Source organism: Uloborus diversus, chromosome 1 (assembly GCF_026930045.1).
Source record: "Uloborus diversus isolate 005 chromosome 1, Udiv.v.3.1, whole genome shotgun sequence".
NCBI classification, from domain to species: Eukaryota; Metazoa; Arthropoda; class Arachnida; order Araneae; family Uloboridae; genus Uloborus; species Uloborus diversus.
In genome coordinates, this window is record NC_072731.1 from 150,780,703 (window position 1) to 150,924,881 (window position 144,179).

General features: G+C 33.9%; 1 protein-coding gene across 3 annotated transcripts; it reads right to left on the reverse strand.

Moving 5' to 3' along the window:
* Nucleotides 1-3,324: 3,324 nt before the first annotated feature.
* Nucleotides 3,325-121,082, reverse strand: LOC129232821 (GATA-binding factor 2-like). Of its 3 annotated transcripts, XR_008581398.1 has the most exons (7): nt 120,738-121,082; nt 90,719-91,003; nt 60,303-61,013; nt 48,547-48,692; nt 26,146-26,271; nt 11,344-11,470; nt 3,703-3,801 (listed from the first exon to the last, which is right to left on the reverse strand). XR_008581398.1 is itself a non-coding variant. In XM_054866931.1 (6 exons), the coding sequence occupies exons 2-6, from the start codon at nt 90,933-90,935 to the stop codon at nt 3,424-3,426; spliced, it is 1,314 nt and encodes a 437-aa protein (XP_054722906.1). In that variant the 5' UTR covers nt 90,936-91,003; nt 120,738-121,082; the 3' UTR covers nt 3,325-3,423. The 3 variants fall into 3 exon arrangements, 2 of the variants coding, with proteins under 2 accessions (XP_054722906.1, XP_054722898.1); XM_054866931.1 differs by lacking the exon at nt 11,344-11,470 and having other exon boundaries at nt 3,325-3,801; nt 60,567-61,013; XM_054866923.1 differs by lacking the exon at nt 11,344-11,470 and having other exon boundaries at nt 3,325-3,801.
* Nucleotides 121,083-144,179: the final 23,097 nt, after the last annotated feature.

Below are 144,179 nucleotides of genomic sequence, written 5' to 3' on the forward strand. Positions count from 1 at the left end.
ACTCACAAGTTATGTCTTTTTAGAGTAAAGTTATGGGGGGGGGGGGACATTTATGTTTCTTCTGCACGAAAGCTTACTCAAAAATATATTCCCGTGGCTTCGAAAAATGTGCATATGTACTCAATTTTCATTGAATTTTGTGCTTCTGTAATTCGTCTATAGGACTAGAATAAAATTATCGAGAAATGATTTAGAAAATTCTTCTCAAAAATCTTACTTATACTAATGTCATGAAAAAGGTTGTAAATTTAAGAAAAGTGTAAATTATTCGGATTTCTTTGTTATTATTATTATTTAAAGATGTTATCTAATCGTGCTAAATTTTCATAATGTTGAAATAAAGCTTGAAATTAAACTAAATTACTCAATATTTAAGAATGTTGGGAAACTATTACTTGTTTTCTTTTAGTTTTTCTGTTAATTTCACACTTGTTAGCACTTGTATTGAATATTTGTATTTTTAATTTGCAGTATTTGCTTTTAACAAATACAATGCATTTATAACCGTTTTTCATTAGCTCAATGAGTTCTTTTTTTTTCCCAAATTTGCATTACTTTACAAATTGAACTGTCTACCAATTTCCATATTTGTTCGACTTTTTAAAATTTAACAAGGGTAGTTTCAATTTAATACATATTGCATTCATTCCGTGTTTGAAAGCAAAAAAGCTCGCAATATTTGTTTTTAAAGATGTATGCGAGTACATTGTACATTGGTGTAATGCTATCATTGTAATTCCACAATACATTTTGGAAATTATGAAATTGCATCAGCAAGAAAGTTATCTAGCTCATGAATTGTCTCAATTTAATATATATATATATATATATATATATATATATATATATATATATATAGTATCGCTTACACTCTTTTTTCTTTTTCTTTTTCAAGAGTAACATAGTTTAACGCAATAAAATCTCGTGAGTTATTTCATAAATTAATATTTACAATAAAGTTTCAATAACACATACTGAGATTTTTTTAATCATCGTTTCATTTTTAATAAAGATATTCAAAGAGTTTAACTTTATATTTCACGCAATAAAACAAATGAGTTTTTCTTTAAAAAAAAAAAAAGAAATTCCAATCTTGAGCATAACCGAAAAACTTTCCATTTTACTTGAACTTTGAAAATGCAAAATTTTTCGATTTGCTATTTAAAAAAAAAAAAAAAAAAAAAACAGGAGAATGAAGCATTGACCAGGCAATATATTTCTCTGAATGCTTTAATATTTTTCATCCATTCTGTGCAATTGAATGAAATTTTCATCTTGAATCAAATAAGGGATCTCTTACTGTTTATTTACAAGCGTTGAGATTTTCAGTTTGACTGAAAACCTTTCAAGACCAGTAAACTATTTTTACACATTAATTCGTTTGTATTTAGGTAGAATCTCTTGCTTTTGTGCTGGTATAAAAGAAACAAAGTTTTTTTTTTTTCATAAATTATTAAGGGAGCTCACAACCATAGTAGACTAAGTACATTTTTGTTTTTGAAAGAAATTAAATCAGAAGGTATAGAAAAGTCGTTTGTTTACTGTTTTAGTGAGCTACTTCAGAAGCTTAAGTACCAAAAAGTATGTTACCCAAGAACTTTGTTCATTATGACAATGAACAAAAAATTTTGCTGCTCCTTCTGCTATCTTAAAAAAAAAAAGTTCAGCTATTTATTCATTCTTTCACCAATTTTCTTCTTTATGTACTATTTTATTCACTCATTTATTTTTTCTCACATATTAATTAATTTATTTATTCGTTTACTGTTTCATTACATTTTCATTTATACATTCATCCTTTTATTTACTCATTAATTTGATCAAAAATAGTTTTTACAATCAAATAGAAAGTATTTCATTAGAAAAATATTTTTTTTTCACTTTGCCTCATAATAAACACCCCCTTACCCCCCGCCCCCCCCCCCCCCCCTTTTTTTTTTTTTTTTTTGAAGAGCAAATTTACTGCTAATCTTTTTTAAAAATAAAAGTATTTCGTGTACTAAGGTTGTGAAGCCATATTTATTGCATACAAGAACATTTATAAAATAAATTATTTGTTCATAGAAATATTCATAATATCTTTTTCTCTCAATTAATCGTAACACATAATACATTTGAAGAGCTGTGATTTGATCAAAATTTTACAAAAACACTAAACGGGAAACTTATTGCATATTTTTCAATAATTTAATGTTAGACAAACACAAATTACAAATAGATATTTTCTGGGATACAAGAATAAATGCGAATTTATAAACTACCCTGTCATTCTTTTAACGAAAAAAAAAAGCATAAAAAATATTGCAGTTAATTTAATACTTTCTTATCAAGTAGAAAACATAAACTTGTAACTATATTACATTGCTGATTTATGAATTAAACTGCTGTTGATATTTCCAACTTAAAGAACTAAAACTCTTCGATGTAAAAATATCAGTAAACTCCGTTTGTAAATGTTATTTATGTTCAAAATGCATTTAAAAATTGATGTGTTAAAAGTGAACATGAATGAAAAATCAACAATAACCAGTTAAGCAACAGGAATCTAAATGCTGAGTTGTAAACTCGGGAATTTCTTCGAAACAAAATGGTTGAAATAAATATTAAATATGTAAAACTCTGAGGGTTTGTTTTGAAGGTAATGGTAATTGTTCTTCGTGTAGCTGAAAATGATGAAATGCCGTCTTTGATCATGACCTGACAATGATGAGAAAAACAACACACATGATGAAAGAAAACGTGACAACAAAAATATTCAAGTTAAAAATTATTCACAAGTCTTTCAAAGACTGCAGTGTCTGTTCCTAAGAAATTGCCGGATTTGGCAACAGAGTCCTTACTACATTGTACAACCATGTCTTCGGAAGACTTATCCGCTCTTAACACAATCCAGATTCTTTATCAGTCCGGCCAGTTCAATATCAGATCCGGCTGAATTGTCAAACACAGGCATCGCACTTCCGTGTGTCCATGGTTCGCTTTCGGACGTATCAGTGAATTTGATATCTGCGTTCGGATGGTATGAGTACTTGAAAATAAACGGACTTCAGGACATGTGCGTGATTCAAAATTCACGTTCGAGTCACTGGGTTGGCATAGAAAAGAGACTTCACTCAAAATTCTTCAGCTGAGAGGAAAGCACTTTTCCAGTATTTATATCCGCTAGCGCCCGGGAACGAACCATTATTTTCAGCGAAACGTATCGGCATTCTTTTCAAACATAAGTTTTCTGACTCGAATGAAAAAAAAAAAAAATCATTCTTTGTAGTCCACCAGCCCGGAACACAGGGGGGACGACCCTTCCCCGGACAGAGAGTTCGGAAATTGAGTAGTCCAGAGTTGCGCACACGAGGCGAGTTTGTCGTGATGATGTCTATGACCGACATCCCAACAACCGATGCTCGGCTGTGGCGGAGCCCTATGTCAAGCCATGGCCCCTACCATGCTGTTGGAGGTCGCCAAACCTAGGCCACCTGTGCCTAGTTGCAGGGGGGCGCCGCTCGAGCTGAGGGACAGGCTAGAGAGTCCAGGGGCGCTGTTCATGTGCATGGGCGGCGACGTGACGAAGGATCCCGCCATGGATATGGGCATGTTGCCCTGATGCATGTAATGGTTCATGGTCACTGACATTGAGGACATAGAGCCGAGCTGTCCCGCAGGGCCAAAGCTGGAGAAGGGCTTGTCGAGGGGCTTCAGACATTCCGGGATTGCAAGACCACCTTTCTTTTTCTTACTTTTCGATGAAAGCTTGCGATTCCTGGTCTGGATGCCTTCTTTCTTCATCGTAAGAGGTCTGTTTACCTGAAATAAAATTGAAACCATAAGCAACAACAGAAAAATACCAGGCACTCAAATTTTGCGCTAGCACACACAGTTTAAAGATGAAATATTGAAAGCATTGCTCAACCACAGAATCTATGAAACGTTTTTTTTTTGTTTTGTTTCCGCCGCAGTCCCATTCTGAATCTAGCTCAAGAGACCCGTTGATGCTCAACACATAGTTAAATTGACACGTTCCTCCTGTTATTTTTGAAAGTAACTTGAAAGAAATTATGCGTTTTATGTAAATAAGATGTATAAAAGCAGCACACACAATTAGGTGTATGTGCAGGGAGAAATATGAATTATACATGGCATTTTTTACTTACATTTCTAGCTTTCAACAGGTTTGTTGAAGTACTTCAATATTTGTTAAGCAATATTATGTCAGAAAAAGTAGCAAGTTTTTGAATGAAAAACCGCTACTTCATTTCGTTAAATTACTGTTATTTCGTTGAATTTCCGATGATTTAACTAAAATTATTAAACTATTTCTCCTCATAGACGTAAAATCGGCAGATTAGTCAGCAGAGGCGTGAACATGGGTGGGGGAAGAAGGGACACTAATTGGCCCGGGCAACAACCTTGAAGGGGGTTCGAGATGATCAAAAAGAGGGGTGAAATCTTGTTGGACAATAGGGAGAGGGGCCCGTAGAAGTCATTTGTGACGGGGACCCCAAAATTTCTGTGCACACCCCTGTTAATCAGAATGTGGTTTGTGATGTCAATAAATCGAACAGTAACTGTATTCTTATGCCATCTGTTACTCAAAAAATTATAGCTATTTTTGAGTCGTCAATTATTTCTTATGAAAATAAAAATAAATTTTAACTCTTTCTCCGCAGAGATACAAAATCGCAGACCATTGAATTAAGCCTATTGTTTATGAGCACCCAAGGCTGCTCATAAAATACACCGCCACTCAAGACCATCAACACTACAATCGGAAACGACTAACAATCCTCGCCAAACTCTTTTTCACTTACTTAGTTATTTTACAATGAAGACCAGAAGACAGCAGAGGCAAAAAGAAAAAAAACTCGGGCCCATGCGAAGGAAATAAACAATCCCACCAACAAGAACTCCGGAAGCTGCGTTGCGTGAGCGACGTCTGTGACAGGCCTTACAGCCGGACCTTAAAGACAGCACAACTCCCATAATAATTACCTGCGATGCTGAAGGTAATGCGTCTTAATCGCACCCCCCTTGCTTTGCATTGTTCCTGGCAGTGGTCATTGCCAACGAAAATGGCTCGCAAATTCGGTTGTCCAGGCAGTAAAAAGGGCGGCGTACTGTGAGAAAGTCGAGCGTGGATCTACTATATATTTAGAAAAGTAAAAAATAAGCAGATTGATGGTGAACCCCAACACTACATTTTTTTATATTGTTCCCTCTTAACTTTTTCTTGTTTTTTCAGCCTCCAATTAACACTGGTGGCAGGAAGTATTAGTGATGGGTCGTGTCACGCGATGTAGCATCCGAGCACGCACCGAACACTTGTTGCATGCTGCACCTTGTGGAGTTTCGGCTTTGGTTTGGTTTAAGAACATAAATTACGGATAGAGATACATAAAGGAATAAAAATATAATTGAAGAGGAGGTATGGTGTACGGTAAAGAAATATTAATGGATATATAAATTTAGATAAAAACTAAGTAAATAAGAATGACAAATATACCAAGCATTAGAATACATTTGGTGTACTGAAAGAAATAAATACTTATGACTGGTAACTAAATAAAACTGAGTAATGTAAATAGAAAGAGAACAAAAATGAGAAATCGAAACACCAATTAAGGGGAAATAGAATATTTATGAATCTTAATACGTAGAAGAAAGCAAATACAAAGATTAGTAGGCGAAAAAATAGTAAATAGGAATAGAAATTTTAATGAAAAAGAATAAGCATCAAATCTAAAAACAGATATTGTGAAAATGCCTAAGGTAAAAGGAATGAATTAGGGTTCAAAAATTCGTTTGCCTTTTTCTAAATGAAGTGCAAAATTCCATCAACATCATACAAAACTAGTTTTTTCTTCTTTTGTTAGTTAAATGTAACTTGGGCTTTTTAATAAGTACTGTTAAATGTGTGGAAAGAGTATGAGAAGTATGAGTGAGAATTATCGAAAGAAAAAATCATTCATTTACGAATTAAGTTGACCATTTCGTATTCAAAAAATCCTCAAAAAAATGCATAAAAATTGATAAAAGTAATTATAACAAAGTTCAGTAGTAAGCAGTAACTTTATCTGTTTCTTAAAAAAGGAATCCAGCTAAAAATTGAGGGGTCGTCCACAAGTGATGTCACGCTTAAAGGAGTTTAGGGGTCCGTGAAAGTGTAAGTTTGTAAAAAGGAGAAGGGAGGGGGAAACAAGAAGTGTGACGTTACATATTTTTATAATGATGTGCTTATGGAAAACAGCGTGGCATGTGACAAGGGGATGGCAGGGCGTTAGATGAAGTGGGACATTTTATGACAGTAGGGAGGCCACATTTACTGAAAGAAATGTGACATCATTTAGTCCCTAGAGTGAGAGTCCCCAGTGTGATTTAAATTTTAGGACTCACCAGTCTATGTATAATTAAAATCTGTCATTTTTCGGAGTGAAATTCTTAAACGTAAAAAAGTAATAAAAGGGAGTTGATTTGGAAAAAAAAAATAAATAATAATAATAACTTTGAAAAAATAGTGAAGTAAAAAAGAATAAACCACTTTTTCTATGAGCCTGATCCAAAATTTGTACTTCACCAAAAGCCAAAGGCTGGAGAGGCTTTTGTTTTTTCCGCGAAGTTCGAAGCGGCCGCGATTCTTTCCCAAGGCTAGCGGCAGCACGGGGCCGAGGGGTGACGCGATTAGGTATGCGGCGCGCGTCGGACACTTCCTCCGCGAAGGTCCCTGACACATCTGCGGCGGCGGCGGGGAGGCCGCTGCTGCTCTGTCACCTGTCACCCCCATCTCTCGTTCTCTCTCTGATATTTTCTTCGAGAAGAGCTGCTTTCTTTCAAAACATTTAGGCGTCGCAATAAAAATTGCTTTGCAATTCTTTTTTTCTCGACCAAAAAATGAACATAGTATGGTTTGTTTGTGCTATAGAGGGGGAGGGGGGTAGTAGGTTTTTGCTTTTATCTGGCATTACGTTTCCAATGTCAGGGTCATGGATAGAACTGCAGTTACAGTAAAAACAAAAAATGAGAACGTATAATTGCATAAAAATTGCAGATTACTGCATATACGTGTTTCGAGGTTACAAAGAACCACCAGTTTTCAATGCAAAATAAGAAAGCTTGTGATGAAAAGACACATGCAGTAATATGCAATTTTTGTGCAACTTTATACGTTGTTATGTCTTATTTTTACTTTTCATGCGCAAAGGTATTTATTCAACTGCAGTTACATTGTTTTTGTTTCGTCTTCATCGCATGTTAAGAGTGATAATTATTGTTTTATAACTTTTATCTGCCAGATAAGACAAGTAAAATTGATAAAAACTTTTGAAAAAAAAAAAAAAATCCTGAAAAATTTGTCTAATTGTTTTTCCCTCAATCGACTTCCGATGTTTGTAGTTAATACTGCTTTCACGAAGAACATGTTTTATGAAATATGCTGGCCTTGTCGTTAGCAACAATATAATATGGGATTTTAGATTGAAGAATAAATACAAAATGAAATACTAAGTGGAGATGCGGAGCCGTTTTTTTTACAAGTACCTATCGTGCTGCAGCACCATGCAAATTCTATAGCCCAGCACGAGTATATTCGGGTCAAAAGGTTAACAAATATTTAGATCGACATGGACTGCTGCAAGACGAAGTAGTCGTTATAGTCTACTCAGTAGACATCATTACGATGAATATTCTTACCTAAATCGATTACACAAACGGAAGAACTGTCTATATCGACATCGAGCAAAACACGTTCAGAGCTTAGCAAAAGAGTAAGTGTCACGATTAAAATATTTGGATATAACTGTTGCAAATGGTAGAATAAACTATCATCAGTTTTGTGGTAAAAGATGGTAATCATCAGTTTTGGGGTAAAAGATGGTACTATAGTAGCCCTGGCAAGTGTTTCTCTAAATATAAAAAGATTTAATAAAGCTTTTCAACGAAAGCTCACTAATAGTTTTGCATTTTCGCCACGTTTTACTCAAAACTTAAAATGATCCACTCTCAATCCTATCCATTTCCTCAATTCAAGAAATTAAGAAAAATGTGATTTTGTGCGTAAAATATGCTGCATTTTACGCTCTTGACTACATTTTATTCTTTCATCGTAAGCAGTGAAAAGTTGCATAATTATACTGTCTGACCACGGATTGTATGGAAAGAAAAACCGTTTCACAGCCGGAAATGGACGAATCTATTATTTTTTAGCGATGCCAGCTTTTGCAGAAGCAGAATCTCATTCAAATGAGCGGAATACCGGCATCAAATTTTTACTTTTCCCCTCATTCAGATAGATTCGTCTTATATGGATGTTTGAAAATTCCACACAATCCGAGGTTGGACAGTAAGTTACATTTCTGACATTTTTTTTTTTTTTTTTTTTTTTGTTCAATTCACTTCTACCGGGATATTTCTGCAATAAAAAGCCGATATAAACGTTTGTGGAATCCTAATATGCTAATTTTCTTTTCGCAAAAATTCTCTTGGATTTTTCTATAGCTTTATAATTAGTGTAATTGTGCTTTATATTAAATCTGTGTAAGTGTTAATAAGTGTTAATCTCCTTCTAAAATGACAATTGCTAAAAATTTGCAGTTACATTTAATTACAAAATTGAGATTTTCGAAAGTTTTGAATTTTTTAAAATTGAACAGCTCTATTCGTTTTCAACAACCTCAAAAATTTTCAATCATGATTCAATTGTAAAAAAAAAAAAAAAAAAATCAAACAGAAACTTTGGCAAGCAATAAATTTTTCACATCACTATGGAATTAAAATTTGGTTTCCAAAAAGTAGGAGATTAAGAATTAATTAAGAGCAGAAAAAAGATAGCATTACATTCAATGCACAATTAAAAATAAATATACACGCGAGTAGGTCAATCAAATTATTTTAATTCTCCGTTCCAGTGATAATAAAATAGAAATATCTTCGAAAACAGATTAAAAGTAATTATTGATTAGCATAAAAAACATTGAAGCACAATAGAATTTAGAGGTATCTGATTTGATTAAATGTAATTGCAGCGTAATTGTGTTTGTTAGAAATTTTTGCAGGCAGTAAATAATTGTAGTGCGAGCATTTGAATGAAGTTTTTCAAATGTCAAAAATGAAATAATTGAAAACGGCTTTAATAAGCCTTTATCAATTGTATGGAAACAACTCATGCATGCACGTGTTCATCAATCTTCCATAAATAAAGAAAAATGATGATAATAATAAAGAACACAGTCCGAGGTTGAATCTCAACCCCTCCATTCTTTATACCTCGTATATTATTATTATTTCGAACGTAACAGAGAGAGAAGCAGCGTCAGGTCCACTGAACACGCACAAAAAGGAACGCTGGTGACAGCGTTGAGAAGGAAAGGTAAGAAGAAAAAAAAAGAAATAAAATTAAATAAATAGCTGAAGAAGAGAGAAAAAAAATAATAATCGGCGAGGGTGGTCAAGAATAGCAATGAGGGAACGACCCAATTAAAGACGAGGGAGAGGGGTGGGCCGAACAGACGAGCTGGCATAATAGTTCTTAGTCGCGCCACGATGAACCTGCCTTCCTGTTACATTGTCGTCGGTTAGAACAACCGAAATGCGGTTCTTTTTGGGTGTATTGTTGGTGGTGTCCCAAATCGTTCGACAGTGTCCTGTTTTGTCCGAAAAGTAGAAAGGACTAAACTGTGGATGAGCCTTTTCGCTCTTTTCACATGCGATTGAGACAGTGGAATGGGATCACATTTTGACACCGCAATGAACTCTGGATAATTCAGTAAGCGAAGAAGTAAAGTGAAGAAGTTTAACGACAGTTCGGAAAATATCATAAATATAGATGGTCTTAATTTATGACCTAATTTCAGAATTGGTACTAAAAAAAAAAGGTTTTGAAATGGTTTAAAGCAGGGGTTCTCGATGTGGGTTTCGCGACACCCTCGGGTGCCGTAGAGATAGTCCACGATATCAAACCTTAATTGCAAAGTAAACAGAAAAAGTGCCGTAGTTACTCATAAAAGTCTCACCCGGTTTCATATATTATTTCACTTGAGAAAACAAAAACACGAAATGACATTCCTCTACATTAAGAACCTACAAGAAGTCGTCCTTATTTCATGAAAGATATAATCAGTGGATACCCTGTTTCTGCATATTTTCTGGTTGTTTCCTCAAAATCATGCAAATAAATGAAAATAATGCTTGGCTATCTATCGACATTCGCATTTATACAGTTCTATTCATATATATATAAATATGTACATATGTATAGATAGATTAGGTAGATAAGAGTTACACATGCAATAGAGATAATTGATTGGTGCCGTGAGAAAATTTTAATTGTTCGAAGAGTGCCACGACTAGGATAAGCTTGGGAACCCCTGGTTTAAAGTACTATCTTCATTTTCTTCTCTCTTCAAGAAGCAATTTAAAACAACTTATTCAGAATAAGAAAACTTAAAGTAATCGCATAATAGTTGGAGAATACTAATAATTTGGTTTCTTGAACTGTTAAAACTGATTAGATTGAAAAATAGTTTTGAGTGCACAACCTTCTGTCGTATTGTTCATCATTCAGTGAAACCTGTATAAGTTGCACACTAACGGTGTCGTACTTTCGTGCTCAACTTGGACAGGAGGTCAACTTATGGAGGTTGATACAAAACTAAATTTGTACCACACAAAAGGGGTCAATTTAGACAGGTGGTGAACTTTACAGGTTTACCTATATATGGACCAGCAATTGTGGCTAACATTGCCCAAGAAAAATGAGATGGAATCAATGAATGAAATGGGTAAAAAGATAAGGACGAACATGAGACGATGCATTACTAATAACTAACTAAATCATCACTTTATTCCACACATTAAATGGGGGGAAAAGTAACATTAAGATTTTCTCTTTGTCTTTGGGTATAATAAAGTAGGAAAGGGTCAATTTCTCTGCATAAAATAGAATGCTTTTTTTCTGATACATTAGCTTATATATGGGATGATATACTTTTAAAAATCAATTAGTAAATTGAAGGTTCGCAAACACTGAAGTACTTCAAGAAGGAAACTGCATCGTTTCACTTTCTGAAGAGACTCATTTTGGCTAATGCCGCATGTAACAATATGAAATAAAAAATACACCGTTATTTTTCCAGATGTAGGATGAAAAATTGGGAAAATTACTATTAGTTTGGATGATAATTCACAGAAACAGTGATTCGTAGATTAACGAAAAAAAAAAACATGCGTCATTTATTTTCTTCTTTCGGCACTATGACTCAGCAAGAGGTGAGATTAGTTGAGAGTTTTAGACTGAAGAGCAGGTGTTTATTACACAGATGAAAGAAGTCATCGAGCACACTTATATACATCACACACCTGCACTCGTACCAGGATGTACATTAGGGCTATTCGGGTATTTGATGCGAAATTTTGTTTGGATCATTGCTAATGAAGTGGCACGTCTTTTTCTTTATCCACTGAAAGGGTAGCGGATAATCAAAACCTACAGAGCAAGAAAAGTTGATGTACGAAACACTATTGATAGAGAAACTGCATAATTCATTTCTGATTTGATTAAACCTACGTTTTATATCCATAACTGGGCACAGTTAAGTGCAAAATATTTTTTCTGAAAAGATACGACATATAATTACAAATTAATTTATTTGAATAGCAATCATGTATTAAACAGACTTGATATTTCTGCATGTGTCCCAATGCAAATTCGTGCTTTGTCGTCTGTTACACGTTCAGCGTCTGATAGTTCAGAATTTTCATAATATGGTATGATTATAATGCAATCAGTGAAACTAACATTTTGATATTTTGTTGAAGGAAGAATTTGCTAAAAACCCTTCGTTCTAAAACAAGCAATGGACAAATGCACAATTGCACAGGGCTCCTGTTAGTTACCATCAATTCTCAAAAAACGTCCTTTCCCATCAATCCTCAAAAAACTTGTATACTGATTTTCAAAAAATCTTTATCAAGAGTTATGCAGCATTTTTACATTCAATAGTGCGACGTCACCACGGACTGACAAAAGTACGATCCTGTAACCTATTAATGGCTTTACAGTGACTTTTCGTGATCGTTATTCAACGAGGATCTTTATGTGACCGTCACACAACTTTCACTGAAGAATCCCATTTTTGACACTGTGCTATTATAGGGTAATGGCAAGAAAAAAGGTGACCATAAATTCAATATACCAGTATACTAAACAGGAAGATTGCGATGAAATTGTCTCCTTTTATTTGACCTCTCTATCACTTTCCAAAAAACCGACAGTTACGAAAACTATCAATTCTATTCAGTGGCGTACCTAGCATGGGTGTGCCCCACCCCCCTACAAAAGCAAAAGGAAAAAAAAAATAAACATGAAATTCATGCAATTTTCAGAAACAACTACATTTGTGTAATAACGAAATTTCAAGTGGGCTAATGTACAAAAAACAAGTAAAGATCTGTGAGTTTTCCCGCGGAAAATTTTCCCATTTGTAGTCGTAAAAATGCATTTTAGTTTCATATTTTTCAAAAACTTGCAATTCCACTTTGGGTGTCATCCCCCGGACGGGTAACACCCGGGGTGGACCCCCCCCCCCCCGTAGCGACGCCACCGACTCAATATTTAAAACCTATTCATTAAAAATGCACTCGCTGGAAGAAAAAAAATGTTTGGAAAATGAAAATTTTCAGAAAAATAACACAATGAAAAGTAATAAAAATAATATTTCTACCTTGAGCTCCGTAGATGTAGTGCTCATCTAGAGCTACTGTTTTTGCCAGGGATAATTTTTGCTCAATTACGATCTTTCACTCTGACGAACATCTCGGGCTCGAAAATTAACTGTTATTACCTAACAAGTTTCCGTTCGACATCCACCAAAGGAAGATGCGAGTTAGGTAGAAAAGAAAAAAAGAAAAAAGAAAAAAACGACAAGAAAGCAAACTGTGTACACGCACACAATAATAATTGGCTAACAATTGAAGGGTCATTATTTCTTCGCCTATGCCACACAGATTGTGAGAGAGGACAGCTTATTTTGAGTTCCTTCAAACTGGGGTGAAGCGAGAGAGAAATAATTGTGAGGAGATGTGGTGAAATTGCCCCGGGCGATCGTTCCTTTCTGATCCTGAAACCGAGAATGATGTAACGGTCGCAAAGATGAAAAGGACGGATCGACCCATCGATCAAAATCAATTATAGGGCTGAAAATTATTTAAATATCAGTCTCATCCGTTTTGATGAAAGCTAATTCTTTCGAGTTAATAAGAATGTAATTTTTTGTAGGCAGATATGCACAAAAGAAAGGAGCTAATTAATTTGTGTATTGGAAGTAGACAATAAGCTACTCGGTGCAAGTTCCACAGGTATTAATATATCAAATTTAACTTTTCCCTCTCCAAAGCACTAAATCTAATAATTTTAATGTCGAAATTATCCATTTCAACCGGGATCAGTCTAAAACCACATTTTTGTTATTTTAAAGCACCGAATCTTTTCAAAATATCATGCCGAGATAACTATCCCACACAATTCAATAAAAGTTTGCTTTGTAATTTTCCAAAATCATACAAGTTATTAGTAGAAAAGGTGTATATGTAAATAAAATTTACTCAATTCAATCATTATCGTATGAAATATTTAAATCAAAATTCATTCAATAAGCTGCCAGTAATTTTATTGGTTTTTTCTTTTTATCCTTGTAGTTTTACTTCGGTTTGAGTACATGTTATAAAATAAAGCATGCGTGCATACAGAATGACGAAAATTTATGAATCCACACATTGACTGAAATATAACTAATGGATGAACAAACGCAAAAATTGTAAAGCAAAGAAACAAATAGAACGGAGAAAGGTTTGAAAGAGTGACGAATACAATGCGAAGACAAAAAGCCACTCGTTCTAGAAACATGCTATGTAAATTTGAACAGAATGTTATATAAATCTGTATAAGTACAGATTTGCATCTGTACAGTTTAGGCCATTCCAAAATCAAAACATTTTGGGAAATGTCTTTGATGTACGTCCGGTCCTTGATCATACTGATGATTTTCGTAAACCAGGTTAAAACGCTCCACGCAAATATGGCATAGTAGTAAATCAGTTTCAGAAATTGAATCAAGAAGTTTAGAAAAATGAAGTAAATACAATGTATTTAACCTTCTAGATGTTTATCCCACGATTTCCACGGACAACGTAGAAGTAGTGAATTTGATCATCCGTGATTTTCACGCGCAAGAATTTTTCACGTATTTAACACCTTATCCTGGTTATTTAAGACTGAATGTGAGTATAGTTTGACATCTCGATGTTTTTCATGCCTATCCAATCAAGAAAAAAACTCGCAAGACAGTGTTTGCTGCTTTGAAAAGACTGAAGATAGAGAAATTTGTCAAACTCAAACTCAGTGCAAAGAGTGAAATAGGACTCAACATTGTTTTGAGCTACAAGAGTATAATTTTTAACGCAAGTTTTGCTAACTTTTACATTAGTCTATTATTTAAAAAAACTTATATTTTAAAACGACTTTACTGAAAGAAAAAAAAAGAGACGTCAAAGGAAAACGGTTCGTTTTCTGTATCATTAACGTTTTTTACTCGTATTTAACGGATTTGCAGTTCATTCTCTTATTGATTTATATTCGAGAAAGATTTCGGGTTAGTTGAAAAATAATCTTTCCCTTAATGCTTGTATTAAATAATGTGATTTATTGGTGGTTCGAATCCAAGAGTTACGTCTCCTTCTAAAAGGTACAAGTTCTCACGGCTGATGATAAGCCACACCTTCATTCCTGCCGAACCCTTGATCATTTTTTATTCAGTAGATCATGCATAAATGAATCTTCATAATCTCGGCTCACTTGCATTGCTTCGTGCCTGGAGTAGAGTAGTGAAAAATTGATTTCAAAGTTGTTTTTTTTTTTTGCATCCCCACAAAATAGTATTAAATGGGATGCGTTACTAAAAATCTCACTTTGGGGTTGTAAATAATATTTACAGGAACTGGTAAAAAAAACAAACTTGGATTGCATTTGGCTATCTGTATTTATAACTACTTATTTGTACATACATTTACTCCATTGCTTTATTATTATCATCACACCTAAGTGCTAACTGTAGAATGCAAGAGTCATTGGGACACAAGACTTCTTATTTTCTTTAGGATGTATTACCCCATTCTCTCTGTAACTGCTTATATACGTTCTCCCCGTAAGTTTATCATTTCAATTAGACAAAATTAGGCTTTATATAATATAGCTGAGATATGTTCAAGTTGGACCTTGACAATCTTTACTTCTTTTGGGGGGTAATAGGGGAGAGTTGTTGGGGCTGAGTTGAGTTCTGTAACTTAGTAGTAGTTCAGTGAATGGATTCCAACTCAACCCTTTTCCTCTGAATAACCTAGAAAGAAGCAAATATTGTTAAGGTTGAACGATCAGAGCCACAAAATACAGCTAGCTCAGTAGGTACTAGGTCGTGAAATAAAAATTTAATATTTTATTTAAAATGTTTAAACTTTTCTGTTACATAATACACGAATTAGTCATACACTAAATCAAAGAAATTTCTTTTGGATAAAGGAGTGCAGAAAGTGTTATTTATGAATTCATTTTTAATGCGAATGCTACTGGTGCTTTCTCCAGCGTTTTCGCTGTTCATTTATTAAATATTAATCGCAACACTAAAATGCAGTCGCTACCGCCTTTATAGCGAAGCTGAGAAAGCGTAATTATTTCGAATTGCCAAGGGAAGGCAAAGCGCAGTATCTACAGAAATGTTTTTCTGAGATATTTGAAGAAGTACGTTTTAGATTGTATTCTAATAATCGAGAAATATCGGAATTTTACGGGGGGGGGGGGGGGGGATTCGTCTTTCGTGCTGTACTTTCAGCAAAAATCAAATAAGCAAGCTTGTACAACAAAGCTTAATAATTAAGCTTGATTATAATTATTATAACCGATAAGAAAAATGCAAAAAAAAAAAAAAAAAAAAATAGAAAAGAAAAATGAAAAATTCGCAAATACTGCTCTCCCACAGCAATTTTACGTAATAGTTGCAATTTCTTGTTTCATTTTACTCTATTAAACTTTTTGTGGCGTAATTACAGCTATAATGAAATTTTTATTCGGTCCCTTCGATTTCGTTATAACCGGGCGCGACTATATGAACAGAGCAAGAATTTCTTCTTCCAACCCTTTTACTGGAATTCCATCTGCAATGCATTAAAACCGAACTTAAGATACTCTCAATCATCCGACTTCCTACCCGCAATTGGAAACAATTATGGGGCTTATATTTTCAGTTGTAGCCTCATGGCGGCGCGGGTTCTATGTAACCGGTTTCACTTTCTCATTAACAGCCGGAATGAGTGATGAATGACATTTGATCCATTGACTCTTATACGGCAACACAAGCGGTCGGTGTAAAAATTTCGAAGAAACCACCTTCCCCCCTTTCATCTGAAAGAGCGTTTTTCTTTTCCGTTTAATTTCTTCTTTCTCTTGTGCTGTGGGGCAGAGTATTTTTAATGCTTTTCTTTCCATTGAATACGCGCACTTTCTTGAGAGTCGTTACGTATGCTGTTCCATGCCTGTTCACACATTCGTTTCCGTTCATCGGCATCTTTACCGTTTTCCGAGAACTTCTTGGCAGCCGTTGTGAACGCTTTCAATTTTTTCTCCCCCCTCTCTCTCTCTCTCTCTCTCTTTATCTATCTCTTTACGAAATACATCAATGATAGCTGCCAACCAATGATAGCTGTTCTCAGAAGCGTTTAAAAAAATTATAATTTTAAATTTTGAAAAAAAAAAAAAAAAAACTACTGTGTGTATGCATGCAGTGTCAAAAAATACTGAATTCTTATAAAAGTACTTTGTTACATCTAATTGCTATCACATTTAGCTAAACTGAAGTTGATTGATTTAAAACCTTTCTTAAACCATAAATCATCATAGCCTACGTTATAAATTAAAAAAATCGAAATTTCTTAAAACTACCAAAATACTGAATTAATTTCATGAAAGTACTTTGTTACATCTATTGCAATTAGAAATTACTATCACATTTAGTTAAACTAAAGTTAGTTGATTTAACCTTTCTTTAACCATAAATCAGCTTTTGTTGTACGCTATAACTCTATTAATATCGAAAGTTTTATACAATCATAGTATGGTATTTTTTTATGTATGTAAGGACTGTAATTGCTACCCCTCCTCCTCCCCCATCCTTGAATTATACTTTAACTGCGTTAGGTCATTCTACATAAATATGTATAAAAAGAGAAGCATTAAAAGTGCTAAAACGTAGAAATAAGAATTAAGAAGTGTTAAAGGATAAAAATAGGAATTTTTATAAGAACACATTAGAATATGTATTGTGTATAAATGTAAAGCACTAAAATAGTAGTAAATAAAAAAAATGAAACAGACTCAAAGATGTAAACGAAATGAAATTACAAAATTGGGCCTCTTGAAGCTGAAACTTTTGAACAAGTGCGAGATGAAGTTTGTATGTTTGCAAGGGAAAAAAAAAAAAACACTTTAAAGCAATCTGTTAGTTTGGAATTGATTTATTTAATATTGAATGTTTCTTTGAAACTTAAATTTAACTATCAGCTCTCCATTTTGCTACTAATTTCAATAACTTATTGGAAATAATTGCACATGTTTGAGGAATATCTCACGCGTTAATTTGAAGAATGATATCGCATTCGTAATTTATGTGAAATTTCTATGCGTTAAGTAAATTTTTAGCATCGAAATTTAAAGCCATTTTATGTTGTTTCAAATCCAAGGGAAAGCAGTGAATTGTGCTTGGTTTTAGCGACATTTGGCCCGCTCTGTGTTAGTTGCACAGTGATTCAGTTAAAAAGACCCTTTGTTGCACATTCTGCTCAGAAGAAAAATAGAATAGAGGGAAATAAAAGAAGCGGAAGTTGGATAAAAAATGGAACGACTGTCGGGCAAAAAATGATGCGGGATCATTTAAAAGCTAGTGAAAGGCTGAAATTGTTGACAAGAACTCAAAACATTTGTTCATGATCATCGAATGTAAGAAGACTGGAGTTTCAGTGTCTGTGAAGATTATCTGACGCAATGCATTCATTAAGTAAAAAGGGGAAAAAGTTTCGAAGAGGAAGAGAAAAAATTGTTAAAATTAAAAGGAAAATATTGATTTAAAATGCAAACTGAAATGATGTGAGTGAGACACAGTAGCATGCAACGGTTCTACTAATGATTCTATTATTATGCATGGTTTATCCATATTTCTATTAATTACTTTGCAATTTTATGCATGTAACAATTACAGAAAAATTAACGTCAAAAAGATTTCAAAATTATTTTTCTATTATATTGGATCTATGAAATTGCCAATTAAAATTTTTCACACCTAAATTTTCATAGAAAAAAAAACAATTAGCTTGATGATCTTAATTTTATGCTTAGTGATAAGTTTATAAATTAGGGCTGTGGTAGCTTGCAATTACAAATGTAAATAAATTTTCCCTTTACCATAAAGAACCTTTTTCCCACTAGTAAGATTATTGCAACATCTAGAAGTTAAAAATCTGGCTTGAGATATTAGAATTGTTTTAAAATTACGCCTAAGCAGGCCATTTCCCTAATTTTAAGTTTATAGTTGTAATAATTTCTATAGTTACAAAAAACATTACAATATGGTATAATTCCCAATATTACAATAAAAGATCGTCAAACCATTTGTGCATTTTCAGTCCTTCCTTAGGACCATAACCACTCTTTTGGCGCCGAGCACTGGCGCCAGGCCCGCGCAATAGGGGTGCTCTTGACATCGTGTTGACAAGAAGCATTGGTTCAGTTCAGTGTGGCATGCCTCCCTAAACAACGTTCCCTTTCTTTCAGGCATTATCTCTTTCACAGAAGCTAAGGGGGACTGTTTCGTTTTGAAGGCTTGTTTAGCTCTGATTTGTAGGCAGGTAATTCGTTTGCACGAAGGTCCCCAGTTCAGAATTAAGCAAAAGTTGTGTTTACTAGCGAGATAAATAGCCAGAGATTATCTGTGTTTCTCAAATTATGTGGATTTTAAGTTTAGTTTTGCACAATGCGGTTGAGTTTTACACAATTATTAAAACAAACATAAACATAATAGGTTTCGAACTCACATACATCAGCCAAAGAAATCCTGATTTTTGTTGAGTGGAGGCTTCAAAATAACTTCCTGGGCTTAATGTCCCCCACCCCTTCCCTTCTCTATCTCTCTCCCTCCCCCCCCCCCCATCATTAAATCCTATGCAGTAAAATAATAAGCATAAATAGGGTAACATTTCCCTTTTTTGCACGTATATAATTAACTATTGTAAGACAGATTTTTTTTTCGCCTTTTCCCATTCTATTAATATTATTTCGTTATAAAAAAGAACTTAAATTTTCCTAAGCAAGTCTTATGAATACTTCCTCCTAAAAATATGCAACAATTTACACAAAATAGGAGAACTACTCTTATTTCTGGAAACATGCAACGTTTAAATATTTTTACAATTTGGTATCACAATGCTTCTTGTTGTAAACTAAATAATGTTAAGCGGTAGCGCAACCAAAATTTCTCTCTTGGGCGGGAGTAGGTTACAGCAGTTCAAACATTACCATACTAAGATTGGCAATTGTATTAAATCCAAGGGATCTGGGGGTTAACGCCCCACCCCCTCGCCAATGTCAAACACTATCCTCATGTATCTTGGTCTGCCACGATTTCTCTTTCTTTCACTCACACATATGTGTGGGCGCATGTCTTATTAAAGGAATGCTTTCAAGAGTTCTGTAAAAAGCTTCTTTTTAAACCTAAGCTCTCAAAAAATTATTTATTTTATTTTATTAATTAATTAATTTTTTTGTGGTGCTTCGAATACACATGTATTTAATTTATGAATAAACTCGTCTGCAATTAACGCTTAAATGCAATTAACACTTTACGGGGCTAATTTAGGTTCACTTTTGTTGAAGCCCGCTATTTTGGAGATATTATTTAAAGGTAACTTAAACCTGTGAATCACTTCATAAATCCAACCTCTTGCTAGACTCCCGAAATCGGCAAATTAGAGTAAAGGGATTTATTATGAACTACATGTGACATTATGAGGCAGTGAGAAGCAAAGGAATGAAAGTGCCAAAATCGGAGATAATCTGGCAATGTAAGAAGAACTCGCCTAGTAAGTGCTGCAATACAGAAAGATTTAGAAAAAAAATGTCAATGAAAGTCTTCTACAATCTGAAATTAAAAACGCGTTTTTCGCAAAACTTTAAAAAGTCCACTTACATCCCTTTGCTTCTCACTGCCTCATACGAACTATTTGTGTGCTCTTCATAATCAAACGTCATAAAAACTCCCACACTTTTCAACACTGCACAACGATGTGTGTCCCATCAGGATTTGTCAGCTCGAAAAGAAACAAGAAGGCGATTAAGTTTTTAAAAAAAAAAAACGTAATCCTTTGGAACGTTGAATTCCGGAAGCCCCATTACTGGGCCGAGAACCTCGGCGTCGGCGTCGTAACGGGAGAAGGCCGAATCGGCAGGGGGCTCGGGCGCGTGCGAGGTGCCTAGAGAATTCTGAGAATGCCCCACGACGGGGCTCCTCACCCGAAACGACTGCCGGCGCCAGATACTCGTGTGCCCGGGTGAAAGGAGAATAGTCGGGAGAAAGAATAGAATAGTGCCGAGAAAATATGTGTTAGGCTATTTAAAAAACTAATAATTGAATAATCTTTTTTAAGAGAATTTTCTGATTTTTTTTTTTTTTTTGAGAAAATAAAAGAACATTCCTGCTTTAACTGTTTGTTATTTGCTCGGGTGATGAAAATGCATGTCAAAAGCAACGTAAAGAATATCATAGCGATCATTATATACAATATTTCGTTAAGAAAAAAACAATAACTGGAAAAATGTGAGAGGATTTATTTTGGAAAATAAGGATAGATTGAACAAAAATGTAGGTGTCAGATCAGAGTTTTAACGAAATTAAGTGTGATAACTTTGAAAGGCATATGAAAACATTTGTGTAACGTGAATAATTGTTTCATACGCAATTTTTGGGTTATTAGACATTATCGCATGTTATCTTAAAAATATAATTTTAAGAAGTAAATATATGAAATTGGATGAATTTTTTTTTTTAGATACCTACAAACACATGTAGTGATCTAATTTTAAATTTTTATTTTTTTTAGTTACTGTTATTATTTTTAATTATTTATAACATGATATTGTTTTTATTATATTGTTTAGTAATAATAATAATTATTATTACATTGTTTAAGAGTAATAATGATTATTATTATTAAACAATTATAGAATCTTCACATCTGCCTTCCCACAAAACGATTTTTTATAATATTCAAAAAAACTGGCAGATAGTTTACATAATAACTGCACGTTATCCCTGAGATTAAAGGTAAGAATAATTTGGAAAGAAAAAACATATTATACTTCTTAATTGGATTCATGAAGTACTCGATCTTTTTCTCCTCTAATTACTCAAGACCTTTCAATTTTTAGCTTCATAAGAAGGGAATGGTTCGTGCCAATCAACTTATAGCTACAAAAAATGTTTTTAATAAGCTTAGCGGTCTTTAAAAGCGCAGGCACAATCTTACTTGTTGCTCCGCTTTTACCAGTACATTACTAATTGCCCCTCAGAAGTTCTTCACAATTCGTTTCCTCAATCCTAAACATTAAGTCATAAATCCATAAAAGTTTAACTAAAAGATTTGCATAAATCCTGCTAGATTCCTGCATTTCACGAAGTGATAAGTTACGCCATGACTCTTTGTCGAAATTTGGGAAAACATAAGAAAGGGGCGTGGTTTCTCACCCTGGCAGTGCTTCGAGTACTGGCGACAAGCAATAAAACGGGTCATTAAATTTGGTAAGTTTGGCAAGATGCGACCAAGCAGGGAAGCAATTGAATTGCAATTCTAATACAGTTGTTCAAGTGCGTCAAAATTTCGGCAGCCGCTTTTCGGTTGCGTCATAATGTGAGTATTATGGGGGACTTAACTGTCGAATTATAGTCGTAGTCACGCACAAATATCACTGGGAACGATTTCAAGTTCAATTGCCTTGATTTTTATCGAAAAAAATTGTTTAATTGAAGCATCCATGAGTGTGGTGTGGCGGAAAGTATAGTGATCATTCAACGCATCTGCAAAAATTGTCGTGATCGGGACTTTTATAAGCACGTTATAGCAAATATTGATATCAAACAATTGAGGAATTATTCAGTCTGTCCTTAACAGCGGAAGAAGTTCCTTTGAGCTATCTATCTGTAGTTGGTTCCTTTGAGCCATTTCGCGGCAAAAAGGACCCTCAGTCTCGCACATGATAGCTCATATATTTCATTAAAAATAATAATTTAGTGTCATCCATTCTTTTATGATGCAATTACAATTACCATTGCAATATATTTTATTGATATAATAATTTTGTTATTATTATTTTTTTAAAGCTGCAATTAACACGTAACACATTACTTTATAATATTAAGAAATCCAATGAAAAGAGCAGGAATATTCTATCTGATACAATGTATCATACAAGAAAGTATAGAGTGGAGTATAAACTAAACAAAATATGGATGAAAATTTGTGAGATGTGACAATTCTGAACGCAGTGTTCGATGGTCATTAAGCGAAACTGATTTTAATAAGAACAAAAGCAACTCGATAGATTTTATGATCATTCAAATGACTTCTTTAAGTGTTTTTCAATGGTTTTAATTATGTTTGCTGAATTATCTATCAATTGTTTTATGAGAAAAGAGGAGAGAGTGGTTTAAATATGATTTAAAAAAAAACCTGAATCGAAGAAAAAGATTTTTAAGTAAATAATAACATTAAAATAAATAAATAAATAAAAACAATTTTAAATAAAACGCGCGTTAACATTAACTTTTAACACAGTTTTACAGTTTTAAAATGCATAAAAGTGTGCCAAATTTTATCAAACGAATACTGATTTTTCTTATTTTTATTTATTTATTTATTTATTTATTTTTTGCTCTCAGGCAGCAGGCATCGAGTTTTATAAAAGAGATATTAGTTGCCCCCCTCCCTCCCAAAAAAAAGAAAAAGGATTTTTTAGTGCTGGATATTCAGTTTGTTACATGTAGCGAAAAGGATAAAAATCGTTTGAATAAGACTGAAAAGTAGCAGAAAAAAAGTAATATTGAGCTGAAGAAAAAGGGAGGGAGGGGGGCGAATATTTAAAATGCTGATTTATAACAAAGTATAAAAAGTGTTTGAATAAGATTGCAAATACCACAGAAAAAAATAATTATAATAAGTAGAAAAATGAAAGAAATATTTTTTAAACGAGATGAAAATAAATCGTTCAAAAAAGAAGAAAAAAAATACTGAATTCGAGAAATTATTCATGAGGAGGAATTTATAAAAATTTAAGCCTCCACAAATATGAAGTACGGAATTTATTATTGGAGAATAGATAAAATTAGAACCTCAAAATCAAATTTAAAAATGAAACAAAAAACATCTTCAGAAAATAAGTTTTTTTCTGCTGAGTTAGGATAATTATTACAAATGCCTATTACTTGTGTATGTAAGAACCGAAATCATTCTAGTGCTGTGAGTGAAATAAAAAATAGATGTCCCACCCTCCCTATTCGCCTTGACTGGTAAGAAAAACAAACACATCCCAACAGATTTATTCGTCCTCCTCCTCTCTCCAAACATGACAAGAGTGATCCTCATTGTAAGTTTTCCTAATCCATCCATTATAACACTGACAACCTCTGAATTCAAGAAAAAAAAAAGTGAGCAAGGGGGAAGAAAAAAAAAAGAAAGCTTGAAGAACAGCCTGGTCACTTAGAGAAGAATTCAACTCCGAACTGACCCCTGGAGAGTAAACTGCCTCTTCCTGTCAAAATGTCGCCATCAGAGTCAAACTGACCACCAACTTTACCTCCGACCCTTTTCCTGTATACCCCCAATGTTTGCTTCAGGAAGAGGGTGTCTGTCTGGGTCGAGGCGCCATCGGACGCCGTAAATTCTGTCTGTTTGTCGCCACTTCATTATCCACCAAGAAAAAGCAATAATGTCCCAAGCGTAAAGCATCTTGACTAATTGGTGCTACTACTCACCCGGAAAGAAAACATGAGATCGAATGTTGATGATAAAAATCTCTAACCTCGTAGGGTGATGAATTCCCCCCTTGAAGGGATGACTCGTCTGCATTCATATAACTGAGCGGAAATTACGCTTGATTGTTTACTAACAGCGACAAAATTGTAAAGACGATGCTTTCACTGACATTTTTATTTATTTTTATCCTTTTTATTTCTTACAGTGAAGAAATTTTCTTTTATATAAAAAAGAGTTATTCAGAGAGATTGTGATCACACTCACACGCCCCAAAAAATTCATGCATAAACAAATGTAAATCGGTTAACGGAACATTTTATTCGTCACACCCGTTTAAAATGTGACGGAATAGTAAATACAAAATTTGATAAATCAGTGCTTTTTCCCCAATATAAAACATAAGTTACTAAACAAAGAAAACAATATTTTGCTCTGTTTTAAAAATAACTAATATACTTTAAATGGGTCTGTTTTTTGTTTTAAATGGTGGGGTGCCTCAACAGGAAGTAATATGTAATATATAAATATTTTAGAACATACAATATGCGTGGATGAGGAAATGCTGACATATTGAGGTTTATGATTCATTATAAAAAGATTCGACTATATTAGGAACAATTTAGCTCAGTTTTTGTTTTCTTTCTAAGAAATGTTTGAAACAGAAAGACATTAGATGATAAGAGTCCAAATATTTTTAGTGACTTGAAACTAAGCGTAATCCCAAGAAAAATAAACAAAAGTTGAATATTACCAAACGCATTCAATAACTTTCCAAAAATGAAACGCATAGGCAACAAGACATCAGAAAAAATGAAACTTCAGCCTCTTCGCCTCGACTGGATATGAATAGCAGTGGCAGAAAGATCTCAGGTAAAAGTTCGTAACGAGACAGGTATGTGGGGGTGAAAAGGCAGCTTTGACCCCAAGGTCACGCCTTTCCCGCACCTCAGTGCACTCCCTCTGCAACCCCCCATATATCGGTGCCTTTCTGATTTATGATCACTGAGCAAATAATTATAGACGGGGGACTTGGCTGGAGTTTATCAAAGGACGACTTCGCAGACACATATTACGCTCAAAAATGTTCACCCACTTTTTTTATTCCTCTCTCTCTTTTTTTCTTTCTTTCCCTCCCCTCTAATACCTCTTCATACGAAGCGTAATCGTATTTGTGCTTGCGCGCTTGGTTCAAACTAACTGTCGCTCAATTTCGGTGTGTTTTGGTGTGCTTGAGTGTGTATTCGTTAGAAGCTGAAGACGTTCTCAAGTAGTATAAGTGCGTATGTCACAAAATAAAACAAAATGGGACGAAGTAATTTATATTTTATGTGTGTTCAGTTTATCATGAAGCAATCAGAAAAGCTAAAAGGCTCCTTCTAAAGGAGAAACGTTTGATTCCTTCCACTACTACGCACGACCACTGAAGCTCGTTGACAATATTAGTATTTTATTATGTATACAAGTGAAGACAATAATTATAACCTCAGGAAAAAAATGCGACTGCGCCACTGGCGTGAGTGGGAAAGAGAGAGGAATTTTATGTGAGGGGGGGGGGGGAGGGATCAGCAATATGATGTAACAAAAAGGGGTTGTCTAAAACTGACACTGATAGAATAAATATCAAACAAGATTTATTTTCTTTTTCTTATTAACAGAATACTAAAATGTAATTTTTTCTTTTAATTTCTTTCTTACTTTTTTTTTGGTGTAAAAAATCAAAATTTTGTGCGTCCATTGGGCTTAGCTTGAAGAAACATTAGCAGGTAAGATAATACTAAACAGCTAAGTCACTTTTAAAGTCTTAGGAAGCATCAGCTGACGTGTAGATGAATTAAGACTTCCTGAAGTTTTGAATTCTTATGCACGCGATTTATTCCAAGATTTTGATGCATTTTTTCACGCGTGCCTTATATAAAGTTGAACTCGCATTCTAATCAGCGTAATTCTGCTGCTTATTACTGCGGAATTATTTAAAAAAGCAATCGGACTTTCATTACGACGAAGACAATAACGATGAAAGAGAACTAAACTGATACTTACATTGTGTAGTTTATAATAGAGGCCACAGGCATTGCATACTGGTTCACCGTTCTGATTCCTTCTCCAGAGAGTGGTTGTGGTCGTTTTACAATTCGCACAGCTCGTCCCTGCTCGCCGCGCCGCGGACTGTAACGGAAGAAAAGAAAAAATTAGCAAAGCAATAATGATTTCCCACTTTCAATGCAAAATAAGAAGATCAAACTGAGTGCAGAAAATGAAAATATTTTAAATTTGTCTGGTAAATAACATTAAACTTATAATGTTTTTAATCTTTCAATTGGGTGCAACGTAGATCAACCTCCTCGTGGTGAATCCTGGAAACGCTTAGCTGCTAAGTGATCTACAATTTTCCCCCATGTGATCCAAGCCCCTCTTAGTTCTTCTGGAACCCATGGATTGTAATCATTTGAAGCGCTGCCCTACGTTGTACTCCAAGAGTTTATGGCAACGATATTGATAGGAAGTAAGAGACCGAATGGGTTCATAGACTTTTTTTTACAGTCATTCTTTTGTTATTTCTTTGTTAATTTGTTTTGGATATCAGTATTATCTTTTGTGACCGCCATTGGAAATTAAAAATATATATAAATTTAGAGAAGGGATATTCTTATTAATAAATTAATTAAACGATATCCTTATTATTACAAGGATATAATTATTCAATGCAATAAAATACTATTTTCCATACACTACATAATCAGTATCAATAAATTCATAACTCACTATCTATAAGTATGCCCAAACATTAAAAAATGAAAAAAGTATCAAAAATGCCGTGTACTCGGACATGATTGAAATTTAAATAAAATAAATAAAAAACATAAATAAACATAAATAAAGTACTAATTGTTAGGAAAATGCTGGGTAGAATGGAGTCCCTTTAGCACTGCAGAAATTGTTCAACACACAACGAGAAAGTCGTAATCGAGCACTAGCGCAGAAGTGTTCAGTCACGATTCTCTTGGAGTTACTTTAAGATTTAAACTTTCTAATTTATTAGTTTTAGCGCACGAAAACAAACGAGATAGTTTTTAGTGACACCATCATTGTTAGCATTTGCATTTTTATATTGATTTTAGGTTTCTGAATTTTGAAAAAAAGTGAATCAGAAAATTACAAAATTTTCTGATTCACTTTTTTTTTCACTGATTCTTATATAGATGTTGTTTTTGATATTTATTGAAAGTTACTGTACTCGAGAAAAACAATTAATTGAAAAAAAAATGTGTGTTATAAAGAAATGTGATAGAAGTAAAACTTTTTTCTTTTCTTTTTTATGCATTCTGAACTGTTACCTCACCCGCATGTTTTCTCAGGCAAGCCACGCTCTTGTCCTTTCTGCGTCTGAACTAGGCATATTCACAATAAAATTGTATATTTTGATGAAGAAAATAGATTCTAAACTACGAGAAAACTAAACAATACTCGAAATCCGCTGTTTAACAATTGCCAAAAAAAAAAAAAAAAACAGTAATTTAAATTTTGTTAATATAAATTAACAAACTAAGGCTGAGAGTCAAAACTGAACCTAAGAATGTGGATTACACTTCAAACTGATGACTTGACGTGAATTAAATGCTTGCTTAATTTCAGTCTTGAAATTAATTTGTTACATTTATTAACAAAACTAAATTAATAATAACTATTATTTTTCTTTTTTTTTTGGCAACAATTAAAAAACATCTACGGCACTTCCACCTTACAAAATGTTTGCAGATCAGAACTTCGAAGCCCTCGCATCAGATGCTTCACTTCAAAAAAAAAGAAAAAAGATAAAAACTTTCAGCAATTCTTCTTTTAGTTTCGGACACTTTCGTACTTCGTGCATAACATCACAATACGAGAATATTAAATTTAATTAATTCTCCGAATTTAACTTTAATTGCCAAAACATCCTGTGATATGGTCTAATAGACAAGAGTTATAAGAATTAATAGCAAAGTCATCAGCTTCCTGCTCAATTCATTCGAACGATGAGCACCAAAATATCTGTCCCGGCTAATAAGTATGCTTCCCTTGTTTCTCCTTGGACTTGATAGCACAAGCTTGTACCATTGCCATAAACAGAATTATAATTTTCCAGCATCACAGAAACATCACTGGAATATATATTTTCGATTTTACTTGGTTGGTATTTTTGTTTTTTTCCCCTGCGTAATCTCCAGTTTGGAGGATAATGGTGTGGTTTGAATGTAGTGTTTTAGAGGGCAATTTTCAAGTGTTTTTCATGACACTAAAGGTAAAGTAACTGAATTCTTGAACATAGGCTCTGGTGTCTATTGCAAAGTGTAAGATAGAGAGGATTTTGAACTCGAAAGGAATACGATAAGAAAATTTTATTGCAAAAAGGGTTGTTCTGTTTTATAAACTTCTGACTGTTTCAAATATTGTAATTTTTAAACAATGTTTTATTTTTTCACTAGCAACTCTAAAATGTCTCTTAATATAACCAATTATCCAAAATACGATACGTGTTACGATGAACACGGACCAAATTTGGTTCATATATACACTTTTTTTTTACAATTCATGTTTTAACTAATAAAATATGATATGTAGAGAAATTGCAATGTTTCAAATACTTTGTATTCGTTTAACTGTTATTGCTATAGGCTTAAATTTCATAAAGAGGTGTATTGACTAAAAATAAAGCTTTTCGCTGTAACGATATTAACACGTGATAGTTTGGAAAAAGGTAACTCTTTTACAGCTTATAGAAACATTGTAATGCTTCAAATTTCATCATCTTCAACATCAGAAAGTCATTCATTTATTTTGATCTAATATTTAAAATTTTAACAATATTAAAATTTTTAAAACGTAAAAACAACCAGTTTTTTAACACAATTTTAAAATTTTTGAAAAGCAAAAAAAAAAACTTTTACACAATTTAAAAAATTTTGAAATGTAAAAAAACTTTATTTGCTATTTATTTACTACTTTTGCATTACGTAAGCAAAATAACTAACTTATTTTCAACTATTTTTAAGTAAAACATAAAAATAGTGAACCTAAACTCCGAGAAGCTAAGATTGCATCCAGAGAGGGAACTTTATAGCAAGAAAACTACCGGCAATTCCTTTTATACCATTATTTCGCTGAACCAGTCTTACCGACGACCGTTGTTCTAGGGAAGTACGTGGAACGGTTTCTAAAAACGTCGATTCGGGAATCATTAATTTTCGCAGTTGAGCGCTGCTCCAACCAGAGAAAGAAATGGCTCCTTCGATGGGTCAACTCCTAACTAACGATCGTTGAAAATTTAAGTGTTTTTTAGGCGTCAAAAAGCTGTCGCTACCGCATTTCTACGCGTACCCTGAACTAAAATGTACACCGAGTTATTAGACGTACTCATACGGAAGAGACGTAATATGTATTGCATATGTTGTGTTGGGCTAAGTGCTTTAATTTATGGTACGACGAGTGTTGAGATGAACTTTAAGTTGGACGGAAGTGAGAGCTCTGGCAAAGTTACATGAATTATGTCTGTGAAGAAAATACTTATTAAGGTTCAATTGTTAAAGTAGTGAATTCACTTTCATGCTGGGCACTCTGCATTTCTGAAGGTTTAAGCTTGAAAATGGGTAAATGTTTTTCAGCGCAAAAGTTTACATGTATGAGAAAAGCTACATTTATAGTCTAAATTAAACACGATCAATGAAAACAAAACACATTAAAAACATACATTTTTTTTTCAAAACTTTCAAAGACACTATCTAGTTATTATTATTATTATCATTATTATTATTATTTTATTTATTTATTTATTTACTTTTTTTTCTTTTTTTTTTTTTTTTTTGAAAATTTCCATTTACATATCAAGTTAAAGTACATGAATTGTCTTTGAAAAAAAAAAAGAAATATTGTAGAACTCTGTAGCTTCCATAGCAGTTGTTATAACATTTCAAAACTGCCTGCAAGTTAAAAAAAAAGTGTTTTTCAAGGAATTTCACAAATTAATTACGTATTCATGTATGATAGATTTTTTTAAAAAAAATAAGTGCATGAGTTTTGGGTGTCAAAGAGAGAGACTTCTATCAGTTTCATGAAAATATAAAATGGTCAGATTGAGAATTTCTTTCTTTTTCTTCCGGTTGATGTGACACGGACCCACTCTTCACGGTTTTCATACACGTCAGTCCTCCGAAATGAATTTCACTCTCACAGCCAGCCCTGCTACCTAAATCAAATGCGCTCTCCTCCAACCGAAGCAATCCATTTCAAATGCTATAACAATTTTCCTCGAAGAAAGGACGCTTTACGCACTTTGATTCCTTTTTCCGGGCCCAAAACTTTCCTCGCAGCCCAGCACACGCATTTGGGATTGATTTCAGTCTCTAATTTCAGTTCCCCGACTGCGAAAAGACACTCTCGGAACCTGACCTCAGTTATTCAACTGAGTAACGAGCATTAGGATTCCTTTATGGATGGATATAACGAGTGGAGTTGCTCTGACAAAAGGACCAACGAAGGCCTTTTCACATGCCATTTATCCGAAACTCTTTATTTTCAAGAGGCACGAAAGTTTTTTTTTTTTTTTTTTTTTGCCTTTGCTTTTTATGGGTTGCTATAATGCATATAACAACCGCCTAGCAGTTATTGGTATCCAAGAATGTTTCTGAGCATCCATATCGCCGTTAATTGATTTCCAAGTGCCGAGGAGGCGTTGGGTAAAAGCCTCTGATTTCATGTATAAGTTAATCGTAATCATCAATGCTTTGAAGCTTTTATCCTGCTTTAATTTCATTAGTTACTGACTGTGTTTTTTTTTTTTTTTTTTTTTTTTTAAATTTATCTCTTTGTTATTTCTTCCGATTTTATAATGGTTAGCGATTTTTTTTAAGTTTTAGCCTGCTAGTTTGGTGGATACTTCAAAGACAAAAGTTTTAAAACGACGCATCCTACTCTAAAACAAGGGACCTAGAGCTGAAGAACAATGCATTTAAAACGACACAGATATAATATATATATGCATTTATATCTTGATCAATATTAAGCTTCAAAAGTTAACTCACATTTAATTTTTACCACCATATCGTCCTTTCATGCAACTGTGTGATAACTGTTTAATTTTAACTGAAGTGTGCCCCCCCCCCCCCCCGACTTTCTAATTTTGACAAACTTAGGTTCACATGTGTGAGCGTCCCTCCCGTCTTCCGTCCTTTTTCTATTTTCAGGACTACACCACTGCTTTCATGGGTTTTATATTTAAAATATATATATATATATATATATATATATATATATATATATATATATATAATTAAACCAACTGTTAATCGACTTTGTTTAAACAAAATTAGGCTTTTCTCTTCGATTGCCTAATCTTATAAATAGATGATTGATAAAAAAAAACGGATAAAAATGCCGGAAAAGAGCAATAATTTGCCAAATTCGAACCCCCGCCCGATCATATTTCTTTCTACAAGAAAGAAGACAGAGGGTGGAGGGGGAGAAGCGCAGGTCCTACGACGCCGCAACGTCGTTTCCGAAGCCTCTGTCAGTGATTATCCGACCATGAAACGACAGCCAAACGAGAGAGAGAGAATCTCTGACCTTCTCTCCCCAACTTCATCCCTGTCTTCTCCCCTTTCACATCCCCAAACATGTAACTGGTGTCGGAGATGCATTTACAGGTGACTTCTACTGTAACTGAATTCGAACTCTACCCGATATCATCTTAAGTAGTACATGTAATTAATTTAAATGATACATTGAGAACCTTTCATGTGATGTGTGTTAAGGTTTTTGACGAAGTAGGACATGTGATTTATTGATTGAACGAACAATATTCAGTAGGTAGTTGTAGTGTAGGGACGGAATTACGGTCTAATTTCGACATTTCTGAATTCGCATATAAAATTAAAATAAACTACGTCCCCACTCCATATTTTAATGAAAATTTCATTTTTTTTTCGTGCCGGCGTAGATGAAATTGAAAATTTTATGCTCATAAATACCATTATGAAGTCAAATAAAAACATTTTGGGGATCAAAAAGTTTTGATTACAGTTTTTTATTTTCGTTATTTTGTTATGTTTTTTACTTTGCAGCCTAACGAGCTCTACATGCACCATGTAGGGCTACAAAAGGTTTTAGAGAAAAATATGTTTTTTTCTTTTGAACTAGGTTCATGTGTAAACTAAAGAAGCAATGTAAACTCATAACTATTTATTCTCTAAAATGCTAACGAAAACAATACTTTTAAGCGCGTCTTCAAATCATGGCGCAGATACACATAATACGAGACTTTTTTTTGAAAAGGGATTAAGTATAAATAATTGGAAAAAGCATTTGAAACTAGAACCCTTTTTTTCGGCACTTCTTCCAGATCATTTTCTATAACTGCGTAACAGTTGAGGATTCTATTGAAGAAAAGTGAAGAAAATTAAAAGATATAACAATAAATTCTGATTAAAATTAAAGCATTTTGGGACCTCCTTTTATTCGTTCTATCAGAGATTACTTTTGCATTGCCAAGTACGAAGAATGGGGAGCTCCCTGGTTAATGAGGAAGTACTTGTTACCTATTAATCCCTCTGTTTCAAGCATTTACAAGAAGGTGACTGTACCACCCTGATCGCCTGTCCACAGCAACAGCTAGCGAAATACCAACCCATCTGCCGACACAAAAGATAAATGATGGAAAGGTCTTCTACGAAGCAATAACTAACCACTATCCACACTGAAAATAATTAAGGTCAACATAAACTGAAAGGAAAAAATGGTAGTGACCTTTTTCCTTTTTCCCCTTTGGAAGGTGCTACTCTCATCACGTTTTCTATCCGTAGACGAAGAAAGCAAAAGAACGACAAAGAAAAGAGAAAAAATATTTGAGAAACTTGCTAATTGCTGTTGAGAGCCCACAAGCATGCTCATGCACTGGGCAGCCCTTCTTGGTTAATTGATGGCATTTCTCGTCTTCCCACTTTTACATTTATTAGTTTTCCTTCTTGAAGGGAGGGTTGAGTCTGCATCTTCGGTGGGGTGCATGTCTACCAAAAAGCGAGTGACTAGCGGTTTCAGTTAATGGTAAAAACGCCTATTTAGAAGTGTCCAAATAGGAAAACTTATGACGACACCGAAACGACACAGGGTCAATATTAATGCAGTGGTTTTCCTCATAAAACCAAACTGAGCTGAGCAAAATTCCAGCCTCGTAGCGGATGATGACTTTTCTCATTTTGATATTTTAATAACTTGTTGATGAAAGATCACACAAGCTCGAATGAGGATTTTTTTTTTTTTTTTTTTTTCATCTTTCAACCAAACAGGATTTCTTTCTTTGAAACCGTACTCAATATGCTTTCAAACAAGAGAACTTATTAACAAGAAGGGCAGTTGAATCAGTGGGCGCTCCCAAACTTCATTGAGAAAGCACTGAATCCGAAAAAAATTCTTGAAGAGCCAAGCCTCAAAATGGAATTTCGAAAAGTCAGCGTCTTTGGTGTATCATTATGGAGGACACCGTATTAAGTTAGCACTTTGACCTTAATATTGTCCTTTTATTGACTCGAAGTAAGAATGTTAATTTTGCCTCGTTGAAATGTACGTATGTATACATATCCAGGTTCTAGAAAGTTTCCAACATATATTAGCTACAAATATTAATTGTGATTAGGCCTCTAAAGAAAGACATAATTGCATTTTTAAGCCACTATCAGTTAAAAAAATCTCTTTTCCTCCTGATGATTTTCTGAATTAATGTCTAACATTTACCAATGCGACCAAAAATAATTAAGTATTGGGTCGGACACGGGAGCTTCTGTTTTGTGCGGAAACTGCACAAAATGGAATTAAAATTAGTGGCTAACTAGATTATTTTTCTTTCCTTTCAAATTCCTCGTCTTTAACATTAACCGTTTTGCCTGTAGTGAATAGATTTTTCTTCTACGAAATAATCCGTGATTACAAACAACTGAACAGTTCAAAATAAAATGGATTCATTTGTATCATATACAGGGTGTTCCGTTTTAACCTTTACCTGGAAGACCTTTATTTCCGCAACCGTTAGTCTTAGATGTATACTTCCAATCGTAAAAATGTTCAAAATCAGATGCAGTTAAGATATTGAAAGTTTAATGCAAAAATAAAAATGAGTCAAAAAATCAAAATTCAACTTTTTATTCGGGCCCTAGGTCCCCTAACAAATCTTTAGAGAAATAATCTCCATTGAAAACTATTACTGACACAAAAGCTAGAAGTTTGTTTGACCAAAACTCGAGGAGATATTTCAGTTTAAAGTTTTAAGGGACCATACAGAAGATGAGATTGGAACTTATCGCCCTTTCAGAAGAATGTCAGGTCGTCAAAGTCAGAAAATCAAGGTATTTTTATTTTTCATTGCTGTTCAAAAATAAATGTAAATGTAATGCCGTGTTACGCAAAACACTACAAAACCTCGAACATTTTGAAAAACCATACTCTATGCACACACATAACTTTAAACTCTTGTTAACCGCTACATTTTCCCCCAAAAGGTGTTATTCTCGGCGAATGAAAAGTGGTGTAAGTCACAAAATGCTGCGTTTCATATCTCGCTGAATATTGGTCGGACTAATTTCAAATTTCTTGCATGAGAATTATTTTTCAATGGAGATTATTCCCTAAATATAAGTTAGGGGACCTGGGGACCGCATAAAAAGTTACATTTTGTATTTTTTGACTTATTTTTATTTTTACTTCAAACTTTCAATATCTTAACTCTGCATCTGATTTTGAACATTTTTGCAATATTAAGTATACATCTAGGACTAACGGTTGCGAAAATAAAGGTCTTGCAGGTTAAAACGGAACACCCTGTATATAGAATGGAAGTGTACTTGTACTTTTATTCTTAGCATAATCGAAGTTTTTGAGGAAAATAGCCCCGAATTACGGATTTTAAATTTCTTGTGTAGAGCAAGCAGTGCTGAAGTAGGAAAAAAATATTTAGGGAACCCACCAAAAGAAAAGGTGGTAAAAACCAATGTACATTACATTTCCATTATTTTTCAAAAAAAAAAAAAAAAAAAAAAAATCCCAGATATTTGGTGGAATGCGTCCCCACCCTCTCTAACTACAGTACTGAGTGCAAATGATTCATCCCATTTTTAATAGAAAATGAAATCCGATTTAAATTATTATTAAAATTAATCCTTTTAATCAAACTGAATGCAAAGAGGTGTGAAAAAGGTTATCAACCAAGCAAGAAGTGCAAACATTCGCAACTTAAAAAGAAAAAAAAAATCACTTTTCTTCAAATTAACAAAGTGCAATTCGAAATATTGTTTCAAATGGACAAACAGTTTTCAAGCTCTATTAACTCAGTGTTCAAATATATGCACATTGTAAACACGGCCCGACTAACTAAAAGTGAGGCCCAAGGCCCACAATAATTTGGAGGTTACCTGAAGGCTATTATTTTAAAAAGGTGCGTGATTTTTGTATAGTTGTAATGCTACGCATAATTCTTTAAGTAATTTGGGGCCCCTTAGGAAGAAGGGGACCCAGGCCCAGGCCTAGTAGGCCTGTGCGGTAATAAGGCCCTGATTGTAAAAATAGTAATAGCAGTTAATTCTAATCTTCACTCTCTGCAACAGAGTAATAGTTAAATGCATGAAATTCAATAGCTCTTCCTCAAACCTCCACTTAAAATGCTTTTCTACAGCTACAACGCATCAATAAAATCTATATCTAAATATTAAAATCTTGCTATTTATCGAAAAATAATTTCATTCAGTCTTACAGTTATTTATTTTTGTTTATTTTATCTTGTATCATACAAAACGTACGAAAATGGTTGTGAAACTAAAGGGGAAAAAAAAGAGAATGAAATACGAAAACGAGTTCTTTATTTATTGCATTTTTAGCAATATAAAAAAGAGATAAACGAAGAATGGCATTTACGTTCAGCAAAAATTAGATTCTTAATACTTAAAAACAAATTTTAAAAATTACGTATTGTCTGTAAACAAACTTTAACATTAATAACATATATAAACTTTTTTCAAAAATCAATTAATGTAAGGAAAAAAAGTTGCAATGAGAACTGTATAATTATTACGAAATACATCATTCAACCCATCTTAAGCTGTAATTAATATAATTATGCAATACATTTCAATTGCTTGAATTAAGAGAGAATTTTTTTGAACAATCTTGAAAGTGCTTTTATTGCCTATCAATATCATGTCAAGAGAACATCCAACCCATCTTAAAGTCATTAACTCGCGAAGAACAATATGAAAAGTGTTCGATTCATTACCAGTTTCTAAACCGATGATCAATCGCTTTCATTCAAAGCCTTTTGGTCACTGAACTCGTCCTTTCAAGAACGAAGCGAAAGCAATAAAGAACATAAATAAACCCAGAGACCATTCTTAGCTTAACTGCTGACAACCATTTGGGTGTGATTCAGTTTGAGCGCGTGCTGATTATTACATACACATACAATTTCGGCAACGGGAAATAAAATTAAAAAATATATATCACGTCTATGAACTTATATATACTAACATACATATCCCTATTAATTCATAACATTTTGGTTACCTAAATATATGCCCTGTCACTAGTTCGGGATTTTGATATGAATCAAATATGAAGCAATACATTTACATGGCATCTCTGCTGAGCTATTCCTTATTAGTTGCCATGGCCCCCTGAATGGGGGTGTATTCTTGACAGGTTGGAAGGGGGGACACGGTAGTGTGAGAACAGGTCCTAACGAGGTGATAATGGGCCTTGTATTCGCAAATAATATTCCAGGATAGGCGCCTTTGTCTTGGTAGATAAGGTGGGCTTGCCCAAACTGTCTGCTGTTAAGAATGATCTATCGCGGTGAAGCGAAAATGTAAAGATGAGGTGGGGGTAAAGGGGCGTGATGCACCCCGATCCCCAGCCTATATCGTCTATTTCCATCCTCTTGCGGACTTGCATGCTTTGCAGAGTACACACGTGCAATTACTAACCACAAGAACGAGACTTTTTGGTCAAACCCTCCACACTTCAGATATTCAGTCGAACCGGCTAGAGATATCACCCCCCATGATTCATAATATGCATCCCTCCCGCTAATTTTCTCTCTATATAACCTCACCCTTCAAGATCAGCATCCATCTTTTGCGCAATCGTGATGCATGCAGGCGGGGGGGGGGGGGGAGCGTAGAGCGCGCAAAGGTGATTCTTTCTTTTTTGCCTTTTTCCTTTTCGCAAGCTTTTTAGCGAAACTCGTGGCCGAGCTTCCCTCCCTTCCTTCTTTTATCTCTAGAGGGCCGGAGGTAAATATTTAGCAAAGGATTATATGCTTTGAGATCGAATTACAGCTTTCAAATTGTAAGGTGTCTCCTCGCAATTACACGAAGAAAAATGCTGCTTACTTGGATATGAGCTCTTACTGGCGGTTTATTTTTAGCAACTCGTGTTTGGTTGCTTCTATAAACGATTCTTTAAGCAAATGACTTTGCTCAGTCCGTTTCTTAAACGCAGCAATGGCAGCCCGTACAAATAATTTTTTTTTAATACGAAAAGACAGGAATGTAGTAATACTATAAGAATATTACATACGAAAACTTGATGGGGATTCTATTTTAAAAATTAAGTACATTTTAATTACTAAAAAAATATTTTTGTCAAAATATGTTTTTAAAACATTATGCAATTTCAAAACTTCCTCCAATGCGTATTGTAAAGTAATAAAATGGTGTTGAGATGTCTATTTCACACCTTTCGCCAAGTATGACGCGAATACTTTCTTGACTATAAAAGATGGATTGAGTGGAGGAAAAAATGTAAGAAAACGACTTAAAATTAATACTTGCGTAATTTTTTTAGAACATATTCAGAAACTATTCGCAACTCCAGAGTTTGAATGCACTACCTTGCGGTGATTAATAATACTAAAGAAAAAGGTAAAACATTCCATTCCGCATGTTTTATTTGGGGTAAATTACAGGCTTCAGACAGTTTATGGTGTAATGTAATTTCAGAAGAATAGAAAAGAAAGCTTCCCACAAACACGATGGAAAAATACTGTCATTCACTAAGCGTGAAAGCAAGTTATAAGTTACGGCATGCGTTTGTTTTACCTTTTTCATCCGCCATTAGACAGTGGCTGCAGCGCCCCCTATAATTTATTGAAGTTGCAAATTGAAAAAGGTTAATTTACCCAGAAAAAACGGGAGTGAAGAGCAAATCTTTCATTAACTAAATATGATAATTTTTGTTGCATTAAAATTTGTGAAAATCAGAAAAAGGACTTCTCGCCATGATTTCTAATTAACTCAATACAAATCTTCCCAATTTGTTGTGATACATTTAAATAATAATAATAATTTAAAAAAAAAAACAACAAAGAGTTTAAAACATTGTAAAGGAGCTTTATTGAAAGGTAGGGGAGAAAAGAATAAACGCTGATTTGCATTTCGGAATGTTTTTGGTCCAATGAAGTAATTTCTGTCCACTTCTATCTAGTTTTAAAAAGAAAGCTTTATTTCTCCCCTGAAATGAATGGGAAAATGTAAACGTATCCTACTCCCATCTCTTTCTCTCTTTCCTTCATGTTAGCGATAACTTTTCTCATGCGTTCTATGATTCGTTTCAGAAATAAACAAAAAGAAATTTTAATGAAGCGATAAATCGCCAAATATGCCAATATTCATTAACCCAGCTGTCAACCTAAATCGCTTCGGGCTGGAAGATCGAACGATGGGCGTCATAACACTGATGGCCAAGCGAGTAATTTCTTCGGAGCCTATTGCACACTCAGTGCGAAGTTACTTTTCATTACAGGCTACGGCGTGCGATATATATCAGTATCTGCGAAGAACATATTTTTTCCCTCCTTTCGTTTATTCATTTTACGCTCGCAGATAAAGCGACATTTCGCACTCCTCAATGATCGCCGTTCAGTTAGTTGTTGTTTTTAGTAGGTTACTAAAACGCAACGGAAGCCGGTCTATTAGCGCCTCTGCTCTAACTGGGTTTTAATTTGTGTGTTTTTATTTTGGTTTTCCACTATCAGATCTGCGCTGTAGCTCGACATCCTGCTGAAAAGTGTGAGCCCGTTTGATGGTTTTATTTTTAGATCTATAGACGTAAAGATAGCCGTTGAAAAGACTTGAATGAAAGTTTCTTAGGGAGACTCTTTTTACTAGCGATTTGATTAATTGTTCGTTTTTATAACGGACAGAATGGAGAACTTTAAATATGTATCTCAAAAAGACAAAAATAGAAACTCCGTAAAAAAGAATCATTATTTTAAAAATGTATATTGCTGGATAAGTTCGAATCTCACAAGTTTTAAGCATCTCCTGTAAACTCAGCATTTTAAAGCTACATTGTTATCATTCTAGAATCTAGACCATCGATAGATATATATATTATGCACAGTTTCCAAGATTCATTCTTCAAAATTGAGCCGCGGCTTTAGCCGTCACGTTGGTGGTGATAATTTGTCCTTACAGACATTTTAAAAGCGATAATAGATTTTTGTTCCATTTTATTTCATACATACTCTAAAAGTGTATTTATGTGTTTTAGTAAACCTCAAGCTGAATCTTTAAACCGAGTAAGAAAAGTCGCGGAACTTTTTTAAAAATAAAATAAATTTCACATTTATGCTAATCTTTACATGGGACCTCACTCTGTGAAAGGGACTTTTTACTGCCGGTATGTAATTTTATGCAATCAGATACCAGTTGCTAACAAAACAAATACTAAAATGAGATATTGGTACTACTCTCAATTCAATAAAAAAAACCTTCATTGTCTTTCTAATTGTTATTTTTTGAATAAAGTGCATCTTTCACAAGCAGGGCACGCTTTTGAACTTCAATTTTAGACTTCTCCACTTTAGCAACAAATACACCGACACTTTGGCTGTTTTTTTTTTCTCCTTTTTTCTTTTTATAAATACGTGCTTCGATTTTGTATTAGTTGTATGCAGTGTTAGTTTCAAAAAGAAGCAAATAGAACCCTCATGTCGCTTTAACCCAAATTCAAATCCCATGCAATAACTTTGCCACGACTAAGTTCCAATACATCTTAGAACAAAACGTAATTACATGGAATGGTAATTTAATGGCGCTCCAATCAGATATTCAAGAGCCCACCAAACTGATCTTTAAACAGTGCACTTCACTTGACAAGCCAATGTGGCTCTTCATCCGAAAGCACTGCTTGTGCAAGCATAAAAGCCACCAGCGGCTCTGATGTTACAATTCATCGTTGAAATGCGAATTTAATTACCCTCTACTCGTTATCAGGACTCTGAATATGAGCTTAAATGAAAGCGCCTCCGTTTTAATTTATGAACGATCGTGCTGATGGACCTTGTTTGTTTTGGAGGCAAGCCTTTTGTTATCCGCGCTGAAAGGGGGATTGCTTTGTACCGGAAAATCCGGCACGAGCCAGTTGGCACATCCGCTGTCCGGTCGGGGCTTCTGCGTGTCTCATTTGTCAGTTGTTTTGTCACGTGAACGCATTTTGCCGGATGGAAGTGGTCGAGTCCTCGACACCTAATCTTCATCCGATGCTTCTAGCATCCAGTAAGTCAAACAATGAAAGAATGAACTCTTGTTGCTGCATGTAACATATATTTTAATGCATAAAACATTATCTTGTAAATAAAACTATTGTCAGTAGTTTTAAACATTAGTTAGCACAAAACAAACGTTTTATTAAAAACCAAGTTTTATCTTTTTTTTTTTTTTTCTTCAGTAGTCAGCTTCTGCAATTATTAATATTTTCCAATTTAAGGAATCAAATCTGTTATCTGTTTCACATCTATCTATCAATCTATCCATATATACACAGCAAATGCATATTGTTGTTATTTAGTCTGAAAAATAGAATATGTATTACTAATATTCTGATAATCAAGACGTCGCCGTTACGTTTTGTACATATATTTTTACTGTATATATGGTGAGTGTGTGCGTCAGGAATTAATTTCCAAAACGAAAAAAAAGCCACTGTCAGTTCACACATAAATTAGGTTGTGAGATTTTGGTTTAATTGATGCCAAAAGAAGCATTAAAAACCTATACTGGCGTGGGGTAGTAACTGCAAATTTTTCATTTTTCCATTTTTTTTTTTTCATCTATTGTACGTTATCTTTATTGTAAAGCTTGCTTATTTAGTTTCAGCTGAAATAAAAAGTGCGTAAAACACATCTAATTCAAAACTTTCCCTATTATGTATTAGTATTGAATCCAAAACGAGTTCCTTCAAATATCTCGAAAACTCATTACCGCAGTTACTGCCCTGCCCACAGTCCCCACAACTTATTTCTTAAGGAAAATAGCCTAAAATGGTTTTTTTTTTATTAACAGGCACTCAAATTCCGTGCGCCCTCCTGCGCAAATTAAACCCTGTGTATACCTATGTATGAGTATTTGTGTACATAATGTGTAACTTTTTAAAAACTAAGGAGGGGCATATAACTTTTATTTTCTAACGAAAAGGGAAAGCATATTATATAACAAATCATGTGTTGACCTTCTGTATAAATAATAAAGCATCGTTCGGTCTCGCAAAGGCCCGGGGGCTATGTTTTCTCACGGATAGGAACATCATCAAACTAGCACGCACACCTCCAAACGACATACGATGGATGATGGGAGTGTCCCTCCCCCCTTTTTGGCTAACCCCCAAATCGTCCGCTCTTAGGCAAAGAGGCTGATTTAGAAGCAGTCCAATTACTCTGCGTCTCTCTTATCTGCCGCTCAAGTCTTTGTGGTGGTTATGTTTATTGGTTTTTCTGATTAACTCCCAATCATTTTCTTTCCTTTGCTTAGCTGAAGAAAAAATAACAGCTACTTCGATTTAAAAAAGACAATAAGAGGTGTCGTCGGCTCCTCTTCTTCTTTTAAATTTAATTTTAGATAATGGAATTATTGAAGGAAACGAAACAAAATAAAAAGAAATATGCAAATCTGTTCAAGTTATTTATTCCAGTAATGACATTTCTAATGATCACTTAAATTTTCACTTAAACTATGTTGATGCACCCTGAGAGAAGAAATTAAAGTACTGCCTAAATGTTTGTAAATAGTTTTGTTAGTTTTACTTTTTTATACAGTGGACGCCGGTTAGTTGCATCAATCACTTCAAGGAATCAAATCGTCAGAAAGAGAACAAAATCCAGCAATTTTGAATAAGTCGCTTTATGGAATTAAAACTGTTTAGAACAAACGTGATTTATATAAGCGGCGTCCACTGTAATAATGAATAACCAGATCAGTTGTAAACCGAAATTAAATGGTTTAATTTCAGTTTGAAAAATAAGAGAAAAAAAAACTAAGCATTTCCTTCTTTAAAGCCATCATTAAATAAACGATAGTATCTGTGACTATTTCACTAAAAATATTTCATATTTCACTTAGACTGTCACGAATAACTAAGACTATTTTTTTAATTAAAATTCAAAAAGTGTTTTAAATGCTCTTGTATGACACCACTATAGGTGCAATTTTAAAGCAACATCATCTTTCTTTCAAATTTCTCGAGATGATTCGCGTGCTAATGAATACGTCGTTTCAGACTTTGTGTGAAAACAATTCGTTTCGTGCGATGCCTTCAGACAGAGGGGAGTAATGACCAACAGACAACCGACTAAATAACTCCCTCTGACGAGATTACAATACCGAAATTGAAAACCCATTGCACACACAATTGCCATTTCGCTTTCTTTGCTATCCATGAGTCCTGCCTGAACGGAAAATAGTGTCCAATAAGCGATCACGCTACTACATTCAATGCCTTTCTGATTCTCCGTGTTCACGCACGCACGCGACTTGCTTACAACACGAAAACAAACTGCTCTATAGACATGAACAGTTTTCACTGTGGTTAAAGATAGCAGTATTCTATTTCACATCCTGTTGAAGTAAGTGATTGGTCGAGTCATAGTAGTTGTTGATTATTCAGATTATAACACCAAATTGCATCACAATAAAAAATCTAAACCCATAATTCAGAACAACCACTTAAATTTAGAGACATTTAACATGTAGTAACAATTGACTATTTAGCTATAACAACAAATTGCCTCGCAGGAAAAAGGTTATAGATATAATCCAGAACAACAGCTCAAATTGAGAGATGGTAAACATCTAGTTGTTGATTGCTTAGATTATAACAACGAATTGCATCATAATAAAAAGTCTAATGATAAAATTCAGAGCAACAGCTTAAGTTCAGAGAAATTAAACATCTAGTTGTTTATATATATACACAATGCATTGCGTGACGATACAGCGATTACCTACAGTTACATTTTTCTTTTTTCCTTTTCTCTTTTTACTGTGTGTTAAAGAAAATCTTGAAACTGTGAAGTATTATGGCGCAAACCACATATTCAAACGAGAATTCGCTGCTTTTCTATAATTTTTTTAAATGTGTCAAGAATTTTTCGGACCCCTGTATATTTAGAGGAGAAAATCAAACTTGAAAGTTGAAAACAAGAATAAACGAAAAAGGAAGTTGCAAAATTGTCCTAACTTGTCATTTTCGCCGGTGTACTTTTTAAAATATTCCCCACAAAGTTGGAAAATGAAACGGAAAATAAAAGCATGGAAAAGAACTGTTTTGTATGAGTGGTGTTCTATTTATATGGATACTATTGTGAAAAAGCAGACGGTTTCCTTTTCTGTTTCGTGATGAACATCGATTTGCAGTGGAATCAGAGCTTGCCCATCAAATCACGAAAACAAGTTATCTTACACAAGCTAACTTTAATCGGATGGAAACAGTTAAAAAGTTGTCTGTTTCTTTTAAGCAGTATTTGATAGTCACGAATGTAAGTTTTAAAACTTTTTAGATGAAAAAGAAGTACGAGCTCAAATACCGTAGCATTGAAGTAAGAAATAACAACGTCAAAAAGCACAAATTGCAGATTACTGCAATTTGTATAATCGATATTGCGATAATCTGCAATTTGTGCTTTTTGACGTTGTTATTTCTTACTTTACTTTTCAGCACAAAGGTATTTATTTATCTTACCGTAACATTAATTATGATAAAAGAGTAACAAATGTACATTGAATTTCAATACAAATAATACAAAATCGAATAATACCATAAAACAATATGATTGATTAAATTTAGAGATGGAATTGCTGTCGCAGAACCGTTTTAACTTGTTAAGAGTGACAGTCTAAGGGGAGGGAGGGGGGATGAGGAATTCAAGTTGTTTGATTGAACGAGATTAGTTGTTAAAGTGGTAGTAAAGATTTTTCTCAATGGTTCATTCCAAAAGAAATACATTATGAATTATAAAAATAATTCATGAAAAATATAAAAAACACGTTATCAATTTCCGAGATCAAACCTACACTCATTGCACATTTTTACAGAAATGTAAGGTTTTTTTAAAACAAACTTTCTCCGTAAGAGATTTCCTTTGTACTGCTGTTCTTGCGGTACCAAGAGTACAGGCAAGAAAAACAGTTTTACAGAGATTGTTGGGGGAAATGTCACAATTGGTTACACGTAGAAACTACAACTTTATTGAGAACGGTTTGACACAACTATAGAAACTTCGCAAAATATCATCAATGTACTGGGTTTTGAATCTTAGTTTTGTTTTCAAATTCGGCGAGATATCGCTAGATGGTAGCCAAAATTCGCATTAGAACATTAATTTTCAGATTATTTCAGCCGTTTATGACTATTCGAGCATCGAAAATGCTTCATTTTATGCTTGTGTTAAAAACGTAATCATACTAAACAGAAAATTAAATATTTTTGTTCATTGTTGTAAGAATGAACACAATATCGATTTATTATTTATAGAATTCAACGGTAAGATCCGCAGTAACAAATACGTATTACTTTCCAACTTCATAGGTTTTTTTTTTTTTTTTTTAATACTGTTGTTAACTACTTCCTCTTTATTATCTTAGAATTTTCTGATTTATAGTGTTATTTTCAACACGTGCTTCAAATTTAAAGAATTTCTTCAGTTTATTCGTCTTTTCTTTATTTATTTTTATGCGCATCACATACCAAACCTTAAACTTCTCAAAATTGAAATTCCGATCGGCATGTTTATTGTCAAATAAAATGACAAATGCATTATTACTTCAAGTGGCCTTTTGTAGTTTCATTTCGACACGCTATTGTTTGGGAGACAATGCCCATAATTTTTATTTCCTTTAATTTCTTGTACGTTCGCTTCTTAACTACTGCTTGTTTCCTTTTATGTGTAATTTAAACGCATAGTCAGTAGCAATGTCTCTACAATTTTGATAATGATACAGGAAAAAATTAATACAAAAGGGAGTGTTTTCAGAATTTTTATAGTTTCAATGGCAAACTTAAATTGCAAAATCATTATCTTGGAAAAGATCAAATGATTACGTCTCTAGCAACCCTGTTTCTATTCTTTGGGATAACGTTAAAGAACTGACTCTAGTTTTATGTTCTGTGGAAGAGTTTAGTACGTGAATCAGCAGACATTTTCTATTTTACATTCTAAAAAATGTATTTGAACTAATGGCCAAGTCCCACAGTGTTACGCTGTTTGTTTTTAGAATATGATACACTCATGGAATGTTTCTCCGAAATCAGACTGCATATTCATGAGAAGTTTGTTAATTTTGTCAATTCACAAAAATTTTGAAACAACTAGAATGCATTACATGGAACATTTAGAAGTAAACGGGTGTAAATAATAAAATTAAAAATTTCGATACAACAATCGATAGTACAAATGGTACAACAAACACTCATCTGTTTAAGAGCAAAACATGGAATTGGTAGCCCTGATGCTGTTCTACAGCATGATTTAGAAAAACTTTTAGATGAAAGCTTAACTAGAGTTTTAACTTTCCTCGCGTTCAACTTAAATCTTAAAAGGGTCCAGTTACATCCTTTGTCTTTTCAGTCTCATATTGCGTTTTACTAACTTTTTGCACCACTACTCACTACTGTAGGGATTTGGTCATGACAGACCTTGAACATCCATGTTTTTTTCCCATACTAGAATTATTAATGCGGGAAAAAACTCAATGGTTCCGGGGCTTAAACCCTGTCCCCCTCCAACTGCGCCCTTGTCACATATACATATTTACCTTTTGTAAGCACGATTGTCAATAGCGTCTCACAAAATGCCCAAATTTGACGAAGACAATCCATCCCCTCCCCCAACACACATAGAATCAGCGGTAATTAAATCTTATATAATTAAAAACTGAGCGTATGTATCTATGTCCAAGTTACTTCTCCCGAACGCCAATAAACTGACCATCGAGCCAGGTATCGATAGATTCCTATTTTTCTCATCTTTATGTTTGGCTATTTAACATAATCCTCCGATAATAGTTAGCGGAGATATCATTTAAATGCTAGTAATTATAACACTTATATTTCGACATAAAATCCCTGTTTTTCGAAGACTTTTCTCCATTCAAATTAATATTCAGTGCTTCATCACAACTTTCCGTAACAATGCTTTTATTTAAATTTGTAGCCTGAAGAAAATCATTGAGATCAAAGATCTGTTGCCATTTTTGTTTCTCGAATATGAACATATAAAATTTATGCTTTTAGTTTCAAAAGCTTTTCTTATAATCGGAGGATTTAAAATGTTTACTTTTATGTTATTTTTCAGCAATCTGCCGCAAAGTTTTACTGAAGCCTGATTGTTGAACACGCGTTACTAGACATAACTATTATTTTCGATGTGCACCGTGCAAAGCCTGGCGACGCAGCTAGTAAAGTTATGAAACGCCATTGGATGGAATATTTATCTCGAAGTACCGATAGTACAAGACTACTACTGTCTTAGACAAGTGTTGTCACAGTATCCAATGACCTGGAAATCATGTGCAGTCAAGATAGTCTTACGAAATAATGAATTATTTTGGAAGTAACTGAAAATCAAATGTAACAACACACAAAAATTTCGAAAGAATGTCAACCATCAGAATACGTGGAGTAAACAGACGTTACTTTCGCAATTGCTGACCACATCTTCAGGCAGGTGCTGCCAACTGGTAGCAGGAGGAAACTGAGGCCCTCGTGCCATCTCGGGAACGTCACATCCTGCGATTTACCTTCTTAGCATGCTAAACACTCGAGCCTTAAACTACGAAAGTTTTAACAGGACAATAAGACGTCGGAACATGGGGATGACTGCTTAAGGCTCCTTGAAGAGACCTTGCCGGTTTTTTTGTTTGAAGGTCAAAGTCTCGAGATGGTGCAACACGCTGTGACACCAGACTGAATAATGTTTGAAATCGGAAAAGAATGAGTGTGCTTTATAGGAAGTTGTAAACGCAGCTTTTCATAAAACCGGACTCAAAGAGGAAGCGGTATATGACAAATTTTCCTCTTTCGACTATTCAAAAAGGAAATATTTCTCCATTTTTTGACGGATTTTTAACATAATTAAATCAGTTTTGTTGTCCAAGAAGTTTTGATGTGAAAGGTGAAGCATCTTATGCGAAGGTTTTGAAATTCTGATGCGTAAGTTTTTTGTGTGGCGGAAGTGAAGTAGTTCTTTGATTGCCAAAAAACAATGAAAACTAATAGTAATTACAAAGTTAGTTTCGTTAATAAATTTAATAAATTAATTATGTAAGCATATAATTCAAGTTAAGTCATCAGTTTACAGCGTAACCACGGTGCTTAAGTTCAGCCTTGAAGTTCGTTCGTTGAATTTTATTAACAAAATTTACTTTATAAATACTGTTATTTTACCTTGTTTTTGACCACAATTAAAAAGCAGATTTGGAGTATCATTTAGCTTTCTCGTTCTTCATAATCTATTTTCTTCATAAAAATATATAATCTTGTTGTAAATATGCTTAAGTCAGGTCCAGAATGAACAAGAGCGTGGCGTGAGAGAAAACATACGGGTGAAGTGAGAATTAAGATTGTAAAAAAAAAAAAGAAAAGAAAAAGGAAAAAGTAATTCATTATTTTTATTAAAATATTTGCATTTTAGATACTTAATCCTATCAAAGGTTTAAGTATAAATTGAAACATTTAACACGCTCCTTTGAAACATATTCAATGCACCGATACATATGCTTTTTACCGAATTGATATTTTAAAAATAAGTATCTAACTAGCAATTTGATAACCAACATTTAATAAAAAAGCGTAATATGGATAAGCTGTCTTAATTTGAAAATAAATTGAATTTCCTCTAAAAATTCTTTGAAGAAAATATAATGTCTATGTTGCTACAATATTAAACCAAATTTAAAAGTAATTAAAAACTGAGTTTAGTACGATAATTCCTAAGAATCATAGTGCCTGAAAATGGTTCATGGCCTCGAACTTTGAATTAAACACATGGGTGTTCTAACCACTGCGCATTTGGTTTCATTCACTAAATACGTTATAAAATTTCATAACGAGTCAAAAGCATTGAATGTTCACGCAGAGATTTATATTAAGTGTACTCACCAGTCGCCTCTTAGGTTTAATGAGCGGCCTGTTCTGACCGTTCATTTTGTGGTAGAGTCCGCAGGCATTGCAAAGGTAGTGTCCCGTGCCGTCCCTGCGCCACAATGGCGTCGAGGTGGCCCCGCAGTTCACACACTCTCGACCCTCTGAGTCAGCAGAAAAAGAAAAAGTAAACAATCATTAGTCAAAGATTCAGTGTCACCACTTGAAGCACACAGTTCAGCAAATTCCATCATTGTAAAGATGCAGGCAATATATCAACAACCATGTTACAACATCCAGAGACTGCAGTTTCGTCTTTGTTATGAACTCCTCAATCTGGAACAGTCGAACTGGAGGCAGGTATCCGCTCGCTGGTATCAGTTTTGGTTTCCACTGAAGGTGGAACCACTGAAGGAAATCTCTGCTTCAAGGAGAGGACATATGACTCCTGCTCGTTTAATGACTAAAATTTAAAACTTATGAGTTCATAACAAGGGCGACACTGTAGTCTGGAAGTCGTAGCCTGGCTGTTGGTATAATGCCTATAGTCTTAGCTCTTGAGAGAAAACGGTAACTTGCAACTTATTACAAAGCTGAGTTACACTCATAAAGTAATCGACAGCAGCATTCTAGAAACTGCCAACCACCTTGATAATCAATTTAAACAATATGACTACAATATGAAATAATAAAAAATGAAGTTTGATAGTTTAGAAATTCTGCCAGTGATTAGTTTGCAGTGTGCAGTTATCATTTCCTAAATGAGTGTAAACTTAGCTTAATAATTAGTGCCATGATCTAGCAGCGAAAGCCATTATAAGAAAATGACGTCAATATACAGAATACAGAATTACTGACATTTTTGTTATCTACAATTATGAAAAAACAATGCCTATGAAGAAAAATTAAATGCCTTTAGCTGTTGCCTTATCAGACATTTCAAAAATAGTCGTGACAAGAGTTTCCAACAGCATAATCAAGACACATTCTGAAATAAGAATTACATTCATCATAAAAGTATAGAGCATGTTTACTGAAATTTAACAGCTGGACAAAATGATAAATAACACGATTAGCTTATGGAGGCTGCTTTTATAAGTTGAACTACGGAGTCTTATTCCAGTCTATAGACATGTAACTTACCTCAAGCGTTCCCCCTCCCAGTTAGTTTTGTGTGCACCAGAAGGCAAACTCAACTAATTTCTTCTGTTCATTGTACGTAAAATTTTTAACAAACTCTTTGAGTTTTAGACATCGTTAGTAATGCAAGCATATGAAGAACAAATCTCCAGTTTGCCAGACTGTTTTGACTCACATATTACTGTGGAAATAGTACAAGTATGCAGTTAGAGTATGGGAACATTAAATGCGTTCACGAAGGACAATTCTCACAAATTACGATGCTGAATAACAGATGTAAAATGAGAGAACAATGCCCAAAAAAGACAGATACGATATTCCTAACATTTGTTTTTACTCTTAAAGCTTCCTCAGTCCATTTGCACGAGTGTAACATCTGTATGTGTGCTTTGCAGCTTATTTCTAGAATTTTAAAGTTTGACTTTAAATTTCTATTATTTGAACATAAGGAACCATTGTCTATCACAATATGAAGTCTCAACTTTCTGAAATATTTATTTTTGTTCAAAAGACTATGATTTGTACGTGGAAGTAATTTACCGTACAGACACACCAGAAAAGTTATCCGAGGAAATGCTTTCCTTGGATGAATTTTCATCCAAAATATCACACTTCTTTGCAATGAAAAAGGTGTTCCTTGTAACCCCGAAACACGTGTCTGCAGTAATTTTCCATTTTTGTGCATTTAAACGTTGGTAGTCCATTCATTTAATTTTCAAGCACAAAGGTTATTTAGCAATCATTAAGTTCTGTATAATTTCAGATAAAAATATTTTCAGATTTATATTTATCGAGAGATTAGATTATTAAGCAAAAATACCTGATTCTCATAAAATCTAAATTTCTCATCACATAAAATTTAAAAAGAAATATTTAGTACTTATAGCAATTGAAGTGCAGGAAGAAAATTTAATAAAAATAGGCAAAACCGATAATGTTTAGTAATAACACTTGTTGACTCACTCAACAGTAAAATTAAACAAGTAATTACAACAGTAAATTATTCATATTCCAAGTGAAAAGCTTTTGTGAGCATTGCTTTTTTAAATACATTAAAAGTCACTATTAATAGCCAATAAACATATCATTCTTAATGTTCAATAACAGTGCAACAACTCCACGACAAAAGAACAAAAATTTATCACAGAAAACTACGAAAGACTGAAACACGGTTAAAAACGAACTAATAAAAATGAAAAATCACTACGAAAAACTAAATTTTCTAATAACGACACAACACTTTGGAAACAAGAAGAGAAAGCAAGCATTAAAAGTAAGTGCAAGATAGTAATAAAAGGAAGATGATAAAAGAAATATGATTGAGAAAATACAAGGAAAAAGAAAATTTAAGTTTTAGTGAGTTATGCATGCTAAAATAGTGCAAGCTATAGAAGAAGAGTCTTTAAAAAGAGAAAGACAGACAGATAGACAGAGCTTACCACAAGGATTAGAATAGTGTGTGTCGGTATCAGAACTCCACAATACAATCCCGTTGTTAGTCAAAGTTCTGCTATAGCCAGACCACAGATTCTTGTCATCTATAAAAGGAAGGGTTGGGGGTCAAATACGATTTAAATAAAATTCACTTTACCTTTTACAGGACAAGAGTCAGTGGTCTGGTTTAAACTGAGATTTTTGATGACCACTGAATCATTTATTGTCCATTTGGGCTTAGTCCTGTGTTTCATGTTAGAGGAAATGATTTTAGCTCTTCAAGTATAATACTACAAGAAGCATTGAAAAAAGAAAAAAAAAAAAAAAAGATAGGAAAATAATAAAAGAAGAAAGGAAAAGAAAAAGAGAAACGCTGCTTCGTCATTTGGGAATATATATTTTAAAATGTAAAAAATAACTTCAACTATACACAACTTGAAATTCAGACAAAAATTTAGAAGTTGAATTTGAGGTCAGAATAAGAAAATTACACAAGTAAAACTGAATTAAAATCTTCAGAGAGAAAACAAACGATCAAAATGCATTTCAACGAGTATATGGTTATTGGTGTAAATATATCGTTGCGTAATATTTCCATGACATGTGAGGCAAATTACTGATAATGTCGGAATTTAAAAAAACGATTCTTTATATGTTTCAAGAATTTAAACAGAAAAAAAAAAGAAGCTGATGCGTTATTTTATTCTTGTCACTTAATTCGATGAAAGAATATGGTGGTTTTAAAACTATATGTTAACAATGAGTTTTCATTAAAGCGTTTTCAATGAAATTTGAGTGATCTTAATGAAAAGCTACTCGATTTCAGTCAGATAGAAAATAGCCACCAATTAATCTATTTACATTACTTAAAAAGCTTATTTATGCAAAGCATCGATTTAAGAGAGTTACGAACAAAAACCTGTACAAAATTAGCATTAAATTAATTTCACGTTAAAAAAAACTTTTTTATTTGGCTTGCAGTTAAATGCGAAGCATACACTATTATATTAGCCTACTTTCCCAGTTAAAGTCAGAAAAAGAAGAAAAAAGCATGAAAGAAGGCTTAATGCATCTTAAAAATATCGCAAAAAAACAAAAAAAAAGTCAAAAATAAATAAAATAATTAAATAAATATTGAAAAATTAAAAATTGGAAAGTAAGGTATTGAGATGGGGAAAAATGTCTGTCGGTCTGTCTGTCCCCCCCCCCCCCCCCAATAACTTTTGAATGAATCGTCCGATTCGAACAAACTTTTTTTTGTTCGAAAGATCTCGGCGAGGACACCTCATTCCCATATTTCCCTTTTTGATTTGAACTATTTTTTGTTGTGTGAACAGTTCAAAAAAACTTAACATTAGCGCCTACGGGGAAATTCAAGGCAATTCCGAACTGTGAGGCGAATTTGCTTCAAACAAACTTTGTAGGAAAAAGCGTTTGATGAAAAACTTGTATATAAAATATCTTTTTGATTTGAACAATTTTCCGTTCAAGTTTGAACAGTTCAAATCCCTTAACATTAGTGCCTACGGGGAAACTGAAAGTCAATGTAGATTCCGTACTTGAAGGCGGATTTACTTCAAACAAATTTTGTTGGAAATAGCTCTTGACGCCAAACTCCAGACTTCGACTCCGAGAATTTAGGGGCACTTGACTCCGACTCCGAGAATTTAGGGGCACTTGACTGCGACTCCTGTGCCCAACAATTAATCGGACTCCGACTCCCCGACTTCGACTCTGACTTCGTAGCCTTGGCAAAAATTTATACACGGAGGACAAATGACTGACTCCGATTCTTAGATATTCGACTCCGACTGCTTTATCTCAAAATGAGATTAACTCCGACTCCGACTCCACAGCTATGGTTTTGACTGTGAAATAATTATTGTTGATCTGACTTTTTTTTTATTTTTACGCTAAAGTTTTAATTTAGGTATTCAGTTTTCGGCGAATAAACTCGAAGTCATTTATGTTTCTACATAAAGATATGCGCAGACGATTTTTTTTTTTTTTTGACAATGAAAATTATTTCTTTAAGTTGACATTTTATTGTTTTTGTTTATTTTGGTAAGTGCATTAATTCATTTAAAAAATTGTTTTTGGCAACAGGGGAAAAAGAAACGATATTTTTATTATTTTGATATGATGTATTTATTTTAATGAGCTTATGAATTTTAATTATAATTTTTTCGTTTTGAAAGCTGTTAAAGATTTTTTTATTGGAAAAAAGTGTATTAGCTGCTTTGTTTAAAAATTGCTGCTTTTTTTTACGCATCGATTTTTTTAGATGCGTGAGGAATATTTCATTCCTAGAAATCAGCTTAAAGTATTTTAAAAATATGTTTGAAAAAATTCGCGATTTTAGCTATTTTTGAGTATATTGATCAGGTACTAGAAAGTAGTATGGGTATACGGGAAAGTAGGCTCGTCTAGTTCTAGACAGAACTTCTTGTTTTTTAACCTGCATTTAAAAGCAGAATTTTCTGTTTATTTCCTTTCTTGTCTGTTTCTCTCTTTTATTATTTTTCTTTCTTGACATTTAAAATAAGAGATTTTTTTTTTTTTTTTTTTTTTTTTGCCCTTTTATCGCCCTGAAGTACGCGACACACACAAAATAAGCTGAGAACATGGCAACTGTTCTGTCCACAGAATAATAACTTTAAAATATCTGATGATGTTGCAATGCGATTTTTGTCTTTGAAAGCAAAAACATTCACGCTATAACTTAAATTTTATTTTTTTTCGTCAGCACCGACCACTTCGAAAGCAAAAGTTTGCGAGGAAGAAAAGACATCACTTGACCTCTTGCTTTCATCTCCTTAATGCGCACCCCACCGCGCTCTCCGAGTAAAAGAGAGAAAAAAAAGTGTATATTCGTAGGAATAAAGCTCAAAATTACACGTTTGAAAGCAGCGTGTGTAGCCTTTGATTTTATTTACCGGAATGAATAGACGATTATAGGCATGTAAATTAAAGGGGAAAATACTAAAAAGTTCTTGAAATGTATTTGCGTATTTCTGTTCCGTTTGTTAAGTTTTGCAACTCGTTATTTATAAGAGTCACAGACAGCAAAGTTAATAGCATAAAAAAAAAAAAAAAAAACAGATGAAAAGCTATTCCATAAAAATTGAAGAAAAGATTCTTTTGTCGGATATTTTTCATCCATAAGCTGACAAGGAGCTTCGTGTAATCCCAAAACACCTGTCCGCCTCTTTTTTTAATCTGCAAAAGTTGCACTTTTTGAGCATTGCTATTTATAATTTTTACTTTTCAGAACAATAGTGTTTATTTATTTTGTTATTTTGTAATTTATTTATCTTTAATTAACTTTGGATTATGTTTTGGAAATCCTGAACGTATTAGATTTTAATAGCTGTAACTACTTTTCCTTTGAAGCTTTCTTCCTTTTTCGTTTTTTACTTTAACAATCGGAGCTTTAAAAAAAACCCAATCATTATTTATTTATGTATTCATTTACTGAGTTTTAACTCTACAGACATCAAATTAAACAGTTCTAATCTGTTCGAAAGGATTAAAATTTCCCTTTTAATTGAAAAAATAAGAATAATAAATTTTGTGGGCATTGAAATGAGCAAAGAAATTACTCCCTCCTCCACCCCTCTCTATAATCATACATATACGTGAATGTATGCACATAATTTCTTATTATTTAAATGACCTTAAACAACGTACGTGTCTCGCAACGAAAAATTAAAAAGTTCTCTAACGCAATACATTGCAGATGAGATTTCCCCCATTGGTTTTATATTCAATTTCTCTTTCTCAAGACTGTCGAAGGATAAATAGAGAGAAAAAAAGAGCACAATCATGTTAATGACCGAGAAATAACTCGAAAATTGAAATCCCAGTTGCGCTTGGCCAACGATAGGTAGCTAAGGACTCAAAAATTCAATCCCCTAGTCTCTGATCTGATTAGATTAACCGGAGGGCCATCAGAGACTGGAGCTTCGCTTTCTTATCAGGCGAAAAGCGCTAACTCGAGAACAAAATAGTTTCTAGTAGTGCCAACTCTCCCTGAAGAGTCACATCCGACTCCCAAGCCGATGGTTATCGACGCTCTCGTTTGCATAAATTTCTAATTTGCCGCCATTTTTATTTTATTACTTCACTTCCTTTTCTTTCTTCGCGGAAAGCCATATTCAACCCATTGTATTGAAACGCATGAAGATCAGAGTCAATTTTTTATTTTGAGTGTTCTTTTTTGGGCAGGAAATTCCTTCCTCCGCCCTCCTACTAGCCGAACGATTACGAGAATTGAATTTCCAGAAATTATTATTGGATTAAAGTAGTAGAATATCAAGAGTTTGGATCTGATATCATTTGCAGAAAGGTGGGCCAGCCGTGGTAACTTGCGTAATGGATTTTTTACGCACTGCAGGAGTTTTTCTCTCCTTCAACACCCTTGTGTCTTTGGAGAGAAAAAAAAACAAGAAAAAAAATACTGTAAAACCATCACTTAAAGGACTATACCGCGCCAGACGAAGCTTAAAAAAAAAAAAAAAAATTAAGCAAAGTGCTTCGCGGGAAGATTGTCTTCCTGAAGAGGTCTAAAAGAAGCTTCCTTTTATTTTCTTACTGAATAGGAGAAAATAAGAAAACCTTCTATAGACAACTTCGGATGTAAGACAACGTGTCATAATAACCAGGGAGACAGTCATTTAATGAAAAACGCGCGAAGAGTATTAGAAATTATCTCAAGTATACATTGAAAATTACAGGGAACAAGATTTCACATCAATCAGAGAAAACAACATTGTCATGCAAGAATTGCAGAATATATATTGCAAACAAGTGTTTAAGTGTTATTAGAAGACCCCTTTCAACGAGAAAAAGCTTAATGAAGCCTTTTCTCTCTCTTTTTCCTTTCTCGCCTCTTTTGCTTCTTTTTTTATCATTGTTTTTAACATTGGTACTGTCAACCACGGGTAATTGTACTAGTATTGAATTAGTAGTACCATTTCTTTATTTAAAAAAAAAAACGAGCTGATGTGTGCATCACATGACTTCCTTTTACACCAATTTAATGCTATTTCCCTATTATTGCAATTTTAATGGGATTCTCTCTCTAACTCTTTAAATATCACTAGCAATGGCCACATTGAAAGCAGATTTAAAAAAAAAAAAAAATCGCCAAATTTTTCGCCAAGTTGGCGACAAAACTTGGCAACCAAAAGACTGGCGATATATCGCCAAGTGACCGCCAAATTATAACACCACTTGAGTTTGCATCGAAATTAACAATGATTTCCCCCCAAAAAGGTGCAAAAGACCCCTTTAGAAACACCCGAATGCAACCAAAATAGGAGGTGCACAACTAGACCCCACTACGAGTCTATGTACCAAATTTCAACTTTCTAGGACATACCATTTTTGAGTTATGCGAGATACATACGCACATACGCACATACGCACATACGCACATACACACATACGCACATACATACAGACGTCACGAGAAAAGTCGTTGTAATTACCTCGGTGATGGTCAAAATGGATATTTCGCGTGTCTATACATTCTTAGGCACTTTTCCGCATGTGGTCGAATCGAAAAAAAAACTCAACATTCATTTGGGGGTGAGCAAAATGGAAATTAAGGGCGATTTTTGAGTGAAAATTTTTTCGCGAATACAATACTTCCTTTTTTGTAAAAGGAAGTAAAAAACATTAAAACTTTTCAAAATAGTTGAACCACATTTTAAGACGAATTTGCATCAACAATTAAAGCTACCAAAAAGTTCAAACTAGAATTTAGGGGAAAAAAGTTCTCTTACGAAATAGTTATATTTTCCCGATTATTGATGGTAGCAGTTTTAGCAGTAGGTTATGCAGTTTTAAGAATTCTGATAAAACGCAAAACATTTCATTATAAACCGGTTCAGCCTTCTTAAATACCTTTATAACAAAGTACAATTTCTTTACAATTGCTATATACATCTTATAGTGTTGGTATACCTTATGTATTGATTTCTATCTTAATAAATGAAATCAACCTTAAAAAAACATGCATGAATCACTTGTTTCTGTTGTTATGTAACATGAAAAAGCTTTTAATTGATCGGAAAAAAAAATCTAAACAAAACATTGCCATTGAAATGACTGGTTATATAGATCTGGAATATTTTACACTAAAAAAACATTTCTTTCAAGGAAAAATGAAAACTCTCGACAAAATATGAACTATATTTCACAACAGAATTTTGTTACGAAAAAAAAAAAAAAATAAATAAATAAAATGAAGAAAGAAAGAAACCATCTTCTCATCAAAACATGTTCCGTTCCTTTTTATTTACTTATTTACGTCCCCCCCCCCTTCTTTCTGAAGCATATATTTTTCTCAATCTTAAAAAACGGCAATAAAATCTTCAAAGCAAACGCTGTTACAACCACAAAAGCAGCATCAAATCTGACTTTATTTTCCCTTCAAATGCGGACTTTTGTGCAAGAAAACCATTTTGGGAAGTTGTGTAATGGATAGAATATTATCTTTATAAAAGCTTTACTTATCCTGAACACCAAATAGCATGATGTTGCTTCGTAAATAGAACTTTTTTTTCAATACCTCCTGCCTTCTCCAGTCTTTGGAATTGGAAAGCTACGGGCGGTTATGCGTTCCTTGATATTATTCCATACTATTGCCTCAGTTCTCTGCGAGTAGTTGTTATTTTATTTCATTTTCAGAAGGGAAAAAAATCAAGGGTATGCGCAATGATACATTCAGAAAATGCGACTTCAAATGATTTCTTTTCCGGTTCTTTGGGTTTATTGAATAAATCAGCAAATCTATCTGCAATTTTACATAGCAATTTATGTGAGATCAAATTTTCTCTTCACTTCATTTTCAAAAGTTTTTTTTTTTTTTTCAATTATTATTATTTTTTTAAAGATATTATGCAATGCGACGAATTTTCCTGTTACCACTTTACATATTGGTACCCGGTAAAAAAAAATAAAATAAAAACGGTACTGTCAGATGTTTTTTCATCCATAAGCTCATTTATTTTGCATTGAAAAAGGCGTTCCTTGAAGCGCCGAAACACGTATCTACAGTAATCTGCAATTTGTGCTTTTTGACGTTGTTATTTCTTACTTTACTTTTCGGCACAAGGGTATTTATTTATCTGAAATAGTACAATGATCATTTTGAAAAAAAAAGAAAAAAAAAAAGCTAATTTTCTTTACAAACATTTTAACTTTGATTGTATTTTTGAAACTAATTAGATCTAGTCAGCTTTTAGATCCCATTATTCAGAATCAGTTGAATATGACCGGTTTTTGAAAAAATAAGAAATAATTTCTTTAGCATTTGTTCGAATTCGGAAAACATTTTTGAAACTTTGCATTCACTTTTATTTTGATTGTCTTTTTGAAATCAACCAGACATGATTTCTGTTAAGAACACATAAAATTCGGTAATTTCAAAAATCCGTCGGATAAAAGCAAATACAGGATTTTTTCGGCTATCTTTACATCCATAAGCTCACGCTCTTTTGAATTGAAAAATAAAGGGGGCCGGAGGGAAGGGGGTCTTTAAACCCCAGAACACTTGTTTGCATTTATTTTTTATTTTTGCTGCTTTGTGTTTTTCGTTCCGAGATAATTTTATCCAGCATTTCTTAAATCAAACAAATCTAGTACGAGGTAGTTTTAATCAATAATAATTAGGTCAGCAATATATTATTGATTCGTAAAAAATAATGAAAATACACATGCTCTATTACAGGGAGAATCATGTAATGCATTACAATGAAACAACGTTTTCAAGAAATTATGTAATATAAAGAATTTAAATGCAAGTATTATAATAGACAGAACAAAAAAAAATTCAGAACAGAAATAGCTTTTATGCAGTCACCCCTTCCTTTTTTGTGAGGGATAATGCAGTGAGAACTAATGATTGAATAGATTAGCTCCAGTTTTCGAAACACATAAATCGGGTTATATTAAAACGGAAGGAGAAAAAATTCTATGCCGAAAAGAAAACACTCTCTATTGCAGAAGAAGTAATAGAAAAATAATTTATTGATAATAAATCTACCTCTGTTCTGAATCATTAAAAGTGATTAGTAATAGCAAAGGAAAGGTATCATAAGACAAAAATCATTTTATTGTTGTTAATACAATAGAAATGTGTGAAAATAGAAGAGTGAGACCACTGACGCTTGCGTTTGTCTTTTAATTTAATGTGAGTGGATGGGTTGCTTATGTGATAAGAAAAAACAAGCATTTTGTGCATCTTGTAATACTTAGATCTCTATCATGCATTTTCTGAGAAAAGTTAACCACAATAAAAATATGATGAAAGCATGCAATTTATTACTTTGTGTCGTTCGAAAGAGTACTTTATTTTTTTTCTTATTACATAATGTTTACTAGTAATTTAATAAGTTCTGAGATATGAAATAAAGGTCAGAACGTATGCGTTATTGAACAAAAACTGGAATTGTGAGGGGTAGAGATAAAATTGCCACGTTGAAGTTCGAGTAGAAATGTCAAATTGAGTATTTGATGGTCAAGAAACTAAATCTGGTGAATTTAATGGGGACATTTTAAAATATACGTTGTGAATGTGTCACAAGTTTGCACTGAACGTGTTTGTAAAAATAGGCAATTAGTCAACAATGCGGCAAAAATTATTTAAAAGATTGATCGGGTTAAATGATAAAAGGGTTAAATCATTAAAAATGATTTAAAGGGTTTATAGTATTTTGTACGTTGTACACCGTAAGCATTTTTTAAAAGCATTTTTGATTAGGTTCGGGTAGCGGTTTTTCCTTTTTCTACGGATCGTAGGCTGCCAACAGCTACTTTGGTCGACGGGACATCAAAAGCAAGATGCAGAAAATGAGCTGCGAGCTTATTTTTTGCCCTATTACAAGTAAATTAATGATTCAGTAACTGTCATATGGAATAGAAAAGCATAAAAAGGATTGCCGTGTATTTATATCCACTTTGAAGGAATTTCTGAGTCGTTTTGTTTCGTGTTTATTAGTGAAATGACAGCAGACACACAAGTGGTTCATCTGAGAGGAAAGTGCCAGAGGTTTGCAGATGGTGCATAAAAGAGCAGGCTGTTAGAAGTATTAATTGAGCGACAGAACGGCGTGATTAGTGGAGAATGTCGTGCAGAGGCAACCATCGTGTTAGTGGCAGGCTCTCGAAGAAATGCTTTTTGCCAATCTTACCGGCGCTGGATCGGCCCTTGGTCCTAGGTTTGCCACCGGAAGAGCCACCAGAGCCGCCCTGCATTGAGGAGGCAGTCTTGGCTGCGCCCAGCAAGGAACTGTGGAAAGACGAATAGGCAGCGCTCGAATAGTCCGTATTGCCGGCACTAGGCGGCGGGCCCGTCACGTACGGGGGATATGAGGGCATGTGGTGGTGATGGTGGTGGTGGTGGTGGGAAGGCTGGTGGTGGTGGTGGGATAAGGCGGAAGAAAAGGCCGTACTACCTTCTCGGGGCTTGGAGCTTCCGCCGCAGTTGGCGCCTCCGCCGCCGCCCAGGCCCAGCGAAGTGATCATGGCGTTGTGTCCTTTGATGTCCTCGCTGCCGCTGGACGACGAGCCCAGGCCAGAGCCGCCGTAGTCGCCGCCGTTGGCGCCCGTCGCGCCGCCGTGGCCGCCCGTCACCGTATCGGGCGTGGCGTCCTTGGGGGGCGTGGGCGGGAAGCTGAACAGGTGGGGACTAGAGTGGGGCGGCAGGGGCGCCGAGTGTGGCGGCGGCACGCCGGAGGGCGCGCCGCCCGGGTGGTGCGGGCCCTTGCCCGGGGCGCTGAAAGGGGAGCACCAGGCGGACCCGTGCGCCGGATGGGGCACCATGGGTTTAGCCCCCTCCGATATCCACGGATGCAGGGGCGTGTGAAAGTGCGGCCGGCACATCTGACTGCTTGGCATCCGCGCTGCAAAAGAGAAGGAAAAAAATTAACCAAAAAATGATATAAAACAATAAGAAAGACCAAAGCATAACAATACTGCCGTACTAAGCGCAAAAGTGGTATCTGCTGCTGAGTTCAAAATGAGAAATTCCCATTTAAAGTTGTGTGCCTCCACGTATTTGATTCAGAAGAAACTTTTTCAGAATTAAAAAAAAAATATATATATATATATATATATATATATATATATATATATATATATATATATATATATATATATATATATATATATATATATATATATATATCCCGTTCACAAATGACCATAAAACATTGCATTTTGGTAAAATATGTGACAAAGAACTACCTGGTGACAATAACTCAATTTTGACTTAAAGTGCAGATACGACTTTTGTGCTTTGCACGGCAGAATACTTGTATGAATTAGCAAGTAAAATCTTCGTCTTTGTCTTACATTACAAACGAATTCAGTAACGAAAATATTTCAAAAAAAGAACAAACAGAAATAATCTGCAAACAATACAGGTAAACAGAGGCGTAGCGTGACCAAGCATTTTTAGGGGCACCAGGGCTTTCGCAAAGAAAGATGTTGCCCCCCCCCCCACCGTAGTTTTTCAGAAATCGGGTCTCCAACTTCGTGATTTAAAAACCCAGAAAGTAAAACTTTTCGATCTTAAAAGAAAATGGAATAGAAATAATAAGTGAACAAATAAAATAAAAGTTTCAAGAAGTAAATAAAAGTTAAATAGAGAAAAAGTTGAAATAGAGTAAGCGATATTTTAAAAATGTCATGACTAATCACACTAGTAGTTCTAAGAGTTTAAATACAAAAAGCGAAAAAAAAAAACAATTTTACAGTGGTATTCAGCAGGCATGACATTTAAAACAAAGAAAGTGAAAAGATATCGCTGAAAAGAACCATATCAGTTCTAAATCTTGAAAGTTTTTTTGACGGGGGCCGCAAACGTTTGTATTTCAAACAAATAAAAATATATAAGGCTGGAAATTGAAAATTTCATTATGGAAAAACCAAATCAGTCTAATAATTTTGGAAAAGAAAAACTGATGGAGAGTTTTTCAGAACATTTTTATCAATAATTTAATCAAATAAAAAAGATAGACATTGCCAAAAAAAGAGGAGAGAGAGAGGTCCCGAACTCTATCCCTTCAACTCACGCTGTCAAGCCTAGCCTAGAAGCCCAATTTTGAAACTTCGACTTTGAAAAAGTCTCCAAACGCCAGTTCTTCTATCGCCATTAAAGATGGTCTAGAATTACGTAAGGACTTCGATTTCAAGAAGCATCCAGGAGTGCGCCCCTGCCCAAACTCTCAAAAACAGCCCTCCCCCCATCCTTAAATTTCGTCTAAAATTTTATTTTTAGGACTTTGAGTAAATTCCGAAGGTCCCCGAACAGGGGCGGATCCAGAAATTTTTGTTAGGGAGGGGGGGGGGGGGGTAAAGTTTCAACGGCCAGCATTAAACCTCCTATGTAAAAAAATATTAGTGAAGCAGGGTTTGCCCATCCTCATTTGCTACGAAGCACACAACCCCCTCCCCCTAAATTTTGCCATGTATCATCTATCCTCTTTTCATCAAAAGTCAAGTTTTCTTAGGCAGACAGGCTGGTAACGTTACCGCAAGTGAATATAAGTGTTATTGTGATAATGAACAAAAAATTCAAAATAGCAAAAGTTCTACAGACAAATCTAGTCAACCCTTTGAATTATAATGCCCTGTGAAGAAATACCTTACAGAACCAAGCAAATAAAAGGTTAATATTGATTCCATGAACTATCTTCTTGAATCTAAAAAAATGAAGTTTAATAAAGTTAGTAAAGTTATTGTCACAGGGGGGTCAGCTGACCATTTGAACCTCCCTTAAATCCGCCCTTGTCCCCGAATCTTTTCTACCTCTAATATCACCAAGGATTGTTTAGAATTTAGCATTTATGGTTTAGATTTTGATAATATTTGTAACTAAAATCTTACAAAAAAGCATACAAAAGCAAACTAATGCATTATTACCTTATTTCTCGTAGAATAAAAAATAAATCCTATATTTCATGTTGCTTATTTTTTTTTAATTTAATATAGTAAGATTTTAGCATGTGGAGAATGAAAGCACACGAAAGTTACAGATCTTGTTGGACGACTCTTAGGATGCAATCTATACTTCAAACAAGAAGAACATAAAAATATTCCGAAATGCTCATAGAGTAATAGGTGTGTCGGATCTATTCCACGCCGACGTGACATCCCGACACGTAGTTTACACGCATGTCCACCAACCGTGAGGATCTCAACGACAAAGTTCTTGCGATAAATCGCAGGTTTCCACACTTGCAAAAGCACATCTCTCCAAATCCCTTAAGTCACGGACATATAACGATCGAATAAAGAGCTTTGTCGAAAAAAATTAATGGTGGGAGGGTTTGCGGCAAGGAGGAAGGATGTATTATGAGAGCTGCCATGAAGGCGGTTCGGCAAGAGACAGTCAAGTTCCCAGCTACTTTGCACGTTCCACAATCATATTTAAGCCTCTACTGATTCTTGAAATTAAAAGGCATCGTAATATCATTCGTTATCCACACTGCCTTTATTTAGCGGCGCCGAAATGTATAGATCTGGATTTAAGAGTGGCTTTTCATTTTGTTTGATTGTTTTCGTTCCGTAGATGGATGATGATACCTCTGACAATAGTTCTATGAGCATCTTGAATGATGGGTGATAGTAATCTTTCCTACGCATAGCATCGCAGCCGCGTTAAAAATAACAAGCTCTGACGTCTTCTATTTAATGTGTCCCACATGAATCGGAATAATAATGACTGAGATATGAAATTCTTTTCCAAAAGCAAAGTACTTCAAATGAATGATTCATATCGTTTTCAAGACATATGTTTATGCATTGATGGAATCCAAATAATATATAATAACAGTTTTTTAGAAACAAAATCACATTCTGGGTCGAAAACATTCTTTTTTTTTTCTCTTAAATCATTTTTGCTGTATCGTTAATAATTATACAAGAAACACTTCCAGATGTTGTATAAAAGTTTATGAAACAATTGCTGAATCCATAATATTTTAATGAAATGTTTTGAGCTAAGACAAAAATGTCTAATATTTTCTGACTAAAGTTATATTTTGAAGCTGCTTACTGAGAAATTCTATTGCTAAAAAGGAAGGCAAGTTGGCGCACAGAGCATCAATTTACATTGATGCAAGTATATCTTGCATGTAGTTTAGTAGATGGAAAAATTAAATTCTGGGAAATGTTTCAAAAAGCACATTCAAGCATTATCAAATAAAAGGAATAGAATTTCGAGAGCTTGATTTAGGAAGCTTATATCTAACTGATGTGGCATGTAATTATTGCTCAAGTGCAGCTCCTTTTGAAAGGATCAGTACTAAAATTTAACCAGCACCAATTCTTGTCCATCTGTGCAGCAGTTCTTGTTTTAATCCATATTTTAATATTTGAGCTATAGTAGCCGTGCTTTCTGAAAATACCGTTCCTTTACGCTCCCTATCCCCTAGAGCTATACAAGCCAAAAATCTTATCTTAATCAGTTTCAATTGGTGTTGATTTGTATATCAATTTTTGTTTAGATACTTGCGAGACATAGCAGTTACCGAGAAAAATGTTCCAACAAACCCAATTCAGCTTGTCAAACCCAATTCAGCAATTGGGATCGGAAACTAATCAATACCAATTTTCATTCATGTACTACAAAGTACACATACCAATGTTCGTTTGAATCCTTGAGTTTTTTAACTTTTCTTTTTAAGGGATAACAACATGCGGACTGACAAAAACGTTCAATTCTGCGGCACCTCTTGGACAAATTAGTGGTAAAATCTAATCAGCACTACTTCAGAGGGGATCCATAGAGGGGTCATGACCACCTTAAGCGACCAGCCGCCAACTGTAACCTAAAACTATTTTAAGGGTTTATGCATCGAAAATTTTGCCCAGTACCCCTATATAAGCCCTAAAATTACCCTTTGACTGCCATTTACGACAATGAGACCTCTTCCAAAACCAGAAGCTGGATGTGTCCTTGCTCTAGTTCCATTCTGGATTCATCTATATGCTTTGTGCGAATCCATATATGTATGAGTTTTTTTTTTTTTTTTTAATAAAGACTTAGGAATGACTTAGAACGAACAACGCTGGATTGCGTCACGCCCTTTAGAGGAATTGACGCTATAAAAAATAATAATAAAAAAAAAACTACCCAGTATTTTTCTTTTATCACCGTATATTTTCAAACCAATATTTGAATACTTACATTGCTTATGATTTTAATTAGTCACGCTTATCGCCAAAATTATTTTTGGTTGTTTTACCTTTTTTGGGGTGATTAGCTCAAAAACCTTATCAACACAAGTTACTATCGGGGTCCGTATTGCCCCAAGCATACTAAATGTTGTAAAAAATCTGAGAATTTTTTTGACACAAATAGTGGAGAAAACTCTCGATTGCGCTTTTCGCCTTTGAGCGATTGATGCCGAAAATCAGTTAGCGAAAATTCGTATCGAAGGCTATTTGTGCTCCAAATTTCATTATATTCCTTGCATTACTTTCTGAGTTAATGAGAAACAGTGCATGAATCTAATATTATCTCCTACGTATTTCTAGTACGTAAAAGAAAGTTAAAGAAAAAAGTGCAACAAAATAAAACGAATTTGTTTTAAGGCACGTAACTTCAGTAGTTTCCTACTACGTACTATACTTTCGAAAAAAGAAAGTAAATGAAACGTTAACCCTTGCCAAAACTTTAAAACTATTCGAGCTGGCGAAGCTAAGTGAAATGTATTTTTCTTTTTTTCTCAAATCGCCTAACGATTAATAAGGCATTTTAAATAGGTCTATAGCTCTTCCATAAAAATCCATAGAGCGTTGCGCCGCAATTTCAACTAGACTCTCACAACACTCATATGAAGACAAATCTTTTTATTATGCATTTTTCTGCAAACAAGGTATACTTGACGGCATAAATATATTAAGTCGTTCCCTTAATTTTATGGGGACATAAATCTCGAGATAAACAAGCGATGTTCGAGTTGGGCGATTCGTTGTCTTTTGCCAGATGAAATTTACCGCCCCAGAAAAAATAAACCACGATAGTCTCATCAACGGATTAACCGAGACAGTAAAATAGATTAGGTTCGTTGAGTCCAACGTGGAAAGAAAAGTTGTCTTTTCCACAAACAGACAAAATCGTGATGGAAATTCTTCAATTTCATGTATCATATTGGGCGACAGTTCGCTGTAATGCAGATGGCACTTCCGTTCTGCTTCAAGAAGCAGTAGTAGTTCTTTTTGCTGAAATTTGTTTGTACAGCGGCTATGGATGCCTTTTTATGCTGTGGGAAAGGAAAATACAAAGCGGCTTGCGGAGAGTAACTTCTTTTTGTTTTAATCCTCTAGTTATGCAGTTGGGATACCTGTTCAGATTCGTCGTGAGGAAACGAAATATGTTTTCGAAAAACGGCAATCTTACACATGTGCTTAAATAGAGCTGGAAATATTTTCTAGAAGGAAAATATTCATTATGTTTTACTTTTAACACAGCGGCTCTTTAAAATCATTTTCGAATAAATATAATGCTCGCTCGCCCTTTTAATAGACTTTATTAAAATAATTTAGAAAGCTTTAAGAGACATATTGGTAGTTCCAATAAGTATGGCTAAAATGAATAAATCTAAACAAAGTGCGAAGATATTTACACTGAAAGACTCAACAGATAAGCCTCATAGATGTCGGTGTCTTTATGAGCTCTGTAAATGGTCATTATTACTTTGAACAATTCTTTATGATTGGGGGGAAAGCTCAACATATGGGAAATATGAAAATTGGGGATTAACTGTTGTAGATTTGGTTCTTTAGCCTTAAATCTTATTACAAGATAGTGTTGAAGTAAGTCATCTAATTTTTTATGGATACTGACATGAATGAAAAGCTTTGTTCCTGGATTGTTTTTTCCACAGTGGAAAAACTTTGAACAAAAATTTTCTTAAATGAAAAATGACCGAACAAGCTTTGTGCTACAATATGATTAAAGTAAAAAAAAATCAACGCAAATAAATCACAAATTCATAAGAAAATACAGCATATAGCTATTTGCTTATTCTTGAGTTTTTGTTTTTGATTGGTTGTTTCGAATTTGTGCTTTATTTGCGTTTGTTTTGCAATTTAACCAAAGTGTTTTCTTATTGAAATTTCCCTTTCCCCATGGTTCATATCAAGTATATGCCAAGTTTCAATGCCTTGCGTCTATTATTAGAACGACCTCTATGTAGGTTCAAACAGCGTAACTTTAATTATTACCCATCCTGTCCATATATATTCGCGTTTGTATGCATTTCTTTAAATACATAATACGCATCAATACAACTCCTGACATAAAGAATGGGGAAACGAATCCACGGGCACCAAACGGTAAATTCCTCCCTTGCGAAGAGACACAAGGAGTTTTTCGATTTTATCAAGTGCTTTTCGTGCGCCTCGGTCATTAAGCGTGCAAAGATCATTACATTCGTCTGTTTACAAATTGCGCCATATTGTCGAAGTGCTTCTTTTTTTCTTTTTTCCGCTGCCCCACCTGATCGTGGAGATTGTACACCATTTTTGCTCCTGAAGAAGAGTGAGCAGCGCTATTATGTTTGGTATTACTTCTACTTTTGAGAGCGGCTCGGTTCGCCAAGAAGCAGTCAACCACTTTACAGAGATCATTTGGATGGCTTGTGCCGCTTGCCAAATACTGGAGACGTGTACCAGCTCTTGATCACGCTTTTGCAAGATTTCTGGTCTAGGACCCTCTTTGCCTGCTTTGAATACTATCTTGTCGAAGCTTTTTCTGCGTTATGTCACGATATCGAGGGATCATTTGGCTTCCATTTCCATACTCAGTTATTATTTCTTTGGATGTTAGGTTGTAGCATGTTTGGCATAACATAATTGATGGCATCAAGAAAATTGATCCAAATAGAGAAGTTCATTTAATAGTGCTGTTCTAAATTTACGATTTCAATCAAACAAATGACTCGTTGACTTTTCCCTTATAATAATAGTGTATTATTCTTTAATAATTGAGCATAGAAATATTTTAAATATCAAGCAGTCATTGGTAAAATACACTAAGCAAGTTTTAAACTCATCTGTGATTTTCTACAAACAATTTCTCCTTCAAAAATAAAACGTTCCAATATTAAACTACAGAATGATCTGGGGGAAATATGCATCTGAATTTTCATTTTCCACAAATTTGATTTTAAGCATTTTAATATTAAGCTAAAACACTGTTAAAATATACCAAGCTAAATTTAAACTATTTTACGCTGATTTTCTCCTGATAAAGTTCAGGTGCAGATCAAACAATATTTTCATAAAAAATAAAACTAATGTGAAATGAAAATTTATCTTAACATCTAAATCGTAAAATACTTCGGTGAAGTCATTACATTCGAGTTTTCCCACTTCAAACGGAGAATTTGTGATCTAGAGATAAAAATTAAGATCACTGAATATACACAATTTTTATCAGTAATACCGTGTGGCCTAATTATCCTGGTTCCTCATAAAAATTTAGACCACTGAATTATACATAATGTTTCTTAATAATACTAAGCAGCTGTGTGAAAATGTTAGTCTGGTTTTTTATAAATATAAAGGTTACAGCATTATGCAAAATGTTTATCAGAAAAGTCAAGTGCGGTATAGCAAAATTATTCTGATCCCTCATTTGTGTATCAGATTTTTCGCAGCCTTCCCAGCGTCGGAAAACTTCCTTCACCTAATTAATAATTAATTTTCCCTTCTTTTTATTTAAAAATTTGGCAATAACTTTCCTTAATAGATCTGAAAAGCGATATTTTTAATATCTACTCCATTTTTTTCTCCCACAAATAATTTTTTAGAAAAATTAGTGCATATCACTTATTTTCTATAAACAATTTCTCATCCAAAAATAAAACGTTAAAATTCCAATGTTAAAATACAGAATGAACAAGAAGAACCCTGCATCTGAGCCTCCACTTTCCTCAAATTTAATCAATAGTAACAGCAGATTTTTTTTCTACGCATAGAAATGACAGGAGTTAAAATACCTCTGAATATCTGCAGGAAAGCTACTATACGGTAGCATAATTGCTCAACTGCTGTTCTTTGCAAACTTTCAGCCCAGGACAGATCACTACGAGCTTTGCTTTACATTTTGGTCAGTCCAAAGTTTCTGCTTCACTTTGAATATTTTTTGTGTTTATTATGTGTATTAGAAGCAAACAAGGAAAATAAAATATCGAGTCACTTCAGAATTTTCGGGTACAAATATTGAAATTCGAGTGATATTAGACAACTTAGATTACGAAAATTTACTTCATGTGAAATTTTGCGAATTTATATAATTGTTAATGAAGATGAAAAAGATGCTGTAAACGAAGATAACTTAGGTTCTTTAAAAGTCGTAAAGCGATTCATTGGTTTTTATTTAAAAAATATTCTGTTCTTTCTTTCTTTTTTTTCAGGCAGACGCGTTAAAGGAAAAGGTAAACGAATGTTTCTATCCGAATGTCTGATTCTCTTTTCATTTGACTATTTGCAGAAATTTGTTTATCTAATTAACGCAAAATAAACTATCTAATGCTTTTTTTTCCTTCTTTCTTACCCTCAGGCAGATGAGTCAAGTGAGAAGGTAAACAAATGTTTTAAAAGTGATGATTAAATTTAAATAAATGAAAAAATTTAAAATGTTATTTGGATTACAAAAAAATAATTCATGGATTTTCTTCGTTGGACTATTTGCAGAAATTTGTCTGTGCATTTAACTTCTGTCAAACTATAAGTAGCATTCTATGATTTACTTATCAATAAAGAGCTAAAACCTTTTAAAGCAAAATTTTACCGAATTTTAGTTTCAGTATTTTGCTTCAATTTTTTAAAAAATTATGTTTTTTTTTTAAATAGTTAAAACGAATTTAAAATCAATGCAATTTTTATCCCATTGTAATTCGTTCAACCGAAGCTTTATTACGTCATCTGTTCACATTTTGTGCTCTGCGTATAATAACACCCATTCTCCTACAAACAGTGTCAGTGACATTTACTTTTTCTACCTATATTACCTTTTTCTATCAACTAACTCAGTGTACATCGAAGTCATTTGCTGATTCCACGTATTTAATCTGCATAACGTTCCCACGCTCACCCACGTTTCTTTCGCAGTTCAACACCTTTTTTATCCCTCCTTCCACTAAATCAGAAGACCGCAAGTATTTACTTTATAGAGTCACGCGCAATGATGGAAATTTACTTCATTCATTTTTTTTAATGATTAATTAAAATGACTGACTTCAATTTATCATAACGTTAACTGAAACACGAAATATACTCTCAGAAACGGAAACGTTCACCTACGAGGATTCCTCAATCACAAGACAAATTTCCTCATTTTCGACCGTTTTTTCTTCGCTGGGTCAAAAACTTACGTTCAAATCTCACGAAATTTTCGAAAAGTGACGAAACGTTTACTTGGAGTATTTTTCCTGAAGCAACTTCGTTAAATGTGGAAAAATTTCGTAAGATTTGAGCAACCGTAGAGCAAATTCTAATGAAATCAAAAATAACGTCTTCAACAAGTAACATCAGTACGTTTACTATAATGAACCAATCTTAAAAGAAAGATAGCATCGATGAACTGCATTTAGATTTTAAAAGATTTTGATACAAACAATGAAGCATAAGGCATGCAGAAAACCTTGCTTTGAAAAAGTAACTAACATAAGCTATGTTCTAAAAGCACTTGAAACATAAATCTCTGTATCTAGTGATACAGGGAACGAAATATCTTTCGCTATTTATTTTGGTATTTACGATGGGATGGAAATGCTTTTATTTTATTTGTTTATTTATTTGTTTTTTTTATTAAATTATTTATCTGGTCGGAAAAGAAACAAAAGTTTAAAAAAATAACGATGTGAAATAACTGAATTCAAAATATTGGTTTTAATATAACAAATCGCAGTTAGTCTCACAAGCACTATGATTTTAGAGGCCATGGTTACACTACAGATAATACAAAAGTCATTCCTTTCATTTGAAAATTTTTGGATTTGCAGGTTCATAAAATAATCGATTTCAGTATGTTTAAAAAATTATTTTTTTCCTTTTCAAGAGAGTAATAGTGCAACAGACAGATAATGTGACTCAAAACTACAAAATCAGTCTTTAAAAATAGATTTTAAAAAATAGGAATAACAATGCTAATAATAATTTCTCCTTTAATCTTTTTATATTTTTAACTTTATAATATGTTTTCCAAGTGGAAAAGCGTATGGGAAAGTGAAAGGAATAAAAGTAAAGAAATAATGATACGACTTAACCATCATTCAACTTGCAACGATCTTGAAAAGCAATGATATAAATAAAACTGATAAAATCAAAAATTCCCGTGAAAGTTAACTTTCAAAACTTTGAAAATTGACCAATAAATTGATTTTCTACTGTTGAAAAATGATAAATCACTTTTTAAATCGACTTCAGCCACCCACCCTACTTCAATCCATGTTATGTGTGTAGGAGACAGCCTTAATAATTTAACATGCGCTGTTCTGAGAGAAGTTTGACAAATATTTCCCTGTCTCCCTAAACCTCTTCCCCCTGAAATGTTCCTGTTTTATATTGTTCCGCCCTTGTGAATTCCTCTCTATCTCAAATAGGGGAAAAAAAAAACAGAACTACCCACATATTTGCTTCTATTTTAGAGGCTCGATCAAGAGCTGTTTGCCAGACATTGAAATAAATAGACGGTAAGGTTAAGTCGGGAGCAATAAAAATATGGAGCTGTCAGTTGCAATCAAATTCTGCTTTTGTTTAGCTAAACTGGCCAAACAATTGCTTCGGGTTTAGATTCAAACGATCTAGCCGCAAAAAGTTTCGTTTAGAAGAAGAATTTTCATAGCCCAAAACATTTGAATGTGAGAGCTATGAAAATTTGTTTTTATCCTGGCATCAGCGGCACAAATAATAATAATAATAATAAATGCTTTTTAAATCAGGAAGTAGGACTTATTCGTTAATTACGTAAGGATGATTTTGGCAATTTTCAACCCCCTCCCTCCTTTTTGTAAAGGTAAGTAACATTTTTACCCCCCCCCCCCCCCACCTTACGTAAGATTCCATTTCGTTTTTCAAAATAATAAAATAACGAATCTTACGTCACTGAAATCTTTTTAAATTCACTTATTATTATTTTTAAAAACCTTTTTGTGCAAAAGGAATTTGCTAAAAGTAATCTAGACTGAATGTTTTTTCGACAAATATTTTTTTAAGACATGCCATACACTGAGCGATTCTTTTATATTTTACCCTATTCATTCTATGAAAAACAAGTAAAAAACAGCTGATGCTAATACGCTTTTCACCTTCCAGAAGCAAATGAAATATGATCCCTGCGAAACCACTTGACTGCACGATTTCTAATATAAAACATCGACTTGGAAAAAATTACATAAGAATGGGTCTGACTCCCCCCCCCTCAATTAAGGGTATGTAGATATTTTTCCAACCCCAATCCCTCTCGGGACCCTTACGAAATAAATGAATGGCCCCTACCATAATCTTCATGTATACAATAGCGAATGATCGACTAACGCTCCTGACGTCATCAACAATGAAACTCGCTCCACGGCATGATAATTTGATAATATTTTTTCGTAATGTTTGACAAGCAGGGAAATACTTTACTTTGACGTAGCTGAACTGGATCCAGTATCTTAACTGCTTTACTGGTAGAGCTGCCATTTTAGGAGAATAAAGAAATGAAAAAGTGGATGACAATGAACGCTATCTACTTTAGTTTAGGGTTCATCCACTGGAGTTAGGGTTAAAATTTCAACTTACAAAATATCACCAAACAGGTAATTGCTTCGTTCAAATATTGAAGCAATTTTCATCCATCATACCTTGACGGGCGATTTTCTAGTAAAACTAATAATGATAAACGGATCAGATTTATTACTAACAGAAATATCTGTCATTTTTAGAATTTCTTGGATCTGAGAAATTGTAGTGTGAAATAAAAATGTAAGTTTTGTACTTCCCTAATGTATTCCATGTCTATTATTTATTTCAGAATGATGCTTTTTTTACTGAAAAACATTTTTAGAAGCTAATATAATTCATAACACACAAGAGAAATCAACGGTATTTAAATGTTTTAAAACTCTCGATGGTTTAAAATTTCATCCTATATCATATCATATTTCATCTTATATCGTAGCCAATTTTCATTACACCATTTTCCTAATACGTTATCAATATACAAGGATCACAAGTATCATCAAGAATAACCCTCTTTTGGCAGCAAAAATATGTTTCATCGACAGTTCTGATAGTGACGTCAGATCATGCCATACATCAAAAAAGATAATGGCGGGTAAAATACATTAGGCTGAAACTAGAGCATCAACTGAAACGGTTGATAAATTTTGCAAGACAACAATACATCTTTATGTGCAAAAATTATCAACTGTTTCTAGACGGAAACAGATAAAGCAATAATATCCGTTTATGGAAATTAAGGAATATGGAAAATTTTAAACTTACTCATCGGAAAATGACGTGTGCATAAACATTTTGCGTCTTATGTTTGACCCAAATTTATTGACATTTTGTTCTTATCCGTAAACAAAATATGATTAGATGAAAATGTCAGCCATCTAAATGCAACTGTTAAAAGTGAAGTCATTACAAGACTTCCTTATTATTCAAATATTATTATTCAAAGACATTAATAAATATCCACTTTAAATAGCAACACCGGTTCTAAACCCTACTATTCAATTAAATGTAGTATTCGGTTTTGTGAGATACTACACGTAATTTGTTAAACTTAATTAAGATTCAGAAGTAATTTCTAATAAGCAATTTAAACATATGAGAGACAATTTGAGAGACAATTATTTCATTTTCATGGCGCTATTGACCCATATTTGTATTTTCACCGGTTTATTTCCATTTGAAAAATTAAAAAAAAAAAATATTCATATACACTCGAATCTGTAATTATGTGGATTCGTTTTGTGCGATTTTTTTTTTTTTTTTTTTGTACGGTATTCTATGAAAATTTTTCAAATTGAGACTCAATTAACTAATTTATCTTTACAACGAGTATTTAATAGGCTAATTTTGAACGAATTTTTTAATGCGATTTTTTATGCAGTCCCTAACAACCGCATAAAAACAGGTTTGAGTGTACATTTAAGAGGAGTAATTTATCAAAAGGGAACTTTTGGAAAAAATTACTTTTCCACTTTTTAGAAAAATTCATTTTATGACATTTTCTAAATCTTTCCTGAGAGTAAGTGATCTGATGACCTTTATCAAATCACTTCAGGAAGCCCAAACGTAGAAAATCCCATTTTATTTAAGAGTGAAGTGTGGCTTTTTGATCAAAAGGTAACAAATACGTTCTATGCACGCTTTATTTTGAACAAAAGGGGACACATCCTGAAAGAATCTATAGTACGAAGATTTTTAGATCCAAAGGAACACATGTCCAAAATCCTAAAATTTTAATCCACTATTTTTAGGTTCATGTACTTCGATAAGAGAATATGAGAAGGTGAAATATTAGAGTTTTGGTGAAATTTAAATTTTTAACATTCAGGTTTTTGTTCAAAAGGGCACACATCCAAAATTAAGATGGCGATACCTCCTAGTTTTTTTTACACAAACAGTTCTTACTCTGGGCCATGATTTACTGTGATTTTATGCTCAATTCTGTACCCAGAGAAGTTGATAAAACTATTTTGCTCTTACCCTTATTCGTTTTTCTCACCTCCTGAACTTTTTAAAAAATGGATATGTTCCTTTTTGATAAATTAGTCCTTATAAATTTACAATACAAAACCAATCCTTGTTGCATTAAAAGGGAAAAGTTTTGTATTAAGAGGGAAAATTAGGCGTTGTAATTATGGGAAGTTTTCGGTTCCAGAAGATCGTATTCTCATAAGCGATTGCTTCCTCATTCGTTGCCTGATTGAGCGGTGCCATGAGCACATGTTTTTCCGGTATAACTCCTATGTTGCAATTTTAAAAAAAGGGGGTGGGGGATCTTATTTTTTTTCTTTTTATTTTTAAACCTCTTTGAATCATGCCCACCAGAGATCTTCAAAAATTTTTTTCCTCTTGTAAATTGTTGTGACACATCTCTATAAAAGAACCCCATTGAACATCTCACCAAAACATCAACAGGAACCACAGCAAATTTTAATATTGCTGTCTGAGTGAGTAGAATAATACTGAGAAAAATAAGATTTAAAAGATTTTTTTTTTTCTTTTTTTGAAATTTTATCGAACATGTAACATTTAACTCAGATACGCGTAAGCAAAACGCTTCTGGATATCAGGTGATGTTCATAAAGAAGCTGACAGTGCAAAGTAGTTTGCTCCTGTGTAGTTCTCGGCTGATAAAATGAAAAAACAAAAAGATGCCTTAAGTAAATTCTATTAGTTATTTGAACAGGTCCTATAAATGCATTAAAAACGTACATGTAACACAGTGACCTATTCAAAATATAATTTTAAGATTATATAATTTAAGAGTGGGGTGATATTCTACGAAAAATCTCTATAGCTCGGAACATTGCCGTGTAACCACGAAGTTTGAAGACCACTGAATGCTTTACGAGTGTGCTGAAAGAATCGCTAATCTATAACATCCTTGTCCTAATGGCCAACTGTGTCTTCCACTATGGACTAAGAGTGAATTCGATAGAGTTTTGCCAGATTGAACCAGCATTCTCGCTCGAAATCCAAAATTTCAGCAGCTTTTGGATGCTGTCTTTGATTCCGTTTGGGGAAAAGGTCACCCCGGTAGCTCATCGGACATTGACAGCAAGAATAAAACCATCGTAAAAGTTCTATCCACCCTCCATGCATCCTATTATGCCGTTCGCGTGCATACAGCTTGTCCGTTGCACAAGGAAAGAATGAAGTTGAAAATAATAACTCGGGAATGAACAGGCAAAAGAAAAAAAAGTCAAGTTATACACTGTTTGGGCTCTTTTAAATACTTTTTGCAAGAGTGCCGCTGCACGAGATGTCTACCACCGAGGCGTTACATTGGGATAAGTCACACTGCTAACCTACTAATGCTTTTCCTCAGACACACGAACATCGATACGGATTCACTGGAAAATGAAGACAGTTTGCAGGAAAATTGTTGGCTTGACAACTCGCTTATTTTTAGATTGAAAAGAAAAAAAAATCAATACTATTTTCTATCTATAAAGGTTAACCGATTGAGATAATTACTTATCTGGTGATATTCTTCTTTATAGAAAAAGTTTGGATGTAACCAAATTTTTTAAACAATTCTTTGGATGTCATTTTTAATCATATACTAAAGTTTAAACAGTATTATGTACGGTTATCAGTTTCAAAACAAATAAGAAAGTTATTTTTCTTTTTAGTTCAGAACGATAGTTTGTGCACGACTTTAAGCGTATAAATCATGCTACGAGTAACATAGAGCTGGATAAAAAATTGTTGTGTATTCTTGTATCTTAAAGACTTGAGCTTGAGAAAAAGATTCAAGTTTTGGATTTTGAATATGCAACGAATATCGTGCTATCGGATACTGAGCTGTCATGGGATTTTTAAAAATTAATTAGTAGTATGCATTATAAAAGTCAAAGAACAATAAGAGTTACTAAACAAGAGTTACATTATAAAGAGTGAATATTTTTTTATTAATTTCAATAATGGGTGAGCATTAGTATTTGAAAAAAATGTTGCCAATATTTACTTACAAAATTATATTGTTTTCTTTGTTTATAAATTATGGATGGTCGGTGGTTAAAGAAGTATTTGAAATCATGTGGCACAACATTTTCCATCTTTGGTTCCTGATTTCTCATTTGTTTAAGCTCAAGCAAGGTAAGTGGCATCTGTAATGGATACTACAACAGAACCGGATAACGTCTTCGAAAAATAAAGTTAATAAAACTTAAATCCTCTTAGCTAGGTGCCCCTACCCCGTAAAAAAGAGGTAATTTTTAGGGAACCACCTAGCTAGGGAAAAAGTCTTTATTTTTCCAAGACGTCATCCGCTTCTGGTGTAGTATCCACTATAGATGCCGTGCTATTTCTCTTAATAATGGAAAAATATTGTTCATTTAGTCATCATACCATTTATGTGGTGGTACAGTGAATTGCAAAGTCCCCTATCCAACGTTGGCAGATTGGACATTTCAGCCCAGTATACTGTTTAGCACGAAACTTGAGACCGATCTCTCAACAATGAATAATAACAAATCGGATTCGGTTATATTGCCGAAGTTGGAATTGCAATTTTCTGTCAACTAACTCACGTCTCTTTCCAAAACATCCATTCGAGCACAGAAAGCAGAAAAGTTCTTTCTTGCGACAGTGAGAAAGAGCAGGAGTGGAAAGAGACGGAATTTTAATACCCATACGTTTTTGCAATTCTATTTTTGAAAGGTGCGCTACATACTTCAAAGCTTTAAAAAAACATTGCGTTTTCACACCTCCCTTCTCAGATCATGGCAAATCCCCGAAGTTTATCACAGTCTTGCATCAATAGTCCCTTTAACGGGACATTTGCTCTGAGAACCGACTTGAACAGTGCGAGTTGCTCAGCAGAAATTTTATTTAGCTACCTGCATAATTAGCGATGTAATAATGCAGAACAAATGGAATGCGTTTTGGTCCCTTGGAAACGCTGGATGGTGATCTTATCATTGAAGCAGGAAGGAAATAGAAAAGTAATCATAGGAAGAAGGAATCGGTGAGTATTTAACAGGTTGGTTTATAATTAAATATTTTACGTTCCTAGTGCTCAAAGTATGAAATCTAATAACGGCAATGAACAAACTATGGTAGAGAGTTAATGCTATTTAGAATAGATAGCTTTGATTGTTTTTTCTTTAACTCATTGATTCCTTTAGATTTAATGTTCATTGTAAGTTAAAACTTTATAACTTTTGATGTCCCTTTTTCTTCCTTTCTTTCTTTATTTATTTATTTCTTTTTTGCGCTCAATAAAAAAGCTTACGTTGTCTGAGCCATTTGGAATTTTTGCGAGATGTAATAATTGAATAATATAAAAATACAAATTTAATAACGCTACCGTTTGAGCTGAAAACTGTCATAGTTCAAGCGGAAGAGTGTTATGGGTTTGATAGGAACTCAGTACAAAGATTTTTGCAATTAAAAAAAACCGCGATTGCAGAAATTACGATTATAAATTGGATTTCTTTGTAAATGTGAATTTAAAAAAGTGAATATTTCACAAGAATTTCGACCTCCCAAAAGTATATCCTTAACAAAAAGCGGAAAAAAGTCATGATAAAGTCATTTGCAATGCCTTAAGAGATACACCACTTTTTCAATGAACGACATAAATATTAGTTGAATTAACAAACTAACACGCCATTAAAAATCAGCTATTTGCATCTGAGCAGATGATCCGAAGCAGGGTTGCGTAGTGTTGGGAGAAATTACCGGCTCCAACGCCGACAATTTTAGAACCTTCGACTATGACTCCGACTCCTTTATCTCGAAATCAGCTCGACTCCAACTCTGCAAGCACTAACAGAGTTACGGAATCGGAGGGAAAATGACCGACTCCGGCTCCGACTCCTTTACCTCAAAATCAATCCTACTCCGACTCCGTAAGCACCGGCAGAGTTACGGACTCGGAGGGAAAGTGACCGACTCCGGAACTTTGAGAAAATTGGACTCTGACTCCGACTCCGTTATATCAAAATCAATCCGACTCTGACTCTGATTTCGCAAGCAATAGAGGGAAAATGACCAACTCAGATTCTTAGAACTTTGAAAATTCGACTCCCGATTCCGACAGCATTGGCAGAGTTCCGGACTTTGAGGGAAATGACCGACTCCCTGACTCTTGGAACTTTAAAAATTCGACTCCTGACACCGATTCCGACAGCATTGGTAGAGCTGCGGATTTTGAGGGAAAATGGCCGACTCCAACTCTTGGAACTTTAAAAAATCGACTCTCAACTCCGACTCCTTTTGTCCAAAACCAGTCCGACTCCTCAACCCTGATCGAAGTACGCTCACCCAGCGCACTCTGAAAGCCTAATAATGACGAAAATAATCGGCGGCGTCAGAAACGAAAACACATGACTTCCGTTTAGTTTTATTTTAAATGATTGAAACACCACTCCCACACCTACAACACCCGGGACAAGATTTCTCCAGCAAAGGCGACGGACGCGCACAGCTGTCGTGGCGAGATGAACGTTGAGGGCTCCAACAGCAGAAGAGAGAGAGATAGTAATCACAGATGCGAATCAGATGTTATTATGTCATCGTAGCCATTGCCTTTTATGTGTATTAGTAGTGTGCAAACAACATTTTCGCTCAAATACTTAATGATATAGTACTTATCACATTTTTCGTCAGAGATGTTGTTCGCCGGGGCACTTTTACAGGTGCGTGAGGTTTCTTTTTTTATCTTTTTTTCCCTTCTCCATTTCGTATTCTTTCAGGGCAGGACAGCGATTTAAAGCTATTACTGATGTTGTAATGATTATATATCGTCACGATTCGCGGATGCTAAAAAGGCCGATTGTTTGATGATTGGGGAAATTTCTTTTCTTACTTTCACTGGGTTTCATCGATATTTGGAGATGATTAATTGGAATTGAATTTTTATGCAGGAAATCGATTTTTTCCTTACATGAAAAAGAGCTATTAACACTTTTAAAGTACACACACATAAACTGCGTCGATTTTTCTTGTAATCAATTCAAATATTAAAATTGCAAAAATTTTTTAACGAAGCAATTATTAAAGTTTTAATTACTGATTAAAATTTTAATCACTTACACTATTGCAGCACAACATAGTATTGTAACATCGCTATTTTCTAAATACGAATTATTACAACTGTATTTTGGAATCAGTCGGAAAGGCTTCATCAATTTCATTTCTTAGAAATTAAAACTATAATTCAACGGATTCACATGATGTTAGAATAAAAATTGCATAATTTCCGAAGCATTCTCTGCGACCGAAACGAGAATCTGGGTGTAATATTATTATCTTTCTCTCCCAATCACAAAAAGACTTTCTTAGAAATATATAAGTGAGAATTAGACGTACACCAAAAAACAAGTGTTTACAAACCCTTTGACGCGGATTTGATATAATATGCGTCACAGATAACCGATCAAAGTTTCTAGAATATAAAGGAAGTTATAAAAGTGGATGGAAATAGCGAACATATGTGTATGCGGTTAAACTATTTTGATACATATAATTTCAAAGCTTTTAAAATTTTCGACTTTCTTTTGGAAACCGAAATGGTTTACAAATCTGTTTTGAAAGTTTATAAATCATTTCAAGATTGTGTACTACACTTAAAACAAACACAGTGTACAGTCGACTCCCGCTACAACGCGATCCGACTTACGCGAAGTGGCTATAACGCGATTTTTTCCCCCGGTAAAGAATTTTATTCCTAACGCGAATTTTTCACCCACAACATGAAAATTTTCCGAAGAGAATCGCTGTTTTTTCGTGAATGGACCTTCATCCCTTTGGAATCTCTGAGAGCGGAAGTTCTCACATCGTACTAGTCTAACCATTGCTTATACAAATAACTACTCCTCATTTTCCTTTTTTTTTTTTTCATTCTATATGGGAAAGTTGATGAAATATAATGACACCTAAGAGCGCTCATTTAAAGTTTGTGAAGATGGAAGGAAAAAGAGAAAGTTTCAACAACTATAATACATTTGGTTTTTTTTTACTACATAATGTAAAATACCGTAGTGGTTTACTTTACGTCTTCCTTTCCCATTGATCATTGATTTTGTGCATCGTACAGTTTTTTATGTTAAATAAAACGGTGTTTTTTTAAAAATACAATAAATAAAAATGAAATTTTTTGTTTAAGAAACAGCAATGTATAGTTAAGAAATAGTTTTTAACAATTTGAGGTGGTGTTTACAAGTGTCTTTAATCGTATGGGTATGTTTATAAAAGTTTTTACGCATACCCTTTTCCACAACGCGAAATTTCAACTTACGCGAAAAGAGTCTTGGAACGCATCCCTCGCGTAAGTCGGGACTCGACTGTAACTGTATCAAACAGGGATTCGGGGCGCATTCTGCGTTTAGGGCGAGAATTACGTTTGATAGGTTTATTTATTGAATCTACTGTGTTAAACAATTCAATTCTTTTTTTTTTTTTTGACAAATCGAAATACAATACGTATGTACAATTTTGTAATTCAGATTTTGCGCTTTTAGCGTTGTTTATCTCACTAAATAACATTATTTCATTCATTTTTTTTAACATGCAATCCCAAAATAACCCTTAATTAGAATTTTTTCTCTAAGAATTACAAAACATTTTTATTTGCGCCATCTGTAAATTATTTCACATTACATGAAGACATGTGTTAGAATAAGACACCGAGTTTGTCTTTAAGATTAACGTAGATGCGCTTTAGAACTACTGAGTTTATTTACCCTTATCGCATATAATTTAGATAATTGATACAGAAACGTTGCAAGTAATACCACTTAGGTTTTGAATTTGTTCTTAAAACTATTAACACAATGAGCATTCTCACGGAGTTTTAAGCTTTTTACGAGAAATTCAGCTTAGTTCTCAAGGGATATCAGTTTTTCTTCACGCCACACATGATTTGAGCAAAATTCTGCTAATTTTTTCATGGTTCAAAAATTGCGTACCAATATAAAATTTTAAAATTTGGGTTTCACTTACCACTGCTCTGATTGCAACTTTTTGACCAAAAAACTTCAAATAATCAGTTTATACTTTTAAATCAGACGATGCATTCAGCTGCTTAATGCTCTAGTCAAGTTTTTATTGAATCATTCTTAAAAATAATGATAACAATCATTTAACTCTTCAAAAATATTTTCAGTTTTAAATCAAAATAGGCACGTGAAACGAAAAACAAGTAAAAAAGTGTTGCTGCAGTATTTTGAAGTTTGTGACAAAACTAGAACATTCCATTTAAGGTTTTAATGATCACGCTGAGGAAAGGAAAAACTGTCTTCAGAACAAAAAAACAGCAAAAATGATATTATTTATTAATGCACTTTTTAACGACTTAAATAATTTACATATTCCTAACAAATTTTTGACAGAAATTTAACCAGTTCATTGACTTAAAATGAGAAACTCATAATAATCCCCAATCATCATTGAGCTTTGAACGCAGCAATATTGAAGGAATGATTCGAGTTTTTAGCATTCGATGAAGTTCGGAAGAAGACCTACTAGCCATTGTTACAGTTTTCTCAAAATAAAGAAAATAGCTGACAGCTCCTTCCGCAGCTGATTGCCGAGCGGTCTGCAGTCAAAGCTTTTCCATCTTGAATCGCGCCCATCGCGTTTTGGCACATACCACACGCTAACACCATCCGAACAATGGCCAGAAGAACCAAAATCGGTGGAGTTATTAGTTTCGCATCGTCGTTTTTTTTTACCAGTTATGTCTTCTGTAAGTCAAGGTCGCACCTTAGACTTCAACCTTCTTTGTCCCAAACATAATAAAATAAATTAGAATAAAACCGGCGAAGCCCGACGCGCAATTACCAGCAAACTGTGACCGAGTATTATGCATTGTAAACATGGAGCGCCATAAAATGTATCGTGTGTTTTCTTGTGTACGCAGAGGCCTTTTGTAGTTTTATCATCCATTCAGACCTTTAAAACAGAACAGAAACCGAAAATGTTTCAGAATCACGTAAACACTTTAATTTTATTTTTACACGGGAAGGTACTGTATCCAACCCTTTGTTTATTGCACATGTAAAACATCTTCGATTATTCGTCATTATGAGTTATATGTTTGCTACATACGGTAAAAATTTGCAATAACATAGACATTTCAGAAACTACCAATGAAGAAAAAAGGTATTATTTTTGTAAGCATTAAGAGATGTAGCTTTTATAACTTAATAACTTTCGTTTTTCAACTTCATATTCCTTATGCAGCATTTGTTTAGCAAGGGCTCATATATTGATCCTGGAAGATACGGAGGAAACATCTAATTCTGCATATGTGAATTTTTCTATAGTAATCGCGTGAAAATTCGAGTTAAAGATATTATGCATTAAAATTCTAACCTTATTCTTCAAAATAGAAACATTAGTTGACAAAAAACGAGCTCTTTAAAGTAGAAATGAGCCCTTAAAAATTGCGTTTAGAAGTAAGAGAGCTTTCTACAAATGCTATTTTGTATTTTAAAACAACATGTTTTAAAAATACTGCGAAACATTTAAGTGGGTAGGCGTTAGATGCTAAAGAATTAATTGTTTTCGAACTTTTGGATGAATGAAAAAAAAATGAGTTTCAAAAAAAGTACACGATTAAAATTTTCTTAAGAGCCGCTACCATTTTTTCCCCCAGATGAGGTAAATTATTTTTTAAGACAAATATTGGTACAAACATCACTAATATTTGAAAAAAAAGAGTATAATGTTGAGCAATTTTTGATAGAAATCCTAATAATTCTGTTAAGAAATGTATATTACATAGATTTTTTACAAAACATTCATCCATGATTAGCTTTAAAATAGAATAATCTTATTTCGGTCACGCATTCAAAATGGTTAGCAAGAGAGAACAATCTCATCTATGGTGTAACCCTTGAAGTGATTCTTGGCTTCTGTGACAAGTAAACATTTATTTTTAAGTAATATGTATCCAATAAACACTTTTATGCATCAGCTTACAAAGCTATGTCCATAACGAAAAGAAGGAGGAAATTCCAAATGAAGTGCATTACTGCTTATTAAATTGTTACGGCCGGTAGCCACATGAAACCAAATCCTTCGTTTTGTAATTGCAGATGTCACATATATTTAATTACTTTTCTTGATGCATGAATAGTGTTATATTAAACACACTCGACATGATATTTGGTGTGAGAAAAAAAAACCTTGAGGACAAATGACTCCTCTTATCCTTGTTGTTAAGTTAAAATTTTCGAATTAGGCACTGAATTAAGTTTTGGCATTGTTTTACTATCTTAAGCTAAGGTTAAACATTTAACCACTTTGGATATTAACAACTAGCAAACAAAAGTTATAAAACTGCTTTTGCAATTAGTAGCAATAATGGAAGAAAAAGTAATAGTGATAATAATTAAATAATTTTTCTGCCTTCGTTGTGTAAGGGCATTGGTTATGATTCTTTTTCTTTTTTTTTTTCTCATTAGTCATGGCTATAGAAAAACTGTGAACACGTTTCTTAGGCAAATGTAACTGTGAAGATGTGATAATAATTTAGTAAAAGAAATATATACATATATAAAATAAATTCTTACATCGAATATCCACCCATAAAGTAGTTTAAACTCTGTCGACTCTTTTTGTAAATCGTTTTATGTTCTCATTAATTTTTGCTGAAATGTTTTTGTTCATTATTGTTTTACTTATTTTAATTTTATTTTAAATATAGTTTATTTTATTTATTCAGTTACGTCTTTCTTTTTTTTTTCTTTATACTATCAAACTTAGTTTTTCTTGTACTCGTATTTAAATCCCTATTTCATTCGTTGAATTTAAATTGAATGTGCAACAGCTTGCGCAAAGTTACTAAAAATAACCTGCGCCATTTTGCTTGAAAAATATTACTCTTCCGTCCTTGCAGTTAAGCCCGAGCATATGTTCATTAAATGCAAAAGTAAATAATTTCTAAACATAATGGAGCCGAATTCTTAATTTTTCTGGATTGTTTCTCCCATGCAATGATTATATACTCATTTTTTTTTTCACAGACGAAGACCATCTCATCTTACAACTTTTTCCTCTTTTATTTTGTTTTCTGGTAGTAATTTCTTTTCATGATAATCGTCGGCATATTCTCGGCTAGATTTCACTCCTATTAAAATGATGATTACTCAGTGTTAACGCTAGCTGGCGAGAAAAACAAAAGCGCAAAAACACAAAACGAATGAAATTTCAAGAAAAAAGAAAACCTATTACTGATCGCAAAAGTTGATACGCCGCAAGTCAAAATTAAGCTCTTCGCATTCCCAGCCTTTTTTTCCCCTCCTCCTGCTTTCGTTATTATTCCCCTCTAGTGTAATTTTTGCTCTGAAATAATCCAGAAACTTTGGAAAAATGAGGTTTCACACATTTCGCCGTACCATGCTTAGCGTTATTAATCTGAATTTTCATTCATTTAACTTCATTGCTGGGATGAATTTTCTTTTTGTGGCCACAGTCTACAACTTATTATTAATGTTTTTATGCATTTATTCATTAATTATTATTATATTTTCTCTCTCTCTCTCATTTCATTTTATCATTACTATTTTAAATATTCTTATTATATCGAGATTTTTTAATGTGATGTCTAAAAATATGAAAAATGTTTAAAATTTTTTATTGAATGTTTATTTTTTTTATTCTTTTATATCAGTACACTGTCTCCTATAATGGGATATTTTACTGCAAGTGTTCACAAATAAAGCATTATTAATGTTATTACTATTGTTATTCATTTATTAATTTATTTGATAAGTAACAGAAATGCATTGAAGTATAAGCTGATTGTACTCATATTTCATTACATAACATAAAAATATTTGCACGTTTTGCGTAAGAAAAGAGTAAAACAATGATACAGTTGTACAAGTCTTACACTACAGTATAGTTACGATATTACAAGATCTTGCGAGCTTTGCAAATTGCTTCACTACATAAATTTGCATGAAGATCTTCATATATAATTTAAAAGAGGATAAAAGAATCTAAAAAAATAAACTATATTATCTTATTTTTTTCATCTTTATATATATATATATATATATATATATATATATATAAATATACACACACACAGTCGGACCTCCATATATCGAAGTAGCAAATTGCCGGATTAAAAAGTGATAACTAATATTTTTTTCTGTTTGTTAAATTTGATTTAACCATCAATACTTTAGAATTTATGTTTTTTGGCTTCAGCGGTTGGTTTTTACAATGTCTATGTTTTGCGAATCAGCACACTCAATTGAGAAACTTCAAAAGAAAACAAACAGAAAAATAATTAAATCCGCTTTTCCATTTTCATTTACTTACACTTTTCTGGTGTTATTCATGAAATACCAAATGAAGATGTTGTCGTTATAGCGACCTAAATGTATGTTAATGTACATAAATTGAAGCAGAAAAAAAATAAGAAATAGAATTTTCATCGTGTTAGAACGAATACAAAATGCTATAAACGTATTTAAAAATGCTTCATGTCTGACTCATGCAAAATTTAGTATTTTTATAATTCTACGATTGGAGATTTTTGGAGTTACAATAATAGCCGTATTTTTCCAATAAGTAAATACAGGATTTATTAAAACTACATACTATAGAAAATCAATCTAGTTTATCGCTCATAGTAAGTTACTCAACTTCACCCCTTCTAACTTTTTTTTTTTTTTTTCTGTCACGAGATGTGTAAACACGTCATCGTTAAACCACGGCCGATCAGGAAAAAAAAAAAAAAAAACCTGGATGTATATATGTATTTCTCTTCAACCTTCTCAGGAAACGAAAGTTTATCTGCTCAAAATATGCGCTGAATTCAACGAAAAGCATCATCAACGAGGGACGAGCAGGAATCGGGGGATCCAAGCCCATCGAACTGGAAGCGGGAGAGATGGCGTAGAGAGAAGACGTCATCTAATGATTGCCTTGGCATTCACTGGATGTAAACCATGCTTTTACATTTGTTTAATGGCTTCAAACCCGCCACCGGACTCACCCCGTTTTGATTATTATGGGCTTCAGTCAAGCAGTCATCCCTCAAACAGCAAGTGTCTGTTTGATCTCTCTGTGTGTTTAACTGCGATAAAAAAAAAAAAAAAAAAAATCCAAAGATAAATTGTAACATAAAAATAAAAAAAAAATATCGATATGTATTTGGTAAGAACCGAAAATTTTATCTTTCCTTTCCCTCCGACGCATTATCGTGTAAGTTAAAACATACTGTTTGTTGTTAAAGTACTTTATTCTATATATTTTGTTTCTATTTTTAGTAAGCTTTTTTTTTTTTACTTCCTTTTACAAAAAAGGAAGTATTGTATTCGCAAAAAAATTTCCACTCAAAAATCGACTTTAATTTCCATTTTGCTCACCCCCGCATGAATGTTGAGTTTTTTTTTCGACTCGACTACACGTGGATAAGTGCCTAAGAACGTATAGATACCCGAAATATCCATTTTGACGATTCCCGAGTTAACTACAACGAGTTTTCTCGTGACGTTTGTATGTACGTAGGTATGTATGTGCGTATGTGCGGATGTATGTCGCATAACTTAAGAACGGTATGTCCTAGAAAGTTGAAATTTGGTACGTAGACTCCTAGTGGAGTCTAGTTTTACACCTCCCCTTTTGGTTGCATTCGGGTGTTTCTAAAGGGGTCTTTTGCCCCTTCTTGGGGGGAAATCATTGTTAATTTCGATGTAAACTCAAGTGATGTTATAACTTGGCGATATATCGCCAGTATTTTGGTCACCAAGTTTTGTTTCCAACTTTGCAACAAATTTGGCGATTTTTTCTTTAAATCTGGTTTCAATTTGGCCACTGTTGCCGATATTTAGAGTAAACTATTGAATCATATTAAAAATGCCAATAATGGGGAAATGACATTAAACCGGAGGAAAAGGAAGTCATGTGATGCACACATCAGGGTTATTTTTTTTTTTCCTTTTCTTTTTTTTTTTTTTTTTTTTTGAGTTTTAAACTAAAAATAAAACTTCCGCTTTTATACAACGTTTAAATTTTACAAGAAATTCAACGATAGGATTTATGGTAAGGTTCCTGTGCTTTACCATACATTATAAGTTTTAAAGAAAAAATGGTGGAGGGTGGTGGTGTATTTCTCTGTACGATTGATTCATAGATCTTTGATTAAACTGGATAGAAATAGAGAGAAAGATTAATCTCCTAAATGGACTCGATTCAGCTTGAGTTTCTCAGAATTAATCTCTAGGAAAAACTTACGATTTAATAAAAAAAACAAGTATAAACTAAATTTTCCTATTGTATTAAACAATTCTGCAGATTTACAGCCTCTGCAAATTTTCTGAAGATTTGCAGTACAATATAATACACTTTTAGCACACATGACTATGTATTTATCATCCTTAAGTGTCAATTGTGCGGAATAACTTTTACTATCCAACTTAATTGATGCTGAAAAATTTTTAAAAGCTTTTTCATGCAAGAAAACAATGCAAATTAAAAAAAAATTTATTATTATTTTAGTATTATTATTTTTGAAGTTACAGGATCTTCAACATCATATCAGGCTCTTTCTGTAAATTTATGCCCAATTGACAAATGTCCCTGTCTTATTACTGAGAAGAAAAAGAAAAGTGCACTAATCTAACAGAATTTTTCTGTGCCAGGTCATGCAGCCAGAAATACCTTCTGTAGGGTTTTCTGATCAAAAATAAATTCTGGAGGTGGTTTTTTGATTAAAAATACCTTCTGGAGAAGGTTTTTGATCAAAATTACCTTCTGGAGGGAGTTATCCGATCAATTTTTTTTTTCTGGGGATTGTTTGATCAAAACAGTCTTTTCATATTCAATTATATATCACATTTGTGCTAAATCCACTACCTCTCGGGGATGTTTCACCCCCCCCCCCTCCCTCGCTACACCACTGTGCCAGGCAAAACGTGTCGGAAAAATGCATGGATTTACTGCGCATGCGATTCGCATTTAAGTCAAGTAGAACAAGTTCCATTTTAAATTTTAAATTAAGGCGTCAGAATTAGTTTATTTTCGAATATTATTATTCGCACCTACTCATTAAAAGCGAGAAAGAATAGTGTGACATTCCCCAGTACGATTATTAACGTCTGCGTAATTATAAAACCGTGCGGAACTTATTACGGCGCATTGTGTCGTTTCAATGCCATCCATTGGAACGCGACAGAACAATTAGCGTGAAGGTCGTTTTACAACAATTGACCTATCCGTCAGTTTACGAAAGGTTGACAGTTGGCTTTGGAAGAAATCAATCTTTTCATGTGGTGGGGAATATCGAAAGCGGCATCATGTGATGTCTTGGTGACGGAAAAATTAGAGCGAAGCATTTCATTCCAGATATCTTTAGGGATTTATAACAAAATTACTATCCCCGTGAGGCACTTATGATTTTTACTTTTGAAAGATATTTTCGTTTAAGTCCACTAGTTCTTTTATGAACACTTGTGTTTAGTTGAAATTAACATCGATTTTTTTCCTATTGTTAATAATATATCCAAAGATTGTTTGTTGTCTAAAAAAAAGGTATGCAATGTAAAAGTTTGTGTTTATGTGAGGGAAGACATTTTAAATTCAGCAAATACGAGTGATCATGCAAAAAGGAATTTGCTTCAAACAGTTTAAGTTATCCTGCAGTTCAAGTTGCCTTGTATAAGAAACATCAAAAGATGTTTTAAAAACCGTATTTCTTTTCTTAACTTTTTATGTTTTCAGTATACTCAGAAAATTTCAAAATAAAGTTAGACAAAGCTTTAAAGCTGATAATCAGAAAAATTGTGAAAAAAATTTATGGCGTTTTATTAAATTTAAAATAAAGCAGCTTAAGAGAGAGAGAAAAAAAAAGAAATTCATAGATATTTGATTATAGAAATTTTTGCAATCGATCCTCAAATAAACTTCAAATTGGGTTCAACAATTTCGATACGACTAGTATTTCATTCAAATCTTTGAATATTAAATGCACAAAGATGTTTTAACGAACTTAGTTTCATAAACAACAAATTCAAAAAATGTTCATCTGAAAAATGAATGACTTCGATAATTATACTAAGAGAGTCAAAAAATTATTTTTTCCGCGTAGTAAGCAGGAGGACCTATTTCTTCCCCCAAATGCTGTGAAGTACCCCTGAAGGAGGAGAGCTGTCCAAAAAAACTAAAATTCTTTGTTAGGAAAATCCTAAAAAATTCAATTGCACAGACCAGTGCCATAATCCCCCTCCCTGCCCTCCTCTGCTGTAGTTTGTGTATTTCAATAAATCCAACACCAATAACCTTAGTTCGATATTATTCACGTAAAGTTTGTTAGCTTGCCAGTTGCTCCGTGTATGGCGCATTGTTGGTGATTTTGTGATAAACGCATTTTGACGCTATTGCCCCCCCCCCCTTTCCACGGCTTTGAGCAATAAATCAGGGGTGCCCACCTAGGGGGGCATTGCGCAGACTACGCCTTTGAAATTTGAGGGGTATTTTTCTATTTTGGAGGGGGGGGATTCTTTGCGATATTTAAGGGGTATATCCTTGCTGTGGTGGGGGGGGGCGCAACCCTGAGTAAATGAATAAACATATATGTGGACGTGGTTTTTTATCCTTTTCGGTGTAATATGCATTGTGAATATGCACATTACTGCTCCCCCCCCCCCCTCCCAACAAAGAAAACGTTGAAGCGAAAGGCCTGGTTGAAAGCTCCAAAATAAAAGAACTTTTTTTCGTTCGCCTCTAAAAGAGTTTCCTCACAAATTTCCCTTATCGATTTCTGCTTCCTTATATCTTTCGCAACACATCGAAACCGGCGAGGCTCGCCACGTTTCCGTCGCGAGACAAGGCGAAAATGACCAAGAAAAGAAAGAAAAAGAAAGACTTGAGTAGCAAAAGGAACGAGTCTTACCGTGTGGCGGCCTGTAGCTGTGCACTGCTCTGGCCGCCGCAGGACTGGCGTAGTAACTGGCTGGGTTGACAGGGTTCCCGTTGCTGTCTAGGGAATGGAAGAAGACGTCCACATCGTCGGGCGCCAGCAGGTTGCCGGAGCCGTCGCCCATGCGGGGCCCCTCATAGGGCCAGCCCCGGGGACCCTGGGCCCCCTGCTCTGCCCCCGACACGTCCATCTCGCTCAACAGCTCTCGCTCCCTCCCTCACCAGACCCAGGACATCCAAGTCACGTTGCTCGCCGAACCTGGAATAAATCACAAACAATATACTTCAATGCGCAGCGGTGTCTGTGTTCAGTTGCTTTTATGGTAATTTAAAAATGTATTAAATCACAATAATAGATGAAAGTTGGTATGAGGTGGTGAGAAGCAAAGGGATGTGAGATGACTTTCTTTTAAGTTTTGAGGAAAGAGCGTGAAAAGTACAAATGAGGCAGTGAGAAGCAAAGGGATGTAAGTGGACATTTTCAAGTTTCGAGTAAAACGCGTATAAAGATTACATCCTACATAGGCTTTCATTGAATTTTTTTCTAAATCATGCTGTACAGCAGCACCTACCAGGGCTACTAGTATTTTCTCTTGCCCCAAGACAGAGGAGGGGTTCACCTACCATTTGTAATGGTTATATCCAAATTTTTAATTTTGCCACTTGCATCCCTTTGCTTCTCACTACCTCAAATGAAGGGCTCGGGGCAGAAATGTGACAAGTCACAAGGAGTGACTTTTCGATCCAAATTTTTGTTTCTCGTAACTAAAATTGAAATAAACATGACACTGGATTATGTTATTTGGAGAAAAACATATCTGGTTTTAGTAGTGCATAAAATAGAACGTATAACTCCTTTGAAAACTTCTGCAAATATTTTTTTATAAGTTGGAAGTTGGCCTATTGAAAACTTCATATCATGTGGCATATCACATTCTTGCTCCGAGCCCTTTGAATCCTGGGTATAGGCATTCATTGAAATATTTTTTCAAAGCATTCTGTATAACAGCAACCTACTGTAGTCATATCTTGCCCCAAAACAGAAGAAATTTTTATTATTTGGACGAGTTACCTTCAAAAAAATTTTCATTTTGCCACTTATATCCCTTTGCTTCTGTGTATTTCGTGATGTATTCATAAAACTGAGGACATTTGTCGGGAGCTGCTTCGCCACTATCTATGGACCATACACTGCTAGACTCAAGATCAAATTTCGTCACCAGAGATCATTAACATTTAAAAAAATTCTGGTAAATTTCAAAACACGGACAATAGTACAGTCATAAAAGAACATTTTTCAACCCAAACTGAACTTTAAAATAATGTTTATTTTTGAGCATTTCCACTTCTGCAGCAGTTCCACTCTGTCATGGCCGACGACAGGTTATTTCAGCCTAGACTTGGAAACTAAGACTTTGAGGGCTTAGAGTCCAAGTGGTACAAATGTTACAAAAGAAACGTCAATGATGATTAAAGTTTCGGATTGTTTGGTGAAAATGGAGTTTTTCTTCTCGAGTAATTAGACGTTTAGAGCAAACGAAACCGGACTCCTCAATTCGCATGCCTTGTTGATTATGTAACTCAGGTAGTACAACTAAATGTTTTATTGTCGATACCTTTTAAAAGTTAATTAAAAGTTAAATTTCATTAATCATCGAATTAAAACAAATCATATATTTTTCCAATCAGGCCCAAATGTTATGTAGATTTTATCGAATGTGTTTTCATCCACAGGCTCATTTTTTTCATTGAATAAGAGTTTCTTTTAGCCCCGAAGCACGTGTCTGCAGTTCTTATTGATATTTGTGCTATTTTGTAGTTATAATCATCAGCGCAACTAGAATGGTTTTCTTTAATGTGGATTGATCATAACAAGTCAGTATTTTCCACAAGAAAGAGGCGGCTGGTCATAACAGGTCTTACATGAATCTATATCACTATACAGGGATTGACAATATGGCATAAAAGCAATGGTTATCAATCGTTGATTCTTAAAACTCCACGTTGCTATTTCCCAGATTATAAAGTTTTTAATATAATCATGCATCATAGTTGGTTAAACCAATCGTCTCAAATTAGGATCAACACAGAGGAATCTATAATTGTGCTTCAAAAGACTAGGTGAGATGCAGGAATTTTATGACGGTTGGCCAGGCACATCTGTGAAAGCAATCGATTCTTCGATTGTACAGTGCAAAGGGTATATACATCTGTATCTGTACCCTTTCAACAGTATAATCGAAGTGCTGTAGAGTTCCAACCACACACCTGTTTCGTTTTTGCATATGCTGCAGTGTGCAGTCTAGGGTTAACTGACGATGTAAATTCCCTAAATGAAATCTTGCCTAGCAAAGAATAACTGTTTTAATGTTAAAAGTCATACTTGTGTGTGCCCTCTAAACATCTCTTTCAATTTTAAACATTTTATTAAACTTATTACAATTATATTTTGTCATAATTTTTTATTATTCCATATTTTTCAAGGGCCTTCGGAGCTGGATGGGCATGGGCCTCTAGACCTTATGGGGATGAATTAAGCAATGGCAAGATGTATACGAGCTCAAAACACTAAGGTTCCTATCCAATTTTATTGACTCCTAGTTTTTCTACTTCAGATCTTTTCATTTTTAATAAACCGATGTGCTAAATTTCAATAACTTAAGTTCAAGAATAAAAACAGTTAAAATACAAATCGTGCATTTAAAGCATCACATCGTACACCGTTTTGAAACTTCGAGCTAAAAAATATCATTGTCTGAACTAGTTTCTGCATAAAAACAGGTATAGAGAAGGAAGTGTGTTTATGGCAGAAAGAAGCTCAAGTTTTCAAAGGATGAAAACCAGAAAAACGCAATCTTGTCAGTTTTTATACGGCGTTTGCATGCAGTTTAAAATCGAAATGAAAAGTGCAACTGACGTTTATAGCCTTTTATGGAAAAGAGAGTTTTTGCGAGTGTAACGTTAGATTTTTCTGTTTTATAAGCACGGAAAGGGAGAATGTTTTTCAGCGATTTTGTGAAACAGGTCGCATCTATTTTTGAGTTCAATACAGAGCCGAGATAATACACAAGTTGTCAACTTTAGCGATAGATTTCGACGCGACATAATTCTTTTTCATATTAATTAACAGTGCAATTAGAATTGATATCTCGTACAGTATTAGTGGGAATCTTTACTTCTCTCGTCACCGTTCAGTTATTATTTATTTTTCCAATAAGGAGTAAATTTTAGTGCTGATATAGATTAACAGAAACAATAAAGGTTATTACAAGTTCAAAGTGAACAGGTATAGATTAAAAAAAAACGAAAACATGCTAGATTGGGTACTGATTTTGGTACTGATTATTTTTCACATTGTAGAAAGGACTGTTAAACTATCATGCACAACTTTTACATTATTCTATTGAATTTGCCAGATTACAACGTAATTTATTACTATTTGATTGTTAAAGAAAAATAGCTCTTGATATAAATTCAGAACTATCAAAAAGCACCATTGCTGTAATAATGTTTTAAAGTTTATTTTCTGTCGTAACATCACTTTAAGTAGCCTTGGTGTTTTTGCTCAAGATGTAAAAGATAAAAATTTATAAAAAAACCGAAGTCAAATACAAAAACTAAATTTTAACCATTGAAACCATGATTAAAACTAATTTTTCTTACTAGCAAAGTATAAATAGTTAAATATGCAGTATAAACAGCATAATTTAGTGAGTAAAAATAAACAGTTGAGTACAAATTAAAACATTGACAAGTGCTATGTTTTTTTGTTCATTACATTACTTTAACCATTTTATCTTAGTGATTTTTTGTGGCGCAAACAAGTATTCTTCTTGTAAGGGGAGAGGTCAATGAGTGCGTGTTGAGATGGAAGTCATAGGGTTCATGACCTCCTATGAGGGACCAAAAACAGTTTAATGCTGCGTTTTGGGGGTTTACATTTCGAAAAATTTACCTCAGACACCCCATTCCACTTCTGTCCAAGCCTGCGGTATCGGAGTCAGATTTATTTTGGGGTAAAGGCTTTGAAATTCTAAGAATCGGAGTCTGTCATTTTCCCTCCGAGTCTGAATTTCTGCAATGGTAACAGAGTCAGGGACGAAGTCGAACTGATTTTGAAGTACAGGAATCGGAGTCGGAATCAAAGAGTCTAAAATTCTAGGAGTCAGAGTCGGTCATTTTCTCTCTGACTTCACAGTCCTGCTTATGGCCTCACCTTCCGATAATGGCACCGTCCTAAACCGGAAGAACGGATCCGCCCTTGGTGGGTCATAATAGTCAATATGCACATATCTATTAGAGCACTAGCGTACAAGCAACTAGTTTTACCTCTCCTTCTTCTTCTTCTTTTATTTATTTATTTATTTATTTTAAAAAGACTATTGCAAAACATAAAGGTAGTTTAGGGAAAATATGTAATTTATAAAAAGAAAATGTTGAGGTTTAAATTATATTTTTCAATGAACTTTTAATGAAAGTTCTCCAATTTCATGTAAATATCTGCAAATGAAATTCTAAGCAAGAAAGACTTTTTTTTAATAAACGTGGAATGGATAATCGTCCGTAAAACCGCCAGGACGACTAATTTCAATTCAGAATAAGGGAGGTGGGTAAAAATACTCAAAAAATCCATCCATCATCTTTAAGTACCGGGTTTAGGAAAGCACATGGGTAGCAATTTCAAATCTCGGCTTCAACAAGTACCGGATATATATTCCGCTAAATTTGAAAACGAAAGAAATGTGGCATTACCAGTTGAAAAATTTTGTCTGACAGCTCAATGAAGCTCGGCTGCATTTACGTTAAGAAAAGAGTTTTTTTTTTTTTAACTTCCCCGTTGCAAAGAAAGGAGTATTTCATTAGATTCTGCTGCGTTCGAACTACGCTAGACCCAGGTGTCCTCATCCAAAGGCTTGCGGACCACATCCAGCCAGTGATCAAATTTTGTCCGGCCCACGGAAAGCTTAAAACAATAAATAGATAAATAAAATTTAAAAAATAAAAATGAATAAAAATATTTTTTTAAATGTCTTTTTTTAGTGATATTTTCTTTTAAGAGAAACTAAACACAAGAAATTTCAAAAACCACCCCTGAGCGCTGAATTTAAAAATAAAAAAAATCGTGGGTGTATGGGGGGCGGGACTGACGCTAACTAAATCATCTGAACTGACATAATGTTCCATTGCTGGCGCTTCGTCACCAAAAGTATAATACATGTGGTTCTTGAGTAAAAAAGCTGGAGGCTCCTGCGATAGGCTATTAAAAAACAGTCGTGTCTGTGTTTATAGCAAAACCGAAGGGACAAATAAAAATTTCGTTTTTCCTCAATTTTGCAATACAAAACTAATAATATACAGTAAAACATGAAAGGGAATTTAAACTATTAAGTTAAAGACATACATTCACTTCTACGACTTTGTTAGAAACGTGTGCTAAATACAATTCACAAAAGTGTGCGTCTGTGCGGTTTTTTTTCTGTAATAACTCACAACACATAAATTTTCGAATATTATTAAAAATAATTGAGAAACGTGCTAGATGCTAGACAGCAAACAATCGATGCGTTACTCGCTAAATTGAGCTTTGCCTAATCTGAATATTTTGACTATAATGAATTGCACTATTGAACCGGCCCAATCCTAATCGAATGTGAAAACAACAGACCATCTTCAAATGAATGCAATAGCTTTTGATTGTCACAATGTTCAAAATGTATACGAACTATGGTCAATAAAATAAACACTCGTCTTTTATCTCATGACTTTACATCAAAAACCTCACTTTTTTTGCATTGTAAAAAGAGGTTCCTTTAAACCTCGAAACACGTGTTTGCAACCTCTTGTAATTTTTGTGCATAAATTACATTGTTTCATACGGTTACTTTGTTGCACAAAGGTATTTATTCATTTCTATGAGCTATTAAAACTGTAGGCTATGGCACCTTTTAAGGTGAAACTTTGTAGCACCAGCGATACCCTCTTAAGATTACCAGTTGGCTCCCTATGGTACACCCTTAAAAGCGACATTTGGTTCTGTTTGACACCTCTTATGCTGCCATTTGGATCCCTCTGGTACCCTTAAGAGTGCGATTGGTGGCAAAATGGCACCTTAAAATGGTGCCATATGCAACCCGCAGTTTAAAGAGGTAGTCACATAAATAGTTCGAAACCTAAAACGCCGAAAATTATATTTGTTTCTGGCTACTGGAAGCATAAATTCGATAACTCAAACAAGTAAAATGTTAAACATTTAAAAAAAATTAAAAGCATGCAAGGAATGAAATATGATTAAAAAGGGAAAAATACTTTGATTCAATCTCGTGATAGCTATTAAATATAACTTTAGTTTGTTTTTATTTGTATTTTATTTTTTTTTTTTTTTTAAAGGAAAGTTTTGCCTGAACTTGTCACCTGATTGCCTCGAAGAACGCTACTCCTCTCAAATTGCTAGAAAAATCTATCAAATTAAGGAAGAAAGCAGCAGACCTGAAGCATTTTTTTTTCTTCTCAAATACTTAGCTGAATTAATTACTATTTTATTTTATTTTATATTTGACCGTCAGTCTTTTTTTTCTCACGTACATATCTTTAAACACTAAACGTTGATTATGAGTCAAATAATATAAGGAAGATATTGAGAATGAAAAATGCAAATTTCACCTCATTTAAATATCAAAGGGTGCCATTCGCTTCAGTTTATTTTGTCTTTCAATTAACTTTAGATTCGTCCTGAAATTGTGCAGACTGAAATGAATAGCGTGAATTACCGCAGGCTTCCGGCTTTGAGAAAGACATGATAAAGCATAAACTTCGCCAACCCTTTCGGTTACTTTACTGAAAATTTCAAGCTTGATTCGATCACTCTTTAATGTTTTCTTTAACGTTCTACCTCAAATATTAAGGTAAATTAAGGGTTTAACTAAATTTTGGGGAAACAGAGTTGCTCATAACTCACAGCACCGAAGCTCGATGCCTCCCCCTCCTCTCGCTTGCCAGGTTGTATTTTCAAAGTTTCTCTTGTGATTTAAAAAAAAAAGGTCTTAGCTCAGTCGTCTGGTGTTCTGATTTTTAATGCTGTTTCTAGTAATAAACAAATTATTTTCCTAGGAACAAATAGACATGTGATTAAAAAATTAAGATTTGCTGTGTAGTTTTATTATTTTTGGGCATAACACTTTCAATAAGAACTGAATATTCCTTACTAACCAGGGTAATTGCAAGCTTAGTTCACATAAAGGTTCAAATAACGATTTGACTCCCTTGTACTTATCTGATAAATGCTTCATTCAGTTCTTGTGTATGAGGTGCTGTAGTTAGAAAAAACTGTTTGGGGTACTCACCAAAAGAAAAGGTGGTTCGAAACCAATTTAAACTGTACTTATATTATTTTTGCAAAAAAAAAAAAACATTCGGGGCACGGTATCCTCCAGCCAACAACAGTACAATGTCAATGCCATACTACAAGGGACTGCATTATGGAAATATTTAGGGAGGTTAAGGGGTCTTTAGCCTGTGGTGGTCTTTAGGGCCCTGGAGCATTGCCCTTACGAGGATGTCCCCCCCCCCCGTCACACTGTACAGGTAAAGTGTTAAGAATGGCTATCTCAGGGCGGTGAACATTAAAGTAAACATTAAACAACATTTTAATCCAAAGGCAACATACAGAATAATCACTAGGTCCCAATTCAGTGGCTTTTTATCCTTTTCAGCCATTGCTCTTTTTTCTGCTGGTGTGAAAAGCGTTTTGTGCGCGTGAGCCTGTAACCTTATCTCCAGTGAGCAAAAAAAGAAAAAAAAGTACAAAATTTGGCAGGGCTGATTTTGAGAGTAACTGGTGTAGATGAGTGGAAATTGATGCAAGTCTAACAACTTAACTCACGTAGTTCTTAAGATTTTGATGAATTTTGTAGAATTAGAGTTGCATTACAGTGCAGAACCTTTTATCCGGAAACCAAAAAACCGGCAACCTTTTGCCGATTTTCCCGCTATTTTTTAAAAATACGCATTTTCGGCAATTTTTGAAAAACTAAGCATTTTTTCTGAAATACCTAAAAGAAAATGAGCGGTTTCTTAATAAATATAATATTACTCATCTATAACTCGGGAAAACTTTTACAAAAATGAACTTCAAAGGGTTGTCTTTAACGCAGGGAAATATTTCCGGAATATTTTATTGAACTAAAAAGTACACACGTAAGTCTGAAATTTTTGTGTTTTATTCCAACTGAAAACTAAAGAAATGAATATTGTCACATTATAATGCAATATTTTATTGAATAGCCTTTAATTAAAACCTTTTAGAGCGGAAGTAACGTCGCAAAAGCGCGTGAAACGCCACGATTCTCGAATTTTCCGGATAGTTGATGGTGGAATCTAGAAATCGTTAAACGCAAGACTGTAATAAGGCTGCAGGAACTCATAAATTAAATTTCAATTGGTATTAACTTAATGCAAAAGCAATAGTTATCAATAATCACTAACGCCAAACCTTTACAAAAAGTGAAAAAAAAAAAAAAAAATCACGTTTATGAAAACAAATTTTCTCATACACTAACTATAGTAGAAGAATCGCACATTTACTACGTTCAAAAACTTGTTTCTTGCCCTTTCCTTCGTTCTCTTTTATTTTAAAATATCGAAAATTGGTGTTTTTTTTTTTTTTTTTTTTTCCTTTTCAAAATGAATGTGAGGGTCTCAGGTCTTATTAAATAACTTAAGGTTTTTGGTGTTTAAATTATTCTCTCACTAGTAGTTTTTAATGTTTCGATATTGATAAGCATTTCTGAACTGTTTTCTTCCTATTTTAATACGTATTACTATTTATTATAGTAATTTAAGTTTCATAAACAATCGGGCAAAAGCTCTTTTTAGCGATCCAGAAAACCGGAAAATTCAGATATCCGGGATAGCTATGGTCCCGAATTTCCCGGATAATTGGTTCTTACTGTATTTACCCCGAAGTATTTGGAGATATCACATCACTTGTGGTAATAGTTTCATGAAACAAGTTTGGCTGGTTTAAGTAAAGCAATTGATTTACTAATATCATCGCTTTTTCACCCACCGCAAGTGGCATTGAGCCGACGCTGGTGGCAAACGGGGTTGACGAGCGAAACGATCAGGGGCGGATCCCCCTAGTTAAATATTAAGCGTAGTGATTAGTTGCTGAATAATATCGAGAAGTAGCATTTTCCAAATGATGGAATTAAGATTATGATGTTCTTATATTATAAATGGTATTACTAATTAACAAAGGGCAATCCTATTGTGATCAATGTATCGACTGTTGCACAAAACTAACTGCAACGCCACCAACTATGTTAGATCTTTGTTTCACAGAGGCTAAATAATTGGAATATTGTTTCTGGTATTTTTTAAAATTTGAATGCACTATACTATACAGACGTTGAGTCCATGTTCTTTAACGTTCATGCAACAAAGCAAGGATTCGATAAATGGATTGTTTTGTTGCAACAATCGGGGGGGGGGGGAATTCATCTTTTACCGTAGTCCTTCGTTAGTGGCGGAATTACCTTGTCCCAAACGTCAAGATGTGAGAGTCGCCCAAGACCATAGTCATAGTAGCACCGAAGAGGATTCAAAATGCACATGGTAAATGTTTAATAGTTTTGTGATAGACGAAGGAACGCCCAAAATGCATTGCAATGAGCACCTAAGCCTGTAAATCCGTCAATTCCCACAGTTGAATTTTCTATATTTGATTTCCAGTTACTTTCAACTTTCTCGTTGGACAACTTTTCTACAAGTTCTGTAGACGAGAAAAGAAAAAACGGAAGACATTTCCCTGTTTCATTATGGCCCATGTACAGAAATGATGAAATTGTCCCGCTAATATTTTACTTTACTTCCATTTTATTTCCTTCCAGATTTTCGACACTTCATTTGGTTTCTGTAGATCTGTTTTCAACGCGCTACCGAGTCATTGCCCGAAAGACGACCGAACTAAGCCGCCAACAACATAAAAGTCTACTAAATTCTTACATTTCAGTGGAAAACTAACGACAAGATGGCGCATTAAATAATCATTTCCATCCCTAGCTGCATGACACATTTCCCCCATTTTCGGCCTCCGCCAGATTTCTGACCAAATAAATTGAGAAAAGTCCTCCATTCCTTCACTAGGGAATAATTCCTAGCAATGGTATTTTTCATCACTCGCCTAATTATTGCGTGCTTAGCATATTTTCTTCGAAATTTTTCATAAAAAAACCTAAATGTCATTCAATTTATGCGTTATTTTTTCACTACCAGAAGTACGGCGAATTCCGCGAAAATTAATTACTATATCAAACTTCAGAAAGTTCAATTAAAAAAGCAAAAACTGGTTTTGTTTGGTTAAAGAATGATTTGTCTTAGGTTTAAAATTTAATCAATGCACTGGATACTCGTTATCCATATATTCAAAGCATTGGGAAGAACTTTTGACAGTGTGTTCGAAACTTCTCCCCCATTGGAAATATGTTTAATTAAAAAAGGAAAAGTAGAGTGACAAGTTTCCAAAAATCGAATAAAGAAACGCGAGAGTGTGCGGCGGAATCACATGTTAAGATATCGGGGAATCGCGAGTTTGATGCCCGAGTCCACAAATACTCACCGAGTACAAGCTCTGTACGCTCTCATTAAATCTGTGGATCCGAAAGTTCGGCGGTTGGTCGTTGAGTAGTTACTGATACAGGAGACTAGAGAAAATTTTTCTCATTTAGCCTGCTATCTAAATTGAGAAGGTGACTTGTGACGCTATCTTTCGATAGCTAAGCTAGTATTCCTCGTTCGGGGGGGGGGGGCGGGTTTGATGATGATCGCCTACTGATTTCCCTTTAATAAATGACTATCCCTTCCATTGAATTGACAAGGCAGAATGCCGATTTCTCCAAGTTAAAAAATGGGGTAGTGTAAGTCTTTGAAGGCGCTTGATGCGCCAAAAACCCCAATGGAGTCAAGTTAAAAAACAAAAAATTGTTTTGTTAAATTACGTTTGTTAGCTGAGTGCTGAAATGCCAAAACACTAGATACAACCTGTTAAAAAGTATTCAAGGGCCACTGACTATTACCCTTGAAAATTCATCTTTGTCACTTCATTACCCTCCGCCAACCATTTAACGACTAATAGAGCATATGTGTAGAATATATACCTCTCCTCCCCAACATATCAAACACTACAGGATGTACGAATCAAATGTACCGAATTTGAACAGTTGAGTCGATTGAAAACAAAGTTTCAGCACAACGAGGGCGATATTGGCCAAATATACCAAGAGGGCTGCAAAAGGAGCTCGCGTGGAAATCTACTGATTTTTTTTTTTAATGAAACCTTTGTGAGTGATGGTATCTAATTTAATTTTCGGATGCTTTTAAACTTTATAGCTATATCTCCAAAGTCTGTACATTTGAATCGGACACCCTATAATATATTTAACTTACATTGAATCCTAAATGTTCAAACACATATTTAACAGGCAACAAATTATTTTTAAAGGATAACTGTTTAAAAACATTACAGCAAGCATTTCATGCATCAATTCAAGGCTTACTTTAAAAAAAAAAGGTACAACTCTAACTATGTAGCTTATTTTCTAATTCGAATACATAAGTATGTTCACAAAAGGTATTACTTCTTAAACGGTGCTTCCCCATCTTTGTTTTTCATCGAAGTAAGTTCCATATAAAACGAAAAAACAACAGAAGAAAAAGAAATTCATAACTAATCAATTCAACTCTAAAATGTAACAATGTACTGAATACTACATACTAAATACTATAAATATTTTGTCAGCCTATTTTAAGTAGCTTAAAAATTATCGTTGTAAATGACTTCTTTGATACGTTCGACCATTCTCTTAATTATTTTGAAACTTGAAATTTTGAACAATTCATAGTAATTGAGACTGTGTGCAATCCGAAGCTTTTTTTTTTTTTTAAATTAATCTTGTGCCTACGCGTATCATAAAAAGACTTTGTGCAATCTACATTAAGGAATTCTGAAAATCAATGCACAAGAAAGAACTAATAAATAATAATAAAAAATAAATAAATAAAAAGAATGGAATATTATAGCTAATGAACAAAAAATGAAATATCTCTTCTTTGAATCCAGAATTAATTATAATATTTTTTTTAGGATTATCCTGATAATGTCACTCATATAAATGAAAACTGTTTACTAACTCAAACAGTGATTCCCATGCTTCTGAACAAACATAAAATTCTTTCAGCGAAAAAAAAAGTTGCAATGGGTCCCTCCGATTGCAAAGTAAACCATTAACTCTTCAGTAATGAATTTACTCAGGCCACTAATGTAAATATTTATAGACAATATAATGTTCATTGTATATTTACTTCACTCAATTTATATTTTCATTGTATTTGTTTTTTACAGTTACTTCCGCACTTTCATTAGTTCAAACAAAGTTTACAATATAAATAAGTTTCTTCGCGCCAACACAGTGCACTTGAATAAAACCAGCAAATATGAGACGTATATTTTCAATGAAAACTTCATATGCGATCTTTCAGTTTCACGGACATCATATGCGATCTTTTCTGCAACCTCAGAGAATTGAGTCATGCGAAAAAATAAAAGAAAAAACAAAAAACAAATAGACCCTTATTTAAGAAATGTGTTTTACTTATTCATTCTTAAAATCGGTCGACGAAAAATCTTGGGTTATTATCTGTAAAAACTGGACAAAGGGGGTAAACCTTGGTTCAATTTTTACAGACAAGTAAAACGTATAACAGAACACAAGTTTGCCGTTGCTGTCTTATCATTATCTTATAACGATGAAAGGGTTCTTTGTAGCTTCGAAAGGCACGCATACAACTTTCGTTGAAAATCAAGGGAGTTGATATTTTATTGGACAAAACTGCAAAATTGACTTGCATGGATGTTTGGTTCGAGAAATGAGAAACAAAGCCTCAATTAGGTGCACTGAGAGAAATTACAGTAACGAGTAAACTAATAGGAAAAATAAAAACAAAATCTCCTAACAACTAATTTAGCATAGTTTAATTAAGTTGAATACTGACATTGTACTTCGCATACATGCTTTCGTTTTTGTACGCCTTCTTTTGGCACATTACAGGTTTCAAATTGAGATTTAAAACATTTCTGATGCGATGTTTTAAATTTATAGAACAATTTTTGTATTTTTGAGTCAACTGAGAATGAACCCGACTGTTTAGTGAATCGGTTGATTTGAAAATGATTGAACGTTTACGGGTGCATTATTTTGCCTCGAAATGACTGCCTATCTGGAACGGTTCTTAGATTGTCTTTCAGATCAAATAACCTTATATTTTATTAAAGTTTGAAGCTATTTAGTCAAATTCTATTCAAAATGCAACAGTTTGTTTTATTGCCTCGATTTTAAAATTGTTTTTATGGCACTGAGGTTTTTTTTTTTTTTTTTTTTTTTTTTATATATATATACCTTTCAGCCATCTGCCCTACTTTAAGGGGGGAAACCAGTTTAGACCGGCCAAAAAATTCACTTTTTTCTTTATGTCATAAAATGTTAGTAAAACTATTCAAAAATATGTTGCGAAAATTTGAGTGAAAAATTCCGATTAGTTCGAATGATATGAGCACTTGAAATGACTGTGGAGATTCAAAAACGTTCACAGCATTTTTTTTTTTTTTTTTTTCAAATGCGTTTTTCTCGAAACAACTTTTTTTAACTGGTGTGCATTGTAGCTCAGAGTTTTTGACCAATCGTTCTGAAAATTTGTGTGAGTATATTTTTTTTCTATTATACTCTGTATGAACCTAACTCTTTGATCATATAATTAAAAAATTTTTTAATGCAAGATGTGTGAAAAAAATGGTATAAAAACATAACGTTGTAATGAAACACCTAAAAAACGTGCAATTTTCAACTTTTTAAATCTCAATTAGGTTCATATTCTAAGGAAATATGTCGTTTACGAGAAAGAAAAATTGTAATGATTACAGACAAAAATTGTGGCTGCGGTCATGCACACCAGCAACAAGCTCTGATGGCGACCGCCCATGGACAGCAGCTTCTCACTCCACTAATTCTGGTGGAAATGACTTCGAAAAATTACAAGGTGTACTTCAAAATAGGAACAAAATATGCTCCTAATTTAAAGAAATTCTGATTATTTCTTTCCTGCTAAAAAAAATCACGAAAAACACTAAAATTTCGGCCTTCTAAACTGGTTTCCCCCCTTAAATTGTCTCTTCTCAACTACCAAACGGCACGACCTTGAGGGTCACGGATCTGGAAAAAATTCTAGATTTAGATTAAATTCCACTAGATATGAACGCAGGTGAAGCGGTTGGAGTGCACAGGCTCTAGTTCGGCCGCAATGGGGGCCCAAAGTTTCTAGTTTAGCTCCAGAAAAAAGCAATGGTTTTTCCTTTCAAATTAAACTTTTTTTACTCTTTTCTTGGTATTGCATTGCAGTATCGTCTTACTGAATGCATTCACCGTATAGAATAAATTTCACCGCCCCTACGTTGTATTAACAAGAGATGTAATAGAAGTTAAAAGAGCAATTGTGCAAAAGTTTCCAATTCTAAAGAAAACGCTATTGCAGTTCCGGTACCAAGCATGCAAATTTAAACCCTCCTTGCAGCCATACTAAAGCCTATGCACTCAAAGTATTTTATCTGGGCTCATGTCTAGTACGAATTGACCTAAATCTAGAAGTTTATCCAGATTCGTGACTCTCAAGTTTTTGCCGTCTAAACCACACTAATATACAGGACTCCAGAATTCCAACGTCGTTTTCACTGGAATTTGAAGCTTTGCGACAATATCTGCCCTCTCAAGTTATTTAACGTGTCTTGTCAGTACAACGAGGAATGGAGGGATTTATGCTATTTAGTGAATGCATTAATTGGCTCATACTGCAATGCAAATGCAAATGCAAATGCAAAAAAAAAAGGTCAAAATACCATTGTTCTTTTGGTCTCTTATAACCACTTTGAATCCCCGTTGCAGTCACACTAGGGCCTACACAGTTAAACTGCTTTACTTGGGATCATATCTAGTGAGAATTGACCTAAATCCAGATTTTCGTGCAGATCTGTGGCCTTCAAAATCGTGCCGTTTGGTAGTCAGTTTTTAGTAATTTTCTAGTTTTCAAAAATCCTTCAGATGGACACGGAAGTTGACGATATTTTAAGACAATAATTTTCAAATGGGTGCTTTTTTTTTTTTTTTTTTGACCTTATTTGAGTCACTTTGGGGCATCAGTCGTGGTGTATAATCTCTAAATGAATAGTTTGGTGTGACGGGCTCGACTCCCACCCACACCCCGAATGTATCCTCGCATTGTATCTTGTCTTGTATTGACTCAAAAATCTTCTTTTTTAATGGTGCATTATTATCCATTGAAGTTACCACGTGACCAACTGATTATAGCTATTAAAGGTGGCAAATTTCGTTGAAAAACGAGGAATAAATCAACGTATCAAAGTAGTAATTTAAAAAGCCAATACCGAGTAGCTCAATTACAGAATCCAGAGACTGGAGTTTCTCCCTTGTTTTGGGTTCGTCAGTCTGGAATAGCCATAACAAAGCTGACGGCAAAACAACCCCATATGGAAGGTTAAAAAATTTTCATACTGTTAGCTGAAACCATTTTAGCACACTAGCGAGAAGTTCGCAAACATGGAACGATTCTACCTCGAACAAGTGAAGATAAAAGTTATGGTGGCTATGAGGTGATTCTTTGCAACTTTATAATTGTAATTATAGTATTTTTTGAATAAATTTAATTTTCTAAGGGTGCTAATCTCTATACTGAATTAGGCTCAACTGAAGAGTGGGAATGGAGTATTATATGCTTCGCAGAGTAAGTCATGTGTATCGATTGGCGTAGCCTTCTCTTACTTTTTCACGTACAATTAGTAGTAACAAATTTCTGTTAAGTACGCCCTTAATTTTACAGTACTACACATTTACCTTAACATTTTCCTTAATTTTTAAGCTTTATGAGTCATACATTATTAACAAATAGATGCTTGATGTTAAACCGATTTTAAAACTTAAAAGAAATTTCAGCTTAAAAAGGATTGTATTTTACTTCGTTGATTCCGTTGTGGAAGTCCAATATTCGACTTTTTTTTTCTAAGCGCATTATTAGAATTTTTCGAACATCAATTATCCATGAATAGAAAATAATTGTTCGACTTCTTTTCAGGTTCGTGCCGTTTTTGGGAAAATATTGTACACTGTAAAATTATCAATTATGCAAAACTTAATAAAGATAAGAACACTAAATTTTTTAATTCTACAGCAGCTTAGAAAGTTTTACCGAGGATCTACAAAGCATGTTTTTCCTCGGTTGACAAATCTAACATCGCGCCCAGAAATACTTCGAGATACATAGGTGAATTTCCTATTTTTATGGATCATCGTCCAGGATTCCGTTCCTTGCTTATTCTATAACAGGGGAGGGGGAAGCAACGATAAGTGTACAACAAACGAATAGTTAAAAAGTAGCTATCGCATATAAACAAACACGAAATTCTATAGCTCCCATTCAGATGCAAGGGAAATTACTTAATCCTATGCAACTCACCATATAAATGAATCATTACAATCTGTTTAATTGATGTAAATCAGGCTATCGCGAATTACTGTAGTGACTTGCGGTAACGAATGGTTTTCATTATCGAAAGCAATAAATCTTCCCCAAAACTGGTTTGTTGACACCTCCTGAGCATAACTATACACAGGAGGGGAAGGTTCAAAATGCAGATGCAGATCCGTGATCAAAAGATTCTATTTGCGCACCGAAGTCCCAATTATCCCAAAAATTCCCTCATACTGCGCATTAATTTCTTCATTGAATGTAATTATTGTACTCTCGGCGCTTTATAAATTACGGCGTTAGGTGCGTTAAGATCATTAATTTAATGTTCTTACGGCTCAAAGAAAAAGTGTCAGATTAGAATAATTGATTCCATAAGCATGCCCCTAAGTGTTAGCGATAGGTGTTAGTTATGAATACGCATATCAAATGTTTGTTTTAAACTTTTGATGATGCATAAAAATTCGTTTCATTGAAAAATCATGGTGTTAATCGTTGCAAAATAATTGAGGATTTTTTTGGAAGATGTTTACATTAGCATCAATTGCAGATTGAAGAAAGAAAATTGCATATGTGGCATTTTGGAGTTCAAAAGTTCTGTTTGTTTCAGCGCGAGGAGCTTTTTCTTTTGCAATTTTGTAACTTGCCAAGCTGTTTACATCAGAATAATTTCTCAGTTGTGGAAATGTGCTACGTCACATTTCGGGGTTGACTTGCTGCATCTAAAACCAGGCGATCTAAAAATTTTTGTAGTGGGCGGGTACTGTGTGACCACGGATTGTATGGAAAGACAAACATCTGTTTTACAGCCGGAAATGGACGAATCTTTTATTTTTTACCGATGTCAGCTTTTGCAGAAGCAGAGTCTCATTCGAATGAGCGGAATATGTGCATCAAATTTTTACTTTTCCCCCTTATTCACATAGATTCGTCTTATCTGGACGTGTGAAAATTCCATGCAATCGGTGGTTGAACAGTAAACGGTAGCCTTTTTCTGAAATGAGTTTTAGAGATGTTTAAAGAAACGCGTTTCGGATTCAATACTAACAATAGTGAAATGTTGAAATTAAACGGGTTTTTTTTCTGCGGCTTTTTTTCATCGGAAACCAAATAAGCATGCATGTACAGTAAAGCTTCCGTACAAAAGATGACAAAAATGCAAAAAAAAAAAAAAAATGAAAATGAGAAATTTACAGTTATTGCCCTTTACTCGTCTTCGGCGGAATAGCGCAGATTAGGTGAACTCAATGGTTCATAGCTTCAGAGAGAGAGAGAGAGAGATAATCATGAAGGGTAAAGCATTTTCTAAAATTTATATGTTTCAAAGAAAGTTATTGGGATCCCCCGCTCCCCTCCTGGTGTAAAAATACTTCAAAATATATTAGCAACAGGTGTTTGCATTTAGCTATTAATAAGCATCAAACTTGTTTATTTTACGCTTTGTAACCAGGTTGAAAATCAGAGGTTCCCACGAGTGGGGCGGGGAGGGAGAGAGTTTCACGGCGCAGAATGCAGTCTTGAACTGGGGGGTTTTAGTCTCTTCGGGAGAGGGATAGTCCTGGTAAAAAGGGTGTATTTTTTACAGCAAGTAGTACAGGCGTCCCTCGTACAACACGGTACTTCTACAACACGGTTTCGATATTACACGGTGCAAAACTAAAATGCTACACGGTTTTGATGTAACACGAATTTTAAAAGAAGGAATTTCATTTTTGTTCAATACACTGTTAAAAAATGTATGATAATAACTGTAATAAGCTTTTACTTTTTTTTTATGGAACTTTTACGAAAAATTGTCTGTCTTCGGCTCAAAAGTTTGGTTTCCCCGTATAACACTAACTTTTAACTACTGTACATACTTTCTTTTTCTCATTAGTGTTCTGAAAAGAAAAAGTCCAACGCATTGCAAGAAAATAACATTCGCAACTCCAATAAACTATAGGGGGGGGGGGGCTGCAGCCACTGTCTAATGGCGGGTGAAAAAGGTAAAACAAACAGATGCCGTAACTTATAACTTGCTTTGAAGCTTAATGAATGACAGTAATTTTTCATCGTGTTTGTGGGAAACTTTCTTTTCTATTCCTCTAAAATTACATTATACCACAAACTGCCTGAAGACTGTAATTTTCCCCCCAAAAACACGTGAAACGGAATATTTTACCTTTTTCTTTAGTTCTGTTAATCACCGCAAGGTAGCGTATTCGTGCTGTGGAGTTGCGAATTAGGATTAAACATGAGCTGAGTTCGGCAAACGATATAAATAAAAAATTTAGTCGAAACAAAATATGAAATAAATTAAGTAGAATACTGCCGTGTGCAGGTAAACGGCAATATCTGCAGAAATGAGTTTTCGAGACATTTGAAGAAATATGTCTTGGATTCAATATTAACCATAGGGAAATCTTGGAATTAGACGTTTTTTCCGTGCCTTTTTTCCAGCGGAAACCAAATAAGCAAGCTTGTATAATAAAGCTAACGTACAATAGATGACAAAAATGCAAAAAAAAAAAAAAAAAAAAAAAAAAAAAAAAAAAAAAAAAAAAACGAAAAGCTTGCAGTTACTGCCCTTTACCTGCACACGGCAGAATAATTCAATTTATTTTATTTTATATTTTGTTTTGTTGTTGTTGCTCAGACGAACTTTATTCCTATAGAAAAGCTCAGATTTTTTTTCTTATACAATGCGTTTTGTTCTCAGTAAAGAAAGTTGATAAAGTTGTTTATTGTCGTGTATAACAGTTTTAATTTGAGGCATGTAAAATAATTAAGTTTTATCGTTTATAACAACTTTTATTTTTGAACCAGTGGGTCTTTGTAAGTTCTGGTAGCCAGTTTTTGTTTGTATGTTCTATTGAGCCGAAATTTTAGCTATTATAAAATTTGTACCTTAAGACTTGGTTTCGATATAACACGGCACACATTCCTTGGTTTACATTATTTCAAGGTCTCGTGTAACACAGTTTCAATATAACACGGAACATGGTTTCGATACAACACAGTCCACATTTACATGATTTATGATATGTACATGATTAATTAGGTTAAAAAATAAGTAAAAAAAAATATGAATAAAAAGGTTTCGTAAAACACGGAACGAATTAACCGTGTGATACGAGGGATGCCTGTACATTCATCAGATATTTGAAATCTACACTTGTATTATTAAACATTTCGAAAAAGCAATTTTTTTTCAACAGAAATTTGACCGGTGAAACTTGCATAAGTTACCTGCAATGTTTTTGTTATGATTTTCTGATAATAAATTTATTTATTTTATATATATATTGTATAATCAGATAGTTTGAATGCCGCAAGTATTGAAAACCGGGAACATACCTCAAAAATTCTGTCGTATTTTCAAAAAAAAATTATTGTCGGGAAAATGAAGAAAAGCTATTAGAATGTTTAAAATATTGAACTTGAATGTTTTCACTTTTAAAAACTTAAAATATCAAACATTCTTAACGCTAAAAATCAAAATGCGTAATACAGTGACAGCCGACTATATGAATCTCGCTTGTTCTAAACAGTTTTGATTCAGTAAAGTTGCTGATTCCGTAAAATTGCCGATTCAATAAAGCGGCTATTTTAATAAAGTTCGTTTTTTTTTTTTTTTTTTTTTTTTGTTTGGGACGATTTGACTCAATATAGCGGTTGATTCAATTTACCTCTGATTCAATTAATCGGAGTCCACTGTACATGTCTCTTCTTTCCCTGCCATCTTTCATTTATATGCAAAAAGGTTTTTTTTTTTTTTTTCCCATTGAATTAATGATTATTAATGTTATATTCCTGATTTCATATACATTTCATTTCTCCAAAATGGCAAATGCCAAGGAGTGTTCGCGCGCCTCAGCTGTATCTCTGATTGTAATTAGGTACTGTACATGGTAATTACCATTGAAAAAAACAAACAGAAAATTATAAAAAGTAGTCGTAAAATTAGCTTAAAAAATATAGAAAAAAAATGCTTTTTTTTTTTTTTTTTGAGTTAATAAAAGCTGTTTAAGATATACGGGTAAAAACTGCCCGAGGGCTTTTCAAATTTGAGAATTTCTAATATAGAGCCATCAGGATTCAGAAAAATCATCTGTAATTTCCCTTTAAAGTTTATAAGTTTCAAGGTACGATACAAATAGCTTTCACGGTATATATTCCACTACTTCTACTCAAGGGCGCCCATATAGGGGTGCAAGGAGGGCTCGAGCCCCCCCCCCCTTTGAAATTAGAACTTCATTGCTTTTAGTACTTTTTTCTTTGCAAAAATGTAAAAACATTTATCTCCAGCCGTTAATGAATAAGTTATTAAAAATGTCAAATTTTAATGACTCTAATCTGTCCTGAAATCAGTTTCCACGGGAAAATATCCAGCTAAACCACAGGGAAAATATTTGAACCCCCCTTGCAACTTTGCATAAATGGGCGCCCATGCCCCTGCTTTCATCGACGAATTAAATGGTCTAACTACTAAGGAATTTCGTAAGTAATGTTTAAATTTCATAAATAGAAGCAAAGGGGTTAAGGGCAAAAAAATTAAAAATTGTAGACAACAATATTTCAGTCAGATTTTGCCTCATGACATGACACCCCGAAGTCCCCCGCACGTACCATTTTTATGGTTCATCTGTTTTAGATGTCGGGGAGTTCCCCTGACAAATGGGACTTCAGGGACAGTTAAGCACCGACCCTAAGCATTTAGTTGGGCATCCTTGCCAGTTCACCGTAAATATCACGCTCGAAATGAGAAATCTCACCCATTTATTGAATTTAGAAACAATACATATACAATCTTTGATAAGCAGTTGATTTTTTTTTTTTTTTTTTTGCATCACGCAGGATGCTTACAATACGAATAACATTACACATTACAAAGTCTTCGTGAAAGCATACATTGTTTGAGAAAAATAGTAACCACCTTAATAAATAGCAGAATTTTGCTTAATGAGTGGGATGTCATAACCATCCTGACATTGATATAAAATACCATAGTAGGTTTGGCAATATGCGTTAAAATCAAGAAAATTCAGACAGGCGAAACAATCCGGCGTGCTTTTTAAAAATTAAGGCTTTAAATCTTCCATGCTCAAAATCTTCCGTTTGTCAACTGCACCCCTTTCTTTCTCACTGTCTAATGACCACTACAACTAAGTTTAGAAAAGAGGAGAATCTCCCTCCCCCCCCCCCCTTTGTTTTCAAAATATAGAAATTCGTTTCTCACGTTCAAAGTTTCTGAATAATTCCTCCTTCTTAGTGCTTTTCATTTTTCTGAATTCCGTGAGACTTTATTGAAAAGTTTGACGAATTCTTGTGAAATTCTCCTCAAGTACCTAAAGGAAACTACGTAAAATTCAAATTGCTTAAAAAGTCTTAATAGGCTGGTTTGGGGTGGATACAGACTACCATTTTATGGGAGGGGAGTCATGCTGGGAAATGTCCCCTCCCCCCTTCTCTACAAACGAACCTACGGTTTTGGGTGCAAAAAAAAATTCGGAAACTGCTTGTGTGTCAATGAAAAGCACCCAATAGTCCAGGAATAATGAACCGATAAATAGGACAATGAATATAAGTAGTACTTGAAATGTTTACTTTCCCTTTTCTTAATGAATTTAAAATATCACTGCAATTGTATACATTTTATGCATAAATTGCTTGATTACAATGTGCATGTATAATAAAGTTGACTGTTAAGGTGGGGTAATGACCTCCTGTATCCAGCCCTGAGGCAGGCGACAAACGTTAAAAATTACAATTTTATAATGCATTTTTTATTTTGTATTAATGTTAGGTACGTGTTTTTTTTTTCCTTTTGAAGCGTTAGAAATGCAATTAAGAATGGGGTCATTTTCAAAATTTCAAAAGTATTTTTTTCGGTAAGAGCATGCTTCTGACCATTTTTTTTTTAAATTGACTTAGTTTAATATTTTTAAAAAACTACTTAAATCGGTGCCCTTTCATTGTTTACGCTTCTGCCGATGACATCACAAATGATGAAATGCCATTCACTGTTGCCATTCGCAAAACGTAATTTTTAATTTGCTTTTTTAATCACGTGTACTGGCAACGATATGGTTGATAGCAAGCGTAGAGTGCAATATTTAATTCCCTTCTTGATTATCATAACGTGGAATCGCGGCAGACAGATGTGCCAAATGTAAATTTGTGACGTTATAAAGACCACGCCTTGTTTGAAAAATCGGACATTAAAAAAAATAATTAAAAAATAACTGCTGGGAAAATTAAAGTATTTTCTGGGTCCATGTTATTATTTTTGCTTAGTCTATCAATTTCAGTGACTAAAAGTAGTACTTTTGACTGAAGGAAACAACCCCATTGATAAAGAATTGAAATCAGATTGGCGAGGCAAGCAATATAGAGCAAGGCGAGCTCCTTCTTTTTCAGAGAAAGAAGAATGGAAAGTGAAGTTTAAAATGATGCTGTGTGTGGCGTCACCTAGGGTTACTTTCAAATGATCAAGGGATGAATGGTTGTTTCGGTATCAACAATACGTAGCATCAAAAATTCTGTACATCAGAGCCAGAGTGACGTAAGTCCAAAAATTGCTATTTTCCGTTTATTAGTGCATTGTATAAAGAAGTCTATTCCGCATCGAGCCATGTGAACGTTATTCTTAAAAAAAAAAGAAAAAAAAATCCTTTTCCATTTTTTACCAGGGTTAAAAGAACGCGTGCCCCATCTTTTACATGCGCTAGATAAAAAGGTTTTCCTCTCTCCTGTAAAATTACCATAATATGACTTACGTCATTCGGACTCTGGGGTAGAAAACTGTTATCTTACGTACATAAATGATCTAAATTCAAGAATCCTGAATATCATTCTACGATTATTATTATTTCTTCTATTCGAAACTTTGTATCAATGGCTATAAATTCAGATGGATATTATTCTTCTTAAAATTAAAAATAGTAATTGTTGGGATTTTTAAAAGCATTTTTTTTTGTTGTAAATTTTAACAAAAAACAATTAAAATACTTAAAAAAAGGTCAGCTTTTTCCCTTTTAAATCTTCATTCATGCTTCATAAACATATGATTAACTTAGGTTAAGGCAAGCCACAGGCAGACTGACAGTCTACGACGACTCTCAGTTTCACAAACAGTTTTAAAATAAGAAAGAATGTCATAACCTACTTTAAAAAAAAAGAACCTCAATCGCTTCCGACAGCATAATCCGGGTTATTTAAAAGCCTGGTTGCGTTCAAAAACATATTCGAATACCCTGTGGACCACTCCCGCAGGTAGAATTTTCCTGGGAGTCATGCCAAATGCTGCATCGTTCGAAACTTTCGTCGCCGGCAGAGTAATCAATTGAAAGGGAGAACTGACAGCAGAGAGCGGAATTGAGCCCACTGGGGTTGGGGGAAGGGTTTGTTTTCGACGGTCGTCTGTGGGGGGGCGGCCCCGCCACACGCAGGGCTTTTAACGCTCAGCAGTAGGAAGGAATCTCGGCGCTAATTGATTAAACCTCCCACCGAACAAACTAATGTGGTTCGTGTGCTATGTAGAATACCGTAGCGATTTGTAAGCGACAGAGCTTTTTTATTTTAATATTCTCTTAAGTATTTTTTGTCAGGCAATGCTTGGCGAACTTTTGGAATGCCTTGAGGGTTAATTTGAGTGGAAACTTCTCACCTTTGCTTTCAAATTATTATTATTAAAATAACTGTAGAGGAAGGTTGCCGTCAACATAAGTTTTCGATTTTTAGAAAGGAAATCCGACTCAAAATTTACGTTAATTATAGAAACAATTTTTCAGTATACATCTCTTTTAATAATAATTGTCACTTTCATGACAAATATTCACAATAAAGAATGAAAATTAAAAATAAATATGTTAGCATGTGGTTCATGGCTACCGATTGCTATGGATGGACCATCGAGTTTCCATCGATGAACCACATTCTCAAATAAAAAATCAATGCGTAACTTACAAGTATTTATAACAGGTGATCAATAAACACTACAAATAACAATAAGTTATAGAAAGAGAGATTTATTTTCTAAAATGTTTTATTTTCGGATTAGAGGAACATAAAAAAAAAAAAAAAATCCCCAGCACTCACACAGCACACAGCTGCTGTCATCACAACTCGTTCTCCACTTGATATTTTCCCAAGCTGCTCAACACTGTTCTTAGCTATGATATCTTTTGAACTTCTTTTGAACTGTTGGTTATTTTGTCAAATCGATTTTGAAAATTATCGTTCGACACAAGATTGTACTTGCTCTCTAAAATGTCAGAGAACTTTTTGTCTTAATTAAATCAGTGTTACACGTTATTTTTCTCAGCCTCTTGAAAGGACAATACACCCAAATTTTCGGAAGTAATTCCAAAAACGTCTTTTTCTACTTTCACTAATCATAATCCTATCTCGGAGGGCTTATCTCCTAAATTTCTTGCCTTTCTTCGTTCAACTCCAACGACCCTTACTGGTATAAAGCCCTCCACGCACATAGCTATGCAGGTCAAATTATTTACGCGTTTTTATGAAAACCTCTCCAAAAAATATCAAAACGAAATTTTTAACTTGCGTCATTTTAAACTTGTGAAAATAAAATGTTGGAATTGATTGGGTTTTGGGCGGAAAATAAATTTTTTAACCTGGCTAAAAACATCTGGGGCAGCTATTGGAGCAACTAAGTGCAGCTGAGGGGAAGCTATTATCTGAATTATTATGGAATATTTTGCACCTTACTGCAAGAAAGCTGTAAAATGATTTAATCCTTTTTTCCCTAGGGTTATGACTTTTAGTTTTTAAATCATACCTTGTCAATCCCTTCTTGAGAATTACTCAGCGATTTTTTAGAAATTAAATGCTGCATATATTGCAATCTCCACAATATAGGAACAACATAATCGAACAAGTATAAAACGCTTGAAAAAACGGCGACGTCTAAGATGGTTCAACTAACTTTCACAAACATACATTGGAAACCAAATCCTCCAAACTCGATTTTTAGCCACATTGCTAATAATAGTTTACTAATTCATGTACACATTTAAGAATTATGTTGCAAACAAAACTCAACCTTCAAGGGAAAAAAAAAAAAAAAAAACTCTGCTTTAGCTAGTGGATTACAAAATTTGTCGTAAGCTAGAGAAGATCGCCATTCCATTAATTTAAAGTGATTGAAACAATTGGAATGAATGTAAGACTAACTTCTCTTAATAAAAGTAATCTAAAAAGAAAAGCACTGAAAACACTGAACATGCTTATAACATTGGTGTAGTTGTGGAAAAATATTTGGGGGACCTTACCATGGGGTTTGGAAGGATTCACTACAAGGAAAAATGGTTTAAACGCAATTTACCATTGCATTATTTTTACAAAAAAAAAAAAAAAACGTGAAAAAAATGCACTGAAAACAGCAATTGTTTAAAAATACAAATTTTGAAAGTAAACTCTGGATATATGACAGAATAAATACGGTAAAATGTGAGTTTTTTAATTAATTTCTTATTACTGTTTTAGAGTTTTACATAGTTAAAATGAAACATTTACGAAAGCTAATGAAGCAAATTTTTTAAAAAAGTAAAAAAAAAAGAAGAAAAATAATGATTGATATTAATACGCTTCTCAAGCACAATTTTAATTACACTCAAAAAATCGATTTTCAATGTTAGTTTCTTAAAATTTGATTGGTTAAAAAGTGTCCACTTCTGAAGAATTTAATACATTTTTTACACCGTAAAAAAACAAAGCATCTATGTATTTATAAATATCTGTCCGTATTGGAAGAAATGCTTCGTCGATATCCGTCTCTCTTTGTCGGTTCATTTTTAGCCGTGTTTATTCTATAATAGGAATAAAGAAAGAAATGTAGAGAGTCTTCATACGAATATTTGACATTAGAAAGCTTGAGCCATAACTTACTTTTTACTATTCCTTACAAAAATCGTTGGATTTTTTTTATTGTTCTATAAAAAATAAATTAAAAAATATATATGTAAATTTGAACATTTTGGAGTCAAACGAAAAAAGGGGGGGGGGGCTTGACAGGGGGTAATCCCCTTTCAAACTCTTACCATTTATATCTATTTCAATAATAAAAAAAACTATGTTTTACAATTTTATCATTCACAAACTGAATAAGAAAAAGGAATTCGTCAGAAGTTGTTTTCTTTTTTTGCAAGAAGTTCTGTAATTTTGTGGCAAACTTGATTTTACAGTAAAAGGTGTACTTTATATTCCACCTCCCCCCCCCAGTATGGTAAAACATCAATGTACATATTTTTCAGCAATATGAAATATATAAAAATACTGTTGCGATCGTTTTTCCCACCCCCTGTGGCCACGTTTCTTACATCAGAAATTAGTTTCAATACAGAAAAATCCCATGATTGATTTTTCTCATCTGATCTTAACACTAATACGAATAAAAATCATTTCCCCCCAATATTGAAGCTAATGAAAGTGTCAGTTAATAGGATAAAAACAGAATGTATTTTAAGGGAGCAAAACAACCATTTTTGAAGATACTCATAACCAAAACTAAACTTTTGAATTATGCGCCTTTCTTGTTTAGGAGATAGTATCACCCCTCCTGCTTTTGCTCAGATAAACATACAACAGACATACTGGGAGCTACTTGATTGACATACTATCCAGTTAGTATTATTTCATGTGTCATTTATTTAAATGAATTTTCAAAGCTCAAAATTTGATGTCACATTTGACAAGATCAACTCTTTAAATGCCCTCTGAGCAAAGTTGAATTTGATGGAAGTTTGGTGATCTGTAGGATGTTTTGCCTATTACACAACTTCAATTCTTTGTAGTTTTTTGAACTTCAGGAATATTAAGCGATTCACAAAAAGTCGTATGAAACTCTTTCTAGTGCCTCAATCAATACCTAAAGATTACAATTTTTTAAGAACTGCTAAAAAATGAATACAATGATGTCACTATTTTACATTAACTTGTAAAAAAAAAGGGGGGGGGGCATGTGTCAGCGTTCAAAAAATGTTCTCAAATGTGTTCCCACGTCTTAAAAAAAATTTGCTAAGCTAAATTATTGTTCAGACAAGTATTTTGAAAACTGTTCCAAAAAGTGTGTTTCAAAGTACACACTAAAAAAGGAGACAAGTGTATGTGTTCAAAAATCATTGTGAAGATTTAGTGCTATAAACACAATGTGAACATCAAAGTTAAATCGGTATTAATATATTTTTTTTTTTAAATGTAAAACTGATCTTTAAATAAATCGCAGCGGTAAAAAATGTAATGAACAGTAGTCGGAAGTTTGAATTCACCTGCACAGGGACTAGACTGTTTATCAGAAGGAGGGAGAAGGCAGTGTAACTGTATACTTCATCACTTCGTCCATGACACATGGGATGAATTTTGGGGAAACGTTGGGGAGTGGAGGGGTAGGGGCACGCCAAAATTTTGTCCCTGGATCAAGCTCGATGGTCGGCAAATCTATTTGCACAGTAAATGTTATGTATGGCTTCAGCAATCTTACAAGACTCAGAAAGTAGAGCTTATATGTACTTATTTAACAGTGAAAGCAAACTAAATGCAAAGTTTTTTCTTAACTGCTGTTGTTTGTAAATTTAACTACAGAAAAATTTACAGAATATTTCCATGCAATTCTACTTGGTCAGATGGAATTTTTATGTCTTCGGTTATATTAAACTATGTAATAATGATTGTAAAAGACATTTTGAAGGACACAAGAAATTTAGACAGATGAGAATGTAATAATAAAATTAGGTATTAACTTTACCTTTAAGCACACACACACACACAAATGATTTACCAAGCTGTATTACACTAAAAAACATGGGAATGGTTGGTAGTGCAATATGTAGCGAAACATTTTGGTCAAGTTCAATAGCGCTATAACAGACTAGTTTAAAATGTGACTATTATATTTTGAAATTTATTTTATTAATTTTTTTAATTGTTGAAGTAATGTTTAGTGTAATATTAAAAAGTTATGAAGTAATTAATCAAAGTATCAAAATTGAGTGCAAGCGCATAATTGGAAAACAATGATTTTGAAGCTGATAACTTTGAGAGAAACAAGAAGGATTATTTGCCTTTCCCCTATCATTGTATGTGTGTGTGTGTCTATCTTCTGTCTTACCGCTTTTGTCACTGCCCCCTTCCCAGAAATACTGAAGTTAAGATCCTGTATCTATCTTATTTTTTCTTATTGAATCACCAGTATTCATATGTCTGACAGGCAATTATTAAAAATCAATATAGTAGAACTCCAACTATCCGAATCGCTACTAGCAAAATAATGATTCCCTCCATGAAGCTAATCAAACGGGTCACTCTTTGCCTGAGCTATTCAGCAAGTAATGAATTTCATATTAAGTGAAAGTACGTCTTCTGCACTATTGTACAGATCTAATGAACACTTGTAAGCACGCTATACATGTAAAAGTGTTGCCTTTTCATTTGATTGATCAAAAGCCCTTTTTTTTCTGTTTAAAATAGTCTTTTTTCTGTCTCATTTTCACATACGTACAGAATTAAACACTTTCGGAAAGAAATCCTTTCATTCGAAAGGGATCCAGTCCCTATTGATTCGGATAGTTGTTACTATTGAAGTTGTAATGGAAAGTGATGAGAAAGACGTCGGTTTAGAATGCAAATATCAACAGTGAATGCTATTGCAGCGGACAAAATATACATGAGAGCACTAGTCCAGCCAGGATTTTACTTGTGGGTGGAAAAGAAGCAGAATCAGAACAGCATAACAGTCATTACGGGCAAGTAAGCTACCATACTAGGATTGGCAAACCGAAGCCTTTGGTGTGGGAGGAGTTTGACCAACCTTTCACTCCTCACTGCGGGCATGAATAGGGAAAATTTAATGAACTCTTTGCTAATTTTTATAACCAATTAGACAATTTTCAGTTCACACCAATGACAAGAACGGGTTTGTCAAAGTAGATAAGTGCATTTTGTTGTTGTATCAAAAATATTTGTTCATCATTTTTGAGAAATATTTGATGTCGTTTACATTTTTCATTTTGATATTCTTTACTCCTCAGTCGCCGCATCTAGTTAAACCCTCACCAGGGTAGAAGTATGATGGACATTGGCGGGGCTTGAAGGAAATAAATAAGTTTTAATAATCCAGTATAAGAGGCGGTATATTTAAAAAACAAAACGTAAGTGCAGAAAAGTTTTTAAAACCAAACTGCACGAACTTGCAAATGTACCAAACGGTATGTTGAGTCGTTATAGGCGGGGTCGTACGATCTGATATTGGCAAACAAGAAATTTATTAAAGTGACGGATCAGAGTACTGATTTATTATTTAAATCTATCAAAATGTCACGATAGTATTCTAAGATAGTAGTGATTGATTGTTGTCACAATTGAAATACAATAATTATTTAATTAAACAAGAAAAAATAAATAATACGAACCATAATTCGGTTGATTGATGGGTCTGAGAGATAAATGTTATCGGCGAGATGATCTAAGTTTTGCACAGATAGAGTTTAAGTCCTCCAAGGCCAACTGTCGAGCTCTCGCGCGCCGGGTTAACACTCCCCGCGAGTAGCCGTAGTCATCGCCGCTGCTAGTAGACGGAACACGGAGCCGGTGTCACGATCTATCCAAAAAGGAGATCTTCGCTCAAAAATAAAAACACACAAACAAGAGGGGGAGAGAAATCCTAGAGTCGGATGTTTTTGCACAAAATTTACGCACAGCTCACTTTTTCTCCCATCAACAAACTTTGGCCACAATCTGATCGACACAACCGACACAAACACAACACTCCGTCCTCGGAACTGCGCCGATCATGGCCTTTTTCGATGTGGCGACAACGGCGAGAGAGAAACTGGGCGGACTCGAAGTTGACGTCATGGCAAAGGCGGAGCCGAATTTGATTAGTCTCCGCCTATCGCTTGTTCAGGAAACGGAGAGAGTAGATGAGGCGGAGCAATGTGAAGGCTGGTTCCGCCAATGAGATTTAAGAATTTGTAAGATAGCAAAATGTAGCGATTGGTAGAATGGATTCCTTTCGGGATGAGTCACGGTGGAAGTCACAGTTGTAGAGAGCGCTTTGCAGAATAACAAATCCCACAAAGAGAGGGAGGAAATGAAAGAAAAAACAAATATCAAAGCTTATCAAGTGTTCAATAAACGTTTAGAGGCAACGAAGCTCTCAAAATTAGCCTCAGATTGAAATCTTAATATTTAATAAAGCCTCAAAACATATAGTAATCTCATACATGAATAACCATGTAAACGCGGGACAGAACATTTAATTTGCTCTTTTGTTACAGCAGAAGAAGCGTGTTTCCGTGCCCTTGAAGCGGTAGATTGTAATTCTTTTGTGAATTTGCCTTTTATAAAGTTAATATGCATTAAAACACTCGTTGACATGTTAATAAAAACTGCATGCTTTTTAAACATGAAACTTAACGTTAAATACAGTAAATGCGTAATTTTATAGTTGCATTAAATGCATATTTTTTTTTTTTTTTGGAAGAAAAATAAAGGGGAGGAACCTTTTATTTCTTTCTCCTCGATCTGTCTGATAGAAATTATTTCATTTGAATAGCAAAAAGAACAAACATATCACGGTAAGTCATTCCAGTTAACGTGAAAATTTCTACATGGAACATGTTCAATGCACATCGGGGAAAAAAGGTAAATTTCTCTTTTTCCGGATGGAAACGATTTGTAGTTTTCAAACCAAAATGGTTTAACTTCTCCTGGGATTAACTGCAGGGACGGATTGTGGGCATCATGATCAGGAATATAGTTTTCGGTGCACAAATTTTCTGCGACTGTGTGGGGACCAGTAGCGACAAGATCAACGTCTCAATTGCGAATGGTTTGAACTAATTAAGAGTCACAATGAGGATCCAAAAACGAACATAAAAAAAGTGTTTTACGTGGACAAAGCAGCCTACAAAATTACATTGCAATGGGCTCCAAAACTTGTAAATTCGCCCCTAAAAGGTATCGAATCGGCGAGGAATAAGGCATTAGGTTATAAACTTCATTAATTCCGCAGGAATTAAAAAGAAGTCTTCTTTCAAACAGATACTTCAAAGTAATTTTCAAACTCAAAATTGCTACAATCATTACATGTTATATTTGAACATAAAGTGTATAATATGTTAGTATGCAATTCGACTTTTAGCATCTTATATACAGAAATATATCATTAAAACTTAATACTTTTTAAAAAATACTGCGAAAATCCAATAACAAAATCAATGATATAATAAATATAAATCAGACTCGGCAGCTTTTTTTTTTTTTTTTTTCAGTAAAAGAAGAATCAGGTGTGTACGTAGACATAGCAGCCACTGAGTCCGTATCTGGAGCAGAATTTTATGGATGGGTTTTTATCTGCATTTTTCTCTTTTTGTTCTTTTAATAGAAAGAAGGAAGACAACAACATTCTATCGCCCGAGCGTCTCTTGAACTTGCTTCGAACGTATAATTTTGTCTAAGTTCTTGTTATTGATTTTGTTGCTGGTTTTGCTAGCTGGCTGGTCCTATACTAAATTGCAAGAACCCTCCTATCAGACGAAATTTAAAAAACATTTCCTTATACATTACTACCAAAGGGCACTAGATAACAATTTTTTTCATCGCATTCGAACTAGATTACTTTAAAGTGGTAAGGGAAAGGAATAATGAACTACAGTGTGAACAACAAAAGATTCACACTTACACAAGTGCTTAATCAATTTACGTGCTATCTGCAGCTTGGGGATTGGCTTTACAGTAAATCTTGCCAAATGAGTTTGCTGTATTAAACGTGATTGGGGGAAGACTCTTCTTAGTTACTTTTTATTGCACTACCACCAGGAACCAGCTCTATGGAAAAAGTCTCAAGCAAAGCTGTTTTGAAGTGTACAACTTTCACAAGCGTTTTTTTTTTTTTTTAATTTTTTTTAAAAGAAAATAGGATTTGTTTTGCTACAAATTGAAACTTAAATATGATGAACCTTGAGGAAGATTTTCTTCCACATTTCAAAATATTGTCTACAGCTTGGGGGATCGGGAGGAAGTGAGGTCATAATCCCCTTAATCCCTTCTTTAGATCCGACCGTTGCAGTACGTCTTGGAGAGGGATAGAATAAGTATGATTACAGACCCCGCCTCCCCCCTTCAATCTTTGAGAACTGCAGAAGGACAAACATTTTGGAATAAAAACGAATCCAAGATTTTGGAACATTTTGGTAAGTGACTTATTCTTTTGACTGAAATGTAAATTAGCGGTTTTGTAACGTGTGTATAAGGTATAAATCGGTGGCGTACCTAACGCGGAGGACAACCGGGACGACAATTTGTAGCGTCACTTCCCCCCCCCCCCCCTCCCACCGCTGAAAAAAGAGAAAAAAATAAGAAAGTCATACAATTTTCAGAAATAGTTTTTATTTGTGTGGTACAACGAAATTTTAAGTTTATCAAAAAGGAACAAATATAAACTTTGATCAGATTTAATGTAAAACTTGACCTTGGCTCGTGCTCGTTTAAATAGTTTTTCTGTTGTTTTTTACGTTGTTTCTTTTTAATAAAGTTAAAGATTTTATTCGTATTCAAAAACGCGTTCTATACAAGATCTTTCTTTTTTCGCGGCATTGTTTGACTTTTTAAAAAATCTCTGTTGTTTTCGAAAGTTTCAAAATGTGGTTTTAATTCCTTGTTTTTTTTTACTTTCTTCTATATCTAATATATAGAAGAAAGTATTGGATTCGTGCAAATTTTCGAATTTCGAATTTTGACGGATTCGAACGTTTTGAGGTGTGCTGAGTTCATTTCGACCATTTTTGGAAAATGTCTGTCTGTCTGTGTGTGTGTATGTATGTGTGTGTGTGTGTGTGTGTGTGTGTGTGTGTGTATGTATGTGTGTCACGTCTGTGTGTGACCAGTTTTTTGTGGCCGCTCTACAACAAAAACTACCGCATGAAATCGAACGAAATTTAGTACACATATGTGCCCCTATGTGAACTTGTGCCCATTAGTTTTTGGCGCGAATTCCTCCAAGGGGGGTGGAGCAATGGGACGTTTTTCGAGTTACGCGTGCTTGCTATTCCTAAGGAAGTAACTGGCGGAATCAAACAAAATTTGGTCCATATGTTGGTATTAACAGGAACAGGTGCTGATTCAATTTTGGTGTCAATAACTCAAACGGGGGTTGAGCTATAGAACGTTTTTTGTCGTCAATTGTGACTGCTGTATCTCAAGAAATAATGAACGGAATGAAAGAAAAATTTATCGGCAAGTAGCCCTTAGTGGGTATAAGAACTGATTTTATTTTTGTGTCAACAGCTAAAAAGGGGGTAGCGCAATCACCCGTTCTTTTTTTCCATTTTGAGTGCCCTATCTCAAGAAGTAATGCTACGTTCTGGTTGAAATTTGGAATATATGTGAATCCATTTGTAAACAGGCTTTGGTTCAATTTTGACGCCGATCGTTCCAAGAGGTGTTGATTTTTTTTTTTTTTTTTTTTTTTTTTTGCGAATAAAAATATTTTTATTAATGCAACAATAAGAAAGATAAATCGTAATAGATTGTCTGCGTATTTCTCGTGATTTTAATTGTATGGAAATGATAGGAAATATTATCTCAATGATTTAAAATTTTTAACTGTTGCCATCTTATGTTTGTCAACAAATAAAATATTTGTAATTAATTCAAGCAAGGCTTTTAAAATAACTTTCAATTTTTGCTCTTTGCTTTGCTTTTGCAATAATTCAGACATTAGGATGGTCGTCAAGTTTGCATGTGTAATTTTGTTTTTGTTGGGAATATTGCTTCCTCGTCAAGCATGGGGAGGGATCAGAAAAAAAAGAAAAATATAGAAGAAAGTTTCGTGATGGCCACAACATACTAGTTTTTTTTTTTTTTTTTGTCATTAAATCATATATTGGAGAATAGATTTTGGAAAAACAGAGTTATTATCTTTCAATTCCGTTCACGTCCCCCCCCCCTTTTTTTTTCTTTCCGGGTATATTGGATCTTCATCAGTAAATTTAATGCCATTTTCGTTTACAAAGAAACTCGTTCCTTTCGGAAGGTGCCTTTGATTTCGTGATTTATCGCGCCTTTCTCTTGGTTTAAGTATGACATGCGAGGGAGATATCTAATACTGTTATGCACAAATGATCAGTAATAAGTCTACTATTCATTTTGAAGTTCATAATTCCACAACTTATTTTTCAGAATGTCGGGATTACTTTTTAAAATTTTAATTTATTTTAAAAAAACGAAAAAAGTATGTTTTACTAAGACAATTCACCTTGTTTCTACGTCAGGCAAACAAAAATAATTCTGAATCAACTACTACTGGATTCCCTGTCAGTGAAGTTGAAACCCTAAGTTCATCATATTTTCTTTTAATGTTCATCTTCATCTCTTCATTAGTAGAATATGCAGTAAGGTGGTTCGAAAAAATCGATTTTTTTATTTTGGAATCGCGTTACCTCTCAAAAGTTGCAGTTTGCTATCCTCAATTGGGGAAAAATAATTAAAAAATTCAAAGTTGACATCTTCAGTTCGCGCAAAAAATATGCTAGAAATTGAATTTTTCAAAAAATAATAAAATTCGTTTTTTGCATTTTTTCATAATGCAACAGCCATACATTGTCAGTATATAGCTTAATTTGAACCTAAAACATATTTTATAGCTTTTATATAAGATCTTTAGAGCGCGCATATGCATCAGATTGGTCAGGAGATTTTAGCCCAATTTAAGGCGTATGCGCAAACGAAAGATCTTATGTAAAACCTATGAGATATTTTTCAGGTTCAAATTACGCTATGTACTCTTAATTTATGGCTGTTGCGTTACAAAAATATTAAATAACAACTTTTATTATTTTTTAAAAGAATCAATTTTTAGCATATTTTTTCAAACTTTCAGCCTTATGCGTGAACTGAAGAAATCAACTTAGAGTTTTTAAAATTATTTTTCCCCAATTGAGATACCAAACTACAACTTTTGAGAGGTAACGCGATTTCGAAATAAAAAAAAAATGTTTTTTTCGAACCACTCTAATATTTAGTCGAGTGTTGTCAGATTCTAAAGATGAAACCGCTAACAATAGCAATGTTCTCACACTTTAAAACATTGTGACCCACTTTTCCGAAGTCTTGCCTGCTGAAACGCATTTCTTTCTCGGCACACTGAATATTTACAGAGACACTTGATATAATTTACTCATCCTTTATTTATTTATTTATTTATTTATTTTGCTTACCTCTGGCACTCCCATTAGCATTTTTGAGGTGTTCGAAAGCCCCGCTCACCGACCCCCGAAGTTGCAACCCCGATAGAAAATCATAGTAAGTTTAATCGTCTTTTTTAATTTTAAAGTAAGACTGAACAAGTCATTAGAAAGTCGTTGATTTAGCGACACATCTGTGAGTCGCGATTTCCTGTTTTAGAACAAGTTTAGAACCGCTGTACTATAACCTTCTACTAAGCCGGGAATTTACGCTACACAAATTTAATATTTTCGTGAAAATAGCATCGTAAATACCTTAAATGTGGTTAACTTCTTCGTAGTATCAAGCTTCGCCCCCTAGCAGTGGCGCATCGTTGGGGAGGGGGTTGAAAACACCCCCCTCAGAGCCCCCCAGCAGACCTTGAGGGAGAAAAACTCGACTCCGACTCTTGAAAATTTAAAATTTTGGCTTCCGACTCCATTTCCTTTACTCCAACATCACTCCGAATCCGAAGCCCTGGTTTCTAAGACTGAAATAATAATTATTGAATTGATTTTTTTTTTTTTTCATTTTTATTCTCAAGTTTTAATTTATTTATTCTAATTTTGGCTACGGGAATCTTTCCCGTAAAAGGAAAGTTCGGAGTCCTTTATGTTTTAACAGGGAGAGCTGTGCAGTCGATTTTTTTTTCTTTTGATGATGATGCTGATGATGGTGGATATTTTATTATTTTTTGAAGTATCTGTATTTCATTTTACGTTATTATTATTTTTTAAATTTTGGCAACGAGGGAAAAATAAAATCCTAGACGGATTTTGTTTTCCCCCCGTTGCACGGAAATTTTTACACGTAAGATAAAACTTTTTCTTTTGGATAAAATGTATTTATTTTGGTGAGCTTTCGATTTTTAGTTTTTTTTTTTTTTTCCTCTCTTTTTGAAGGTAATTTATGATTTTTTTATGGAAAAAATATTTAACCACATTGTTTAAAAGTTGCTATAACTTTATTTGTTCGTTATTTTTTACGTATCTATTTCATCAGATGAGAGAGGCATATTTAGTTTCCATGAACTTAAGATACTAAAAATGTATGCTTCAGTGGCGCATATATGTTTTTATTTTGGAGGGGGGTCCAAAACCAAGATCAGTTCCCTCTCCCTCCCTCCCCCCCTTTTTCAATTTCCATTTTTTTCTTGGGGGGGGGGGGGAGCAACAGTGACTTAATCTTCTCATTTCTTTCGAGTTGGGTCAAGGACTTCATACCGTCACCCAGTGTCGCAACCAAAAAAAAAAAAAAAAGAAAAAAAGGGAGGGCACTCTTAAACTCTCGCTTCTAACGAGGGAGAAAAGGGGGTTCCGGGGGGTTTTCCACGGAAATTTTTTTAAATTGTAGCCCTAGGAACACAGTTTTAGACGGTTTCTTCTCTGGTGATGCTACGGAGAGGAAATATTCGGGAGGCTTTCTGCGAAAATTTTTAGAATTTGAAATCTTAAAAACGCCGTTATAGGCTATTTGTTGACGTTAGGGTAATGAAAGGAACGGGACTTCTTTAAATTGCCCGCCCGATTGATTTTAAAAAATAAAAGAGCGAAATTCATCTGCTCAATTTTTTTCGCAATTGAAGTTCTATAAAAGCAGTTTCAGACTAACTTCGATAATGTTATGGGCAGGGTGGCTCTGGGGTTCTCCACAAAAACTGGTTTGAAATTGAAGTCCTAAAAAACGAAGTTTTAAAGAGATACTAGGGGGAGAGATACTTTTCACTGATATTAGGGGGAGGGATTTAAATACTCTCCACTTTTCGAAATTGTATGTTTTTTCATTTTCAGATTTCATACGGGAGCAGTTGGAACCTCGTCCGAAAATTTTTCGTAATTGAAATCTTATAAACGTGATTGTGGACCATATTTGGAAACGTTAACGGTTTTGGTAACGTTAACGTGATTACCCGATGAATAGTCAGCAACTTTTGATTTTTTTTTTTATTTTAAAACTTCTTTTCAAAAGCAATCCAGATTTTCCCCCAACATTAAGCAAATTTTGATAAGGAAGAGAGAATCCTCCCCTGAAAGGTAAAACTCAATATCAGGTTATCTTTGGAGACATTTAGAAGTGAGGAGCGGGGTTAGAGATCTTCCTCTAAAATGTTTCAAAATTGAAATCCTCTAAACTACTACCTGTTGTAACTGACTAGGTTTGGTTTTAATGATTAATTTCCTGCTAGTTAAATTATTGTTTAGCTCAGGATTCGGTGGGTTTTCAGTAGGTTAGGTACTGGTTTATAGGAGGCACTGACTTGAAAAGGTGAGTAAAAAATTAAGAGATTGTATATAGTTAGTTAGGTATTAAAACAATTTGTGGTATAGTATTTAAAATCAGTGTTTATTTTATAATTTGATGTTTAGTTTAGTTGATTTTTGTTTTGGAATTGTAAAATGAATTTGATTTATAGGTTTGGGTAGGAAATCATATGTGAATGTGACCAATTATTTTTTTGCTTTAGTTCCTGGGTGTTTTTTTTAAGCGGTTGTTTTTTTTTTAATTAAAAAATAATTGGTCGTTACGTTAGTGAATAGATATTGATTCGGGGACCTTCCTCCAGAAATGTTTTGAAATTGTTGGTCGAAAAGAGCCTAAACAAATGCGTTTTTAGAACATCAATTTCCATTATTAATCGAACAACTAAAACTTATTTTAAATTTCTTGCAGGGGACGAGAGTTGAGGAGAAAAACATTTGAAAACCCTTCTTTTCAGACTGACTAGGGGGAAAAGGAGGAGGGGTGAAAGAAAGAGACGGGAACTTAATTTTCTAAGCAACAACCTGCATCTGTTAAATATTTTTAATTTAAAGGTTTGTTTTCGAAAAATTATTTGCTTTTATTTTTGTTAATATAACTTCGCTTTCCCAAGACGCGTTCTTTTCTTGAATAAGGGGTACTGAACCCCTGACCCGTTCTGAACTTCACGCCATTGCCTAGTTCTAACGCAGGTTTCCCAAACTTTATCGCGGTACCTTTTGAAAAATTAGAATTTTTTCACGGCATCTAGTCTAGTTTTACGTACATATTATTACAATGGGCACTTCGCGGCACCCCTCACCTCTTCCTGCGGCACCCAGTTCGGAAATCCCTGATCTAACGTATTATAAGTACTATTAGCACTATCATTACTTTTTCATTCATTTATTAATTATTATTATTATTTTATTATTATTATTATTATTATTATTATTATTATTATTATTATTATTATTATTATTATTATTATTATTATTATTATTATTATTTGTAGCCTAAAGTTTGTAAATTATCAGTGAGCAAACTAAAACTAAATAATAACTACTTTTAGTTAAAAAAATTTTTCCTCAGCCCCTTCCTTATATACGTCCTTGGTGTGCTTGACATAATTTGCAGTCAAATTAAGAGAATATTGATCAGATACTAGAAATTCGATGTTGGTGTCCGGGAAAGTTGGTTTGTTTTGTTTAGGACGGAACTTCTTGTTGTTGAATAAAGAGCAGAAAACTTTCATAACCTTGCCAGGTGAGTGAAGAAATCGACTTTCTGTTATTATTATTATTATTATTATTATTATTAATATTGTTAATATTAATGGTATTATTATTATTATTAGTAATAGTAGTATTATTGTTATTATCAATATTATTAATGTTATTAATATATTTTTTTAAATGTTGTTGTTGTTGTTAACGTCAAGTACAGTAAAAAATTTGAAGTGGCACCAAGTAAATTGGCATGACACAGAGTTACCCTGTCTGACTGTAATTGATCTATGTTTACTACGTATGAACAGGGCTCGATCGTCACACAGGCCGACAAGGCCTGGGCCTCGGGGCCCCTTCTACCTAAGGGTCCACGGTTTTTTTTTTTTTTTTTAAATTAGGCATAGCACTGAAGAATCATGTACATTTAAGAAAATAATTCAAATGTGAATTTTTATTAACTGGAAAAAAATATTTTGATTCCTTATTAGTCTTTCTCTTTTTTAGTTTATTTTACATGGGTAAGAAAGCGGTATTTCTTCAGAAATTAATGCAACGTTAAGCATAGTTACTAGATTTTTTTTTTTTTTCAAAAATAGTTACTAAAATTAAATGATGTAAATTGCCGTGAATTTGACTTTATTCGAAAGATGATTTTTTGCCATTTTTATTTAAATGTGATTTCTGGTTTATGGCCACTTAGGCTGGCTTGGAGAAAGTCTAATCGGGAAATCCAATTTTCTATCACTTTTTGCAGCAATGGGGGCCATATGTGAGTGATATGTGGCGAATGTTCTCGTCCAAGGCGTCAATCGTCTGTGGCTTATCGGTGTAGACCTGAGATTTCACACAGCCCCACAAAAAATAGTCCAGCGGTGTTAAATCGCATGATCCTGCAGGCCAATTCACGGGTCCATTAAGCGAAATTATTCGTTGACCGAAAGTTTCTTTCAATAAATCAATTGTGACACGCGCTGTGTGGCATGTTGCACCGCCCTGCTGTCTATTCATGATGAAATGGCAAATCACACTAAACACAAAACACGTTACAACTATCAAAATGGCCCACAGATCAAACAGTGCTACCGACTTAAAATTCTATGCCTCTAATAAAAAAACACCCTTTAGTAACCTTCTCTCAGCCATAGTAGCCCGGTCAATTTAAGCAATTGAAATAACAAAAATTCCGGGAAAGCCAAATTTTTGTAGAGACCTTAGGTTTACTATCATAAATAAAGTGCCAAAAGTCCCCATCGATCCCACATGAGCTAAAAAAGTTATTCGGGGTCAAAGGTCAAAATTTTAGGTTTTTTTGGATTTTTCTTGAAAACGGTAAATTTTTTCGAAAAAGTACCTCAGACCAAAGTTGTAGATCTCAAAATTCCCCATATAGATTTTTTTCTCTAAAATCAACCCAAATATTGTGTACTCACAAAAGAATCCCCTTTACTCGCATGTCCTTGAATAACTTCTGGCTATTCTATAGACCTTATGGCGTCGTTCACGTACCTGCTTCTTTTAGTGTTAAACGAGAAATTCGAGAGAATAAATGTATTACAAGAAGAGTCTATTGCTGTTTGTGCTGATAAATATTTTTTAAAAATGTCACAATTTTGGTTTATTTGCAATAAACTTTTGAATGAAGGTGAAACTGTTGTGGTCAGTCGTGGAATGCCAACTTTAATCGATGCAGGTGTCGCGAGAGGTGATGATTTTTCTGATTATTTAAGAAGTCAAAAGTCCCTTACAATTCACTTATATTGCAGAAAATCATACACTCGGAGAAGTTCAATCTCTGCAGCAAAAAGACAACGTGAGGATGAACAGACCAGTACTTCGAAAGTAAGTCCATCTTGTACTAGAGCACGATTAAGTGACTCTGAATCCAGTTTTTTCTTTAAAAGACACACTGTTAAAAATTCAGGAAGATTTTCTGGTAATTGTTCCTGTAAAATGGCGGACTTAACGCATCGCTGATATTTACAGTAATTTATACCGGAGAAATAAGCGATCACAGCGCCAATTGGTTGCTGTGGCCTACCGAGGAAACCGTAAAATTTTACAGTAACATTTGATTTTTACGGTAATAGTTACTGGCAACATGGATGCCAGTAACAATTACCGTAAATTTTCCGGAAAATTTTTAACAGTGCACTGCTTATTTTGTGGCGAGGAAGCGGGTGAAGAGGTTGAGAATAAGAAACAGCAGAATTATTGCAGAAAAATTCATAAAGTTTCCACTCTTACATTCAAAGAATCCCTTTTAAAATTAGCTTAAGATCGTTCTGATGATGCGTCAAAAACAGTCCTTGCACGTATTGGTTTTGAATATGATTTAGTCGCTGCTGATACTAAATACCATGGCAGTTGTTAAAAATCCTTCCTGAGACCCAATACGGGCGGCAAAACTGATCGTCCTCAAAGTGAGGATGTAAACTCTGCAATGGAGGAAATTTTCAAATTCATAGAAAAGTAGCGATGACTACCAGTTTACGTTGGATGAATTAATGAATGTATCTTTAGAAAACAGAACTATAAAAGTGCGATTGAAATTAAAGTATGTTAGTAGATTTATTATTACAGAGAAGCCAGGAAAATTAACATTTATTTGTTTTGTAGACAATTACCAAGACATTTTAAGTCAAGCCTGGTCTGATAACAAAAACTTGAATGAAAAGGAAAAACGGTGGAAAACTTTAAAAGCTGCGGCCGAAATTATTCGAGAAGATATTCAATCTTCTGTTTTTGATAATACTATGTACCCGAATCATTATCATATTTTTTGGAACAAGTCATTCTTAAAAACAAGCACATTCATAATTTGGATCGTTTTAAGTTAGTTTCTACAAATATTAGTCATAGCATGATAACTGCTGTTCGGCCTAGAACATTTAAATCAAAATTACAGCTGGGTCTTTCAGTTTTTTTCCATCGGCGGTTTGGTTTAAAAAGCTTAATACAAATTTTCCCGTCGTTTGGTTTATGCGCATCTTATAGTGAAACAATGAACTATGAAGCAGCTGCAGTTTTCAGTCGCCCACTTCACCTTTTATCACCAGAAACTGGGTACATTGGTTCAATATGTCGCGGATAATGCTGACATTAATATAAATACTTTGGACGGCAATAATACGCTTCATATAATGGGCATTATACAAATTGTAACTCCCAAAGATTCAGTATTACAGGAAGACCCGATGCCGCAAATAACTGAAGATCTTTCAGCTAAAGATTATTCTTGGTGTTAGCAAACACCAAGAATTATCTGTGGTGTTTCACTACACGACACTTGGTGTAAAGTAGTTGCCACCATTTTTGGTGTTGACATACACTAAAATTTTTTAAAGTGTACAAGAGAGGAAGATTCGTGTGATTTTGCTGAAGAGACAACTGATTTATCTTCATTTGAACAATTTCTCAACATTCAGCAAGAGGAAGAAGAAGGAGAAATCGAAGAAAACATGATTGTTGAAGTTGACTTTGAAGAGTATAATCCAGATTAAAGTAACAAAAAAAAATAAAAAAAAAAAAAATAGAACGACAGTTGAACTCAATTAGGAATATCAATAATCTCCATACTATTAAATAAGTAATACCTGAAAATAACGTCAGAAAGATTCGTGGAATAGGCCTACCGGAGAAACCACGTCGATCTTAGAGAAAAAGTCGTAAGGATCATTTTTGACCTTTGACCCCGAATAACTTTTTTAGCTCACATGGGATCGATCGATGGGGACTTTTGGCACTTCATTTGTAATGGTAAGCCTAAGGTCTGTACAAAAATTTAGCTTTGTCGGAATTTTTGTTATTTGATCACTATTTTTGTGTCTAAATTCACCGGACTATAGGTGCTTCCGATTTTCGTTTGAGCAACCATGGTTCGATTTCGCGTATCGCACGTTCTAATATTGATGGCACACTGTTAAAAAAATTTCCTGAAAATAACGGATAAAGTACCGGCAGCAAAGTTGCCGTAAATATTACGTTTCCGTTAAATTATTTTCCGTGACTTAACAGAAGTTCCATTTCTCATTTCTCCGTTTAGTTCTGTTCTTCCATTTATAAATTTTCCGTGATTTAACGAAAATTCCATTTCTCTTCTTTCCGTTGATTTATTTTTCCGTTTTTAAATTTTTCCGTTCATCTATTTTTCCGTTTTAAAACTTTCTGTGTCTTTACAGAACTTTCGGTTCTTGATTTTTCGTTGCGCTATTTTATCGTTTCTCATTTTCACATATTTTACTAAAATTTCATTTTCGTTTTTCTATCCTATGTTTAAAATGATATATAAGAGAAAAATAGTTTAACTATTCAAAAACTATTATTTTTTTTAATTTGTATTTATTACTAAAATATATTTTTAGTGAAATTTTTGCTTGATAACTTACAAGCATCTCGAAATTCGCACCTTCAGATGAATGAAAATAATCGAAAAGTACCAACAAGGAAATTAGTGGATTTAAATATAACACCAATTTTTGATGCTGATACTGCGCGATATTTCTTTCGACTTCTTCTCGTACATATTCTGGCGTGGCATGGAAAAGCATACATGAAAAGTCAAATAAAATACCATTGAAAACCGGTTGACTTTATCATGGAATAATATACCTGATGGAGAGTACCGCATACCAATTTACTGTGCTTAAAAACAGAATCATTGACATACACGTGAAGAATTTTTTGCTCAGATGATGTATACCCCCCCCCCCCCCCCCCCGGTGATTTCCGCATTTTTCTCTCATTGGAATAGCAACATAGATTTTTAGTGCATAAGCATTATACTTAGGCTAAACATATCAATCAGTTCGTTTTACCCGAAATGTTTTTACAAGAAACTTGCAATAATCTCAAATAAGTTGTTGGATGAGATCCTAAGGAAATAAATAATTTGTATTTTTTATTATAAATGAAATCCCGAAAGGAGTAATGAATGTTTCCAGATTTCTAAGTAATCAAGAAAACTTACTCTTGTCAAAATTATATTTTCAAAGATTACAATCTGCTATGCCTTTTCGCAAAAAATATAACAGCAAGAAATACTTTTATTTGGAGATTCAAAATGTTTACTTTCAATCTATCAAAAAAAAAAAAAAAAAAAAAAACTGAGTGATTTTTTTCTGTCTTGCTCGCACACTACGATAATCTTCGGTTGATACGAAATGTTGGCATTTAACGTTTTAATGATTTTCAAGAATACAACGCGTTAGAGCAAAAACAGTAACTTTATAATAGTTCTATAAATTCTAAATCAGCTACCATCGGAATTCTATCAAATGCATATTAACAAGAAAAATACATTTGTATTTTAACATGTACAAAGATATTCAACAATACTTACATGTGACCAGCGGTGCTAAATTTAAGTGTCTCCATTGCATCTGGATACGAGTAATCCAATACCCTTTATTTTAAATGGATAACACGGAATTCTAAAACTATTCTCACGGCTAGAACGCACAATATGACTAACGAATAGAATTGTTCGAAGTATTGAGCAAAATAATACACCGCAATAATATTCTAATACTGACTCAGTAAAACCCACATCAAATCATCAGAGCTATCAAAACACATCTGCCAGTCTAAAAATGGCGCGAACATTTTTCCAAACCTACAAAGCAAAAAGGCGTATAAACAATTTCGACATAACGAGTATATTACTCTCCAGACATGAAATGGCAAGCTATCTATTTTGTCTACAGCATCCGAGTTGTTATTCTAAATATGCTTTTAATTAGCAAAATGTAACAGTGCGATTAATAAGCACTATTAATAAGGGATGTTTATCATGACTTGAAGACTAATCAGAGCAAAGTACAGCACAGCGGCAACCCTAGAAATGGAAAAATTCCGTTTTCGTCGGGATGTTTACGTTGTTGTAAGGAAAAAATACGTTTTGAAGCATTACGGAAATATTCTGTTAAAATCAGTCAGAAAACTACCTGAACCTTCAGGGTTTTTTTAACAGTGCAGAGTTAAAAGATAGAAAGAAAATATTCAAAAGTTTTTATAGAAGGGGGGAATCAGAGCGTGCAATTAATGACTCAAATTTAATGCATTGCTTCAGAATTTAATCTACGTTTAATCTCAGTTGAAGACTGCTTCGTTGCTTAAAAAATTAGTAAACAATTGAACCAAGTTTCGGGGGCGGGGGAGATTGCTTAAAGCAAGCTGCGTAGAATATACAAGATAATTAATACGCAGAAATGAGCGAATATAACGTTGTAATACATAAATTTGTAATGATAATACTACATTTATATGTTTTTGAGTTACGGTTACAAGAAAGAGAAATGAGAATGAAAATGCTATTAAAAATGACTATTTAATGCAAAATTTTATTGTTTAAAATTAGCTTCTTGTAACTCTGATATGTTATTCCTTTGCAATTTATACGTGAGACTTAACTGTACAAAATATTGTTTAAATCAAAATATTGTTATAAATCAAAACATTGTATTGTAAGTTTAAAGTCTAAAATGAATCAAATTGTATTGAAATTGTATTTTCAAACATTGTATTGTAAGCTTAAAACATGAAGCTGGTTTACAGTTTCGAAATTTTTGCAGTAACAACGTTGAAATATAATCAAAGAAATTGATGACATTGCATTTTATTACGGTAGCACAATCTTCCCAATTAAGGCAAAGTTTTTTTTTTTTTTTCTGTATTAGGGAGTTTGCGTACAATTCCACGCACAAAGCTACAATGAAACTAGATACATACTTGATTCGAAATTAAGGAGCTTGTTGCATGACTCTCACATGGGGAAACTATAAGGGTACCACAACAATGGACCAGGAATGAAACAACTGATGGTGTAACACATTTTTATACCAATTTCTAAGCTTGGGAAGAAATGAAAGGACCCATTGCATGAACTTGCAAAGGGCTCTAGACATAAATGTGAGGGGCCATGACTTGTTTCCCAGTGCAGCGTAAAACCAGCTATGTTGAAAAATGTAGCAATATATTCGTATGCAATTTTCATTGAAATATTACATAAAATTATTCTTACACTATATATTGCGCATTACGATTTCCTTATTAGATTCTGAAATTTTATAGATTTTTTTGTTCAACTAATATTTTTTCTTCCCGTCGTCTAGTTTCATATTTTGCCTTTTTTATTATTGCAATGGGGTTGTTTCCTTCAATCAAAAGTAGTACTTTTTGTCACTGAAATTGATAGAATAAGCAAAAAAAAAAAAAAAAAAAAACATAGACCCAGAAAATACTTTCATTTTCCCAACAGGTTTTTTTAAATTAATATTTTAAAATGTCTGATTTTTGAAACAAGGCGTGGTGGTCTTGATGACGTCACAAATGATGTACTTTCTACCGCGATTCCACGTTATGATAATCAAGAAGCGAATTAAAATTGCGCTCTACGCTTGCTACCAACCATATCGTTGCCAATACACCTGAGTAAAGATGCGAATTAAATATTTTGAACCGTGAATGGCAACACTGAATGGCATTTCATCATTTGTGATGTCATCGGACAGAAGCATAAACTTTGAAAGCGAGTCGATTTAAGTAATTTTTTAAAAATATCAAACTTAAACAAATTATTTAAAAAATGATCAAATCCTATGTTTTTAAGTATGCTCTTTCAGAAAAAAATACTTTTAAAATTTTGGAAACGACCTCATTACATATTGAAACTTTTTCGGTTTTCAGCGACATTTTTACCGTACAATAAGCCTTTTTTCATGCATTAACTACGTCAAAGTTACCTAAAAAGGACGATAACAGTTTTTTTCGTAACAATGTTTAGTTTGCAATATTCAGTTTAAAAAGGGGACAAGGATGTAGTTGGAATTCGAAAGGTATTCGTGACGCAATTCAGTTCCTTAAAGTATCAATGAACTGAAAACGATTAAAAGCACTGATCGCTGGCTTTAACCTCTTTCACCTGCGCGGATTAGCAAGAAATAATCAATCTGCCCTGCAGTCTACGAAAAAAAAAACATTTTTTAACGATAAGTTGTGTCTTTAACATTTTAAGCTAATAGGGAAGGTATGCTGTGCGCTTATACTTTCATTGTTCAAGTGATCGGAGAATAGTTTTGTGAAAATGAGTACAAATTTACAAATGTATCCTATTTTCTAGATCTTCCCTTTTTTGCTCAGATTTTGAAAACAGCAAATAAATGGCAGCCCTAATTAAGGTTGAGCATTGAACATACACTTGAGTAGGGGTCGGCAAAATATTTTAGTTGGGGTCCGGATACCTTCGAAAATTTTTATCGAGGTTCAGAAAAAAATCTTACATTCTACATAAAGTATTAAAAGCTTAATTCAATTACGCAATTACTTCTAAAATACTAAACAAGAAGTTCCGTTCAGAACTAAACGAGCCTACTTTCCCATATATCAATATCGACTTTCTAGGATCCGATCAATATTCTCAAAATTAGCTATAATTGCAAATTATTTCAAGAATAACTTATTATCATCTTAATCTGGTTTTTAGGAATAAAATATGCCTTGCTCATCTAAAGAAATATATTCGTAGAAAATAAATAAAAAATTAAAGTAGTAGCACCTTTTAAACAAATCAGCTGGTATATTATTTTCCATTAAAAAAATCTTTAATAGCTTTCAAAAAGAATTAAAAATAATAAGCCCGTTAAAATAAATTTATTACATAAAAAAAATCGTTTGATTCTTTCTTTTTGGCAATTTTTTTTCTTTTTTAAAAAGAATAAATATTCTTTAAAAATAAATAAAAAACAATAAAATGTCAACTTCCCTATTAAAGAAATAATTTTCATTATCAAAAAAAAAAAAAAAAAAAAACTCGTCTGCGCTTATCTTTATGTTAAAGCATAAAGGACTCCGAATTACTCTGCCAAAAACTGAATATATAAATTAAAACTTAAGAGTGAAAATAAAAGCAAATCATATCAATAATAATTAATTCAGAGTAAATACCATGGTTGCGGAGTCGGAGTCAATCGCATTTTGTGGTTAAGGAGTCAGAGGCGGGAGTCAAAGATTTTTAATTGTCAAAACATTTCTAACTCAAAGACTCGGAGTTCGAATCGATCACTTTCCCTCAAAGTCCGAAACTCTACCAATGCTTGCGGAGTCTGACGTACTTTGAGATTAAGCAATCGGAGTCGAAGACACGAAAATTCCAAAAGTCGGAGTCAGTCATTTTCCTTGTCCAAATTTTGCCAAAGCTACTAAGCCAGAAGCGGAGCCCAACTAATTTTCGGGTACAAAAGTCGGAGTCGACAGCACTAAAATTCTAGAATAGGAGTCGGGGATTGGTCATCTAGAGCTATTTCCAACAAAATTTGTTTGGAACAAATCCGCCTTAATGTTCGGAATCTATTTTGACTTTTAGTTTCCCCGTAGGCGCTAATGTTTAGGGATTAGAACTGTTCAAAATTGAACGAAAAATGTTTCAAATTAAAAAGTGAAAAATGAGAACGAGGTTTCCTTGTCGAGATCTTTCGAATGAAAAAATGTTGGTTCGAATCGAATTTCTCACCCAAAAGTTATTAGGGGGGACAGACAGAGCGGCATTTTCCCCCACCTCAATACCCTACTTTACAATTTTTAATTTTTCGTTATTTATTTCATTGTTTATTTATTTTTGACTTTTTTTTTTGCGATATTTTCATGATGCATTAAGCTTTCTTCCATGCTTTTGTTTTTCTTCTTCTGACTTTTACTGGGAAAGTAGGTTAAAAAGGTAATTTTAAATACAGTCTAAAGGTATTGTTGCAAACGTAAAAATAATATTTATTTGTGTAATTTATACTTTCAAAACTTTTTTGTGGTCCAGTTTTTGAGCTTCCTCGGTACGCCAGTAACCGAGTGCTGCGTTAAAAATCCGAACGTCAAAATTCCGAACAAGGAAGTTCCTTTGTGTTCAGTAAATAATGAGAGTTAATTTTTGTTAAATTTTGTTCAAAATGCAATTACATACTATAGCGTTATGTACTGTATTGCATGTTATGTACAATCATTTTGTTTTTTGGGGACGTTGCTTCGTTACTTTTATTTTTAACTAAGAGAAAAGTAAATACATACATTCTCGTGCTTTCTGGTATCGTAAGTATAGCTTATTTTGTAATTCAATGCTAAATAATTATACAATAATTTATTTTTTACTATTTTTTGTGTCCAACAATCAATAAAATCAAAAGAATATGTTTGGCTGTGTGTTGGAGTATCATATGAGAATGCAAGACTATCGATCCTTCCCCTCCCCCCCCCCTTTTTGAAAAATTCTTGCTTGCGCCACTGCTGCATCAGCAAGATTGAGGTCAAGTACCGCCCATCCTGTTTTGAAGTGCTTGTGAATTATTACTTTTTTACTCATCTTTCCTCCCCTAAGTACAGTGGTGTCCAGCCTGCGGTCTGTGGGTCAAATGTGACCAGCGCACTTGACCCATGGTGTCCGTTGCTTTGTTCACTGTAAATCGAAAAATACTGTTAGTCGTAATATCACAAATTTCGAGTCAAATGTTCAGAAATCGGGGGTTGGAAAGCACCAATATCGAAGAAGCATCTAGTGATGACAGTAATAATTTCTGGCTTGTATTCCTCCTCCTCCACCCGTGCTTTCCCATGCTATTTGAGAAACTACTTAAATATTTTAAAATCCTATGTGTATTCTGCCTGGCCCGCAAGAATCATTTTAACGTGAGGTGTGTCCCTCTGGCAGTTGAAAAAAATGCTGAGCATCAGTACTCCCTAATAGTATATTGATGGATGTTTTAAATTTCTTTCAAAATACGTCTTTTAAATTAGTTCTCTCGATAACTAACTGGTAACTTTAGAAAATCTAACTGTTGGGTACCACTGGCAGAGTTGCGGAGTTTGAGGAGAAATGACGGACACCGCCTCTTGAAATTTCGATCCTTCGACTCTCGAGTCTTTTACCCCATATCAATCTAACCCCGACTTTGCAGCCCTACTACCAGCAAAGTCCCGCTAAGCATTTTCGTCAAAGATGACGATCCCACCTTGGAGTTTTCCCGAACCACTTGCATAAGACTAAATACACGGCTTCAATAGTGCATTTGAGAAAAAATTCTTTGACTTTAAGAAATATTGCTATTTTTCCGTTAAGGGGAAGATTTGGCAGGAAACAGTCTAACGTTAAATAGGTCGAGTGATTATTTGTATCCCTATGAGAAAAACCAGGAAAAAAAGTCGCCGATTTGAACAATTTATGACTTTACAATAGATCGAGTTTGGCTTTATTGTAAAGAGCATTTTGCGACATTTACTAGTTTTACAAAAGCTATTTTTAATTACAATGCGTAATATTTCTACGACACTATCGGCATAGTCATTCACTATAATTGTTAAACCTCCTTATTGGCTCGTTTTTTTTCCTTTCAAATTTATTTATTTACTTATTGATTTATTTTTTTAATTTATTTTTTTCTTTTTCAATTTATTATTGTTATTGCTTTATTTAGGTAGGTAATTATAACTAATATAAGTTTCGAGCTAAAGCTAATGTAATGCAATATAAATATTGGCTTACAGCGAAAGCAACGAGTATGTGTCCATTTAAGGAAGTATATGAAGTTATCCTTCAGAAGATGGTTTATATATAGGTGCTATTTTCATAACACTATTATAGAGAACCTCGCATAAGTGACTTTAAGGAGGAAAGGCACGGGAGAGAGGCCTACCAAGATATTAGAATGACTATTTAAAAAAAAAAAATAATGAAGTCACAGCTTTAGTATCAAAATATTTCAATACAAGACATAATTGAATGACATTAAAAAATTTCCTTTTAAAATTTCAAACTTTTAAGGTCTAGAAGAGGGAGGGGGGAGGCTCATGTCATAGAAATGCTGTATCGCTGTAACATCTTTAAAGTTTATTGAAATGAAGAAAACACTATATAAAAAATAAGAAAAAGAACAACAATACTGCATTACTACTTTAGAGTGAGTATAAAAATATTTCAAACTGACACACACATAGTTTGTTAAGATCCATTGCAGAAAACATTGTTTCACACAGATTGATATTATAATTATCAGCAATTTTAAACTTAGTTGTACGCGAATCTCGCTTAATATCGCCAAATCGACACCGAATTAAGCATTTCATATATGTCTCCAAATATGTCACCAACTTGGCAACACATCGTCGAGATGTTGACATAAACTCGGCGTCATAAAGCTTCGTGATATATTGCCACGTGCTCACCATACCACGTTAAATGACATTACCTCAATTTGCATTGAAATTAACATTCACTTGCCAAAAAAAAAAATGTATAAAGTTCCCTTTAGGAGGCCCGGATTTTAACCAAAAGAAAAGACACACAACTTGACCCCTTCGCACACAAGAACCCCTCATAGCCCCCCATCACAAAATGGTTGAATGATAATTAGGACCTGATTAACGCATGGTCTTGCGAGTCCGTGGACCTGGGCATCATAATTTTCGTGGCACCAAAATGGAGTAAATTACTTTCTTTCTTTTCTCTTTCTGAAACAACTATATACTTAAGATTTTCTAATGAGAGGGACACCAAATTTTACCTGAACCTGAAATTATTTTAGCTTGATCACCTGATCATGCCTTGATGAATTTAAAATTGCGTTTTATGAGTTCCAATTTCAAAAAAATTCCGGGGAAGAATCTAACCCTCTTCTCTCACAATCTCACAATACATAACATTACCAAAGATCGTCTAAAACTGCGCTTTTAAAACTACAATTTCGAAAATTTTCTATGCAAGAGCCATACTAATCAATTTATTTCTGAGTAAATATTTAACTTACGATTATGTGACGACTCTTTTCTCCCTCTTGAACTAAAAGCTGAATTCACTCTCCATCTCTCTATAGGGGAAGAGCAGACAAGAACTCTCAATTACATTTCTTATTATTAAAAGACAAAGAAATCAATTTCCTTTAAATGGCACAATATTTGTCACTGTAATAGTTATGCCATAAATGTGAACCAAGAAAAAAACTACGAATTCACAAAAAAAAAAAAAAAAAAAAAAAAAACTAAATGCAATTTTGTCTCACTTTCTCTAGTAAGTGGGAACAGTGAGACAAATATTTTTTGAGTTAGCAAATATTGAAAGAACATAAATTTCGCCCGAAAAAATAAGAATGATTGTTATCGTTTGCTTGCGGTATGAGTTATTGCCAGCGACAATTAGGACGGCATGAAATTTACCTTGTCGGTAAATTTCATGCCGTCCTGACACAGTAGTGGTACGTATTTACCTCATATTTGTTTGGGACAGAGTTAGAATGATTTAGATGATTCTGAATCCGTATATTGGGTTAAAATTCCTTTTTATTTTCTTTGGTTCAAGAGCGACCATCAACTACTAATGTTCTTGTTTTTATTGGATTTCTATGAAATGGTGCGAGGGAAGGGGGAAGCAGGGGCCCCCTTAAAGCTCGCCAGGGACGTTGGACCTCATACGTAAGCTTCAGAATAGGGCATCGGGTCAGATTTTACTATCGAGAGCTCCCTTTTGTTCTTAAGGTAAATGTTGCTTAATTTCTTTCTTTTTTTTTAAATGTGTTTTAAGTGGAAATCTAGGGGTATTAAGGTAACTTATCCCTTCCGATATTTTTGGTCTGAAGTTTTGGCGCCGCGAACAAAAACTTATGCCCGGGGAACCACCCCCAAAATTTATCGTGGTCATACCAAGTCAAAAATTTTTCCTGCTGTAGTTTGGTCGTAACAGACTTTACACATCATCCAACGATGTTTAATATAACAAAAACCCTCCTCGCCACATCCTTACACGGAATCGATGGCATGTCAAAAGTAATCAAAATGTCTGCATAGAATTAATCTCCTAAACATTCATAAATGATAAAAAGAAGTCGTAACAATTTTCGAAACATCCTTTTCCTGTGATTTTTTTTTTCTGTTTTGTTTCTAGTAAATCCTTTTAATTAGCATTGCTAAGGAATTACTTATTACCGAAATGCACTGTTGTTGTTGTTTTTCTTAAGAATTTGAAATGAAATTCTTGACCTGATTTCTTTGCCACTGTTTCGCATTGCTTGTTTCGTAGGGATTTGAATAATTGAAAAGAATTATAACATTTAGTTCAGCAGATCAGGGAAAGGGGAAACTAGAAGTAATCGTAGGGAAACTTTTTAATTTTGTAAAATGCAGTGTTACTCAAAC

Excerpts from the sequence above, each read along its gene's own strand:
- LOC129232821 (XM_054866923.1), bottom strand. The coding sequence starts at position 90,935 with ATGGACGTGTCGGGGGCAGAGCAGGGGGCCCAGGGTCCCCGGGGCTGG. Across the intron at positions 26,272-48,546 it reads TTAAACCTAAGAGGCGACTG|TCCGCGGCGCGGCGAGCAGG; the intron begins GTGAGTACACTT and ends CTTCCGTTACAG. Across the intron at positions 3,802-26,145 it reads TCTATTATAAACTACACAAT|GTAAACAGACCTCTTACGAT; the intron begins GTAAGTATCAGT and ends ATTTTATTTCAG.